Source organism: Pinus tabuliformis, chromosome 2_1 (genome assembly GCF_031772625.1).
Source record: "Pinus tabuliformis cultivar Carrire ecotype Pingquan chromosome 2_1, CPIR1, whole genome shotgun sequence".
Taxonomy (NCBI): Eukaryota; Viridiplantae; Streptophyta; class Pinopsida; order Pinales; family Pinaceae; genus Pinus; species Pinus tabuliformis.
In genome coordinates, this window is record NC_142299.1 from 233,245,257 (window position 1) to 233,371,133 (window position 125,877).

The following is a 125,877-nucleotide window of genomic DNA, read 5'->3' on the forward strand; positions in this document are numbered from 1 at the left end:
CACTGGTGTTTTGTAAATTCTCTTTATCTTTATGCCACTGCTCCAACTTCGTGAGTAGATCTGATTTTTTTTTATTTTCCAAGGTCGCTGCTTCCTTAGCCCACTGTTTGATTACTGCTCTTAGGTTTTTTAGTTTCGTTTCCCAGATATAGTAGGGCGATCCGATTACCTCCTTGGCCCACTGGTTTTGAATGAGGGAGCGGAAAGCTTCTTGAAGATCCCAAGTTTTATTATATTTGAAGGGGAGTGGCCCCAAGTTTCTGCCTTTGTCCAAATTTAGAAGCACAGGCTTGTGATCTGAGGCCGATGCATGAATTATTTGACTCTTAATGGACTGGTAACTTGCTGCAATTCCTTCCTGTATCAAAAATCTATCCAATCTCTCTTTGATATTGTGGTGGCCAGATCTTTTATTACTCCATGTGTATTTCCCATTAGATGGGGGGATGTCCATCAGATTGTGGGACTGTATTATTGTTTCTAGCATGTCTCTTGAGGGGTCTGCATGGTAGTTTCCTCCTAGCTTTTCATCCACATTTCTTATTACATTCATGTCTCCTCCCATTATTATATTCCTGTTTTGCACTGATTGTAGATCTGAGGCTATAGTGTCCCAACAGCGGCCTTTGTCCCTATAGTGGTTTGGGGCATATATGTTGTAGATATAGTAGATTTCCTGATTTCCTTTGTTTTTCAAGTCTGTTCTGACCCACCAGTTGCAAAATTGGGAATTGATGATTTCCCATTTGTTCTTGTTCCATATTGTTCCTATTCCTCCTGAAGCACCTTCTGAGCCGATTGATACCCCTGTGAAGTTTTTGGAATTTTGTAGTTGTTTTTGAAAGTCCTGTTCAGTAATTTTGGTCTCCTGGATGAGGAGAAGGTCTGGCTGCTCTTGCTTTAATAAATCCCTGATTGCTTTTAGTTTTAAGGAAGAGCCCATCCCTCTACAATTCCAAGAGACCAAAATCATTATTTACCGTTTGTTGGGTGAGGTCCACTCTTCTCCTTTACTTTTTCTCCACTCCCTTTTAGCTTGCCTAAGTATGAATCCATTGGTTGTTGCGCTCCCGTTGCCATCTCTTTTGCCGCTGTTTCATCCCTGAGCTTTTTATTTGACTTTCTGCCAGGTTTTCTCGAAGGGTTTGTGGATTGACTAGCTTCTTTCGATTTGTTTCTGGTAAGGATTCTCTCAACGATAGGAGGAGGGGAAGGGGGAAGGATCGTGCGGGGGGAAGAGGGAGCAGCACGGGGGGAAGAGGGAGGGGAGGAAGGTTCTTCGGCAGACAAGGATTCGAAGGGGTTGGAGGATGAGGGAAAAGCTGAGCTGGAGGGGGGAGGAGGAGGAGAGGGGAGGGATTCTGGAGGGGTTTTGGAGTTGGGTCCTTGGGTGGGGGAAGGCTTTTTCCTTTTTACTGGTTCCCATGAGCCCTCAGGATTTTCTTCATTATCAGCAGATTCATCATTTTTTTTGGACTTGCTACATCTATTTGCAAAATGACCATACTCGTGACATACCTTGCATTTGAAGGGAAGCTGCTCGTAGTCCAGCTGCTGGATGTGGGTCCATTGATCCACCTTGATCTTGATGGCTTCCGGCAGACCTTTCCCAAGATCTACTTCCACACAGATCCTCGCACACGCATGCATGTTCTCCCTTGGCTCAGATCTGTCAATGTATTTACCTACTGCGTTTCCTATTGCCTTTACTGATTCATCTCCCCAGCAATGAAGCGGCAGGTGAGGAAGCCGAACCCATACTGGAACTGCATTTGGAATATCCATTTCCGGATCAAAGTCCGGAGTCCATCTATTCAGGTAAAGTCCTCTTGAATCCATGAAGTAAGGGCCGTTTCTGAAGATGAGGTTCTTGTCTTCTTTCGATTCGAAAAGAAATGTATAGTATCCACGTCCACAGAATCTGATGGCGATCTTCCCTTGTATCATCGCGCTCCAGTTGCGCTCTACCCATTTCTGAACTGATCTCGGAGAGGGCCAAAGGCCAGTGAACTGGCCTACTAAACCTCTTTCCGCAAGAGTTATTGCAGACTTCCTTGGAAGAGAAGGAGGAAGATTAACCTCAGGGATTTCATCGAGCTTTTTGATGAACTTGGTCACAGAGGGGCGGGGTCTGGCATCTGCTGATTCAGAGAAAAGGGAGGCGAATATTTCCTCATGATTCTCAGCGCCTGGAGGAGGGGGGGCGAGCCCGGCCATTAGAGGCCCGCAAGGGGCAGCGGGGTAAGATCAGCACAGGGGAGAATCGAAAGTTGGGCCCCAACGACAGGGACCAGCGGAGTCAGACAGGGTCGGGGAGGGATCGAGGAGGGCAGAGGCCCGGCCAGGCAGGGCCTGGGGGGCAGGAACAGGTGCGCGGGAGGCAGATTCAAATCGCCAGAGCGCTAGCGGAACCTAGAATCTCCCTTACCTCTCATATAAATAGAGGAAGGAGGGAGTCTTTCCAATCATACATGTTCATTCACTCACTTTTATTCACTCCCATGATGAGATTTGACCTAGAAAGAGTGTCCATTGACTTCTCTCTCTCTCTCTCTCTCTCTCTCTCTTTGTAGAGTCTTCACATGTGCTCTCTTTCTCTCTCTCTGTCTCTCTCTTTGTAGAGTCTTCACATGTGCTCTCTTTCTCTTTCTCTCTCTCTCTCTCTTTGTAGAGTCTTCACATGTGCTCTCTTTCTCTCTCTCTCTCTCATCGATAAGGTTTCTTGATCTTCAAGTATTTTGGAGCATCTTGGAGGTCTAGTGTTAGGGCTTATCCCCTATAAATTGGAAATTAAGGTTTTGTAATTGTTATCACCTAAAAATTGCTCACACAACTATACAAGTTATCACTGAAAAACTTCATTAATTCATCAAGAGAAGGCTTCCCTAACACAATTAATTAGCATTGTGTAAGCAATTGATCAAACTTTATTAAATGAGTCCTTTTCCATTTGTACAGAGTCACCGATTCTAGATTTACACAATCCATGCGATTGTTTCTTGACAATCATGTGGATCCGTAGAAAGCAACACTTCCATAAAATGCAGTGCTTGAAAACACATAGATCTTGTCAAAGGAAAGTACAAGGTTTGAATAAGCTCTCTTTGGGCTCCCACACACTAGAGGACGAGTACTTGGACACTCCAAGGGTTATATCATGTTCCCCTCAAGCATGAGGAGCACACAATGGAATAAACCTCTGTTGAATGAACTAGTCCTATGAAGTTGTTGAAGTAAGATTATAAATGACAATCTTGGGCAACCATTTTAGCAAGAGAAGAGTTGTATTGTCATGTTGTCAAAATCTTGTTGGAGTTCATTCAAACTTTCAAACGTGATTGCATGCACATTGCTAACTTGCAACTGCAAACTTCTTAAGGAGACAGAGGACTTATAGAAGGAGAAGAAAGGAGCCTCCTTTGGAGGCCTGGAAAGGGCTACTCCAACTCTACATCTTCCTTAGTGTCTCATTTTGCAGACCATTGTCATCTTGATCCACCATCAATAAAGAGTTTTGCTTCCCATTTGATATTGTGTTTGTTTGTTTGTTTTGTTTACATGTTTAGTCCTTCATGTTTGGTCCTTCATATTTGGATGCAATATATTATGTTTATGTTTTGTAATTATTTCTAACCATCTTTGTTATATTGTGTGCAGTGCAACTATTTGCACAAGTGGGATTTGGGCCACCCACTCAACAAATTCCACCGTACATTGATAAAACCCCAACATGAAGAAGAGAAGAAAATGACATCTATGCATTGGAGTGACCCTTGTACATGAATATTATTGGATGCTAGGGTTTTCTTGATTTTCCCTAGCTAGGATTTGGAGAGCTAGGTTTTGTTCATATGTAGACATTTAATTGAACATAGTTCAAATATGAAGTTACAAAAAAACAGTATTTGTCTTAACATGTTCATGTGAACATTTAATTGGACTTTTCAACCAAATTTGAAATTATATTTGAATATATCACATTATATAAAATTTATTTAATTTTCTTTACGGAATTTTTCCACATTCCAAATTTCATTGCCAGGAAATTTAATGATGAGACCTAGAAGAGATCCCATCTACAGGTACTAAAGTATATATAACTGAAAAACAAAAAATCCCGTTGTACATCTTGAACCCAAAACCGCCGTGAAATACTTTGTAAACCCCATCATTGAAACACATTGATTTTAGTAGTTAAAATATTCAGCAGAGCTCTACATAATAATTTTATTCAAACATTTTCTAATTCAAAGGACTTCCATTTTATCATAATGATACCCATATACTCATACATCAATGTAAATAACTACACAGAAGCATAAAATTTCCTTTGTCCATTTAAGTTTCCTTCAGCAGTTGTGGGCACTCAGGCGGGACTTTCAACAGCTAGTTTAGTCTGACCTGATTTAGATTAATTAGTTACAAGTTAAACATAGAACCAGCTTCACTCACAGTGAAACTTGATCGGTAGATGCACATCATAAATTGTTAGAAGTAAAATAATAAGCCTTTGCTTCTTCAAGTACAGCATGCCATGATTCAAATAAGATGCGACTCAATATTAGACACTCTGTGGGGAAACAGTATAAACTTCAACATCCTCCATGTCTGAAGTTCTTACAGAATACTGGAAAATCCAACCATGACAGGCACCAGCGTGAATTCCTTCAACATTAACAGCAAACACAGCTCCAACAAAATCGGGATTTTTTCGCTTGATCCGTGAAATGGCATCAACAGCAGCATGCTCGGGGGTCATACCTTGCCTCATGCTCTCCACAACCTGGTAGCTGCAAAAAAGAAGCCGCTAGTTGATCAGAGACCATACATCAAATGACACATTTTACCCAAAAGAGCCATTTGAGCAGCCCTAGGTTGATCAGAGACCATACACTAAATGTAGCTACATAAAACTGTACCATGGTAAAAATCGCATCATCACATCACCGTCTCCTGTTGCACCACAAGCACCAACTTCCTGGTCAGCATATGCTGAAGATCCTGCAATTGGCCCATCACCTACCCTGAAATTGATGTCCAATTTATATTAATTTACAATAACTAGTCTGAATTTTATAACAATGTTAGAACTACTAGGTTAGATATGGCGGCCTAACCTATAGAATAGATGTGATGTAAAACATAATAATGATGTGGTATTAACCAGTCACGAGCAGAGTTGTGAACACAAACCTCTAACTAAATTTAATCAAACAAAACACTAACTTAACACCAACAGGGCTTTACATCAAGGGAACTGTCTCAACAAACTAGGAGAGATGCTCAACAAGATCCTAAGAACTAACACAAAACGTACAATAATAGAAATAGTTAGAGATGGGATCTCAACTAGTGCACAATAATAGATAAACTTATAACCATGTTTTTCTACATTGATATTCGCTCATGCAAACAAGATAAAGAATATGATCAACCTATGACATATAAATAATGAATTAAATATCTTTATCAAAGGCTAGGCACTAAAATTCAATATCATTCCTCCCAAACATAGAAGCCTCCAATGCTTTTAGGAGAGAAGGAAAATGCTGATGTAGCATGATGTAGATGCCAAACCTTGCTGAGTGATAAGGTAGGAAGTAGTAGATCTAGACAATTTTGATAAGACAGCATACAATTGAAATTGCAGAAACCAACCTTTGCCCTACAAGAGCCAAACGAGACAAAGTCGTGCAAATAATTGCAGAATGAAGAAACTCTGTCACAGTGATGTGGATCAACAAGATTGAACCCAAACCCAAATTGGATCAGAAGAATGCTCGAATCCCACTGAAGCACTTCTATCAAATAAGTTTCTAAAAACCTATAACACCATATAAAGCAGTGTGATGCAAATGACAAAGTCATTGAAGCATAACGGAGGTATTCCATGTCTCCAAAAGATACAACAAAAAGCTAGGATGGGGACATTGAATGCATGAATGACTACCAAAAGAAGGCATGCAGACCCCTAGTCATGAATACCAAAGCATACTTATGAAAATGCATCAAATCTGGCAAAATCACCAGAAAAAGGCGGTGTCACAAAGAAGCTCGAAGTCTAAACAATATAGTGTTTGAAGACAATTTATGAAAGAAAACATTTACCAAATTTCAAGGTAGGTAAATGTGAATTGACACAATCTTGTAAAACATTTCGTGAACTCCTGATCTTTAAGCTTTTGGCAGTGCAACTTTACCCTCCACAGTTTTCTTTTTGACATGTATGCATTATGTATATCTATCTCTGATACCAATCACTCCTTAGCAGAGTTCTACATGAAATGTAGGAATACAAACCTCTGGCTAATTTTTATTGAATAAAGCACTAGCTTATATACCTTTACTTCAAGAGAACTACCTCAACAAAGTAGGAGAAAAATGCTCAACAAGATCATGAGAACTAGCAACAAAGTGCAATAATAGAGATAATTAGAAATCAATGTCAACTACTCTACAATAATAGATAAAACCTATAACAATATTTTCCTGTATTGATGTTTACTCCAAAGTTGTCAGACTCAGACTTGGCTGGCCTAGGACTCAACAAGACTTCGCAACTCGGCAAAGACTAGCCTAGGACTCATAAATACTTGGCGACTGAGCAAAGAAAAGAAAACTCAAAATATGGTAAATTTTGTGCACAAAAAATATGATAATGACATTCCAATCCATATATGTTATCAAACCAGTCTCTGCAGAAATTCAGAAGATCAGGCCTGTATATCTGTATGTGAGTTGTGTTTGATTTGCACTTTGAGAGTTGGTGGAAGGAAATAGAACATGGAACAAAAAGAAAGCAGTTAGTAAATTGGTAAGAAATTTCGAGGTAGAGAGACCTAATCTCTAATACCACTTGGTATGTGGGATAGGTGATTAACAAAATAACTTGTAAGAAAATACACAGATGTGCACATTATATTCAATAATTAACGAATTATAATCACTGTTTATGCAATGCTTGTGAGTTATATATTGTACTGGAGTGCTTACTACCGCAGCACGACCCAAATTTGATACTCAGTCTTTTCTCTATTTAACAATGGTCTACTTGAGTGGGCAAAGTGGCATACTCTTCACTGCTTGTTCCTCTTGTAACATGTAGCATAGATTCGAATATATTTGAGCTTCATGCAATGAGAGAAGATCTCATGACCTTCCACAACCAACCAAGGGTGGTAGAAAAATGTCAAGAGTCTCAACAACTTTAGGAGATGGCACAATAATAGTCAGAAGTTTCCATTTGTGAGGTATCTTTGTAGCTGCTCATGGTTATTATACAAGAGCACAATGAATAGAAAATAAGTATAAAATCGTTTTGCTTTCTTAAATCATATAAATAAAGAACTAAAATATCTGAGGTGCTGCATCAGCAATATGTCCTGACCTGCACAAGACTTTCCCTACTGGTTAAATGACTTTCAAAGCAAAGTTATTTGACAAATATAGCATCAAGCATGACAATAATGTGTGTCAAATGACATCAGGTACTGAAAGCATACTCCTAAAAGTAACTTGACTTCTGCAGAACCTTTATTGCTTTGTGCTAACATCAGATGTAAATTGTACTTCTTGAACAACCATAAAGTATACGTTTCTTATATATCAAATACAAGAAGAGGTACCACATAATCACCATGCTCCTAGAAGTGTACATTTATGTGTATACACCTACTGCAATATTAAAATCCGTATTTGAAATCTTCATGACTGCTGTTTTTGAGTCGGCTGAGCCTGGATTGGACTTGCAAATCTGCTAAGTCTCAGCCAAGACAGCAGAGTGGGGAGTTTGCCAGCGGGGTCTAAGGCAAGTAATACGCCTAGAGCTGACTTGGCGAGATTCAGCCAGATTCACAAATCTGGGAAGAGTATGACAACACTGGCTTACTCATAAAAACAATATAATGAATATAATCAACCTATGGCATGTAAATAATAATTAAATATCCCTATCATATGCAAATCACTAATATTCCCTATCAAATATGCTAGGCTGCTTTCCAGAGTTAGGTGGACATTGAGTTACAGAAATTCCCTAGTGCCTTGAGATTGTAACTGTGACTTTGAACAAAATAAAGACCAGAGCTTAAAATTGTGCCAAGTTCTCCACAGCAGTCGGAATCTATCACAATGTCAAATTATGAATGTAGAGAGGATCGGTATCGGATTTCATAATAGATGATATCTTGATGAATAATAAATTATCAATCGAGAGTACCAGATCACTGGGAGGAATCGTAAAATTTAAAATCTATGGTTGATCACATTGCCAAACCCTCCAAAAAAAACAGAGGAACCCCAAAAGAATACACATAAAGCAGGTGTTATGGATTACTCGGCTTAGGTTTCTGTAAGACGTGACTTTAGAGAAGAAAAGATAACATCATTTACCACCAAGTGAAAATGTAGATTTGCTCATATTTAATAATATATAGATGATAAAAATTTAAAACTGCAATCCTCCAATAAATATTGGCAAGTTGAGTTGATAATATTGCCATGAATTTATATTCAGTGAGAAACAATCATCTTGAAAGGTATGTAAGTTTAGATTTCTTGAAGCAATCTCTACAATTAGATTTCTTTGTTGTACAATCATCTTAAGCAAAGATTCTAATTGTAGAGACAACATCTCTTCTTCCTTTAGTCTTTGCATTCCTTCATTTACTAGAAAAAGTTTCAGATTGAGCTAATGAGTGATCATAATTCCACAAGGTCGAAGTGCTCCTCTATATATAGTGGTTGCACCTCCTTCATGAGGGTCGACTAGACAAATGTTGAGGCCGGCTTGATGTAGGAAGGTTTTACATGACCGATGTCAAAAAAATGAACTTATTACTTTGACACAATGAGCCTAATGAGCCTAAGAAGGGTCTAATATATAATGTCTTTGACTTCGACACAAGACACAAACCCTAGAGCACTCAATGGGTGCTTTTGACCTAGAGATAAAATAAATGAAGCATGAAACCCATGCTTAAAAATATATTTTCTTTTATAATAACATTTTTTCTTTTCTTTCTTTTGATAAATACACTACATCATGACTCAAATACAATTATGAAGACAGACACTAGTTACATTCTTCAACAGGGACATGCAAGGGTTCCTTTTTAATGTGATAGGGCAATATTGGCCCAAGGAAATGGGTGATGGTTGTAATGACAAGGGGTAGAGCTCATGCTTGACTTTTTCCCATGTGCTAATATTAGTGCCCTGACAATTTTTTGCATTTTATGATTTTCTTTCTTTTGTTTCTTGCTTGTGGCCATGATATGCTTTTTACTTTTCTTTTGGCTGCATCAACCTCCTAGGGCAAAGTTGTTAAATTGGAAACTAGGGACAAACTCCATGCGGGTCATCTTATTTATGGCAGCTGATATTTTTCTTGGATCCCTTTCATCGAGAGGTGTAGGATTGATCTAAAGATCATCCGATTCCGATAAGTATTCATGGAGATATGAATTTATTTGTGTTATAAGACAATTCGTCAAGGTCGGCCAGCAACCAAATAAACCCCACAAGTGCTCAACGTTTTAGTATAAAAGGAGATGATTTGAGAGTCATTTCTCACACACACTTCTATCTTGATTTCTCCACACTTGTCTTGAGTTTTAGTGGAAGGGAAATCTAGGAGTGGAAGCCCTAGACGTTGGAGGAAAGAAGACTAAGGGAGCTGCCCTAGAGGAGATGCCCTAGCCCTAGACGTTGTCAAAGAAGAAGTCAAAAACACTGTCAAGGAAGCATGCCCTAGCCGCAGTCTTGGAGGAATCTTATCTCAGCTAAGAGAGGCCCTAACGTTGTCCAAGATGCAGCCCTAGACGTAGTCTAAGATATGCCCTAATGCTATCCAAAAGGCAGCCCTAGACACAGTCCAAGAGCAGCCCTAAACGCTGTCCAAAATGCAGCCCTAGACGCAGTCTAAGAGCAGCCCTAAACGCTGTCCAAAATGCAGCCCTAGACGCAGTCTAAGAGAGGCCCTAACGCTGTCCAAGAAGCAGCCCTAGAAGTAGTCTAAGAGAAGCCCTACACGCAGTCTAAAGGGCAGCCCTAAATGTTGTCTAAAGGCAGCCCAAACGCTGTCAACCCTAATGCTAACCTACGGTGCCCTAGATGCAGCCCTAATACGGCTGAAAAGGTGGGCCGTAGGTGACCCTCAAAACAGGGACAGCATGAAAGTTTGGGGACTCAAACATGCCCAGGATAGCAATGCTAATAATTGGGACAACAACAAGACATGGTGCTGCAATAGCAATTGGGATAGCAGCAAGACATGGTGCTGCAATAGCAATTGGGACAGCAATGACATTGATGGAGCAGCAGCATACTATGATGGGACAGCAATGATAGTGATGGGACAACAGCATACTATGATGACACAACAATGACATTGATGGGACAACAACATACTATAATGGGACAAAAACATTCTATGATGGGACAGCAATGACATTGATGGGACAGCAGCATACTATGATGGGACAGCGAAAAAAACAATGGAACAGCAAGCTAACATGGAATGGCTATGTCACTAATAGTGGGACAACAGTATGCAACATAGGACAGTAGTGGCTATTATGGTGCAACAATGGCACATGGGACAGCAGTGCAACATAAGGTGCTGCAGTATGATGTGTACATCATGGTCATGAGGTCCAGCATTGTGATGATAGGTGCAGCATGGTGCAGCACAGTGAGGTGCAACATGATGACGACATGCAGCACAACAATAGGTGAAGGAGTCACCTTGGAGAATCAGTTGAAGCAACATGTCTTCCACTGATCTCATGTACCATCTTCTTAGAGATGATCTATGCTCTTATCTAGATAAGTCAAAATGTTGACTTCTGTTGTAAATGTACTATCTCTCTCTCTCTGCTGAACTATTGAAAAACATATAAGAAGAATTGATCAAGGGTTTCCCCACATTGGGGTTTGTTCCTAGCTAGCGCCACATCTTGTGTCCTCTTGTCTTGGCTTGTCTTCTGCGATTTATGTTTATGTTAAATCTGCAGTTTACTTTAACACTGATGTGATTGCTAATCTAGAAAAGATATTGAGCTAACTGTGAAAATTGAAATAAATTGCTCTAAGCATAGAACATACCTAAAATTAACATGGTATCAGAGCTGAGGTGAAGACAATGCCCAAGCTAGAGCGAAAGAGAAATCACCAAAGACAGTTAGGAAAGAACAAAAGGATCAATGGGTTCCTCATCCCTCTTCAAATTCACTGAGGGTGAAATCGAAGCAGAGAATATTATCAGAATGGGGCGGTGGAATATGGCCTACCTAAAGATCACTTCATTGGGAAGACCGAATCTCGGAGTGGAAGAAAAGGCACATAACTAGTTCGGCCATTATGTGAAGGAGTGTCCGAATGGCAGGGACACGTCACTTGATGATGATAACAATCATTCCAGGGACATCTTCAATGGTTAGAGGAATGACAGGTAATGCAGGTCATCAAGGAAACGACCGACTCTTCAGAGAAAGCAAGGAACCCCAGGTATGAAGAATCAAATGTTGTTTCTGATAAGATAAAGAAGCGCTATCTTGTATTGGCCCTCTCCTTCAGATTCTTTGGGAATCTGGCTTATCGATTATAGTGCTTCAAGGCATTTCATTATATAGAAGGGTGCTCTCTCTAATTTGGTAGAGATGGAAACAATCTTGGGATTATACTTGAACCCGATGCCACCTATCCCAGAAAGGGTGTAGGAAATGTTACCCCTCAATTGAATGAGGGTAACACGATTCATTTACAAAATCTCTTTTATGTACCTGATCACAAGAAGAACCTGGTGTCCATTTCGACAATGGAAGTCAAAGGCTACAGGGTGGCATTCATCGATGGAAAGATACATGTTTGAAAATGAGATTTTCAAAGATACTTTTTCTCATGGGTTCATGGTTGGCAATTTGTATCAAGTTGCAAGATGGTCCATTGGGGATCATGTCAATTGACATATCTCATCTATAGCACCGAAGGTCTACTTATTATGGGACCCTACCCAATGTGAGTCAAATGGTGACAGGGATGCCTGAATTCAAGAAGAGCATGAAGGTACATGTCCGAGATGTACCGAATGAAAATCTTACAAGGGGATCATTCCCCTCATGTAGCAGGTCCACAGATTTGGAACAACCTGAGGGGTTTGAGATTCATGATCAGGAATCTCATGTATGCAGGTGGAAGAAAGCCCTCTATGGCTTGAAGCAAAACACCCCGGGCCTAATATGAGAGGATTGATAGTTGTCTGATGAAGTTGAGTTTCACTAAAAGTGAAGCCGATCCAAACCATTGTTTGAAGGTTGTGGATGATAGACCTCTCACACCGGCACCTTCTGAGAAATGACCTATTTCTGGCAGGTGCAAACCCTCTCACTTGAAGAAGTAAGAGGGAGTTGGATTCCAAATATGGAATGATAAACTGCAAGCCTGTGACTACCTTGAGGATCTTAACTTTCAGAAGTTATATGGTGGTGATGCTAGACCAGATTTGGGAAATGCCTCTGAGTTTCATAAACTCATCTGCATTGATATTCTTGGTGAACTTCCATCCGTATATATGCTTTGCAGTTAGCATGGTGAGCTCATATTTGGTTGAGCCTCACTAGATTGGTGCCAAGAATCTTCTGAGATATCTTCAGGGCACAATCTCTAATGGATTGAGATACACTGCCGGAAATATGAAGCTGCATGATTATTCGAATGCTGACTGGGCAGGGAGTGTGGAGGATCGCTAGAGCACTTCTCAGTGTTGGTTCTCTCTGGATTCTGCTTCGATATCATGGATGAGCAGGAAGCAGAAGTCGGTTGCTATAAGCACTGTCGAGACCAAATACATAGCTACGAGTATGATCTCGTGTGAAGTTGTCTAGTTGTGGAAGCTCAATAGTGAGTTGTTTGTACACATGATGAATACCACAATGATTCTTTATGACAACCAAGGGGGATTCGATTATTGAGGAATCTCGTATTCGATGATTGCTCCAGCAGATAGACATCAGATACTACCTTATCTGAGATATGGTAAGTCGATGAGCGAGGAGGCTCCTTCGCATTGAGACTAATGTACAGGTCGCAGACACTTTGTCAAAGCCCCGGGAAAGGTCAAATCTATGATTTTCCTGAACGACTTAGAGTCGTTGAGAGACCTTCGTATAAGGGTCCTACATGTTGCGTGCACTGAGCTCTGGGAGCTCTGGGGGCTTGAGGTACTTACTGGAGCGACATAGGACCACAGCGCGACTCACCCTTCCCTGGTGGTGCGCTATGTACAAGGTGACAAGTTCAACCTTTCACTGTGATACATCGTGGCAACTATGGAATGGGATGATTAGTTCTCCTATGGGCCGGGATAATTAGTTCTCCCGTGGCAACTATGGAACAAGATGATTAGTTCTCCTGTGGGTTGGGATGATTAGTTCTCCCATGGCGACTGTGAGCCAGGATGATTAGTTCTCCTGTGGGCCAAGATGATAAGTTCTCCTGTGGCAACCAATGGACAGGATGATTCATTTTCCTGTGGACAGGATGAATAGTTCTCCTGTCGAGGCATCCTACCCCTGCATTCTGGGACTCATGAGAAGTACCTCTCATCTGATCAATGAGCAGGGAAATGGGGTTAGGGACCATAGTAGTACTATCGATGGACGCATCGTTGTATCTACCGTACTCCCTATGCTAGGATGACCTCCATTGATCTGGGATCAGTATGAGTGGTTTGAGACACTCTCTTGTGATATTGATCTGGGATCAATGAAACTGACTTCGGGTCAGTAAGAGTGGTATGACACACTCTCCTCATATGAAACTGACTTCGGGTCAGTAGAGAATGGTATGAGACATTCTCGATCAATTCTTCTTCTTCATGGTTCAACAGAGCAGAGCAGAGCTCAACAGAGAAGTGCAGAGCAGAGTAGAGCAGAGCAGAGCCGAGCAGTGCAAGGCATTGATGGCAGAGATAGTACAGTCGGACAAATGGATCAGCGGATGGAGTTCTCCCTAGTTGAGAGGGAGTGTTAAATTGGAAACTAGGGACAAACTCCATATGGGTCATCTTATTTATGGCAGCTGATATTTTTCTTAGATCCCTCTCATCAAGACGTGTAGGATTGATCTAAAGATCATCCGATTCCAATAAGTATTCATGGAGATATGAATTTATTTGTGTTATAAGACAATCCATCAAGGTCGGCCAGCAACCAAATAAACCCCACAAGTGCTCAATGTTTTAGTATAAAAGGAGATGACTTGAGAGTCATTTCTCACACACACTTCTATCTTGATTTCTCTCCACTTGTCTTGGGTTTTAGTGGAAGGGAAATCTAGGAGTGGAAGCCATATACGTTGGAGGAAATAAGACTAAGGGAGCTGCCCTAGAGGGGATGCCTTAGCCTTAGACATTGTCAAAGAAGTCAAAAATGCTGTCAAGGAAGCATGCCCTAGCCGCAGTCTTGGAGGAATCTTATGTCAGCTAAGAGAGGCCCTAACGCTGTCCAAAAGGCAGCCCTAGATGCAGTCTAAGAGAGGCCCTAACGTTGTCCAAAAGGCAACCCTAGACACAATCTAAGAGCAGCCCTAAACACTGTCTAAAATGCAGCCCTAGACACAATCTAAGAGCAGCCAGAAACGCTGTCCAAAATGCAGCCCTAAACGTAGTCTAAGAAAGGCCCTAACGCTGTCCAAAATGTAGCCCTAGAAGAAATCTAAGAGAAGCCCTAAACACAGTCTAAAGGGCAGCCTTAAACGTTGTCTAAAGGCAGCCCAAACGTTGTCTAAAGGCAGCCCTAACACTAACCTATGGTGCCCTAGATGCAACCCTAATACGGCTGAAAAGGTGGGCTGTAGGTGACCCTCAAAAAAGGGACAGCATGAGAGTTTGAGGACTCAAATATGCCCAAGACAGCAATGCTAATAATTGGGACAGCAGCAAGACATGGTGTTGCAATAGCAATTGGGACAGCAGCAAGACATGGTGCTGCAATAGCAATTGGGACAGCAATGACATTGATGGGACAGCAGCATACTATGATGGAACAGCAATGACAGTGATGGGGCAGCAGCATACTATGATGGGACAGCAATGACATTGATGGGACAACAACAAAAACAATGGGACAGCAAGCTAACATGGAATGGCTATGTCACTAATAGTGGGACAGCAGTATGCAACATAGGATAGCAGTGACTATCATGGTGCAACAATGGCACATGGGACAGCAGTGCAACATAAGGTGCAACAGTATGATGTGTACAACATGGTCATGAGGTCCAGCATTGTGATGATGGGTGCAGCATGGTGTAGCATGATGACGAGATGCAGCACAATGATAGGTGAAGGAGTCACCTTGGAGAATCAGTTGAAGCTGCATGTCTTCAAATGATCTCATGTATCATCTTCTTAGAAATGATCTATGCTCTTATCTAGATAAGTCAAAATGTTGACTTCTATTGTAAATGTACTATCTCTCTCTCTCTCTCTACTGAACTATTGAAGAACATATAAGAAGAATTGATCAAGGGTTTCTCCACATTGGGGTTTGTCCCTGGTTAGCGCCACATCTTGTGTCGTCTTGTCTTGGCTTGTCTTCTATGATTTATGTTTATGTCCTATCTACGATTTACTTTAATGCTGATGTGATTGCTAATTTGGAAAAGATATTGAGCTAATTGTGAAAATTGAAATAAATTGCTCTAAGCATAGAACATACTTAAAATTAACAAAAGTTTCAAGGCCCAACCCAGATATGTGGACAAGGGGAGGGGATGTGCTAGAATCCAGTGGACCCATGATCATGTGGATCCAGAGATGGGAGTGGAGTATATGGCTCGTAATGTATAAAGGGAAGCGATAAGTATGGAATGGGGAAAATAGGACAATGCTATCTCAATTGGGGTTTCCCAGGTAGTGCCCTTCCTAAAGCCCTGGGCCATTAGGGGAGGTCCGACTGGACTAGGATTGAAGATTAACCCCCCATTTAAGGTGAGAGAACAAAACTAGTGTCAAAGCCCTTCTTCTTCCAAGTCATCGAATAATCCATGCCAAATGCCCAAATGCAAAATAGGCATAAGCACTGAATTGCACAATGAATAACATCTCTTTCGGATCAAAATGCCCTCCTTCTAACATAGGCTCTTCACAAATGGGCAAGGAAACATATGGCTAATGTAGGTGGCAAAGGTAAAATGGCACATGACATCGGCTACAAGGTGGCTATAAGGCGTTGCTAGTTGCCAGCTAGAAGCAATGTTATTGGAACCGAACCAGTCTAGACCGGTTCTGCCAGGCCAGGTAGGCCAAAAAATTGATTTTTTTTTCATTTTTTTGGGTTTTTTTATTATTAATATTTTTCCTAAATTTTAAACCTAATCTAGCCCCCCCTAAAGCTATTTAAACTCCCCCACCCTCTTTATTCTACTCACACTATTCATTCGAGTCTCTTGCATTTTTTGAGCTAAGTTCGGTGAGAAGAATTTGGAGAGTTTTTTGTAGGGTTGTTCCAAGGGACATTTTTTGCAGATTTGAAGCACTGATTGGAGTCATGGAGAGTTATTGGGTGTGAGCGGAATTGGAGTGTGTTTGAGCGTATACACACTAAGAAGAGGAACCGTTTGGAGCAAAAGTGGTTGAATGACATGGTTTTTGTTCAGTACAACCTTAGGTTGAGGCGCAATCAATTGCTGAATAAAACCCCTGAAACAAGCAACATTGTCTTGGGTGACTTTGATCCAACATTAGAATGGGTTGTTGAGAGTCAACTAGCAGCATTTGGCAATGAAGACCTTTCTTGGCTGGCTTTGGACCCACCACCACAGGATGCAGAGGCAGATATATCAGAAGCACCAGTAGCAGCTTCAAGGCCAGGGGAATTAAGTCGTAATCCCATTGCTGACTTGGATGCTACTCATTCTTTAGATGAGGATGATGATTGATGATTTGATCATTGATTTGCTATAGTTTTAGCTTGTAGCATTGTAGGATGTAGTATAATACTATGATCTAGCATGTTATTTTGGACTATAAAGGCCTTTTAGAGCTTACTTCTTGATGTTTGTAACATTTTTGGTTCAGTGATGTTTTGCACTAAGTGCTATTTTGGTTATATGCACTATTACTTGCTGTATAAATGAGAACTTTTGCATATTTGTGTATAAATGGTTTGGATTCATATGGATGTACATGAATATATCTGTTTTTTCTTTAAAATATGAATATTTTATGTATTTTGGGTAAACTGGTTTTTTTCTGGTTCCAATCCGGTTCCGACCGGTTCTTGGTACACAAGGTTTTTCGGTTCGATGATCGTTTTGATTCCGATAACATTGGCTGGAAGAAATGACTAGGAGAAAAAATCTCCTATGGGGTCACCCACTTTTGGTGGGTAAGATCTAGCTCCAACACGGTCATGAGCTCACCGTAGAGCGCATGATCCATGTACTTGAACAGTGAGTTCAAGAGAACTCCAACAATCTCCAGGGACCGCAAACCCATAACGTGCACATCACAAAACAATTGATCGAAGCATGTGCACTAGGCATACTTTAATCGCTAATGTTTTTCATAGAAATAATAATCCATGCAAAAAAACAAATCTATACTAAGATGCAAGTCTAGTCTAAATGCAACTACTATAGCATGAGAACATGATATGATGATGTTATGTTAATTTTAGGTATGTTCTATGCTTAAGGCAATTTATTTCAATTTTCACAGTTAACTTAATATCTTTTCCAGATTAGAAATCACATCAACATTAAAGTAAACTACAGATAGAACATAAACATAAATCGCATAAGACAAGCCAAGACAAGAGGACACAAGATGTGGCGCTAGCAAGGGACAAACCCCAATGTGGGGAAACCCTTGATCAAATCTTCTTATATGTTCTTCAATAGTTCAGCAGAGAGAGAGAGACAATACATTTACAATAGAAATCAACACTCTGACTTATCTAGATGATAGCATAGATCATCTCTAAGAAGATGATACATGAGATCAGTTGAAGACATGCTTCAATTGATTCTCCAAGGTGACTCCTTCACCTATCATTGTGCTACATCTCGTAATCATGTTGCACCTCACCGTGCTGCACGATGCAGCATCCATCATCACAATACTGAACCTCATGACTGCTTCCCCTTATGCTGCACTGTTGTCCCATGTGCCATTGTTGAACCATATTGTCATACAGCATGTCTCATGTGCTTGCAGCACCATGCTTGCCACTACTATCCATGTCGTCCATGATAGCCACGTTGTCCATGCTTGTTGTTGTACCATGCTTGTTGTTGTACCATGTGCCTTCTGCCATGTCACAACCGCTGTCCCACTTTGCCTTGCCATACGTTGCTGTTGTCCCATATGTCTTAGCAGCACTATGTCACCTTACTGTCCCATGCATGTTAGCACTATGTCACCTTGTTGTCCCATGCATGTTAGCTCCACCAAGCTCCTAATTGTCCCATTTACTAGCACTGTTGTCCACAACACTGTTGTTCCAATGCTACCCTTACTGCTGCTTATATGGTGACTGGTTACAGTGTCTAGCAGCCCTCACACACCCAGCTATCAGTCCACAAACTGCAGCGTATTGCATCAATTCTCCTCAGCCTGCCTGCTGCCTTTTCTGCTCTAGAAACAGCCCTTAATAGACCCGTTGTCACCAATGTTTTTAAAACCGGAACCGGTGACCGGACGGGTCCACCTAATGAACCGGTTTACCGACCGGAATCGGTCTAACCGGGACTGGTTTGGTCTAAACGAACCAGTTTTAAAAAAATACATTAAATAATTAATTTTTAATGAAACATAACTATTTTTAAGATGTAAAACCATGATTCCAAGCCAATAGAGACAAAATATGCAAAGTTTGCTCATTTATATACCATGTAAAGGTGAATATATCAAAATGGCACCGAGTACAATACATATCATCGACAAAATAGCAAAATACATAAGAAATGAGGCTCTAAATGGCCTATAAAGTCCAAAAACAATGCTGCAAGCTATGAGGCCATTGGCCTACTACAAGTCTACAATGTACACATGATCAATCATCAAGTTCATCACCACTACTAGACATAGGATCATCATCAGGAGCTACATAGGCATCATTTGGTTCAGAGTCTGAGGATGCCTCAGCCTGATCTGCAACCTCAATATCAATGCCACCAATGATAATAGAAGTGGACCTAATGGAAGCACGAGTTTGTCGACCTGCACGACTAGTGCCTTCCATTGGTTCTTTGCCTTTCCTTGATGCCGCTACTAATCCTGGTTCTGATGCCGCCACATAATCTGCTTCATCCCTCGCTAAAGCCATGTCGATATCAAAATCATCCTCAAACACAGGATCTTCAGTCTCCTCCAACCATTCTGATGTTGGATCAATATCGTCCAACACAATGGGATCTAGATCAGGTGATTTGCTCATCATTTGGTTCCTCCTCAGTCAAAGGTTGTATTGCACAAAAACAAGATCATTTAACCGTTTTTGTTCCAAACGGTTTCTCTTCTTCGTGTGTATGCGCTCAAAAACAGACCAATTGCGCTCACAATCTGAAGCACTGCAAGTTTGACTGAGGACTCTAATTGCAAACCTTTGCAATTGAGGACACTAGCCACCAAATGACTCTCACCAATATGCTGCAAAGAAAAAGACATTAATTAGTAACTTAGTTTATAATTTGAATTGTAAAGAACGTAAACAATTTTAACTTGAAAAGAAAAACAAAATGGAAATTGGAATTGCTTACCTGGTTGGTCCACATCTCTTGCCATCTTTGCCAAGTTTTTGCCAAAAGTACCACTTGCCATATTGAAAACAGTAAGCTGTCTATGTATTTCCAACTGGTCTACATGGCTAGGGACCATGCGCTCCAAGCAATCAATCAATCCAGCTCTGACCTCCCCATCATGCAGATCTCCTAGCCGATTTTTATAGTGATACTTTGGGTTCAAAAAATACCCAGCTGCATGTATAGGACGATGGAGTTGATTGTTCCATCCGTTATCAATGATCTCCCATATACGGCCATATTTAGCTAACCTGTCCTTGTAAGCTGCCCATATCTGCTCCTTTGCCTGATCCATAGCTTCATAAATGTAGCCCATGGCCAATCTTTCCCCATCCACCAACCTTAGGACCTTAACAAGGGGCTCGGTAATTTTCACAAGCTCTAGAGACCTTTTCCAAAAATAAGTGTCTAACACTTTCTTTTTGGTGTCTTTTCCATCTGGTCACGAGCCCATCGAGATTCAGACCATTCTTCAGAGGAACATTTTCTGCAAGTTTTTATGTTGACCATTGAGACATTGCAACGTGAGGAAGTGAGTTGCAAACCTCGTAATTGCAGGCCTAACAAGCTCTTTGCCCCCAGTGTGTTTCCTCATTAGGTTCAATACCCATGAGTGGTTGTAAATGTATTTTGTAATGCACTTGGCATGCTCTACAGTGTTTTTTACCCACTCCACTTTGCCTATATCCTCAAGCATGAGGTCTATGCAATGTGCAGCACATGGAGTCCAAAATATGGTCTTATATTTGGTCTCAACCATCTTTCCAGCAAGAACATAGTTTGAGGCATTATCGGTGATGACCTGCACAACATGTTGCTCCCCAACTTCCTGAATAACGTTATCCAAAAGCTCAAATAGAAGGGTTGCATCCTTTACCTTATCAGATGCATCAACTGATTTCAAAAACATGGTTCCTTGAGGGCAAGAAACAAGGAAATTAATGATAGTGCGGTTCTTTCCATTGGACCATCCATCTGACATAATGGAACAACCTGTTTTGAGCCATGAATCTTTAAACTCAACCAAATACTCATCAACAGAAGATATCTCTTTTTGCAAAAGAGCTCCCCTCAAGTCATGCATACTAGGGCTTTTGAAGCCCTTTCCTGCAGCTATAACAGAGTCCCACATAGCTTGGTAATAAGGTGAGCGAGCAGCATTAAATGGGATATTTGAATCATACCACCATCTAGCAATTATTGATGAGAAGTTTCTTTGCATTGTCTTTTCCAATGTTGATCCAAAGTGGGTTGAGAACTTGGCTAGGAGGAAGTGGGATTAGAAGAGGCAATGTTGGCAGAAGATGAGAAATAACTTTGGATGTTTGTTCTCTTTGTTCCTTTTGATGGTTGGCCAACAGAAGGATGAACATAGTGAAAGGGGTCATTGGTGGAAGGGATAGAAGAGGAGTCTTGAATCTCATAATCATCATACCCACTCTCTTTCATGGCTTCTAATAATTCCCTCTTCCTTGCAATGTCATCTTGGATGGTCTTCTCCCTAGCCTTATCCTCATAAAAAATTTCAAGCTTGGAAATGTATTCTGCCCTAATAGGACCTAACAGTGCATTTGGTGCATCACATGGCTTTACTTGGCCTCTTATCCCAGCCAAGTGTTGTTTCAACCTAAGAATACCCCCACCTCCAATAGATTTATGGCATAATTTGCATATCATTTTTCCATCACTTACATCACAATGAGCCCATGCACTGTCCTTTCCTTTTGGAGCCATGTTTGCTTGAAATAATAACAATTTGCAAAGAAATCTGCCATTAAAAAAAAAATTGCAGCTAAGCAACATGGAAAACCAAAGATAAATGTATGAAAACAAATGCACATGCAAGCTACAAAATTTGATAGCATAGAGCTAAAGAGTTTATAGCATACATGATAGATCATAGAAGTGAGAAGTTTATAACACATAAAAAAAAAATTATGGACAGCAGACTCAAATGAGGAATTATCAAGTGCAAATCCTTACCTGGAAATGCAAACTAACTTCCTTAGCCTCCTCTTGAAGATGGCAACTCCACTGACAGCTACACACTATCTCCAAAATAGCTCCAACTCCAACTCCAAGATGACAACTTCAGCAAAAACTCCACACTCTCCAAGCTCACAAACAAACTCACAAACACTCCAAATTAGTTGTGTGAGACAAATGAGAGTGAGAGGGGTCTCTTATAGCTTGGAGAGGGTGTTTTTGGAGGGAAAACACCTTTAGTTCCCCCCCAAAACCCCTAAACCACAGTCAAAAATCTGCTTTTTGCATGTTTCGGTGGGCGTGCCTAAAACCGGCCGGTTTAGGACGGAACCGGCCGGTTTGACACAAACCAGCTGGTTCCGTCCTAAACCGACCAGTTTACACCGGTTAGGGCTAAAAAATGGCGAAATGGCCTTTCCAACCGGGTTTTTTGGCCGGTTTAGACCAGCAGCCTTGCTAACCGGCCGGTTAGACCGGTAACCGGTTTTTAAAAACGGTTTTGAAAATAGTGGTTGTCACCTATAGCAAGTGCTCCTATCACAGCCATCCACGCTATCTCCTTATGTTGTCCCTTTTGGATTTGTTTGACTACAACTAAGGCCACGTTGTTCCTACAGCCCCTTCACGTTGTCTAGGGCAACCTCCACGCTGTCCTTCTGGTCCTTCATATTGTGGCTAAGGCCACGCTATCTCTATCATAGTTTTCAAAACCGTTTTAAAAAACCGGTTACCGGTCTAATCGGCCGGTTAGCAAGGCCGTCGGTCTAAACCGGCCAAAAAACCCGGTTGGAAAGGCCCTTTCGCCCATTTTTTGCCCTAACCGGTGAAAAACTGGCCGGTTTAGGACGGAACCGGCCGGTTTGTATCAAACCGGCCAGTTCTGTCCTAAACCGGCCGGTTCTGTCCTAAACCAGCCGGTTTTAGGCATGCCCACCAAAACTTGCAAAAAGTGTATTCCTGATTGTGGTTTAGGGGTTTTAGGGGGAAACTAAGGGTGTTTCAACCATAGTTTTAAAAACCGCTCAGAAAAACCGGTAACCGGTCAAACCGGCCGGTTAGCTAGCTGGCCGGTCCGAACCGGCCTAAAAACCCGGTCAGGCCCTTCATTTGCCCGATTTTTGGCCCTAACCGGTGAAAACCGGCCGGTTTAGGACAAAACCGGCCGGTTTGTTACAAACCGGCCGGTTTAGGACAAAACCGGCCGGTTTGTTACAAACCGGCCGGTTTTGTCCTAAACCGGCCGGTTTTAGGCACAACCACCATAAAGTTAAAAAAACATGTTTTTGACTGTGTTTGAGGGGTTTTGGGGGGGACTAAGGGTGTTTCAACCCTAACAATGTTGGCAATTAATGGTAATGTTAAATTCTTAAAGTAAAAGTGACATTTCCTTTAATTTTCATTTTCATCCTTTTACTTAAATTTTTAACATTACCATGAAATGACTCAGGATGTTTGAGAGTGGTTTCGACCTCATTGGATTTCATATGGAGAAACTAGAATTTTAGATTTCACTCAAAATTCAGCAGACTTAATGGTTTTCAGGATTTCATGGTTTGGGGGTAAACAATAAATGCAATTAGAGCTCCAAATGATAAGAAAAACCCCTGATCTAGATCCCATTGTGTTGGACGATATTGATCCAACATCAGAATGGGTGGAGGAGACTGAAGAACCTGTGTTTGAGGCTGATTTTGATATCGACATGGCTTTGGCGGGGGATGAAGCAGATTATGTGGTGGCATCAGAACTAGGATCAATAGCGGCATCAAGGAAAGGCAAGGAACCAATGGAAGGCGCTAGTCATGCAGGTCGACAAACTCGTGCTTCCATTAGGTCCACTTCTATTGTCATTGGTGGCATTGATACTGAGGTTGCAGATCAGGCTGAGGCATCCTCAGACTCTGAACCAGATGATGTCTATGTAGCTCCTGATGATGATCTTGTGTCTACTACTAGTAGTGGTAATGAACTTGATGATTGATCATGTGTATACTGTAGACTTGTAGTAGGCCAATGGCCTCATAGCTTGCAGCAATGTTTTTGGACTTTATAGGCCATTTAGAGCCTCATTTGTTATGTATTTTGCTATTTTGTTGATGATATGTATTGCACTCGGTGCCATTTTGATGTATTCACCTTTACATGGTATATAAATGAGCAAACTTTGCATATTTTGTCTCTATTGGCTTGGAATCATGGTTTTACATCTAAAAATAGTTTTGTTTCATTAAAAATTGATTATTTAATGTATTTTTTTAAAACCGGTTCGTTTAGACCAAACCAGTGCCGGTTAGACCGGTTCCGGTCGGTAAACCGGTTCATTAGGTGGACCGGTCCGGTCACCGGTTCCGGTTTTAAAAACATTGGTTTCAACCCTAACAATGTTGGCAATTAATGGTAATGTTAAATTCTTAAAGTAAAAGTGACATTTCCTTTAATTTTTATTTTCATCCTTTTACTTAAATTTTTAACATTACCATGAAATGACTCAGGATGTTTGAGAGTGGTTTCGACCTCATTGGATTTCATATGGAGAAACTAGAATTTTAGATTTCACTCAAAATTCAGCAGACTTAATGGTTTTCAGGATTTCATGGTTTGGGGGTAAACAATAAATGCAATTAGAGCTCCAAATGATGAGCAAAACTCCTGATCTAGATCCCATTGTGTTGGACGATATTGATCCAACATCAAAATGGGTGGAGGAGACTGAAGAACCTGTGTTTGAGGTTGATTTTGATATCGACATGGCTTTAGCAGGGGTTGAAGCAGATTATGTGGTGGCATCAGAACCAGGATCAGTAGCGGCATCAAGGAAAGGCAAAGAACCAATGGAAGGCACTAGTCATGCAGGTCGACAAACTCGTGCTTCCATTAGGTCCACTTCTATTGTCATTGGTGGCATTGATACTGAGGTTGCAGATCAGGCTGAGGCATCTTCAGACTCTGAACCAGATGATGTCTGTAGCTCCTGATGATGATCCTGTGTCTAGTAGTGGTTATGAACTTGATGATTGATCATGTGTACACTGTAGGCTTGTAGTAGGCCAATGGCCTCATAGCTTACAACATTGTTTTTAGACTTTATAGGCCATTTAGAGCCTCATTTCTTATGTATTTTGCTATTTTGTCGATGATATGTATTGCACTCGGTGCCATTTTGATATATTCACCTTTACATGGTATATAAATGAGCAAACTTTGCATATTTTGTCTCTATTGGCTTGGAATCATGGTTTTACATCTTAAAAATAGTTTTGTTTCATTAAAAATTAATTATTTAATGTATTTTTTTAAAACCGGTTCGTTTAGACCAAACCAGTCCCGGTTAGACCGGTTCCGGTCGGTAAACCGGTTCATTAGGTGGACCGGTCCGGTCACCGGTTCCGATTTTAAAAACATTGATCTCTATAGCCCTTCAGGTTGTCTACGGCAGCCTCCACGTTGTTCCTTTGACCCCTTATATTGCGGCTAAGACTCCGTTGTCCACACAGTTGTTCCTTGGCCTGATCTGCCCAGCAATTCGCACTTGGAACAACCCTTACTTACCATGCTGTCACCTACAACAAACCCTCACTGTGGCCCATAAACTTGACTGCATTAGGGCTTCTCACTTGACTGCATCCCAGGGCTTCTCACTTGACTGCGTAGATACTAGGGTTGTCCTCCTTGTAGCGTTAGAGCTGCCTTCTTTTCCTCCAACGTCTAGGGCTTCCACTCCTAGATTTCTCTTCCACTAAAACCCAAGACAAGTGGAGAGAAATCAAGATAGAAGTGTGTGTGTAAAATGACTCTCAAGTCATCTCCTTTTATACTAAAACATTGAGTGTTGTAATTTCTAAGTCTATTTGTTAGAAATTCTTCTTGTACTTTTTGATTTATTTCTTCCTATTTGTTCTGTTAATTAACAAGTTATTTACCATGTAAATACTAAAAATAAATACAAGTACAGTCTCAACACATATAGATCATCAACTGAAAGAAAAACAAGCAAACATTGTTTTTGGACTTATGTCCTCGGAAAAACCCAATGCGGGAAAACTGGTGCAGCTATCGAAGGGTTTTATTATTAAGCAGTTTCAAAATACAATCTGGGTGCCAGAAATGGCTCACCCAACAAAGAATGTCATCGGCAGTAGTACCTCTCAGTCGAAGACAGATATTCCGGCTAAATCACTGAATGAACAATCCCACAGCAACACTGCAACACTTCTGCTTGCTCTGCGTCACCCAGATAAGTACTGCGTCACCCTATCCAACGCTCCAGCTCCAATCTGCCCCACGAAATCTCCCAGCATCAGCGTCTAGGGTCTGCGTCAGCCTCTCTGGCCTAGCGTCACCCCAGCATCAGCCTCTGGAGCCTTTGTGTCTCCCACGCTGGCCCTCCTCAGGCTCTACGCAGCTCCTGGCTGCCTCTGCGTGGCCTCTAGCTGCTTCTGCGTCAACCCTCTCCCAATTTTTGTGCTGATGCTCTCGGTACTATCTCTGCCTCTCTGCTACTGCATTCACTGCCCCTCAGCTGCAACTCTAATCACTCCTACAATTTCCTTAGCAAGCCCTGCCCCAGAAAATTGAATTCTTGATCAACTCGGTGTGTTTTCCAAGTGACCCTCAAGCCTCCTCTTATACTTTTCTCGTTGACAATTCAACGGCCAAAATTAAGTCCCTAATAAACGACTAAGATTAGATCTGGCTTGATCTATGACGCTTGGACCATTCTAACTCAGTTTTATATTGATTCACATTAATTTTTTATTTTCCCTAAGTTTAGACTTAGGGACTCCAGTAAAAATATTAATTATTTTAATACCTCCCAAACTGGTTAAATTCTGCCAAAACCATTTTTGGGTCTTGGAGATCTCATGTGCTTTAGCCTCCACTAATTTTCGTGGCTAGAGCACATCTGATGCTACCCCAAATCAACCTTGAGCACATGTGGGGTTTATTTGGTTGTTGGCCGAACTTGATGAATTGTCTTATAACACAAATAAATTCATAACTCCATGAATATTTATCGGAATCAGATGATCTTTAGATCAATCCCACACCTCTCGATGAGAGCGATCCAAGAAAAATATCAGCTGCCATAAATAAGATGACCCACATGGAGTTTGGCCCTAGTTGCCAATTTTAACACTCCCTCTCAACTAGGGAGAACTCCATCCGCTGATCCATCTGTCCGACTGTACTATCTCTGCCATCAGTGCCCTGCACTGCTCTGTTCTGCTGAACCATCAAGAACAAGAATTGATTGAGAATGTCTCATAACATTCTCTACTGACCCGAAGTCAGTTCCATTGATCCCAGATCAATATCACAAGAGAGTGTCTCAAACCACTCATACTGATCCCAAATCAGTTTCATTGATCCCAGATCATTGGAGGTCATCCTAGCATAAGGAGTACAGTAGATACACCGATGTGTCCATCAATAGTACTACTATGGTCCCTAACCCCATTTCCCTACTCATTGGCCAAGTGAGAGGTACTTCAGATGAGTCCCAGACTGCATGGTTAGGATGCCTCGACAGGAGAACCACGCATCCTGTCCCTGAGTTGCCACAGGGTATCACAGGGGAAGGTTGAGCCATTCACCCTGTACACAACACACCATTAGGGGAGGGTGAGACGCCCTATGGTCATGTGTTGCTCCAATAAGTACCCCAAGCCCCTCAAAGCTCCCAGAGCTCAATGCATGCAACATGCAAGACCCTCATAAGAAGGTCTCTCAACGACTTCAAGTCGTTCGGGGAAGTCACAAATTTGACCTTTCCCCGGTGCTTTGACATAATGTCTGCGACCTGTACATCAGTCTCAATGCGATGGAGCCTCCTTGCTCATCGGCGTACCATATCCCAGATAAGGTAGTATCTAATGTCTATCTGCTGGAGCAATCATAGAATATAGGATTCCTCAACAATCGAATCCCCCCTGGTGGACACAGAAGATCATGGTGCTATCCATCATGTGTATAAACATCTCATTGAAGAGCTTCCACAACCAGGCAGCTTCACACGAGATCATACTCGTAGCTATGTATTCAGTCTCAGTGGTGCTTATAGCAACAAACTCCTGCTTCCTGCTCATCCTGGATATCGAAGCAGAACCCAAAGAGAACCATCCTGGGTATCGAAGCAAAATCCAAAGAGAACCAACACTCAGAAGTGCTCTTGCAATCCTCCACACTGCCTGCCCAGTCAGCATTCAAATAATCATGCAACTTCACATTTCCGGCAGTGTATCTCAATCCATGATAGATTGTGCCCCGAAGATATCTCAGAAGATTCTTCGCACCAATCTAGTGAGACTCAACCATATATGAGTTCATCATACTAACTGCAAAACATATGTCTAGATGGAAGTTCACCAAGAACATCAACGCAGATGAGTTTATGAAACTCAGAGGCATTTCCCAAATCTGGTTCGGCATCACTACCATATAACTTCTGAAAGTTAAGATCCTCGAGGTAGTCACGGGCTTGCAGTTTACCATTCCACATTCGGAATCCAACTCCCTCTTACTTATGCAAATGAGAGGGTCTGCACCTGTCAGAAATAGGTCATCCTCAAAAGGTGCCGGTATGAGAGGTTTATTATCCACAACCTTCGAGCAATGGTTTGGATCAGCTTCACTCCTAGAGAATCTTAGCTTCATCAAACAGCTATCAATCCTCTCATACTAAGCCCGAGGCGATTTGCTTTAAGCCATAGAGGGCTTTCTTCCATCTGCACACATGAGATTCCCGATCATGAATCTCAAACCCTCGGGTTGTTCCAAACTTGTGGACCTGCTACATGAGAGGAATCGTCCCCTTGTAAGATTTTCCTTTGGAGCATCTCAGACATGTACCTTCATGCTCTTCTTGAATTCAAGCATCTGAGTCACCATCTGACTCACATCACATCGGGTAGGGCCCCATAAGTAGACCGCCAGTGCTATAGATGAGATGTGTCGACTGATATGGTCCCCAATGGACCATCCTGCAACTTGATACAAATTGCCAACCCTGAACTCAAAAGCATCTTAGAAAATTTTATTTTAAACACATACCTTTCCATCGATGAATGTCACCCTGAAACCTTTGACTTCCATTGCCGAAATGGACACCAGGTTCTTCTTGTGATCAGGTACAAAAAAGAGATTCTCGTAAATTAATTGAGTTACCCTCATTCAATTGAGGGGTAACATTCCCTACACCCTTTCCGGGATAGGTGGCATCGGCTCTAAGTATAATCCCACGATTGTTTCCATCTTTACTAAATTAGAGAGATCACCCTTCTATCCAATGAAGTGCCTTGAAGCACTACAATCAATAAGCGAGATTTCCATAGACTCTGAAGGAGAGGGCCAATACAAGATAACTCTTCTTTATCTTATTAGAAACAAAATTTGATTCTTCATACATGGGGTTCCTTGATTTCTTTGAAGAGTCAGATGTTTCCTTGATGACTTGCATTACCTGTCATTCCTTTGATCATTGAAGATGTCCCTAGAAAGATTGTTATCTTCATCAAGAGATGTGTCCCTGCTATTCGGGCACTCCTTCGCATAATGGCCGAACTTATTACAACCAAGGCATATGCCTTTCCTTCGACCCTTAGATCTGGACTTCCCAATAAAGTGATCTTTTAGGTAGGTCATCAAAAGCTTCTGCTGCGCCATTCGGATAATATTCTCTTCTTCGATTTCACCCTCAGTGAATTTGAAGAGGGATGAGGAATCCAATGATCCTTTTGTCCTTTCCCAACTGTCTTCAGTGATTGCTCTTTCACTCTTGCTTGGGCTTTGTCTTCACTTCAGCTTTGATACCATGTTAATTTTAGGTATGTTCTATGCTTAGAGCAATTTATTTCAATTTTCACAGTTAGCTCAATATCTTTTCTAGATTAGCAATCACATCAACATTAAAGTAAACTGCAGATAGAACATAAACATAAACCGCAGAGGACAAGCCAAGACAAGAGGACACAAGATGTGCCGCCAGCCAGGGACAAACCCCAATGTGGGGAAACCCTTGATCAATTCTTCTTATATGTTCTTTAATAGTTCAGGAGAGAGAGAGAGAGATAGTACATTTACAACAAAAGTCAACACTTTGACTTATCTAGATGATAGCATAGATCATCTCTAAGAAGATGATACATGAGATCAGTTGAAGACATGCTGCTTCAACTGATTCTCCAAAGTGACTCCATCTATCATTGTGTTGCATCTCGTCATCATGTTGCACCTCACTGTGTTGCAGCATGCTGCATCCATCATCACAACGCTGGACCTCATGATTGTCGCACCTTATGCTGCACTATTGTCCCATGTGCCATTGTTGAACCATGTTGTCATACAACATGTCTCATGTGCTTGCAGCACCATGCTTGCCACTGCTATCCATGTTGTCCATGATAGCCATGTTGTCCATGCTTCTTGTTATACCATGTGCCTTCTGCCATGTCACAATTGTTGTCCCACTTTGCCTTGCCATACCTTGTTGTTATCCCATATGTCTTAGTAGCACTATGTCACCTTGTTGTCCCATGCATGTTAGCAACACTATGTCACCTTGTTGTCCCATGCATGTTAGCTCCACCAAGCTCCTAGCTGTTCCATTTACTAGCACTGTTGTCCACAACACTGTTGTTCCAATGCTGCCCTCACTACTGCTTATATGGTGACTGGTTAGGGTATCTGGCAGCCCTTACACACCCAACTATCAGTCCACAAACTGCAGCGTATTTCTCCTATTCTCCTCGGCCTGGCTGCTGCCTTTTCTGCTCTAGAAACAACCCTAAACTAGCCCTTAATAGATCCACTGTCACCTATAGCAGGTGCTCCTATCACAACCCTCCACGTTGTCTCCTTACGCTGTCCCTTTTGGCTTTGTTTGACTATAGCTAAGGCCACGTTGTCCCTACAGCCCCTTCACGTTGTCTCCTTTTGGTCCTTCATACTGTGGCTAAGGCCATGCTATCTCTATAACCACTTCACGCTGTCTAGGGCAGCCTCCACACTGTACTTCTAGTCCTTCATATTGTGGCTATGGCCACGCTATCTCTTAGCCCCTTCACGCTGTCTAGGGCAGCCTCCATGTTGTTCCTCAGCCTAATCTACCCAGCAATTCGCACTTGGAACAACCCTTACTTACCACGTTGTCACCTACAACAAACCCTCACTACGGCCCATAAACTTGACTGCGTTAGGGCTTCTCACTTGACTGCATCCTAGGGCTTCTCACTTGACTGTGTCCTAGGGTTTCTCACTTGACTGCGTAGATGCTAGGGCTTCTCACTTGACTGCGTAGATACTAGGGTTGTCCTCCTTGTAGCGTTAGAGCTGCCTTCTTTTCCTCCAACGTGTAGGGCTTCCACTCCTAGATTTCTCTTCCACTAAAACCCAAGACAAGTGGAAAGAAATCAAGATAGAAGTGTGTGTGTAAAATGACTCTCAAGTCGTCTCCTTTTAAACTAAAATGTTGAGCACATGTGGGGTTTATTTGGTTGCTGGCCAACCTTGACGAATTATCTTATGACACAAATAAATTCATAACTCCATTAATACTTATCGGAATCGGATGATCTTTAGATCAATCCTACACCTCTCAATGAGAGGGATCCAAGAAAAATATCAGCTGCCATAAATAAGATGACCCACATGAAGTTTGGCCCTAGTTGCCAATTTAAAATGGTTAGCTATGCAAACATAATATCAATATGCAATGCACTTACCCTATTATGAATAACATGTAGACTATGTACGAGCTATGTATAGTCATAGAGTCAATGTAACCAACACCTTATTAGATTAACGTAACAAAACTTGCCCCAATGAGTGATCAAGAGATAGCGCAACCAAACATCAAACATCACTTCTTCCTTGGCAAGATTGGCATGATGAGCCACACGGGTTGGAGTTGGGAAAATAAGATGAGCATGAACAAAGGATCACTGATGAGGAGGGAAAAGTGGAATCCAACTTGTGCCATTGGATCCTTTCTTGCAACGAAAGAATGGAGAATTCAACAATCAAGCCCATGAACTTTCGATGAAGAGCGACCGCAAGCATATCATTCTCATCATTGTCCTTAGAAACATTATGGGAGTGATATGATGAGGGAAATAAGGGAAGGATAAGGTCATCATCAGTGTCATATATTGGATCATTGTCAAAACGATGACCAATATCCCATTTTCCTTCTTCTATATATAGGAATTCATAAATGTCAACATCATGCGGATCCCAAGGAGCCATTTCCTCGAGTTTCGCATAACAACCAAAGGGGGAGTCGCTAGGGTGAATTCAAAATTCCTTGAGAGATGCTTGCTTCACCCTACAAGCATTGACCTTGAGAACATGGGATTCGTTCTTCGAATGGAGTCAGAAAATAAGGATCTAATTGTCATATGGGGACAAGAAACATGCTTTGGTCCCTAGCAACGACGCCAAAATATTACCACAAAATCTAGCAGGACTTGGAGAGGGAAACCCTAAAAGACAAAAGTTAGACAAAGTGTTAACAATGGGGTAGAGGCCCAATGTCACCTCATCCAAAACCCCCCGCGTTTCACAGAGTTTTACCGATGGGAGGAGTCCCAGTAGGATAGGATCACCTATGAAAGATATTCAGAGGGTAAGGTATAAGATGACCACACTAGGGCTCATTCAAGAGACAAACACAATAATGGTACAAGGCTTCAAATAAGCAAGTCGCTCTCAAAGAAAAGCCTTAGAATACAAGGCTCAAGACCTAGGGTTTTGAGGTTTTCGATGAGAATACGTGTTCTCAAGGTTAAGGCTTGAGGGAAAAGGTTTCTATAATGGATGTAAGCTAATACAAGGCTCATGAAACCTTCATGAAAATCCTCAAGTTGATGGAAAAGAAACTAGGGTTTCCCTCTTAGGGAAACACCTAGGGAAAGATATTTTGTGGATGCAATTTGAGTGGATGCCCACTAAATTGATAGGTTAGGTAGCCTAGACCTATCTTTTGATGATTTAGCTCTCAAATCACCAAAAAACCTCCTCCCTAAATTTTTGCTCCAAGCCCTAGTTTTTCTCCCTAGCCTTAAAAGGACCGAATTAAGGTTGATCACCAAGTGATTGAACCAGTGCCTTGTCCTGTGGGTATACAAAGTCAAGAATGTGCTAGATAAGCCTAATTCCCTTCTAAGGAGGTTGAAAGCTATCGAAATTTCAACAATTACCCACTTAATGGAAAAATGGATTTTGATGGAGAATACCAAGTACTCCACTAGGAACATTTATTACGTTACAATGAGTAATGCATACAACACTCATTTAGAATTTCTTTGATAAATTGATTTTCAACAATTTAGGGCACAAAATTTTAACCTAGAATCAATAGTTCCATGCATTAGACATTCAAGAAAAATATATTCAACAAATAGATTCCACTTACAAGATAACATGCAATATATCCTTCCATTAGACCAAGAAATAACTCTGAAAATTTTAGGTATGTTCTATGCTTAGAGCAATTTATTTCAATTTTCACAGTTAGCCCCATATCTTTTCCAGATTAGCAATCACATCAGCATTAAAGTAAACTACAGATAGAACATAAACATAAATCGCAGAAGACAAGCCAAGACAAGAGGACACAAGATGTGGCGCTAGCCAGGGACAAGCCCCAATGTGGGGAAACCCTTGATTAATTCTTCTTATATGTTCTTCAATAGTTCAACAGAGAGAGAGAGAGAGAGAGTACATTTACAACAGAAGTCAACACTTTGACTTATCTAGATAAGAGCATAGATAATCTCTAAGCAGATGATACATGAGATCAGTTGAAGACATGCTGCTTCAACTAATTCTCCAAGGTGACTCCTTCACCTATCGTTGTGCTGCATTCGTCACCATGCTGCACCTCACCGCAATGCACCATGCTGCACCCATCATCACTATGCTACATCTCATCACGCTTCATTAATCATGATTGTACCCATCATTGTACTGCATTATGTGCCATTGCTGCACTATGTTGCCATCCTGACCTATGTGTTGGCTGCACCTTGCTTGCTTGTTGTCCATAGCATGCTTGGTGTATTTGCTGCTAAGTACCATACAACTGTCCCAATGTTAGTTAGTTGTCCCTTGCATGCTGCTCTCCTTCGGAGACAGATGCTCCGGCTGTTTCGGTAGTTCCCGGCAGTTCTGGCAGTTCCAGCTGTTCCTAGTAGTTCCGGTTGTTCCCCACAGTTCCGGCAATCCCAGCAGTTCCAACAGTTCCGGATTTTCTGACAGTTCCAGCTTTTCAAGCAATTTCGGCATTTCCGGCTTCTCTGGCAGTTCCGGATTTTCTGGCATTTCCGGCTTTTCCGACAGTTCCGGCTTTTCCGGCTTTTCCGGCAGTTCCTGTTTTTCCAGCTTTTCTGACAGTTTCGGCTTTTCCAGCTTTCCCAGCTTTTCCGGCAGTTCCGACTTTTCCGATAGTTTCGGCTTTCTGGCCTCTGAATCAGGGCAACGTTATTCTTTAGGATCTCTCCTCCTACTAAAACCCAAAGACAAGTAGAGAGACGAAGAGATTCTAAGTGTGTTGAAATGACTTGAAGGCCACCTCTATTTATACTAAAACGTTTAGCACATGTGGGGTTTATTTGGTTGCTTGCCGACCTTGACGAATTGTTTTATAACGCAGATAAATTCATGAATACTTATCGAAATCAAATGATCTTTAGATCAATCCTACACCTCTTGATGAGAGGGATCCAAGAAAAATATCAGTTGCCATAAATAAGATGACCCACATGGAGTTTGGCCCTAGTTTCCAATTTTAACAAACTCCAAAGAATGTCAAAATCAGCTTCCATACATCAAAATGCATCCAAGTATCTCCAAAATCACCCACAAGAAGCAAGTGTGTATTCTCTAAGAGGTCCGAAATTCACAAGTTTGATGATAAGAGAGATCAAGTGAGGTCTCTCTAATTTATGTGTCTAATAAGACCTAATTTTAGCCTACTAGCCCCTTGAAAATAAAATAATGGGCAAATACTAGGTGAGTTCACAAGCCAACCTCATAGCCAATACAAAAACATAAAAATTAACTCATAGGAGGGTCAAAATGTTGATGACATGCATGCCTAGGCCTCTAGAGGGCATGCATTGGGCTCAAATGGTGCCAAGTCACGTGAAGAGAGCCTCTAAAATCATGATGGGGGGTGGCCCCTCTGTCTCAGTGAAAATCATCTTGTGGGCCCAAAATGTGTTTTGGGGCAAAAATTGCTCTCATGGGTCTCCATGTGATAGAATAGCTTGATTCTGCTCCAATGTTGAGGGCTCTGAGGATGCTGCTAGTCCTCCGATGTCTCAATTAATGAGACAAACCTCATCTGGGCCTCAAATCAGCTACCAAACAATGTGATCACCGCTAAAGTCAGATGGGGTGCACTGGTCCAAGTGCATCATCTCATGAATAATGTGGGGCAAAGTGCAGATTGTTGGGGGTGTTGTAGGTGCCCATGGAATGGAATGATGCTCAGCAAGTGGAAGGAGTCCCATGGGTCTCAATGCTTCACCTGTAGGGTATCATAATGCTCCTCTAGTGGACTTGGGCGCCAATTAAGTTGCCTAGACCATGATGAAAACCATTTGCCAATCACACACAATGTCCAGAGTTGCATCTTTACCATCAGGTACAATGATCATTAGTGCATCTAAGTGGACCAAGCTTGTTATTCAAGGGAGAATTGACACTTCATACAAGATTTCTCTTCTAAATTTGGGGCTTTGATCATGTAATAGTGTTACCTCCCTAGGTAGGAGTGGCTAATGGACAATTCTATTAGGTGTTCCCAACCCTTAAGGGGAAAGACAAGTCCCTGGTACATCCCTTTATCAATAGGTGTCATGTGACTAATGATGGAAAGAATGGGGGGCAAAGGTCTCAAGACCATATGCCATTGTCAAAAGGGTAGCAATGATAAGGAAATCCACATTTTGAGCATACAGATGTGAGGACGGAGTAATCGTGGATACATGAATTACCCTGGCCTTTGTTTTTCCACCCCTCTTATTGTCTTTTTTCTTTTCTTGACTTTTCTTTGTATTACTGCTCAAAGCTCTAGGAAATGAGAGGATGCTTTGAATGATGTGTAGCATGTTGGAAAATGTAACTAGGTTCGATCTTGATTAAATGTATTTGAGTCATCTTGTAATGTACTTGTCAAAATAATAAAGAAAAGAATTATTATTATTGTAACGACCCATCTATAAATACAAAGAACGCAAGCATAATAGCAGGTATACGGTAAATGCATATGATAGCTACATATGCATGTGTCGCATACACCGCACTAGTATTTTATACTAAATTGATTATAAGTGCTAAATACCATGACACTTCTTGGAATAGAAGTTCTACTCATTCATCAATATTGCGTAATGCATGGTTAGATCTTAAAAGAGGACTATACATATTTATATTTTTGAATATATTACTTAGATATGGATTAAACCTATAATATATATAAATGAAGGATTGCTCTGATACCATATGTAAGAGTCGTAAACAGATGTACAAAAAACAGTAAGGGATTTAAAGCATGAACCTGTAACATTTTCAACAAAAACCTGACAAAATCAATTAACGGGACTGTTGAGGTACCTACCTGAACTCCTGCAGTTGAAGATGCCTCCGGCTACGTTGCTCTAGTTACCGAGAGACCGAATCGTCCCAGCCAGACTGAGCAGAGCCTGGCTGCTCAATCCAGTAAGCTTCTTAACCGAAGCTGACTATTCCCCTGTGCCCAGAACCTCAAAACTCTCAAGCTCTTCCAATGGTTGATTCCCCTTCTCCTTCAGAATTCTTCCCTCTGGTTTTTGTCCCCCTCCGAATTCCATGTCCTGTGGTTTTTATGCTCTGGCTTGGCGGTGACCGCCCTTCCATCTGCAGCCACCGCTCACCCTGGTGAGGACACACCTGTGCTTACACATCCCTTCCTAGTCCTCCTTCCAATCGTGAATGAATGCACCTTTATGTTTTAAACCATAAGGTATGTATTAATTATTCTTTTTAATATGACCATTATATGGTGTATACATGTATCTTTAAGACATTATAACGTATAAAACATTATACCTGTATCATTATAATATTATAACGTATCATTATAACTATATAACGTCATGAACCTGTAACATTTTCAACAGAAACCTGACAAATCAATTAACGGGACTGTTGAGGTACCTACCTGTACTCCTGCAGTTGAAGATGCCTCCGGCTACGCTGCTACAGTTACCGAGAGACCGAATCCTCCCAGCCAGACTGAGCAGAGCCTGGCTGCTCAATCCAGTAAGCTTCTTAACAGAAGCTGACCGTTCCCCCGTGCCCAGAACCTCAAAACTCTCAAGCTCTTCCAATGGCTGATTCCCCTTCTCCTTCCGAATTCTTCCCTCTGGTTTTTCCCGATCCCCCGCTCAATCCCTGTCCTGCGGTCTTTATCCTCTGGTTTGGCGGTGGCCGCCCTTCCATCTGCAGCCACCGCTCACCCTGCTGATGACAGACCCACGCCCACGTATCCCCTCCTAAGTGAATTCCTAAGTGAATATGACTTCGGAATATCATACATTAAGGGAAAAGAAAATGTGGTAGTAGATGCTTTAAGCAGAAGACCTCGGATATTTTCTCTCATACCCATTAAAGTAGACTTAAGACAACGAGTACTGGAACATCTTATAAAAGATAGCTGGTATTTAAAGGTGAGATCGAGTCTTGAGGGTAAAAAACCAAAAGAATCTAAATTTGAGGGATATGAATTAGAAAATGATGGAATCTTACGATTCCATGGAAGGATGTATATTCTTGATAATAAGGATCTTCGAGACACTCCTTGGGGAAGCCCACAGAGCAGTATATTGTGTTCATCCTGGAGTAGGGAAAATGTATGCGGATACCAAGAAACCCTTCTTTTGGTCAGGCATGAAACGTGATATCACTCAATTTGTTGCAAAATGTTTGGAATGTCAGCAAGTAAAAGCAGATCATTGTCACCCAGTGGGTCTCTTACAACCTCACGACATTCCTATGTCTAAATGGGAGATCATTTCTATGGATTTTATCACTGGGCTACCTCTTACTTCTCAAAGACACAATGCCATTTTGGTAGTAGTGGATAAATTAACAAAAAGCGTCCATTTCATTCCCGTAAGAGATACTTACGATATCGCTGACGTAGCTCGAGTATTCATTAATGAAGTTATCAGATTTCATGGAGTACCTAAGAAGATTATATCTAATAGAGATTCACAATTCACTTCTAGATTTTGGACTTGCATGCATACAACCTTAGGAACTCAGCTAAATTTAAGCACTGCTTACCATCCTAAGACTGATGGGCAAACAGAAAGAGTAAATCAAGTACTTGAAGACATGTTGTGAATGTATGTTATGGATCAGCAATCACACTGGGAAAAGTATTTACCTCTAGTCGAATTCGCATACAATAACAGTTACCACAGTTCGATTGGAATGCCTCCATTTGAAGCATTATACGGCAGACCTTGCAGAACACCGTTAAGTTGGGACAGGTTAGAAGATCGAGTGATAATAGGACCAGAATTAATCCATGAAATGGAGGAATAGATAAGACAAATTAGACAACGATTAAAGGAAGCACAGGATATACAAAAGAGTTATGTTGATGCTCACAGAACTGATAGGAGGTAGGAAGTAGGGGATCAGGTTTTCATCCACATCAAACCGAATAAAAGTACTATTCGATTAGGAAAAGGGAAAAAGTTGTCAACCCGATTTATTGGACCATTTAAAGTCATAGACAGAATTGGACTTGTTGCCTATCGTCTTGCCCTGCCACCTCACTTGCATAGAATTCATAATGTATTTCATGTTTCTGTATTAAGACATTATTTAGCTGATCAATCTCATAACCTTCAATGGAAGGAATTGCAGGTATCGGAAGAGGGAGTCGTATCGGTCGAACCATTACGTATACTGGAACATAGGGTTCGACAACTCAGGAATCGCCTGGTGGACCAAGTTAAGGTCCAATGGGGCAAGTATAGTCCTGGATCAGCTACTTGGGAAAATACAGAGGACATATATCAAAGATACCCTAATCTATGTCAATTTTGAAGAACTTTAAACTATGTTTAATATATATTTACTTCACTGCAATCAGAGACTCAGAACCATTTTTGGATGATTATATATAAACGTGAAATTTTGTGACATAATATATGATTAACTTCTGCTAGTACATGGATACCACAACGATATATGTTGTTGATCTTACTAAATTATAGTTGTCAAAGTAAAGTTTAAGACAGTTAAATGATTTTATTTCTGATAGGAATTAAAATATTACAAATCTATTTTATTTATACATGTCAATATGATCAATGGAATAGAAATCAGGGAATAATTACATTTTAAATGAAAATCAAACGACATGCATAGAATATGGCAAAATATGTTATACTGTAGTGACATATGTGAATAATACATGAGTTATTTTGAATATGCTGATGCACATTTTACAAATGCATGGATAAGTGTATGATTGCAGATAATAAACAGTTATCAGGATGACTACGTGATGACCGAACTTCAGACTAATTAAAGCTCAAAGTGATTCTATGATAGGGTATTAGCCCTAATTCTACTGGGACGGGTGGAGGTGTTGCCCACCGTTTATCCTCCGAACCCTGGAGTCATGGGAGGACTGTGAGAATCACGCTCCCCTAAACGTGCGATGATGACTGTCGGATGCCTACTGGGAATCAGGTCAATACAACCGACGCTGTCACATTAGAGTTTATGAATGGTTAGGTCAGTAAAACTGACGCCATGTTATACTCCAGTAGAGGACAGATAGGATGGGAGCGGAAAAGATTAGGAATGATAGGATGATTTTAGAATAGCTTGGGAACCTGGATAGGGCAAGGCATGACCATTAAAATCATAAACCTAAAACACTAATTTTATAGTCTCTTCATATTAAAATAAAAAAATTTAAACCTCGGTTTATAAACCTAAGAAGGGTGTACTAATTACTACCATAAGTAATCAGATAACATAAAAACTCTAACTTCGGGACGAAGTTTTCTGAAGGGGGAGTGTATGTAACGACCCATCTATAAATACAAAGAATGCAATCATAATAGCAGGTATACGGTACATGCATATGATAACTACATATGCATGTGTCGCATACACCGCACTAGTATTTTATACTAAATTGATTATAAGTGCTAAATACCATGACACTTCTTGGAATAGAAGTTCTACTCATTCATCAATATTGCTTAATGCATGGTTAGATCTTAAAAGAGGACTATACATATTATATGTTCCAGATTATTGACAAAATTATATTAATAAATTAATAAAATAAATGTTAAATATTAATATAAGTAATTACTTAAAAAGGGGGGGATCCAAGTATAAAGTTTATAATGTTATATTTAAAACAAATATATATAAAACAATGTGATATGTTTTAAATATTATAAAGTTATAAAGATACGTTATATAGTTATAATGATACGTTATAATATTATAATGATATAGGTATAATGTTTTAAACGTTATAATGTCTTAAAGCTACATGTATACACCATATAATGGTCATATTTAAAAGAATAATTAATACATACCTTATGGCTTAAAACATAAAGGCGTATTCATTCACGACTTGAAGGAAGACCAGGAAGGGATGCGTAAGCACAGGCATGTCCTCACCAGGGAGAGCGGTGGCTGCAGATGGAAGGGCGGTCACCGCCAAGCCAGAGCATAAAAACCACAGGACATGGAATTCGAAGGGGGACAAAAACCAGAGGGAAAGATTCGGAAGGAGAAGGGGAATCAGCCATTGGAAGAGCTTGAGAGTTCTGAGGTTCTGGGCACAGGGGAACAGTCAGCTTCGGTTAAGAAGCTTACTGGATTGAGCAGCCAGGCTCTGCTCAATCTAGCTGGGAGGATTCGGTCTCTCAGTAACTGGAGCAGCGTAGCCGAAGGCATCTTCAACTGCAAGAGTTCAGGTAGGTACCTCAAGAGTACCGTTAATTGATTTTGTCAGGTTTTTGTTGAAAATGTTACAAGTTCATGCTTTAAATCCCTTACTGTTTTCTATACATCTGTTTACGACTCTTACAATTATTATTGTTATTATGACTTATTAAAGCATGGGTTTCATGCTTGGGTCATCGTGTTTTAGGTCAAAGTCCCCATTGAGGACTTCTAGGATTTATTCTCAGTCAATAGAGTCATTGTACTTTTAAACAAGGCCGTCTTGGACTTTTGAATCATGTAAAATGGTTTATTATTGAGTCAAATATAATTTATGTACCCTCCACATCAAGTCGGCCTAAGGACATCAATTCGACCTCCCTTGAAGCCTATAAATAGAAGCAAGTTGAATTCATTTGGAGCATCTCATCTCAAGCTAGTTCGATATCTCTAAGGAAGCAGGAATAGTTCGAAGTGGGTCTAAGGAAGCCAAAAGAAGTGTGAGTTGGGTGGAGGCTAAGGAGAAGAAAAAACGAAATTTTGGTGTCTCTCTCTCTATTTCGTGCCCTAGTTTGGGAGATCGAAGTCTTCCAAGTTTCTCTAATGTCGGACGCTGCTACATATTTGAAGTTGTTGGAAAGGAGGTCGAAGGTTTGGGAGGCTGACTTGGTGTGGAGGGAAGGTTTGGTGTTTTTCTAGAGTGAAAAGTCTCAAAAATACTATTGAAAGGAAGATAATTTTGACTGGGCTTTCTCCTCGAGGGGGGTTTTGCCCTGGCATAGTGCCTACATCTGGTGTCCATTGTTTTATGTGATAATGCTTTGGTAATTGTTTGATGAACTAAAAGAAAGAAGACATAAAGAATCGTAATAACAAATCAAGAACATCACAAGTAATTATTAAGAATAAGAAAATCTTTCTGCCTTTTTTATTTTCTAACATGGTATCAGAGCTTTGGTGAAGAAAGAAGAAAAAGGCAATCTCAAGCACTTGATCAAGGAACCATTCAAAAGGATTATCTTAGGGAAGGAGTCTACTATATTCAAGGAAGATGTCTAACACAATCAAGGGAGAGAACAAACTTGAAGGAGCCTCAAACTACAGGTCTTGGAAGAAGAGGATTGACCTCATCCTTGAAAAGAACAAGGTACTAGACTTGGTCAAAGGAAAAGTAAAGAAGCCTACAGATGACTCTAGTGATGCTGACAAAGTAAAATTCAGAGAATTAGAATTGGTGGCCATGACTCTAATGGTAGAAGGAATAAAGGACAATCTTGTCCCATTTATAGCCAACATCAATCATGCTCAGGAAATGTATGAAGCCTTGTCAAAGTTATTCACTATTAAGAACATTGGTCAAGTGGCAAGCTTGAAGAATGAACTAAGGACCACAAAGATGACTAAAGAAGATACAATGGCCTCCTTCTTTGTAAAGATAGCGAGGAAGAAGAGGATTGACCTCATCCTTGAAAAGAACAATGTACTGGACTTGGTCAAAGGAAAAGTAAAGAAGCCTACAAATGACTCTAGTGATGATGACAAAGTAAAATTCAGAGAATTAGAATTGGTGGCCATTACTCTAATGATAGAAGGAATAAAAGACAATCTTCTCCCATTTATAGCCAACATCAATCATGCTCAGGGAATGTATGAAGCCTTGTCAAAGTTATTCACTATTAAGAACATTGGTCAAGTGGCAAGCTTGAAGAATGAACTAAGGACCACAAAGATCACTAAAGAAGATACAATGGCCTCCTTCTTTGTAAAGATAGCGATAATCAAAAATGATCTTTTGGCCATTGATGACATTGTTCCAGACAAAGAACTTGTGATCACTGCTCTATTAGGATTACCACCTACTTGGGGTACATTTGCTACAGGACTCAAGAGTTGGAAGGAAGCTCCCACTTTTGAAGAACTATGGACTGCCTACAGTCAAGAAGAATTGAGGATCTCTCTAGTTGCCAATCCTAAAGAAGTATCAAATGCTTACACAGCTCATCACAAAGGGAACTTCAAGAAATCGAAAGGACCAAAGAAGAAGGTAGACATGTCCAAAGTAGAATGTTGTCAATGTCATAAGAAGGGTCACTACAGGAGTGACTGTCTTGACAATCCAAGAAACAAAAAGAGAGAAAGAGATCAAGCACATGTTGTTGAAGAAGAAGATCTAAAGAAAGCCAAACCCGAAGAATTTGATACAAGGGACTTACACTATTCAGTCCATTGCTTCTAGTCTTAGATATTCTATTTTGTATTTTTGATGTTTAGAATTTAAAGGTTTTAACATGTTTTTGGAAAAGACTTTTTCTTTTGTCTTATAAGTTTTGTAGGTATTCCTCAAGCTTTGGAGGGAGCCCCCAACAACTCCCAAAGACAAGTATCTTATTTCCTTTTAGTTTTTTGTTTCATGCACTCTTTTAGTTTTGATTATATTAATACTAATCACCATTCTCCCTCTATTGTCTTGATTAGGAAGACATCTGCCATGAACTCAAGGAGTATGGAAGGAAGCCACCCAAGACAAGGTTTGTCAAGAAACAAAGGTATGACTTAAACTACAAAACAAAGATTTCTTTATAGTAAATGTTTAATCATTGATAATCTATTACTAACATTGTTGTGTCTAGCTATATTGAATCATATTGATTCTTGTTCTGGGTGATTCATCAATTGATAAATCTACCCCACTCCTATTCGTAACTGATTTTATAGAACACAAGATAGGTTCTCTGGAAAACCCTAACCTAAGGGTATGATAATGTTAATCTCTGAAACTCTAAACTGCTTAGGGATATTAAGAAATGTTATTTGAAGTTTTTATTGATGATGTCATGTCTAGGATTTTGGTATGATCAGGAAAAACCTAACTTGTTAAGGCTGAATGATAAAGACTAAAATCCCGAACCTTTGGAATATTGGTAATCTTGGGATTGCTATATTGAAACCCTAACTCATTAGGGTTTGGTGGAATGTGTAAGCAAGACCCTTATAATGTCTTAGAAATGATTTCCTTGGTATGTGTGTGTTTAATCAAACCCTAGTCTAATCATGTTTGTTGTATGTCTAACTCTTATTGATCTTTGTGAAGTTGGGTTTGACTAATACGTAATGCATATGCATGATGATGAAGTCCTAGATGTATGAGTTAACCTATTTGTCGGTGGTCCTGAATCCTAGGGCTTGAAAATAAGCCCTAGTCAAAATTTGTCTTTCTAAGATGATAGTATTTGTGAAATTCTAGGGTTTTTGGAGTTGAACCTTAGTAGAAGTAAAAATCTCTTATGTATGATGACAATATGATGATTTGAGATTTGCGTAAGATTGTTGAAATCTGAGTTTTGGTTGGGATTGATGTTTGATTGAAAATCTAGGGTTTGCAACTAACCCTAGTGGAAGTTGGTCATGTTAATGAGTAAGTTGTGATTGGTTTTAATTGACATTCTTGTATGATATCTAGGATTTGTATGAAATCCTAGTGGAAGTCTAATATATGAATTTTGAAATTTGTTAGATGCCTTGTAGATCTATATTTGTTTGAACTATTTCTAGGGTTTTATATATGTTGTAGTTGTGAAAATTCTACCACTGCAACAACTAATTTACTTTTCCTACTTATTTCATCATAAGTTATTCATGAAATTACTTCAACAATCATTAAAATAAATATTGCTGCAGATACCACATCGTAATACAGAAACAAAAATATGCACACATTGACACAGTTATTTTGGACTAATGTCCCTGGAAAAACCCAATGTGGAAAAACCAGTGCAGCAAGGGAGGATTTTATTATTCAACAATTTTCTTGTACAACAAGGTGCAAAACTAGTTTACCCACAGATAAACAAAATTTCCAGCACTTTCCTAAACCCAGCGTAGGCCCAACTGACCTCTGCTACAGCCTGAAACCCTTTGCGTCAGCCTACTAAGGCTCTGCGCAGCCTCTCTGGGCTTCTGCGTCACTCTTGCAGCCTCTGCGTGGATGACGCAGGCCCTTCTGGCTCTGCGCAGTCTCTGCTGCCTCTGCGTGGCTTCCTCTGGCTCTGTGTCTGCCTCTTCTGCGTTGATCTCCCGTCTCTTTGTTCTGTACTTGCTGCCTCTTGACTACTCTCCAGATCATTGGTTCAATTTCTCAGCAAACCCCGCTCCAGAAATTAAACTCACTGGTCTCCCTCAGTGTGTTCTCCAAGTGCCCCTCAAGCCTCGTCTTATACTTTTCCTGTTGACATCTCAACAGTCGAGGTTAAGTCTCTAATCAACAACTAAGATTAGATCTGGCTTGATCCATGTCTTTTGGACCATTCTAACACATATTCATATTAATATACATTAATATTTTATTTTCCCTAAGTTTAGACCAATGTTTTAAAACTCCGACTCCGACTCCGACTCGACCAAGGGTCGACTCCGACTCGGTATCGACTCGGCCGGCTCGATTTCAATAACTCGGTCATTGTAAAAAATACATTAAATATTTATTTTTTATAAAAACACATAATTTTAAAGATTTTCATTCATGTTTCCAAACACACAGCATTAAAATATAGATAGAAGACAACATATGATCAAAGTAGGCTCATGAATATATCCATTATATCAAAATGGCACCCAATGCATTGTCCAATACATACACGATGATGATATAGAGATCAAAACAAAAACACATAACCATGGAGGCTATAAATGGCCTCTACAACAAAAGTTTGTGACCAGTACTGCTGGCTACTGCAAGAGTTGCCAACATCATCTGGCTCAGTGTTACTTGGAAGTTGGGAGCAGGAGCGAAAGTGGGGAGCGAGAGCGAAAAAGGGAGCGGGAGCGACATTTTCAGAAGCTCCTGGTTTGGGAGCGAATCCCAGAGGAGTTCGACAACCAATGTCACTAACATCAAGGTATATAGAGGGATTGGTGCTCTTGATTAAATACGAGTTCCATACCTTAATACATGACAAAATTCAATGGAAACATTGCAATCCTCCAATCCTGAAATCCTGAAAAACTGATAAGTCTGCTGGATTTTGAATGAAATCTAAAATTCTACTTTCTCCATATGAAATCCAATGAGGCCGAAACCACTCTCAAACATCCTGAGTCATTTCATGGTAATGTTAAAAATTTAAGTAAAATGATGAAAATGAAGATTAAGGAGAATGTCACTTTTACTTTAATAATTTAACATTACCATGAAATTTGAATAGCATATCAATAGTAGAGAGCATTTGAGTGTGTTAAATAGGGTTTGGGAGGAGGAAATGGACCCCAAATAACATTTAACTAATTCATAAAACACATTGGAGTTCAAACCAATCAGCAAACACTTCAAAATTTCATTAAAAAAATGTCAAATCACTGTTTTGATGGGGTTACAGGCCTCTGGTTATGACTCGGCCGAGTCAATACAGAAACGGCCGAGTTGGCCGAGTCAGCCATGACTCGGCCGAGTCATTCAATGACTTGGCCGAGTCATGGCTGACTCGGCCTACTGAACCGTTTCCTCCACCGAGTCACATTTCTGGGCAATGAAACGGATCAACTCGGCCGTTTCCGTTTCGAATCGGCCGAATTTTAAAACTATGGTTTAGATTTAGGGATTCCATTAAAAATATTAATTATTTTAATATCTCCTAATCTGTTTAGAATCTGCCCAAACCCTTTCTTGGTAGTGGAGATCTCATATGCTCCAACCTCTCCACCAAATTTTGCAGCTAGATCACATCCAATGCTACCCCAAATCAACACTCCCTCTTAGCGAGGGTTGTGCTCTAGCAATACTCCTCACTGAGTATTACTCCGATCATCCGACATCGGTACCTGTGCTAATGCTAGGCCTCCCTGCCCAACATCCTCTGCACTGCTGCATCTTGTACTGCTACCCATGGTTCTGCCATTGCCACTGCTGCATCTGTACAACAGCTCCCTCTACATCCGTGTTGTTGCTGGTCCTTTCTCCCAGCATTGCATCCACACTGCACCTTCCTCTGCATCTGTGTTGTTGTTGGTCCTTTCTCCCAACACTGCATTTGCATTGCAACTCCCTTTGCATCTGCGCTGCTGTTGGTCCTTTCTCCCAACACTGCATCTGCACTGCAACTCCCTCTTCATTCGTGTTGGTAACACACTACTTTTGAAAGGGGTTCTTTACCATCCCTGTTAAAATTGGCAACCAGGGAAAAACTTCATGTGGGTCATCTTATTCATGGCTGATAATATTTTTATTAGATTTCTCTCGTCGAGAGGTGTAGGATTGATATAAAGATCATCCGATTCCGATAAGTATTCATGGAGATATGAATTTATTTTGATTATGGAATTATTATCAAGCCGACCTACAACCCATGTAGGCTTAGAAGCCCAACAGTCGCATCTATTCACCCACCAACGTTGTGTATAAATATAAGAGGACTTTTCCTCATTTGGACTCACTCATCTCATCACATCTCTCTCTCTCTCTACTACACAGAAATGAGTCTCTTCTCTACTGTGTTGAAATGGGTCTCTCTCTCACACATGTGAAGCCGAAAGTTGTTGAATCTGAAGCTGCAACTGCAGAAGTAAAGATTGACTTGCGTGGCCTAGAAGATCTCCTCTTTGGAATTGCGTTGTAGATTCATCTGAACCTCCTCTGAAAGCCACAACTTTTGGTGGTGGAATGAAGTCAATCCGATGAACGGTTTGAAAGATATCGATTGCCCTAGTTTGAAGCCGAAAACTGCTAAAACTGAAGCTGCAGCTGCAGAAGTAAAGATTGACCTGCGTGGCCTAGAATATCTCCTCCTCTGAACTGCGTTGTAGGTTCATCTGAACCTCCTCTGGAAGCCGAAACTTTTGGTGGTGGAATGAAGTCAATCCGACGGTCGATTTGTGAGATATCGTCTGCCCTAGTTTGATAATGAAGCCGCTAATGCTGATGATGCTAATCTAGGGTTTTCTACTGCTGATATGAATCATATTTATTGTACTATTTCTCTCTGTTGAATTATTGAAGATAAAAGAAGATTTGATCAAAGGGTTTTCCCACACATTGTGGGGTTTGTCCCTGGCTAGCCGCCACATCTTGTGTCTCTTGTCTTGGCTTGTTTTCTGTCGATCGTTTAATGTTCTATCTGCACTTTACTTTATGTACGTGTGATTGCTAATCTTTGGAATATAATAAGGAAAAGAAGTAAACTGTTATAGGCATAGAACATACCATAACTTAACATGGTATCAGAGCTGAGGTGAAGACAAAGCCCGAGCAAGAGCAAGAGCAATCATCGAAGAGAATATTGGCAAGGCTATCCTAAAAGAACTATGGGGTCCTCAACACTCTTTCCTGCTGAAGACAAGCTCCGTGAGAAAGCTGACGATCACGGATGGAAGATGTCTATCGATCTAACCCTTGAGAATCAAGGAGTGTTGGATCATGTGAGAGGCAATATTGTTGAGCCTCCATCAAATGCATCCACTGCTACCTGGAACAAATGAAAAAATGGAGAAGTTAAAACAATAGAGGATCATTCGGGACTCTATCGACAAGCACTTGGTGACCTACATCTCTGAACTGGACACCTCCAAGGAAATCTACGATAGACTGGTGAGTTTATTTAAAGTTAATGATGCAAATCAAGTTTTGTTTCTTAGAAATAAGCTGAGGGAAATCAAGAAGGGTAAAGATGAAAGTATGCAAGCATACTTCTTAAGAATCACCGAGATCAAGAACGATCTCCTATCTATTGGGGAAACTATTACTGACAGAGAAATGGCACTCACAACTCTCGGAGGATTACCATTTGAATGGTATGTGTTCAGGACTACTCTTTTGAACTATAATGTAATTCCTGGTTTCGAGGAATTAATGGCTAGATGCATTCAAGAAGAAACAAGGGAAGAAGTGCAAGAAATGCCCATGCCTAAAGGTCCTCCTGCTGCCTTTTCTTCTCATGCAAAGAAAAAAAATAATTCCGGGACTAAACCAAAAGGAAAGGTTGGACCTAAGGCTAGAAGAAAATGACGATGTTACATTTGCGATAAAGCAAGTCACTATGTATGGGATCATGAGCATCATGATGAATGAGATCATGGACATAAAGGGCAACATGAGATCATGGACATATAGGATAGCACGATGATGATGCACACTAGTTTGAGCAGCATTATGATGGATAAAATCATGGACATGGGCAGCATGATGATAATCATGATTAGAGAAGCATGGTACAATATGCAGTGGTGCAACTCGAAATCCCTCTGATGGCAATCAAAGGAATGACAAATTCAACAGCAAAGGTAAGAGGAGAGCTGGGAATCAAGGAAGAGGACAAGCATTCAAGAAGGCTAGAAATTCTAGGATGTATTAAATGCACCTGACCTCAAAAGGAACCTAGTGTCCATCTTGGCAATGGAAGACAGAGGCTACAAGGTAACCTTCAGCAATGGCAAGGTATGTATATGGAAAAATAATGTTAAAGTTGCCTTTACTCTTGGGTTTAGTGTTGATTCATTATATCAGGTCGATGGAAGTCTGCTAGGTGTCATGTCTTGTGACACAACTCTTTAGTCCGAACTTTGGCATCGGAGGTTTGCCCACCTTCATTACAAAGCTCTACCCGATGTAAGACAGATGGTAATAGGGATGCCCAAATTCCAAGTAGAGAAAGAAGGTGTATGTCCGGGATGTGCCAAAGGAAAGCTCAAAAGGGGACCATTCCCCTCAAGCCAAAGCAAGACCTCCGATATATTACAATTGGTTTACTCAGGCATACCTGAGGTTGGCATTAAGAAGGAGACTACTACACTACATACACCTGAGCAGAATGGTGTGGTGGGAAGGAAGAACCACACAATGATGGAAGTTGTCCGGGCCATGCTACATGATCAAAGACTTCCAAAGTTTCTATGGGCTGAAACTGCAATCACCGCCGTATATGTACAAAATCGATGCCCTCATCAAGCATTGGGTTCCTAAACTCCTGAAGAAATGTTCACCACCGATCAAAGGGAAGTCGTGATTAGTCATGATGTCACCTTTGACAAAGATATGGCTCTCAGCAAGGCTGACAATCTGTTGACTTTGAGTAGCTCTCAAGAAGCCGACACCAGGGAACCGAAAGAAAAGGATGATGAATCAATGCCTGATGTAGAAGAACCCATGGATCCGATTGATCCTCATCCACATGAGCCTTCCTCTTCTAGGAAGAGGCTTTCATGGCTTAGGGGGATACTTGATGATGCTGAAGGACATGCTGCACCCTGAGGAACCTTCCATCAAAGTAAGAAACTTAACAGGTATCAGGGATACCTGACCATCATGAGCACGATCATACAAAATGAACCTTCATCATTCTCAGATGTCATCAAGCATTAACTATGGAAGGATGCTATGACCATAGAATAAGAGTCTATTATGGAGAATGATGTCTGGGAAGTAGTTCCCAAACCCTAGACAAGACAATTGTTACTTCAAAATGGCTTTACAAGATAAAGCATGCAGCAAATGGAAGTATGGAAAAGTATAAGGTTCATTTTGTTGCTCTTGGTTTATCCCAGAAGGGAGGTATAGACTATGATATTTGCACATGTTGCCAGATATATGACCATCCGCTTGATCATAGCCCTTGTGGCTTCACAAGGATGGAACCTACATCAGATGGATGTTAAGACCGGGTTCTTGCATGGTTCTATCAAAGAAGAGGTCTATGTGGAGCAACCTGAAGGATTTGAGATTTATGATTGAAAATCTCATGTATCCAGGTTGAAGAAGGCTCTCTATGGGCTGAAGCAAGCACCCCGAGCATGGTACGAGAGGATCGATAGCTACTTGATGAAGCTGGGATTCACTAGGAGTGAAGTTGATCCTAACCTTTACTTTAAGGTTGAAGATGACAAGCCTCTCATACTGGTGTTGTATGTGGATGACCTCTTTCTAATAGGTGCAAACCCTCTCATTCACAAATGTAAGAGGGAGATGGCTTCTGAATTTGAAATGAAGGACCAAGGACTTGAAGTGTGGCAGAAGCCAAGGGAAATTTTCCTATCTCAAGGAAAATATGTGGTAAATATATTGGAAAGATTCGGTATGATGGACTGCAAGCCTGTGACTACCTCGAGGATCTTAACTTTTAGAAGTTATATGGTAGTGATGTCGGACCAGACTTGGGAAATACCTCTGAGTTTCAAAAACTCATTCGCATTGATGTTCTTGGTGAACCTCCGTCCGAACATATGTTTTGCAGTTAACATTGTGAGCTCATATTTGGTTGAGCCTCACTGGATTGATGCCAGGAATCTTCTGAGATGTCTTCAGGACACAATCTCTCATGGATTAAGATACACTGCCGGAGATGTGAGACTACTTGGATATACTGATGTTGATTGGGCAAGCAGTGTGGTGGACCGTAAGAGCACTTCCGGATACTGTTTCACCTTGGGATCTGCTTCGATATCCTAGATGAGCAGGAAGCAGAAGTCGGTGGCTTTGAGCACCGCCGAAGCAAGATATATTGTTGCTTGCATAACCTCGTGTGAGGCAGTCTGGTTGCGAAAGCTCTTCAGTGAGCTGTTTGGATTTACATTGGATACCACTGTGATTCTTTGTAACAACCAGAGGTGGGATTCGATTATTGAGAAATCCCATATTCGTCAATTGCTCCAGCAGATAGACATCATCTGGGATATGGTAAGTCAATGAGCAAGGAAGCTCCATCACATTAAGATGATGTACAGGTTGATACACCTTGTCAAAGCCCCGAGGAAAGATCTAATTTGTGATTTTCCCAAACGACTTGGAGTCGGCAAAAACCCTAGTACAAGGGTCCTGCATGTTGCATACATTGAGCTCTGGGAGCTCTGAGGGCTTGCGGTTCCTACTGGAGCAACATATGACCATAGGGTGACTCACCCTCCCCTGGTGGTGCACACTGGAACAAGATGATTCGCTCTCTTGTGGGACAAGATGATTCGCTCTCTTGTGGAACAGGATGATTCGCTCTCCTGTGTAGCAGGATGATTAGTTCTCTTGTGAGGCCTGGATTGATGTGTTCTCCATGGCAGCCTGTATTGATGTGTTCTCCACGGCTATTGTAGCAGGATTGATGTGTTCTCCTGTGAGGACAGGATTGATTAGTTCCCCTGTCGAGGCTTCCTACCCATGCAGTCTGGGACTCATGGGAAGTACCTCTCATCTGATCAATGAGCAGGGAAATGAAGTTAGGGACCATAGTAGTACCGATGGACGCATCGTTGTATCTACCGTACTCCCTACGCTAGGATGACCTCCATTGATCTGGGACCAGTGGTACACTCTCTGAGACTGCGATATTGGTCTGGGACCAGTGGTAGGAGTTGTACCATACTATGACGCTGACTTCGGGTCGGTTGAGACTGGTCTGGGACCAGTGGTACATACTCCGAGACTGACTTCGTGTCAGTGCAGTACTGGTCTGGGACCAGTGAGAGTGGTACATACTATGACGCTGACTTTGGGTCGATTGAGACTGGTCTGGGACCAGTGGTACACTCTCTGAGACTGCGATACTAGTCGGGGACCAGTGGTAGGAGTGGTACTTACTATGAAGCTGACTTCGGGTCGGCTGAGACTGGTCTGGGACCAGTGGTACGCACTCTGAGACTGACTTTGAGTCAGTGGAGGATGATACTGGTCTAGGACCAGTGGAGTTGTACTCACTATGACGCTGACTTCAAATTGGTTGAGACTGGTCTGGGACCAGTGGTACATACTCTGAGACTGACTTTGAGTCAGTATGATACATCCTCGATCATTTCTTCTTCTTCATAATTCGGACAAAAGCAGAGCAGAACAGAACAATGCAAGAGCAGAGCAGAACAGAGCAAAACGGTACAGATCAGTGCAGGGCAGAACAAGACAAAGCAGAACAGGCAGAATAAAGCAGAGCAGGGCAAGGGTCATGTTGTACAGGGCAATGCATTTGATGGATGAATAGTAACGACCGATAGACAGATTGCAGATGAAGTTCTCCATGGTTGAGAGGGAGTGTTAAAATTGGCAACCAGGGCAAAACTTCATGTGGGTCATCTTATTCATGGCTGATAATATTTTTATTAGATTCCTCTCGTCGAGAGGTGTAGGATTGATATAAAGATCATCCGATTCCGATAAGTATTCATGGAGATATGAATTTATTTTGATTGTGGAATTATTATCAAGCCGACCTACAACTCATGTAGGCTCAGAAGCCCAACAGTCGCACCTATTCACCCACCAACGTTGTGTATAAATATAAGAGGACTTTTCCTCATTTGGACTCACTCATCTCATCACATCTCTCTCTCTCTACTACGCAGAAATGAGTCTCTTCTCTACTGCGCTGAAATGGGTCTCTCTCTCACACATGTGAATCCGGAAGCTGTTGAATCTAAAGCTGCAACTGCAGAAGTAAAGATTGACTTGCATGGCCTAGAAGATCTCCTCTTTGGAACTGCGTTGTAGGTTTATCTGAACCTCCTCTGAAAGCCGCAACTTTTGGTGGTGGAATGAAGTCAATCCGATGAACGGTTTGCAAGATATCAACTGCCCTAGTTTGAAGCCGAAAACTGCTGAAACTGAAGCTGCAACTGCAGAAGTAAAGATTGACCTGCGTGGCCTAGAATATATCCTCATCTGAACTGCGCTGTACGTTCATCTGAACCTCCTCTAGAGGCCGAAACTTTTGGTGGTGGAATGAAGTCAATCCGACGGTCGGTTTGTGAGATATCGTCTGCCCTAGTTTGATAATGAAGCCGCTAATGCTGATGCTGCTGATCTAGGGTTTGCTACTGCTGATATGAATCAGATTTATTGTACTATTTCTTTCTGCTGAATTATTGAAGATAAAAGAAGATTTGATCAAAGGGTTTCCCCACACATTGTGGGGTTTGTCCCTGGCTAGCCGCCACATCTTGTGTCTCTTGTCTTGGCTTGTTTTCTGTCGATCGTTTAATGTTCTATCTGCACTTTACTTTATGTACGTGTGATTGCTAATCTTTGGAATATAATAAGGAAAAGAAGTAAACTATTATAAGCATAGAACATACCATAACTTAACAATCCCCATCTTTTCTCTGTAGTCAAATTTTGACTTTCCAAGGGCCTTGGTGAGGATATCTGCCACTTGTTCCCCTGTAGGACTGTAGCTCAACTGTACAGCTCCACGTTGGACACAATCTCTGACAAAGTGACACCGGATATCAATATGCTTTGACCTATCATGAAATACTGGATTCTCAGAGAGTTTGATGCAACTCTGATTATCACACATGATCCTAATCACCTCCATATTTCTTCTGAATAGGTTTACCAACAGTTTTCTAAGCCATATGGCCTCACACGAAGTTGTGCTTGCTGCCATATATTCTGCCTCAGACAAGCTCAAAGCCACGGACTTTTGTTTCCTACTGCACCAGGAGGTTATTCCTAATCCAATGTTGAAACAGTACCCAGGGGTACTTTTCCGATCCACTGAACTTCCTGCCCAATCTGCATCAGTAAATCCACTCAACCTGATATCCTTCCCCTTGTTGTACAAGAGCCCATAATCAATTGTTCCCTATAAATAACTGAGAACGTGCTTGGTTGCTACCCAATGAGCCCTCTTTGGTTCCACCATGCACTGACTAAGGGTGTTGATAGCTGTTGACACCTAATCCTCAACGGATGTGTGAACTGGAACGTGAACAGTCATCAAGAAGATGAACTGTTCCGTCTCCTTTTTGTATATAAACAATAGTTCTCTAATGAAATGATATATCAGTTTTTCTTCCGCTCATTCTGGAGTTACCGTGGCTTGACATGGTATCAGAGCACAGGTCCCAGGTTCTAAAATTAGTTGTAACTCCTGAGTGCTCCTCTGCCTTGAGCTGCCTCTGTCCTGCGCATAAATACCTGAGCGCTGCCCATATAACAATTGCGGTGTCAGTGCCTGACATTCTCTCTCCAACCCACCTGTACGCTTGTCTGCTACACTGCCTTCAACCATTGATTGCGCCCTCTGGCTCCCTGGACCGTTCATAATTGTCCTCCCTGTGCTCATTGTTGGCACATTTTTTTTCTTGGGTACAACATCTCTCTGTTTTACAGAAAAGAGCGTTGAATCTTTGTGATGAACGCCCAGCTCCCACAAAGAAACGCCCTGCTCGACGATTTCATACAATCAGCATAAAGTTTTTTTGAATCCTGTGTGCTTGATAGCTATCCACCTGCGTGCTTTATCAAAGCTTCTGAAGAACGATCTGCACGTGAAAGGATTGATGCGGAAGTTTTGGCATACACGTTGAAATTTTGGCATATAAGGCTGACATTCCTGTTGCATGTTATATGATTGAAGCTTTTGAAGAACGCTTTGTTGAAACTGTTGATTTGTACGCTGCCCCTGTTGAAGAACGCTGGTATTATAACGTTGTTTTGGCATTGTAAGAATCGCTGGTATAACTGCTCCTATTATCTGTCCATAATCGCTGCTCCACCTGCTATCTACCTTATCCCTATTTTTCTGGTTGTGTATCTATGTACGGTGCACTTGTTTAGTATTGGGATTACTTTCTCTACTCTTTGGCTACCTTGAACTTAGCATCGTTGCTGCTAGGAATCTGGAAGCTGAATACATTAGGGCTCTTACCAATTGAGTATTCTGGTGGTGGAATTCCGTTTGCGTAAAGAAATTTTTCACATTGGTCTGTATTGCATCAAAGGTCAAGTTTGAGGATTCTTGGCAAAAGCCTCAGACGTACCATCTGTTTGGCAAATAATGTCTGCACGATTTTAGTTTTGAGCAACGAGTTTGTTCGATATGCAACAATGTATGTATGGCTCGTAATTCTACTAATGCATACTAAGTTACAATTTCTCATTGGAGCAGTGCTATCGCATAGACTGAGACAGCGTTGTATGGTGAGAGGATTGTAAAGCATAGGATTTGAGCTTTCATGCAAGTTACACGCGGGATGATATTGCCTATAATATTTCCGTCTAAGTTTTTGGAAAATTCTGATTTACATCAGAATTCTGATTCTCTTTTGAGCAGTTGATACTATGTCTCTTGAATTGCAACCATATTGTAAAAAAAAAAAAATTGGTGATATTCTATATGGTTTTGATCTTTGTATATTAATTCAAGAAGGAAGAATAAGGCTGTATTATTTTTGAAACACATTTTCCCAGCAGAAGTATTTTTTCTATCAACAGAAGTTTTTTTGTTACAGTATGCCTTCAAGAGAAAGAGGAAGATACTTCAGAGGCAGGGGGGGCAGACAGTCTCAAGGAGAAAAAGCAGATCTGCATTGCATTCGCTGCAAACGAAATGGATCACATGATGCTTCTACATGCAAGCTACCATGGGACAAAATTGAGCAGAGAAGAAATCAGCAGAAAGGTAAAACTGATGATACAGACCAAGGTAAAGCACCTGAATCCGCTCACTATATTGAGGCACAATGTAACATTAGAGTAAATGAAGATTTGTTTAATGCTTCACTTGCTTCTTCGGAAAATGATTGGTTGCTTGATTCAGGAGCAACCTGTCATATGACTCATAGGAAAGATTTTTTTGAAGATTTCACTGACAATGTTGATGGAGCAGTATACTTTGCAGATCAGTCAAAAATCAAGCCATCAGGGCTTGGCACAATCAGGCTTAAACTGCCTGGTCTTCCAGACTTTCTTCTGGATCATGTTCTATATCTCCCACAGCTCAAGAGAAACTTGTTGTCCTTGGTCCACATCCGCCAGCAAGGTCACTCCATTCATATGTTTGATGGCAAGCTTGAGGTAAGAAAAGCATCTTACGACTCACTTGTCATGAGCGGAATAGAAGAAGAAAGGCTTCTCAAACTGCAAGGAACCTCTACTCATGCAAAACATTTCTCATATATTTCTCATCATGACAGTCTCTGCTTATTGAAGAAAAATGGTGTTGCTGGTTTGCCTACAATTCCTAGAAAACTTAAGCAATGTGATGCTTGCATTCTAGGAAAGCATAGCAAACAGTCTTTTCATGATTCACATTCAAGAGCACATAGGAAACTTGAACTCATTCATTCAGATTTATGTAGTCCAATGCCTGTTTCTTCTGCAAATGGAAATAAGTATATCATGACGTTTATTGATGACTACACCAGAATGTGCTGGGTTTATTTATTAAAGAACAAATCTGAGGCTTTTCAAACATTCAAGAATTTTCATAAATGGATTGAAAATGATGCACAATCTCATATTGGGTCTATTCGCACTGATAATGGAAAAGAATATACATCAAATGAATTTGAAAACTATCTTCGCCAACATGGGATTAAACATCAAACAACTGTGCCTTATAATCCCCAACAGAATGGTGTAGCTGAAAGAATGAATAGAACAATCTTGAATATGGTACGATCCATGCTCTTTTTCAAAAATGTAAAGACAATGTTATCAATCTTGAATATGGTACGATCCATGCTCTTTTTCAAAAATGTAAAGACAATGTTTTGGGCTGATGCTGTTCTATGTGCTGCATATATAAAGAATAGATGTCCATCTAGTGCTATAAGAAACAAGACTCCTTATGAATTGTGGTATGGACATGTTCCTTCGGTAAAACATCTCAGGATTTTTGGTTCCACCTGTTATGCTTTGATACCAAAGGTACATAGAAACAAACTTGGTGCTAGAAGTCGTAAATGTATCTTCCTGGGGTATTCAAAGTTCAAACACCTCCAAAGCATACCGCCTCTATGATGAAGTAAATAAAAAGTTTGTTCTATCTAGAGATGTCATTTTTTTTTAGTCATCCAAATCTGACAATGTTGTTGAGCGGCAACTTGATCACTTGGATAGATTCACAAAAACGAAATCATTTCAAGAGTTTGATAATCAGATTCCACATCTTGAAGGGGGGATTCCTATACTAGATCAACATGTGGAATCTTCTTCTGAAGAACAATCTCCCCCGCATGAAACTCCAACAACGGATGATGCTTTAAGTGATGTAATTGATAGAATTGGGAGACTCAATCTTGATTCAGTCCCAACTCAATCAACAGAGCAGCCTGGACCATCTCAGAAAGGTCCCCCAAAGTGGCTGACAAAGACACTTGAAAGTGTTCATCCTGATGAAATTGGAAAAACAGGAACCAGAAATACAAACCAACAAGATGGAGGTGATGTAGATGACTCTAATTCACCTGTTGATATGGATGTTACTTATGATTGTGAATTGAACTTGTCTACAAATTTTGAACCAACTTCCTTCAAAGAAGTTGTTTCTCATGATGAATGGAAAGAAGCGATGCAGAAGGAGTATGATGCCCTCATAAAGAATGGCACTTGGAAGCTGGTTGATCCTCCATTTGGAACCAAACCAATTGGCTGCAAGTGGGTCTACAAGAACAAGTACAAAGCTGATGGCTCACTTGACAAGCACAAAGCTAGGCTTGTGGCAAAAGGTTTTGCACAGAAGGAAGGGGTCGATTATGAGGAAACTTTTGCCCCCACAGCAAAATGGGCCACCATCCGGACACTCTTTGCACTAGCTGCTCAGAACGGTTGGAAAGTCCATCAAATGGATGTAAAAACTGCATTCTTGAATGGAGATCTAAAAGAGAATGTTTTTATGTCCCAGCCTGAAGGATTTGCTGTGAAAGGACATGAACACAAAGTATGCAAACTTGTGAAGTCCTTATATGGCCTCAAACAAGCACCATGAGCCTGGTATGAAAAACTAACTGAGCATCTTCTGAAACTCAACTTCAAACATTTTGATCTTGATGATGCAACTTTATTTGTCAAGAAAGTTGGCAAAACAGTTGTATATCTTGTGGTATATGTAGATGATCTTTTAATGACAGGGAACAATGAAAGCTATATTGCATCCATAAAGAAAGAATTAGGAAAAAGTTTTGAAATGACTGATTTGGGCTATGTTCATTACTATCTTGGCATTGAAGTAACCCAACATCCAAAATCCATATTTCTTTCTCAAAAGAAATACATTGGAGATTTGTTAAACAGATTTGGTATGACAGAGTGCAATCCTCTTTCTACTCCAATGGAACAAAACTTGAAGCTCACATCTATTGAAGGAAAGGAATTTGAGGATGCAACAAAGTATAGACAGCTTGTAGGAAGTCTCATCTACCTCACTACTACCAGACCAGACATTTCATTCGCTGTTGGAATCCTCTCCAGGTTTATGCAAAAGCCTTGTGAGGGACATTGGTCTGCTGCAAAAAGAGTTCTAAGGTACTTGAAGGGAACTCAAGACCTTGGAATCAAGTATACACAGGTGGACGACTTCAACTTGATTGGATACTCTGATTCAGACTTCGATGGAGACAAAGAAACTGGGGTATCTACTTCAGGATATGCTATGAGTCTTGGATCAGGAGCTGTCTCCTGGAGATCACGCAAACAATCAGTACCAGCAGATTCCACAACAGAAGCAGAATACGTGGCAGCAGCTGAAGCAACGAAAGAAATTGTGTGGCTCAGGAAAATTCTTGAAGATTTGCAGGTAAAACAAATACAATCAACTCCACTCATGATTGATAACACCTCTGCAATAAAGTTGGCCAAGAACCCAAAGTTCCATGATCGTACTAAGCACATCAATACTAAATATCATCTGATCTGACATCATGTTGAGGCCAAAACAATCCATCTCCGTCATTGTTCCACAAACGAGCAAATTGCAGACATCTTCACCAAAGCGCTTGGAAGAGAAAAGCTTGAAAGATTCAGAACGATGCTTGGACTCACCAACATCCCTTCAGATTAAGGGGGGGAATGTTGACACCTAATCCTCAACGGATGGGTGAACTGGAACGTGAACAGTCATCAAGAAGATGAACTGTTCCGTCTCCTTTTTGTATATAAACAATAGTTCTCTAATGAAATGATATATCAGTTTTTCTTCCGCTCATTCTGGAGTTACCCTGGCCTGACAATAGCGTAGCAAATATCTGGCCTGGTATTGACTAGATACATTAGGGACCCTATGAGCTGTCGGTATAGGGTGGGATCGACATCCTTGTCTTTTGATGCATCAATCTTCTTCCAGTTGGTGATCATTGGCGTAGCCATAAGTCTACAGTCTCCCATCCCGAACCTTTTCAGAATTTCTGTAGCATATCTTCCTTGCCCAAGGAAGATTTCTCCTTTCTGCTGCCAAACTTCCAACCCTAGAAAATAGTGCATTCGTCCCAGATCCTTCATATCGAACTCTATGGCTAGATTCTTCTTGCAGTCTTCAATGAGTCTGGATGATCCTGTCAGGAAGAGATCATCCACATATAATACTAAGATAAGTGGCTCGCTCTCTACAACCAGATAGTAGAGATTCGGATCCACATCACTCTTGACAAACCCCATCTTTTGCAAGTAGCCATCTATTCGACCATACCACGCTCTTGGTGCCTACTTCAGCCCATACAAGGCTTTCTTCAGTCTGCATACATGAGACTTCTTCTCATGAGTTTCAAATCCCTCTGGTTGTTCAATGTATACTTCTTCTTCTATTACCCCGTTCAGAAATGTCGTCTTGATGTCCATCTGATGGATCTCTCATCCCATCTGGGCTGCAAGAGATATCACAGTCCAAATAGATGTATACCTGGCTACCGGGGCAAAGGTTTCCTCATAGTTAATCCCTTCCTTTTGAGCATACCACTTAGCCACAAACCTACCCTTGTATTTTTCAATATTGTCGTCCGCAGCATATTTGATCTTGTAGATCCATCTTGAACCTACCACAGATCTGTCTTGAGGCCTTGACACCACCTCCCAGACATCGTTTACCATTATGGAGTTATACTCCTCTACCATCGCATCTAGTCAAACCTGATGCTGAGCTGCCTTCTTGAAGTTGGCAGGCTCTCCATCCTGAGCTACTAACGCTTGATACCTGTCTAGTTTTTTTCGCTCCCTTTTATTGTTCCTTGGCTCTCTGATGAAGTTCCCAGAAACACGCAAAATATGACGAAGTTCCCTGCTAGTTCTTCCTCTGCCAGCAGGTGCTTTTGTTTGCTCCTCTTCCTCATCCTGAGAATTTTCCTGATCTGAGGAAAGATTCTTCACTTCTATTGGTTGAAGAGGCATGACCAACGGAACTTCTTTCGACTGCTCCTTGGAAGGCATTTCGCGAGATCTTCTGAAAGTTTTGTCCTCCATGAACTTGACATCTCGTTATACTACTACCTTCTTGCTCCCGGAAAGATAAGATCCTGTATGCCTTAGCGTTCTCGCTATATCCTGCCAGATACCCCTTTTCTGCAATCTAATCCAGCTTCTTCCTCTTTTCTTTGGGTATGCGACAATATGTCAAACTCCCAAATATCTTGAAGTGACTGACTTCAGGTGTCTTCCTAGTGAAGACTTTCTCCGAAGTAATCTTGTCCAATGCCTGATGAGGAGTCCTATTCTGAATGTAGACAGTTGTGTTGCATGCTTCTGCCCACAGGAATTTTGGCATATCCTAATCATACAGCATGGCCCTAGCTGCTTCTACAATAGTCATGTTTTTCCTTTCTGCCACCCCATTCTGCTCCGGATTGTAGGGAGTTGTCCACTCTCTTCTGATGCCCTCCTTAGCGCAAAAATTAGTGAAGTCCTTATCGACATATTCTCCACCATTATCTAAGCACAAGACTTTTATTTTCTTACCTGTCAGATTCTCCACTAGAGCCTTGAACTCCTTGAATCGACAGAAAACCTCATCCTTGGTTTTCAAAAAATAGATCCAAGTTTTCCTCGAGTGGTCATCAATGAAAGTAAGGAAATACTCGGCACCACTGAGAGCTTTGACGGACATAGGTTTGCAGATATCTGAGTGTATCAATCCTAGTACACTCTTGGCCCTATGGTTGCTCCTAGGAAATGTCGCCTTGGCATACTTTCCTAGAGCGCATCCCCTGCATACATCATCTCGTTCCGTACTCAGATCCAGAACTCCTGTTACAGTGCTCCTAAGAATTCTCAGAGCTCTATGGTGCAAGTGATCCATCCTTCTATGCCATAGTTCATTCAAGTCTTTGTCCCCATGACTGCCTATTAGTGCCATTGGAGATTCTCGTTGTAATCTGTACAACCAATTACTTTTGATCCCAATCTGCACTTTCTTTTTCCAGCTCGAGTGTTTGACGTATACCTTTTCCTTGATGAAGTAGACATCATAGCCCTTGCCTTGTAGTTGTGACACGGAAAGTAAGTTCATCCCCAATCCTGGCACATGTAGCACATTTGTGGTACGGAACCGCTCTCCCGATTCTGTCTGAAAAACTATGGTACACTTTCCTACTGGAGTACACTTTGCCTTGTTCCCCATGGTGATCTGAAAGTTCATCTTCTCTTCTCGATATTCTGAGCAACACTCCCTAATTCCAGTCATATGCCACAAGGCTCCATTGTCTATATACCATACTTCTGATGATGCAGCACTAGTCATGCACGCCACTTCTTCTTCCAACCTGGAAGCCAGCATAGAGCAATCGAAATCTCTCTCTCTTGTGCAATCTTCTGAAAATCTGCGTGAGTCCCCTAAGGTGGATGCCTCTGCATCGTGGTCTCGACCCATAACTGATTTTCCCTTTCTGTCTCTAATTGCTTGCTCTGATACCATGTGAAAATTCTACCACTGTGGCAACTGATTTACTTTCCCTACTTATTTCATCATCAGTTATTCATTAATTTACTTCAACAATCATTAAAATAAACATTGTTGCGGATATCACATCGTAATACAGAAATAAAAATATGCACACATTGATATAGTTATTTTGGACTAATGTCCCCGGAAAAACCCAATGTGGGAAAACCGGTGCAGCAAGGGAAGATTTTATATTCAGCAATTTTCTTGTACAACAGGATGCCAAACTGGCTTACCCACAGATAGACAAAATTTTCAACACTTTCCTAAACCCAATGTAGGCCCTATTGACCTCTGTTACAACCTGAAACCCTCTGCGCTAACCTGTTGAGGCTCTGCGCAGCCTCTCTCAGCGTCTGTGTCACTCCTGCAGCCTCTGGATGGATGACGCATGCCCTTCTAGCTCTGCGCAGTCTCTGCTGCCTCTGCGTGGCTTCCTCTGGCTCTGTGTCTGCCTCTTCTGCGTTGATCTCACGTCTCTCTATTCCGTACTTGCTGCCTCCTAACTACTCTCCAGACCATTGGTTCAATTTCTCAGCAAACCCCGGAACTCACTGGTCTACCTCAGTGTGTTCTCCACGTGCCCCTCAAGCCTCCTCTTATACTTTTTTTGTTGACATCTCAACGGTCGAGATTAAGTCTCTAATCAATGGATAAGATTAGATCTGGCTTTATCCATGTCTTTTGGACCATTCTAACACAGATTCATATTAATACACATTAATATTTTATTTTCCCTAAGTTTAGACTTAGGGACTCCATTAAAAATATTAATTATTTTAATATCTCCTGATCTGTTAAGAATCTGCCCAAACCCTCTCTGGGTATTGGAGATCTCATGTGCCCCAACCTCTCCACCAAATTTCGTGGCTAGAGCACATCCGATGCTACCCCAAATCAACAGTGGTAGGGTATGTCACACATTTGAAAGAAACATTGAAACCCTAGATGGAATGAAAGTTGTTATGAAGTAACCTAGGGTTTATGACAAAGTCCCTAGCAAGGTATTGAAGAATATGTGTTTCTTGTTTAAGTTTGGGTATCTGATATATGTAAGGTTGAAATGCTTCTGTAATTCTGATATGGCTAACTTCATGCTTATATAGTTGTGGTTGTACTTGCTATATAAGTTGTGTAGGTACACAATCTTCAATTATCAATATGGTGAAGATGTTTGTTGATGTGAAAAGCATGATGGGGATGACGATAACTCTGATGAAATGATTGGAAGCCACAAAAGATTCTCCAATGACGAAAATAGAAGATATCGCCCTTAGATTAAGAGGGAGTCTTAATAAAGAGATGCTCCCTGGTTCAAAGGGAGGGAATAACTTGGTTTTGATTAAAGAATGAATTTTAGAGGATATGTTGTTGCATGGGAAGTAGGAAAGGAAAGTGTATGATTGAGGACCCTTCTGTCAGAGATTTAGTTGATAGTCATACCATGAAAAATTGAGAAGCAACATCAAGTTGTCTGAAAGACCTCAGAGATTTGTATTTGATTATGAAAGTATATTATTGATTGGGGTTGCGTTTCCATAGGTGAATCTCTCGAAGGTGTTGATAGCATGCTAGCTACCAATCAGTTTGATTGGGAGAGATTGCTTATCCTTGATCTGTTGGATCTAGGAGTGTTGAGGCTTTGTGAGTGAAGCATTGTCTGGGAAGACATCTCACCGACACTTTGTGTTGATGTCTAGGTCCCGAAGTTGGAAAAGATGGTGTTGATTATAGAGCTTTGTTTTTGGATACACACCTGGATCTTTGGGTTGGTGGTTAGCAAGCTCGATGGTACCTAGAGAGACTGAAAGCTTGAGTCCACCTTATTCCCACTTGGATAGATTGCCTTGGTCAGGAATCTAGTATGTGGCATTACGGTGCCTAAATTGTTGAGAGACCAATGGATAGATTGCCCTGGTCAGGAATCTAGTCCATGGCATTGCGGTGCCTAAAGTTCTTCATGGTTCATATAGTTGAGATCTTCCTTGTACTTGTATACGATGAATACCTCCCTAGTCAAGAGGGAGCATTGGAAAATGTAACTAGGTTTGGTCTTCATTAAATGTATTTGAGTCATCTTGTAATGTCCTAGTCAAAAGAATAAAGAGAAGAATTATTATTATTATTATGACTTATTAAAGCATGGGTTTCATGCTTGGGTCATCATGTTTTAGGTCAGAGTCCCCATTGAGGACTTGTAGGATTTATTCTAAGTCAATAGAGTCATTGTACTTTTAAAGAGACCCTTCTTGGGCTTTTAAATCATGTAAAAAGGTTTAGTATTGAGTCAAATATAATTTATGTATCATCCACATCAAGTCGGCCTAAAAGAGATCAAGTCGACCTAAGGACATCAATTCAACCTCCCTTGAAGCCTATAAATAGAAGCAAGTCGAATTCATTTGGAGCATCTCATCTTAAGCTAGTTCGATATCTCTAAGGAAGCCGAAAAAGTGCGAAGTGGGTGGAGTCTAAGCAAAAGAAGAAAAGCAAAATTTTGGTACCTCTCTCTCTCTCTGTTTCGTGCCCTAGTTTGGGAGATCGAAATCTTCCAAGTTTCTCTGATTCTGGAAGCTGCTATATTAGTCGAAGTTGTTGGAAAGGAGGTCGAAGATCTGGGAGGCTGACTTGGTGTGGAGGGAAGGTTTGGCCTTTGTCTGGGGTGAAGACTCTCAAAGAATACTATTAAAAGAAGATAATTTTGATTGGGTTTTCCCCTCGAGGGGGGTTTTTCCCTAACATAGTGTCTACATCTGGTGTCCATTGTTTTATGTGCTATTGCTTTGGTAATTGATTGATGAACTAAAAGAAAGAAGACATAAAGAATCATAATACCAAATCAATAACATCACAAGTAATTATCAAGAATAAGAAAATCTTTCTGCCTTTCTAATTTTCTAACATACTAGTGGATCACCCCCTTAAAGGTGGGGCAGTTCATCATCCACCAAGGGTTGGGACATGCAAGGTTTCCTTTTTAATGTGATAGGGCAACATTGGCCCCAGGAACAGGGCGATGGTCGTAATGATAAGGAGTAGAGCTCATGCTTGGGTTTTGGTCATGTGCTAATATTGTCCAGACCAATTTTTGCATTTTATGATTTTCTTTATTTTGCTTCTTGCTTGTGGCCATGATATGCTTTTTATCTTTCTTTTGGCTACATCAACCTTCTGGGGCAAAGTTTCAAGGCTCGACCCAAATATGTGGATAAAGGGCAGGGGTGTGCTAAAACCCAGTGGACCCATGGTCATGTGGACCCAAAGATGGGAAGTGGAGTATAGGGATCATATTGTATGAAGGGAAGTGATAGGTATGGAATGGGGAAAATGGGACTATGTTATCTCAATCAAGGTTTACCAAGTAGTGCCCTTCCTAAAGCCATGGGCTATTAAGGGAGGTCCCACTAAACTAGGGTTGAAGATTAACCCCCCATTTAAGGCGAGGGAACAAAACTACAGTCAAAGCCCTTCCTTCTTCGAAGTCACTGAATAATCCATGCCAAATGCCCAAATGAAAAACAATCATAAGCACCCAATTGCACGATGAATAACATACCTTATGGATCGCATTTCGCACCTTCTAACATGTGTTCTTGACAAATGGGTGAGAAAACATATGGTTGATGTCAGTGGCGGAGATAAAATGGCACATCACATCGGCTAGAAGGTGGCTCTCATGGGGTTGCTGGCTGGAAGAGATGACTAAGAGAAAAATTATCCTATGATGTCACCCACTTTTGGTGGGTAGCAGGTACCACTATTGAAAAATGGTTGTTATTGATGTCAAAGGTTGTCCAAATGAAAGCGGAAATTACCTATTCAAATAGGAATGATATATGAAATATTTTGTCCACATGATCCAACCAAAGTACAAGCAAGTCCCATTTGGATACCCTATTTTTGAAGGTATTTTTACTCCAATTATCTAGCTAAAATGGGAGCATAGGATATATGGTTGGAAAGCTTATTCTGAGACCCTTCCAACGCTATGTGGCATGCCTTCTAACTCCTCATGTTGAGGAGAAATGAATTTTTGATATTCATTATACATTCTGCCAATTACACTAGTTGGCCTAGCTAGTCGACAAGTTGGCCCTAACTATAAATAGGCATGAGAAGGAGCATTTCTAACCACTCGACTCAAACATTTAGTTTCTATGTTTAGGATGTGAAAATTCCTTGAAATGCAACAACTGGAATTAATTCTCCTAACTGATTATTCAGCTTATCACACTTCAATTTCTTCACAAAATAAAATAAACATTGCAGAAATAAAAATGTAGGAAACTGAGAAATGCTAGCACACATAAAAATTATAACACCGTTATTTTAGGACAATTGTACCTAGAAAAACCCAATGTGGGAAACTAATGCAACAGTGAGGGTTTTTATTATTATGCAGCAACAAAATTTCCGAGTACAATGAAATGTCGTCAAACTAGCAATTCTACCCAAGAGAAATACTGGCGAAACTATACTGAGGGATTTTACCCGCTCTCCAAACAATCCCGAAAACTTACTGCCTCTGAAAAGCAAGTCGTCCACCTAGCTCTGAGCAGGCACTGCGTCACCCTAGCACAAAACCTCTCACGCTCAGCCTGGAACTCCCACAAATCAAGTCGTCCTACCTGCTGTAGACTGGGAAACTGTCTCTTCGGCACTTTGGAGAATATTCCTGGCCTTTAGAACTAAAAACGAGCTTCTCCTAAGCTAAATCGAACTGCTCAATTGAGGCTCTGCGCAGCCTCCTGGAAAATGATTTCGACCTCCTCTTTCTGACTCTCCGGAACTAGAATCTCCTCTGGAATACTGCTCTACTGCCGCTCTGCCACTTTCTACTCGATTTCTCCTGCTGAAAACCTACCTGGAAAATCGAACTGCCCAGATCAATGAGTATCTGCACTGGTATATCCTCCATCTACCCATTGACCTCTTCTTATAATCTCTAGTTGGGACTGCAATTTAATCAATGGCTGAGATCATTTCCTAGTTGATCTGTGTGAGTTTCTAGAGAAATCTCACCTTCCTCAATTATTTGTTGTTAATTAATCATTTTCTCTAAGTTAGAATTAGGAAAATTTTAATTACTGATTAATTAACTTAATTAAGGCATTTAGAGTTAGATTTCCCTGAGACCTTTTCTGGGTTCTGGAGTCCTAATGTTTCTTAGCCTCTTTGACAACTATCGATACTAGAACACCATCTGATGCTACAAAAACTAACACTCCCTCTTAGTGAGGAAGATGTTCTAGTGTCGTACTGCTACAACACCCTGTCTCTGCATCATCCTCCATACACGCCATTGATGTCTAGCCACTGTGATTGCCTGCCACTAACCACCAACTTCTGCGCAACTATGATGATGCATATATGTTGTTGCTGACACTGCTATACCACTACCAACTTTGCATCTACACTACAACTCTCTCAATTGTTGTTGTTGTTACTGCAACTGAGAAGCATCCGAAATACTATGCCCCTGCGACTGAAATGGGTTCTCCATTGTACCCATCTGTTCTCTGAAATAGACGAACTTAGCTCTCCCTAGAGCTTTCGTGAGTATATCTGCAACCTGCTCATCTGTGGGAACATATCGTAGTTGGATCACTCCACGCACACAATCTCTGATGAAATGACACCGAATATTTATGTGTTTTGACCTGTCATGAAACACTAGATTCTCAAAGATCTTGATGCAACTCTGATTATCACAGTAGACACTCATCGCCTCCATCCTCTACCTAAACAAGCTTACCAGCAACTTCCTAAGCCATATAGCTTGGCATGTAGATATGCTAGTTGCCATATACTCTGCCTCTACAGTGCTCAGTGCTACTGACATCTACTTCCTAGTGCACCAAAAAACCATCCCTGATCTAACACTGAAGCAGTACCCAAAGGTACTTTTCCTATCCACTGAACTGCTTAACCAATCTGCATCTGTGAACCCACACAATCTGACGTCATCCCCTCGGGTATATTCCAACCCATACTCTATTGTGTTGCGCACATACCTCAAAATGTGCCTCACTGTTATCCAATGTACTCTCTTCGATTCCACTATAATTGACTGAGTATTGACCGCAAAGCAATTATATCTGGCCTAGTGTTGACTAGATACATGAGAGATTGATGAGCTGTCTATACAAGGTGCGGTCAACATCCTTGTCATCTGATGAATCTATCTTCTTCCAATTGGTGATCATGGGCGTAGACATGGGTCTACAATCCTGCATTTTGAACCTCTTTAGAATATCTGTAGCATATCTCCCTTAACCAAGGAAGATCTCCCCGTCCTTCTGCCACACTTAATCATAGGAAATAGTGCATCAACCCCGAGTTCTTCATATCAAACTCTGTTGCCAGGTTTCTCTTGCAGTCTTTTATGAGCCTTGATGATCCTGACAAGAAGAGATCATCCACGTACAATACTAGTATGAGTGGTTCATCCTCTACCATCAAGTAGTAAAGGTTTGGATCTGTGTCACTCTTGACGAATCCCATCTGCTACAAGTAGCTATCAATCCGATCATACCACGCCCTGAGACCTTGCTTGAGCCCATATAGAGAAGCCTGCACACATGTGTGCACCTCTCATGAGTCTCAAATCCTTTTGGTTGTTCTATGTACACCTCCTCCTCTATCACCCCATTCAAGAATGTTGTCTTGACATCCATCTGGTGAATCTGGCACCCCATTTGAGCTGCTAAAAATATAACTGACCGGATAAAAGTGTATCTGGCAACTGGGGCAAAGGTCTCATCATAATCTATCCCTTCTTTCTGCAGATACCCCTTTGCGATGAATCTAGCCTTGAACTTCTCCACGTTGTCGTCTGCAACATACTTGATCTTGTAGATCCAATGAGAACCTACAACTGACCTGTCCTCAAGCCTTGGCACTACCTCCCAAACATCATTCGTCATGATAAAGTTGCACTCCTCTACCACGGAATCTACCCACAACTGATGTTGTGTGTTCTCTTGAAAGCAGGAAGGTTCTACAACCTGAGCCACCAATGCTTGGTACCTATCAAGTTGTTTGCGCTCTCTCTTGTTCATCCTAGGAGCTCCAACGAACTCCTCTGCATCTCTCAATGTCTAACAAACTTCTCTATTGATTCGACCACTAGTGGTGGGAGGTTCAACCAGCTCCTCCTCGTCTTGCCTCGGTTGCTTCGTTTGTTGTGAACTCACTGGATTCCCTGCACCTGAGGAAATGTTATTACTAGTCAATGTACTGGATCCCTGTGATTGTCCTATTGGCAGTCCCACTGGTTGCCCTTGCTGCTGGACCAATGGAGCTTCTGTTGGCTCATTCTGATCTCCTACTAGCATTGCACAAAACTTTTTGAAGGCTCGGTCCTCCATGAATTTTAGGTCCCTTCTCATTACAATCTTCCTATTGCTAGGAATGTAAATTTTGTATGCCTTTGAGGTTTCGCTATACCCAACGAGAAACCCCTTTTCTACAGTTTGATCTAATTTGGCGCGCTTCTCATCTGGCACATGGCAATAAGCAATGCTATCGTTGTGTTACATGCTTCCACCCATAGAAACCTAGACAAATCTTGGTCATATAACATTGCTTTTGCAGCCCCAACTATAGTTCTGTTTTTCCACTCTGCTACCCCATTCTATTGTGGATTGTATGGAGTTGTCCACTCTCTTTTGATACCTTCCTTCACACAAAACTTTGTGAAGTCTTTATCAATATACTCTCCGCCATTATCTGAGTGAAGCACCTTGATCTTCCTCCCTGTCGCATTTTCCACGAGAGCCTCACTCCCTGAAATGATCAAAGACCTCATCCTTGGTCTTCAAGAAGTAAATCCATGTTTTCCTGGAATGGTCATCAATAAAGATGATGAAATATTTAGCCCCACTAAGAGCTCTAGTGGACATTGGGCCACAAATGTCTAAGTGTATAAGTCCTAACACGCCATTTGCTCTGCTGTCACTTCTTGGGAATGCTGACTTAGCATATTTCCCAAGCACACACCCCCTGCATCACATCATCGTGTTCTGTGCAAAGTTCTGTAACTCCTATTACTATCTCCCTAAGCATTTTGAGTGCTCCATGGTGTAAATGTACCATTCTCCTATGCCATATCTCATTCAGTTCCTCTCCACTGCTACTGTCACTGCCTACTAGTGCCATTGGCGAATCGAGCTGCAACTTGTACAACATGTCGCTTCGAACTCCAATCTGTCTCACCTTCTTCCAGCTTGGGTGTTTGACAAACACCTTCTTCCCTACGAAGTGGACATCGTATCTCTTATCCTGTAGTTGGGATACTGATATCAGGTTTATATCCAATCTTGACAAATGCAGTATATCTATAGCATTGGTAATTGCTCCTGACTGTTGAAAATTGTAACTAAGTTCAGTCTTCATAATGACACGTGTAATTATGATTTTATGTAATTGATGTAAAGAAGAAAAATAAAATTATTTTTGTAATACTTGAATCATGGGTTTCACGATCAAGGAATTTTATTTTTAGTTTAGGCTCTTATTGTGAGCCTTTAAGATTAGTCATCATGCCATAAAAGTCTATAGAGTCAATGTCAAAGATGAAAGACCCATTTGGGTAATGGGTTTCATGATTAAGGAATTTTATTTTTAGTTAAGGCTCCTATTGTGAGCCTTTAGGATTAGTCATCATGTCATAAAATTCTATAGAGTTAATGTCAAAGATGAAAGACCCATTTGCGCGTGTAATTTATTGTAAAAGAAACTTTGTGAACCCTCCAAGGCCATGTCACAAGGTCGCCTTGAAGTCGGCCTTAAGAAAATTCTAGAAAGACATGTCGGCCTTGTCACTGGGAGATGTCGACTCATTTTGATGAGAAAACCACTATAAATAGGCAACTCGGCCTTCATTCTAGTAACACATTTTCGGTCAAGGATAAAAAGGCAAAAAAGAAGTGCGAAGTTCATGAAGAAGGAAGCCTATAGCCAAGCGAAGGAAGGAGGAATCTTATCGAAGTTGTTTAGCATTGTTTTTGGGCTAGTATCTTCACACGTGTGGCAGAAAACTAGGGTTTTTGCAGTAGTGTCAAAACAATCCAAGAGGAAGTCACCAAAAGGGTCTCCAAACTAGCACCATTGCTAACCGAGGTCATCTAGAGAAGTCTCCAAGTATAGCGAAGAAGGGAAACACCTCCAAGCTCGTTCCATCTCCTCTCACGTGCGAAATTGCAGAAGTATGAATTGCAGGTCTGTGGAAAAGAGGCCGAAAATTTCAGGGTAGCCGAGAAGTGCAGTGCAAGAAGGCAGGTTGACTTGTGTTGACTTAGAAGAAGGGTCTTGTGACTTGGTCTTGGAGAGGCAAATAGGTCAAGGGTCTTGGTCTTGGTATTTGTCAATTGAAGTCTCTATAAGAAGAAGAATTTGTTTGGGTTTTCCTCCCAAGTTGGAGAGGTTTTGGCCTTGGTTGATCGCCTACATTCTATGTCTCTTGTATCTTTATTGTTTATGCTTTGGCAATTGTTTGATGAAGAAGAACACTATAATAATCTAACTAAAGAGAAGATCCTGATCTAAAGAAGTAAAAAGCATTCACAAGCAATTATCATTATAAAGAAATCTCCTAATACGATTGCCCTAGATTTCTCAACATGGTTTCAGAGCTAAGGTGACAAAATCAAAGAAAGAGCATCTCATCAAGGGACACTCAAGCATTCAAGGACCAAATCTTGAGGAAGGCATCAAAGCAAATCTAAAAGATCATCTTGAAGTCAAGATCTACAAAGAAGTGTCAAAACCATAGATCGAAGAAGTCTTCACCAAAAGAAGTCTCGGGATCCTCAGTCAAGTCATCATCAAAGAAAAGGACCTCAAAGACCCTATTTCCACTCAAGAAAGAAAGGACTTGGAGTTAAAGTTTCTTGAACACTATTCATCCTAGAGAAGCAAGATCAAGGACATTGTCATCATCTTCAATCTCCCTTTCGTTGAAGCAAGGTCCTTACCATTGAAGAAGATCATCCAAGAAGCATCAAGACATCATCAGGTAGTCACCATTGATCACAAGGACATCGCCATCAAAGGATATAAAGTGATCTCCCTCTTTGTGGAGTAAAGGATCATTCTTGAAGAGAATTATCTTCATCAAGGAGAAGTTCTCTATTATCTATATCATCATCAAATTGAAGGAGGTAGCGAGTGCAAGAAGCATCTTCACAAGTAATTATGTTTATGTCTACATCTAAATCTGTCAAAATGCCTTTTTCCAAGGAAAGCAACAAATTTGTTTGGGCTTCAAACTATCTTGCATGGAAGAAGAGGACAGATTTGAATCTCATTGAAAATGAGGCTATGGAACATGTCAAAGGCTCTATTACCAAGCCATCCAAAGAAGATGCTCAAGCAATTGCAAAAGGGGAAGTAAGGGCTCAAAAGATTCTCATAGAATCCATCAAGGATCCCCTCATCCCATATGTATCTAAACTCGAAACTTCAAAAGAAATATATGACAAACTAGTAGAGTTGTTTTCCATAAGCACTGCAGGAGAAGTTATCTCATTAAGGCAAGAACTCTACAAGCTAAGGATATCAAAAGAAGAAGGAATAGCCTCATATTTTATGAAGATATCTGAAATAAGGGATCAACTTCAACATCTGGGAGAAATAATGTGTGATAAGGAGATGAACACCGTAGTACTAAATGCATTACCAGAAAAGTGGGGTAACTTTACTTCAAGCATTTATGGGAAGAAAGAATCTACTAGATTCCAAGATCTACGGTCATTATGCAAGATTGAAGAAACTGGGCTGAAGGAAAAATTGATGTAGGATCAAATGAGCAAAATCAAGCATATGCTGCTATGGCAAAGAGAAAAGGAAAATTCGGGAAATTTGGTCCTCAAACAAAGGAGAAGAACATGGCTAAGATTCAATGCTATGGATGTCAAGAATATGGGCATTACAAAAGAGATTGTCCTAAGCTCAAGAAGGACAATAACAAAAGAGGAAGAGAAGAAGTGGAAGAAGTTGAAAAGAAGAAATCTAAGAAAGAGGAAGCGAGAGATCTCTACTATGATTGAGATAGTCTTCTTCACCTAGTTCTTTTCAAGTTTTGGTTTTTTTGTTCTTTTCGAGTGGTCCTAGGTTTACTTCTCCCTAACCATCGAGAAACTGAGGTAGTAGAGGCCTAGGGGTCCTCCTACTGGTTGCCCCTATGCTAGTTTGTGCAAGGATGTTAAAAGGACCAAGAATATAGTTGTTACTTCCCTCTACTTGACTCTCGCTGCCTCCATTAGATCCACTAGCACCATTGTTACCCACATTACTCATATTTACCAAAATTTGGGTAAGAAATTGGGCCACCTTCTACTACCCTTGTGCCATCTGTCGAGCCATTTGTCACTGCCCTCTTGCTAGCTTTTCCAAGATGTCTAAGGGGCTAACATATGGTGTTGCTCTTCCCTGTTTGCCATGATTGAATCTATATAATTGTTGCTACCCTTCTTTTCCCTGGTTGTAATATTTCCCCTATCCTCCAAGAGCATCTAGAAATCATATACTCACAAGCTAGTAAGATGCACAACTCTAATACCACTACAACATCCCTCTTGGAGAGATTACCCTTGTGATGCAATCCTAAGGTAGGGTTTTCAATAAACCCATGAAAGAATTGTATCTCATGACAATGTTGCAGTACTCATCAATCTATAAAACAATGAGGATCTTTAGTGAATACGAAAGTAGTATAGTAAAGAACTCAAGCAACAATTGATTCCACAAGCATCCACTATATAAGTAGGGTTGATTCAACAAGCAAATAACAAACTTATAAAGATCAATAGTCTCCCAATAAGGATATCAACACGAACATGGTTTCTAGGCTTACAAATTGTAGCCATCCCCCTTGTTGCCACAAAATCACATCAGCAAGCCTCAATGTTGCATTGCATCCTTATTCACCCTTGCTACCTTAATCCCTAGTTAGCGAACACCCTGAATTTACCTTTAAACCCTTGTTGTTTCCTGATCGTGGCCCTTTAGGCCACTCACTGCCTCAGAAGCTAGTTTCTTGGCCTTTCACTACCCTAGAAAGTTAGATCTCAAACCTTTGATGCCTCTGGAAGATGTATATCAGCCCTTCGCTACCTCAAAAAGGTAAATACGAACTCCTTGTTTCTTCAGGAAGACAGAATCCAACCCTTCGTTGCCTCAAAAAGATAGATCCTAGCCTTCCGTTGCCTCAGAAAAGTAGATAGTAGATACCAGCCCTTTGCTACCTTAGAAAGGTAGATTCCAACCTTTTGTTGCCTCAGAAGGTAGATACCAACCGCCCTTCGCTGCCTCAAAAAGATAGACTCCAGCGTTCCACTTCCTCAAAAAGATAAACTCCAACCAAAAATTCAGTCCTATAGCAAGGAAAAGTGGAGAGATTGGCTAGGGTGGAATATTTCAGAACTGAAACCAATCAAAGAAAGGGATCTTAAAACCCTCTAAGAGCCTTAGCCCAAAATCAAAAGAATAACAATCCATGATGGTCATTGGTGGGCTCCAGTATTGCAGCAATAATGTTGCAACTCCTAGGGCTCCCTTCTTTACTTTTATCAACCCGGTAGTTCGTAACAAACTTGGAAGCGACGGTGCTATATGCACAAGTACTAGCTCTTGCCGCAGCTGTCACTTGATCAGCTGGCACAAGTCCACTAGGAGCTCAAGCCAACTTCTATAAGTTCTCAAAAGAAGCTTTTAATCATGATGGAAGAAAGCTAATCTCAAAAGGGCTATTCTACTTGCAGAAAGAAAATGAAAGCTGAAAGGAAATGCAAACCCTAGCAAACCCTAGTTTTACCGACTAACCCTACCGGTGCAAGAAAAGCGATGAAAGTAGTGGAAATGGATGCCATTGACTTCTAGGAAGGTAAAATGCATGTGACTAAGCTACTTCTACAATAAAATCTGGAAAAAACATCTTTTTGTATTTTTGAGTAAGTTGTCAGAATTATTATGCATGTGCTTTAACTATTTTTTCTGTGCAGAGGTTGATTGGTGAAAGGAAATGCTTACAAGAGGTTGGGAAGGTGAGAAGAGGGCCTAAGGGGTCCCTAGCACCCTTCCAGAGAGTTTCACAGTGATCGGATCTCAAGAAACCGCTTTCGTGAGCTTCTACAGGAAGTCTGCAGGGGTTCTACAAGATGTACTGTAGCTTCTACAGGATGTTCCGAAAGGGAATTTTGAAGGGCTGATAGTGGAAAAAAGGTGAAGAAGTGGGTATGGAGGTGAGATAAGGGTGTGAGGAGGTCTAAGACTTGGTGAATGAGGATGAGGAGTGGTTAAGGCAATCGGATTTGGTTCAAGGATGGAGGGAGCAAGGTTGCACCAAGATATGGGAATTAGGTCAAATTGGAAAGGGGTGGCAAATGAAAGGGAGGCATCTGAGTTAGGGGGTTGGAGCAGGTTGTCTGATGGGGGGAAGGTAGGCAGGAAGGCATCACAGGTGTTCTGCACATTATTTTCCAAAACTGACCAAACAAAGGCTATGCAAACCAAAGATCTAGCTATTTTGACCTATTTTGACCTAGAAACCAGAAATATGATGAACAAAAGTTTATTGGCAGCAAATCATGCAAGATAACTATGGAAACTAAGCAAGAACATATTCTAAACATGCAAGTACAACTGGTATCAACTTTCCTAACTAAAAAATCTAACACTAATAATTGCATGAGGAAGCAAGAACAGTGTTTTTATGGCAGCAAGGACACCTTGGTCTCAGCTCATGGTCCCAAGGAGGGAGAGATGAGATCAAGGATTGCTTGATGGCCTTTTTGTAGATCTTTTCCTTTACCAATCTATCAAATCAACCTGGAGCATGAAAAGCTATTTCAATCATCAAAAACAACCTAAGTAACAAAGCAAGATCTTATTCTAAATAACAGATTTTATTCTAAGAATGCAGCAAAGACACATAAAAGTACACAAAGGAGGTACTGGGCACTTGGGTTGGGCCCAACCCCAAGAGCTACAGCCTCCTAAGGAAGATTAGAGTTGGTGCAAAGCTGGATTCATCTTTATTGATCAAAAGAATAGTTACATCCCAAAAACTGTCTACAAGAAAAAGCTTGCAAATGTGCTGAAATGCAGAGCTAACCTACTGCCTAAAAAATGACTAACATTTGACTAAAATCGAACTAAAAAATGACTAACTTCTGACCAACCCAAATGAGGCCCTAAGCCCTCTTATTTATACAAATTGAGGACCCCAACAGTCCTCCTAAACTTTAGGGACTCGGCTGCCAAAACTTGCAGTTAACAGCAACTTTACTAGCCCTTGCTCGGCTGCCCTTGTGATAATCGATGTGGTGGCCCTTGAACTCCGAGCTGCTGGTGGAGAATTCGAGGTAAGGGCTCATAAATGAAGGGGACACCTTCCTACAAATCCTCTCCACGAATTTGGCTGCCAAGTGCTCATTTAAACCTTTGATTTCGTTTCCAAATTGACCAAAAAGACTACATGAAGCACACATTAGACTTGTTGACATAATGACTAACCCAATTCACTCTATTAGCATAAATATAATAAAAAACATGCAATAAACTAATAAGAATGGTGGATTAAGTCGAATTACGAGGCTGAATGAGCCCATATAATTACCCATTTATGGGGCTCATCAGTCATAGTGACTTTCCTCCCTTGTGTAATTTCTCTTTGGAGCTTTTCCCTTCTAAATTCAAATTTGAATGACTTGCAAGTTTCCCTCCATTTCCCCAATTTAATTTTTATTATATAATGTTACCTAAGTAACATTAAATAATAATTCCCCTATAGCCTATGGGGTTAGATAGGCTACTATGTTCTTCCTTGGGAAATTAATTCAAAGAGGACATTACAGTTTACCATTGTTATTTCTTGTTGAATGCTGCAATTTTTACATCTTTTAATCAAGTTTTGCAATAGCCAATAGTAAATTTCAGATCTAGAATATTTTGAGAATGAATTTCACTTAATAATTATCTAACAAACCCCTTAAGATGGCCCTAGAAAGTACATAAGCCAAATCTGGAATTTACTTTAAGTAATCAACCCAATTCACATCTTTCATATCATAATAAGTTGGTTGTAATTGTGTAGTAAGATAGGTGACCTTAGACTTGACTTGTCTATGCCTTAAAAGCCCTACGTGCTATGAGGGAAGCGTCCCTTGAGTTGGGTTAGTCCCACACTAAAAAGAGGGAAGTGTTTGTCTAGATGACAGTGTCAACACTTCCATGTTGCACTCATCCATTGTACCTTGTGAGGGTTTTGCAGTGGGGTGCAAGCATGGGAGATAACAAGTCCCAAGGAGTACCAATCCTTTCATCAGTTATTCAAGTTCATGAGCAATCTCAGTCTTTCCAACTACTTTTTTCTGTTGTCATTTATGTAGCTTCAACTCTTCCTGCCAAGTAGGCTATCAAAATACATAATGTAGTTGGTATTGAAATTCTAAGGCTAGCGCAATAGAATACAATTTTCTGCCAAATAATTACCTCCTAGTGACTTTCAATTAATAATTTATGCCACGGCTAACATAGAACCAACCTAGATCCATCTTAACTCCGAACAACCAAGTGCCGAAGGGGATCAAATATCTTGTCACTCTAAAAGAGGTTTGCATCTCGAGGGATTTGATCCCTCTCAACGCTTGGTAGATCCGAAGTTAAGATAGATCTAAGTTGGTTTTGTTATTAATTATAATTACAAATATAATTAATAATTTTATGTTTTTTTTTAATTTTATTTTATTTTTAGTTTTAGTTTTATGTAATTTGACCAAGTCAAAATGTTTTATTGATAATTATAATTATTCATTATTTTATTTTATTTTAATTTTATTTTGAGTGAATCAAAATGTTTACAAGGCATTACAACATCTCCCCCATACTTGTTTGCTTTTACATATAATTTAAAAAATAAATATAAAATAAAATATTTTGATTTTGAAATGAGTAATGTTTTTTGGGCATGTGGTATTGATAAGTTGTAGTATTGGCCCGTGGTATTGTAACAAAGCCTATTTACAAGTTAATAATATTCATGGTAAAATGGGGGTAAATATACATGATTAAGAATCCTGTTATATTGTAAGTTTGTAAGTATTAAGTTTTTATTAATTAAATTTAAATATGGCTACAAAATAATTAGTTTACACCACTACATCTCCCCCATACATTTATGCCTTCAGATTTAATATTAAAAATTTCATAAATTAAATTAAAATAAGATATTTATAAAATATTTTAAAAATGTTGACATATGATTGTTTCTTACAATATGCCTAACGCCTACACATCTCCCCCATATTAGGTTGTAGAGTGCCTCTCGGTGCAATAATTACACTTCAAAAAAACTCAATAGTAAATGCAATGGAAATAGTAAAGATCATAGAAAGACAACCATGCACAAAAGAGATAATATTTTTACCCTGGGAAAGCCAACCTTGGGAGAAAACCCAACAACTTTTCTTAGGAGAAATTATTCTTCCGCAAGGTTTACAAATCAACAATTTATCTAGAAATTTGTACCAATAATCCAAGTCAAATACCAGTCAAACCTAGTCAAAACATTTGTTGATCAATGCTGGTCAAACCAGCGAAAAAATTAAAAAATTCAACGCTAGTCAACTCGACTTGGTCAAACTAGGTTTCTGTCAAATTTCAGCCTGTGGTCAACCCTATGGTCTGCAGTCAATAGTCTGCATGTGAGGCCCCTCCTACGGTCAACTTTTGATCAAAGTAGCTCGATCAAAGGCCTGGTCAACTCGGTCAAACTAAGATAAAACTTGTTGATCAAACTCTCCCTTATTCTCACACGTGTGGCCAAGAGAGAGATAAAAAGATAGAAAAGATGATCTTCGAAATAGACTTCTCTTTGCTCAAACTTGCTCTTCATTGGTGATCAAATGAGACGTCACATCATCTATTTATACTCATCCAGGCAGTGTGACAACCCAAGGGACACATCCCTTCACTAGCTAGCCGACTTGACTTTTCCAAAATAATAATTTGCACAACTCATCTAGGGCTAACTTGAAGACCCTTTAGACATACGGCGATACCTTCTGATGCTACACAAAAATCAGCACTCCCTCTTAGCGAGGGAGGTATTCTCCTTGGTTGAAAAAACATATTTCTCCTTAGCTAAAATTTATCCTCCACTAGAAAGTTCATGAGCTTGATATTTTGATGTAGTGTCTGCTAACATGCACATCTATAGATATAGATCACTCCATCTTGGAGCAAGCAATGTGAGTATCTTGGGCCAGTTACCCCCTAGCCAAATCAATATGGTCTCACAGGTAAATGTACCAATCTCTCCTGGTCAAATCAACATGGCTTCCTAGGAGAAAGTTTGCCCTTGGGTCATTCACCCCTAGCCAAATCAACATGGCTTCTTAGCTGAATGTATCATTCTTCCCTGCTCAAATCAACATGACCATGTGGATGCCAAACCATCATAGTTCCAATGGAAAAATGTCTGCCCTATGTTGTAGTTAACCTGGGCCATTCACCCCTAGCCAAATCAGCGTGGCCCCATGGGTGAATGTATCATTCCCCCACTAACCAAATCAGCATGACCCCATGGGAGAATGCCTGCCCTACCTCACAAGCATCAACACTCTGAGCCATTCAGCCCTAGCCAAATCAACATGGCCCAATAGGTGAATGTATCATTATTCCCTAGTCAAATTAGCATGACCCCATGGGAGAATGTCTGCCCTATTCTCCAAGCTGCAGAAACATCAACACACTCTCTCAATGAGGGAGACATTCTACGTCACGCTAAGCTTGTCTCTAGAGTATACAAACAATGCTCTAGACAGAGGCTTGGAGAGAATGTTCGTAATATGCTTATCTTGAGGATATGTATTGGAGCTTCACTGCTCCCTTCTGCACAATGTCTCAGGTCAACCATAAACTGGCCAACCTCCTTCACTAGATCCATCACCACTACTGCTTTCTAGTCACCCTGATTGGGTGCTCCCTCTAACACTGAAGTAGATCCTCCTGTGGCAATCCCGGCTACTCCCTTTGTCATGGAAGCACATCCTCCTGCCATTGTTGCTCTCTCTATCATTGAAGCATACCTTATTGTTTGGCATGGTGTCAAAAATGGACAACTATGGTCCAATTCCACTATAGACAACTCATTTGCATGAGATGATGATGGCATTGGATTCCTCTTCTTGAGAGGATCAATTTTGACCTAAAGCACAATGGATTCTGACAAGCATAAATGTATTTTTGAAGTCAAGCCCACAGAGATGGATTTTCTCAAGGTCAACCCCACAGTCATGTAGGCTTATTAAGCCCAAGAGACATGACCTTTAACCCACATTGACTTGTATAAATACAAGTTGAGTTGAGATCATTTTGGCTCATCCACAACACACATCTTCTTCTCTCTCCTCACATGATTAGGCAATTCGACATCTCTTCTTGGACAATGAGTTTTCTCTCTCCTCTTCACACGTGCAAATCTGTTTGACTGTAATTTTTGTGATTTCCTGCGGTTGACTTTTCTAGTGCACAAAGCAGCGTTGACCAAGACCTTTGACTATGATTTTTGTGGATTTGGATTCTGCCAGCTAGGTCACACTTGTAGGCACAAAGATAGAGGCAATCTGTGATGTTAGACCTATGTTGACTGCAGGGTTGACCACAACTTTGAGGCAGATTTGACTGCAGGATTGTTTAACCACGTTGACCGGGTTTGACCTAATTTTGTGGCTACGTGACTACGTTGTGATTGGCTAGAAGAGCGAGTTTCTCTCTCCTTTGACCAAGCTCCTTTGTTGATTGCTATTGTTGCGTTGATCGTTCACATTTGTTGGTTAGGGTTTGTTGTTGACTATTGTTGACTTTTGTTGACCAGAGACAAAATTGCAGAGATGGAAGAGGTCATCAAATTGACCTAGTTGTAGAGATGTTTAGATCTTAAAACTTGTCTGTTGACTTTGACTATTATATCATTGTACTTATGGATTTCTCTCTCTCTCTACATTTGATGCTATCAAGAAGAAAAGATCTGTGGGTTTTCCCCCTTGTGGGGTTTTAACCTAGCTTTAAGCCTAAATCATGGTGTTCTCTTGTCTTGGCTTGTCTTCTGCATTTATGGTTGTTGTTCTTTCATCAATTACTGTCATATGATATTGATTAATGTGATTGCTAATGAAATAATAATGGGCTAATGGATTAATAAAGTAATTGTCCTAAGCAAAGAACATGTTAAGCTAAAATTAACACATGGTCCCCACATAAAAGGCATAATGCTCCTAGAGACCTCTTGTCTCTAAGCATCTACTCTAACAATCTCAACCCACGACATCCTATTGGAAGGTTGCTTCTTCCACTCTGCCTAACTGTCAACTCCCTCTAAACTAGACGCTGTTGATTTGGGGTAGCATCAGATGTGCTCTAGCCATGAAAATTGGTGGAGAGGATAAAGCAGATGAGATCTCCAAGGCCCAAAAATGGTTTGGGCAGATTGTACCCGGTTTGGGAGATACTAAAATAATTAATATTTTTAATGGAGTTCCTAAGTCTAAACTTAGGAAAAATAAAATATTAATGGGTATTAATATAAAACTAGATTAGAAGCTTCCAAAAGTCATGGATCAAGCCAAATCTAATCTTAGTCGTTGATTAGAGATGTAATCTTGACCGTTGAAGGACCAACAGGAAAAGTATAAGAGGAGGCTTGAGGGTCGGTTGGAGAATACACTAGAGTGATCAGTCATTCAATTTGCTAGAGCAGGGTTGCTAAGCAAAGTCGAATCAGTGATCAGCAGTGAGGGGCAATGATTATTAGACAAAGAGGCAAAGATAGTGTCGATAGACCAGCGCAGAGGCAAAGAGCGAGAAGCAGAAGCCAGACCAGGCCACGCAAAGCCCAGCAAAGACAGTGCCGAGGGCAGCAGGAGTGACACACAAGGTCCCAGAGGCTGCGCAGTGCCTCGAAGGGCTGACGCAGAGGGTTCGAGGCTGACGCAGTTCTTCAAAGTTGCTGGAGAGGGTTTCATGGGACAGGTTTTCTCAATACTTGTTTCCGAATAGAGAGGTATTACTACCGGTTGTTTTTCTCTGTCGCGTGAGCCAGTTTGGCACCCAGTTGTACTCAAGGATACACTGCATAATAATAAACCCTCAGAATTGCTGCACCAGTTTCCCCGCATTGGGTTTTTCCAGGGACGAGTTGTCCAAAAATAATGGTGTCACTTGTGTGTTTGTTTTCTTTCAGCTGTTGATCCCTAGATGTTGACACTGTATTGTGTTTATTTCGTTATTCATATGTTTTAAATAACTTGATCAGAAATAACAAGTAGAAGAAATAAACCAGAAGAATACAAATTAAATTTCTAATGGATAGACTTGGAAATTTCAACATGTTATCAGAGCGTGGTTGCAGATCACAGGAGAGTTGAAGGCATCAACTGACGCAGAGCATTTGTAGCAGAATCAACTGTCTCGAGTGACAGAAGCTGATCCTTGTAGAAAGCGACAGAAGAAGGGTTGACGCAGAGGGTGTTGAGAAATCTAAGGGCCTGTATTTAGTTAATGATTTCTCTATCTTGATAACTACTTGTGAAGTAAATTTGCCTTTAGATTTATTCAAACAAGATCTTTTATATGTTAGATATTGTTAGCTTCATCAACCAGCTATCATGCATGAAAAATAAAAGAACAATGACAAGATATAGGCAGCTGCTAGGGCAAAAACCTCTCCAAATATGAGAGGAAAAGCCCACAGTAATTCTTCTTATGATATCTTCACTTGACAAAAATTTCCAAGACCAATACAAGACTCTTCTTACCAATGTGACTCCAAGATCAAGGCTTGATCATACTGCTACTGCAAGTCTGCTGTTACATGGATCGTATCTGTTCTCATGAATGGATGGAATGGCTTCCTCCTTCCTTCTTCGTCGTCCTTTAAGCTTCCCTTTCTCAAGATGGTTCACTAGCTTAGTGGATCTCCTCAATGTTGTCTTGAGACAATGAGATCTACGTCCTGGAATGGACTGCTCAGAAATCTTAGTTGCAGACCTGAAGATGACACTTTTCTTCCACATGTGAATGACCCTTTGCTCTTCAAAGTCTTCCTCTTCCTCGTTGTGCTTGGAGCTATCTTCTAGCCCAATGACTGAGCTCTTTAGGCCTAGAACCAGCCTTTATCATCAAGAGACCTTAGGATTGTAATTCAACCCTAATCCAAATCTGCACCTTTGTACGTGAGAGGGGTTTAAGGCTTTTCTAGCCCTCCTAAACCCTCATTTCAATGGTCAACCTTCTTCGCGTGGATCTACCTTTCAACTAGACTCAAGACCGAGCATTTTCTTTGATATTGAGGACAGACAAAGTGATGCCCCAACCTCGCACGCGAGACAGTCCTTCCTGCAGTTATGGACAGACTTCTGCGGCTATGGACAGACTTCTCTGCGGCTATGGATAGACTTCTTTGCGGCTACCTTTGTCTCCTTTTCTTCACACCCAAGCACAGTCTCCTTCACATCAATTGTAGACCGAATGATCTTGTGATAATTGTATCTTCGAATGAGTGAGGAGAGGCTTGTATTTATAGTGTATTAGGGCTCTCTATCAAGCCGACATAACCTGTCTCTTAACCGACTTGAAGCTGACATGATCATTTATAAATATAAATATATATTTATACCGAAAAATACACTGCTTCCTTTTTGAGCTCGTTTGTAGGGGTCATTTGCTAACCTTTTGATCTACCTTTGAAGGAGAATTGTCACATGATTCTGCCCTTGATCTTGGAGTCATACATTGTACATTTTCAAGTGTAAACATTTACATCAATGACACAAACCTATTACCTAGCCTAGAGCTCATAATGAGAGCTACTAAAAAAAATACATTTTTGAGCATGAAACCCATGACACAAATTTACAAATATATTTTGCTAGATACAATTTTACATCATTTACATTGGAATGTATCATTATGAAGACCGAACCTAGTTACACTTTCTTCAACACTCCCTCTTAACTAGGGAGGTATTCATACATACATGATCCTTGGACAATTTTTTCAAGTTCACAGAAGAATTCTCATAAGAAGATCGGATTTGCAATCCATCTGTTATAGCATCATTTCAACCAACATTGTTTCCATATAGAAAGGCCTTGACTAACAACTCTATCTCTCACTTAGATCAAAGCACACAATGTTGGCGAGACCAATGACTGATAGACACGCATCATCATTGTCTCTCTTAGGGTCATACCCACCCATGTGTTCTCTGAGTATGCCCTACTAGGACTATTCTCATCTTGGGTTCGCAACCCTCAAGAATATCAGTCTTCTTGCCCACTCTTGTCTTGGATGCCCTACCACATCCTCAAAGAGTGTCGGATGCCAGATGATTACACAATCCTCCATTCTTTCTTCCAAACTGAAGACAATAATGTCGTGTCTAACTCTCCCTCTTACCTAGGGATTAGTTCTGAGTTTCTCTTTATTCAGAAACTTACTCAAGTTCCTTTACTCATAGGAACCTTCTAGAGCTCCCTCTTAAACAGGGACTCTATCATCAGTACTTTATAGGGTCTTCTAGTTGCCTGATGATCCATAGCCTCGATGTCATCAATTTCTTCATATGTAGGGTCCAGCCATCCATCACTTTCCTTCATCATGTCATTCATTCTTTCCTGGAAAGTATCTTCCTTAGATTTGCATCTGGGTCTTTCTTCATAGGGCCATCTAGCTCCATCTCCTCTCAGCGGTGATTGCTCTAGATCACGAGGTACACAGTTGTGATATCATTCACAACTCCATGGCCCTGCATACATACCCAGACTTATCAAAGGTTAGAAATCAAAAACCAAATCATATAGATATTACCTTTTAGGTGATGGCCTTCTTTCAGTGACATCTTCTTGTAGGCATCAATCATCCTGCATACATGTTGACACATCTCCCAATGATATCTGTTTGTCAAGGGGTCTTCATTCTTTCAGACTTATATCAGAGTCTTTCACATCTTTCTGGGAGAGTTCCCGGTCAAGTCTTTTTGATCCTCTGGATGTTGATTTCCTTCATCATGGTTTCATATCCCACGATCTCCTCACATATTTCATTCCCAGGAGCTTTCAATCAGAGTTCTTCAACTGTAGACAACTACCTCATAATCCATATGAGGACATATTATGTTGATTTCATCTAGATTGACTTCTGTCTCTTTGCTTCTTTCGGAGGAGGAGATCCTTTCCTTTTGATCATGCCTGATTTAGTCTGCAACCACATAATATGTTATCATCATATCAAATATAAATACAACTACATACCTCAGATTCTGCACTCATCCTTTTTAGGAACTTTTTCACCTGCACTGAGGTTGACTGGATCCCTACAGATTCTCTTGGTGTCATGACCTAGATTCTCCACATAGAATATTTGCTTGTAAAATCCTTCAAAGATTCGGAGAATCGAATTTTTCTCATCTTAGCATTTTACTATACATAGCAATCTTATTTCTACCTAGAATCCATATATCAAGACCAAGCCATCAAGACCATGATCCTTGACACACCATCAATTCTCTTCGTGTCACTGTTGAAATCATCATCTTGCTGCACCTCCAGCTAAGTCACTGCTGCACTATGATAGCTCCAATAAGATCTTCATTACTGTTGTAGCCTTCATCTAGATCATGATCTACAAGAACAAGATCATAACTGATGTAGCATCATGATTGTACATTGATATAGATTGAGGTAATCTTATTAGATCATGTTGAGACACCAAGACCTTCACACTGCCCCTTTTTCATTATGACGAGGCTGCTCCTTCTTATTACACCAAAACTGAGATCTGATGTGGTTATGAGAGATTGTATGAGCACTGAGACACATACCGAAACTAAAACAGAGACATCACTTTATTGTTTGATCTCCCAGATTACACGTTAATGTAAAGCCTTGTCTGTTCCATATATTTGATACATGACTGTGCATATGCAGAGATTATTATCACAGTATTCAAGAAGATGTCAAGACTGTAATCCGAGTCACTGTGGTTCAATAGGTTTAGGCTGCTGTGATGATGCCACCGAGATCTATATGACATGATAATACTGTACCCTTGTCCGAAGTATTCACTGCTTCATTCATCCCTCCATTTCATAGGTGTGCCGAGAGTATTTAGCCTAGAATATAGTTCACTGCAGCACTATCCTAAAACCCTAGTGGAGGTGCAGTCAGACCTTGATTCGAATCTCTGCTCCATACCTATCCGAAGCATGGTGACATTCCTTCATCCGAGACCAAAAAATTAGCCTTCCTGTGGTGCGGATCTTCTCTATACCCATACGAAATTTCAAAGAGGAAGAATTGTGAGTTCTGTGTTTCTTTATCTGAGGATGCTTCCTTTAACACACAGGTATGCTGAGTCTTTTCACTGCTATATGTGTTGAGGTTGTGACTGCACCTAGAACCCAAACAAGATGCAGTCAAACCCTACTGCGGCTTGCCTTGACATCCGAAAATTTCAGAGGTATTCAAAATCTTTCTCTTGGTGTAATTGCAGATCTGACTGTGGCTACTGTGGCTCCCTTATGCTTGCCTTATCCTTGAGGATCTGCTGTTCAACTGAAGTAAGAGGATTCTTGATAACTTCCTCTTATAGATCCCTCACTTTGATAGATCTTGGAGTTTCAGAATGTGGATCTGAATTCTGAATCTTGCTTTGCCTTCAACTTCAGCGGCCTTGCCTCTTCCTGAATGTTCTATATCAGCTCTTTCTTGATCTGCTAACCATCCCTCTGATACCATGTTGAGAAATCTAAGGGCCTGTATTTAGTTAATGATTTCTCTATCTTGATAACTGCTTGTAGAGTAAATTTTCCTTTAGATTTATTCAAACAAGACCTTTTACATGTTAGATATTGTTAGCTTCATCAACCAGCTATCATGCATGACAAATAAAAGAACAGTGACACAAGATATAGGCAGCTGCCAGGGCAAAAACCTCTCCAAATCTGAGAGGAAAAACCCACAGTAATTCTTCTTATGATATCTTCACTTGACAAAAATTTCCAAGACCAATACAAGACTCTTCTTACCAATGTGACTCCAAGATCAAGGCTAGATCATACTGCTACTGCAAGTCTGCTGTTACATGGATCAGATCTGTTGTCATGAATGGATGGACTGGCTTCCTCCTTCCTTCTTCGTTGTCCTTCAAGCTTCCCTTGCTCAAGATGGTTCACTAGCCTAGTGGATCTCCTCAACGCTGTCTTGAGACAATGAGATCTGCTTCCTGGAATGGACTGCTCAGAAATCTTAGTTGCAGACCTGAAGATGACACTTTTCTTCCACGTGTGAATGACCCTTTTGCTCTTCAAGGTCTTCCTCTTCCTCATTGTGCTTGGAGCTATCTTCTAGCCCAATGACCGAGCTCTTTAGGCCTAGAACCAGCCTTTATCATCAAGAGACCTTAGGACTGTAATTCAGCCCTAATCCAGATCTGCACCTTCGTACGTGAGAGGGGTTTAGGGCTCTTCTAGCCCTCCTAAACCCTCGTTTCAATGGTCAACCTTCTTCGCATGGATCTACCTTTCAACTGGACTCAAGACCGAGCATTTTCTTTGATATTGAGGATAGACAAAGTGATGCCCCAACCTTGCACGTGAGACAGTCCTTCCTGCGGTTATGGACAGACTTCTGCGGCCATGGACAGACTTCTCTGCGGCTATGGATAGACTTCTCTGCGGCTACCTTTGTCTCCTTTTCTTCGCACCCAAGCACAATCTCCTTCGCATCAATTGAAGACCGAATGATCTTGTGATAATTGTGTCTTCGAATGAGTGAGGAGAGGCTTGTATTTATAGTGCATTAGGGCTCTCTATCAAGCCGACATAACCTGTCTCTTTACCGACTTGAAGCCGACATGATCATTTATAAATATAAATATATATTTGTACCAAAAAATACATTGCTTCCTTTTTGAGCTCGTTTGGAGGGGTCATTTGCTAACCTTTTGATCTGCCTTTGAAGGAGAATTGTCACATGATTCTGCCCTTGATCTTGGAGTCATACATTGTACATTTTCAAGTGTAAACATTTACATCAATGACACAAGCCTATTACCTAGCCTAGAGCTCATAATGAGAGCTACTAAAACAAATACATTTTTGAGCATGAAACCCATGACTCACATTTACAAATATATTTTGCTAGATACAATTTTACATCATTTACAATGGAATGTGTCATTATGAAGACCAAACCTAGTTACACTTTCTTCAATAGAGGGACTGCGTCATCAGTCCGAGCCAGAGAGAGGCCAGCGCATAGGCTAAGGAGGGCAAAAAAGGGCTCACGCAGAAGCTGAGGGCAGAAAAGGGCTCACGCAAAGCCACACAGAGACCAGGAGGGTTGACGCAGTTGGCTGAGGGAGCAGTTTTGCCAGTGTTGGGATTGCGCAAAGCCTAGAGGCTCAGTGCTTCAGTTGTTGGGGCATAGGAAGTTGTTGGCAGTTTACATGAGCAAAGCTGGTGGGGTACTGTGGACAGAACAGTACCTAACAAGACAAAACCAAGGTAGAAGGAGTTGCTACCGAGGCAGATTTCTAGCCAAGGAATCTGGATCAGTGTTGCAAGTGCATAGAAGATCGGAGAGGTGCAACTTGATGATTGGCAAGAGGATTTCCAGAAGGGAAATCGCGACTCAAAGGGAGTCTAGTAGAGAAATTCCAGGCAGGAAGTAGATAGATTCAGCAGGAGTCGAAGAGAGAACTTCCAGAGGGAAGTAGAGAGACTCAGAGGAGTCGACGAGAAGAGCAGAGAGATGGCCATGAATGGGTTGAGGGATTATGTTATGTAAAAATTAGTTAGATTAGGTTTATTATTTAATTTTCAGTTAAATTAGACGAAAGGGCACGATCATAAGATCATGCCCTTTCCCCAAAGGGTGTCCATGGCAGTATATAAGCCAGGAACCCCAATTGTAATCAACATCATCGGTAATTCACCTTTTTAATAAGCTATTTATACATCTATTTCTGCGTATCAGAAGATTTTTGTTTCATCTGGTATCAAAGCGAACGATCTTCTCGCCTGGCAATCACCAGTTTTCATCGCCGCTGCGTCACCCGTCATATCCCTATTCTGCTACCACCTTATCCACCTACGCTACCCCTGTTTACGCTATCCATAGTTCCGCTGCCATCACTGTTGACCCTGCGTCGTATTAAGTACCGCCTGCTGTACGACAACCTGCTGCTGTCCAGAATTCCGCCCCTCCGCCAGTCGTTTTTTGTTACTGTCATTAAAAAAAAAGAACCGCGGCAAGTTCTGTGTAATCGGTGGCTGCGTGGAATAACATTGCGGTGACCTGTGTGGAATAACATTGCGGTGACCTGCTGTGAGCTGTGGGCTCCTTCCTTTACGGTGGCTGCGTGATATTTCCAAGGAACGTGACTGTCACCAGCAGCCGTGACGGTATATAAATTTAAATATAACCTCAAATATATATATATATTCAAATATATATATTCAAATATATATATATAACATTTATTTATATATATAACATGAAGTATATAATATATATAACATATATACATAATCATATTATATATTATATACATAATTTAATTAATTAAATTTATTTTAATTAACTAAAAGTTATATATATATACAATTAATTTAATTAATTAAATTTATTTTAATTAATTAAAAAAAACTAACTTATGTTAAATAATTAAATTAATTAATTTAATTTAATTATTTCAAAAAAAATTAAGTTGGCAAATAAATACACGCCCCTGCAAACCCGATCGATGTCGACAATGACAATGGCGGATTTCCAAAAAAAATTGTTGGACGCGGAGCATAAGATAAATAGCAACCATGATGAGGTCAGTAAAAGATTAAAAGAATTCCAGATCAAGCTTGGGGAGCAAGCTGACGAAATCAAAAATCTTCGCGATACAACAAATCGAATAGAAATAAAGATGGAAAATCAACATGTCCAAACAAAGGTAAACATCAGAGATGCCTTAACAATGTTGAAGCTTCTGTGTAAAAGGTCGAATTGTACACCCGAACAACTACTAAAAGAAAATGAAGAGAATCAAGAACACATCTCATCAGATTCAACAAAGTCAACACACTCTCATGAAAAAGTTGAAACCCCAAGAAAATCAGCGACACCCCACCAAGAAGTGAGTAACACAGCCTTTACAAACAAGAAACTCTGGGATAACTTTACCAATCAACACCCTTTTTTCGCTCAACCATTAGCAACATACCAGCGAAGGGCAAAAGTCGAGATGCCTAAATTCGATGGAAACAAAAAAAACAATGTTGCATGGATAAATAAAGCAGAAGAATACTTTGAGATATATGACATCAATGACGATGACGAAAAGCTCAGGCATGCATCCATGAAAATGGAAGGAGAAGCATATAACTGGTATATGTGGTGGAAAAAGACAACACACGTCATTAGCTGGAGGAAATTTAAAGATGCATTCTTTAAAAGATTCCAAGGTGTAAAGGAAGAAGAGTTCTTTTCAAAACTCATCAAATTACGACAAAAAGGAAGTGTGGACGAATACACTCAAGAATGGGAGACCTTAGTAACACGAGTACCTGGGTTATCAGAATCTTGTCTAATTCAGTCATACATCTCAGGACTCAAATCCCATTTACAAGCAAAACTTGAGATGCATGACATTACATCAATAGAAGTAGCAAGACGAAAAGCAAAAACAGCGGAAAAGAAATCCGAACCAATATTTTGGTCAAAAGCAAAAAAAGCATATTCAAGATGAAGGATACCCCAGTATATGGACTCAAATAATACAAGATATGTTCCACCACATCGTCGTGAAGATGAAAAATCTAATATGGAAATGCAAAGGATAAAAGAAGGTAAATGTAAACACTGTGGTGAGAAGTAGGACCCCAAACATAAATGTGCTAAAGGAAAAGAACCAAAGAACCTGTATAATTGTGAAGCAACCAATGATTCAAACAGTGAAGATTATGACATAGAAGAAACAGAAGATGCCCCAGAACTCTCACCAGAATTAGATGACGGAAGTATTCCACAAGTGTCATTATCAGCTATGACAGGTATATCACAACCTCAGACCTTAACGTTAAAAGGACACATAAAGAAGAACAACGTAGTGGTTCTCATCGACTCTGGAAGCACACACAATTTTTTAGATGCAACCGTGGCAAAGAGACTCAATATCTTTTCATTTCCCTTACCAAACATGAAAGTGATGGTAGCTAACGGTAAGAAGATTGAAAAGGTGGGGAAATGCCATAAGGTCAATTTGCAGATTCAAGACTTTAATTTAGAGTCTCCATTCTTCACGGTACCGTTAGGAGGAGTAGATGTAGTCTTAGGTATCCAATGGCTACGAACTTTAGGTACTTATGCCGCCAACCATCAAGTACAATTTATAAAATTCAAATGGGGAGGTCAAAAGTACAAACTACACGGATTCCAAGCACCAGAAAATCAAGTTGTATCATCATCTCAGATGATGAAGTTGAGTCAAAGAGGAGCATCCGCTTATGTAGTACAATGTCACCAATTAGAAATGCTATCTGCAAATATGACCAGAGAAGGGTCACCAGAGATACAAGATCTGATTCGGAAGCATGAAAAAGTAATTCAAGACCTACCTATGAAGATGCCGCCTAATAAGGAAATTGAGCATACAATAGAAGTCAAGACAAGAACAGACCCCGTCAACATCAAGCCATACCAATATCCACATCACCAAAAAACAGAAATTACAAGATTAATCCAAGACCTTTTAAAGTGTGGGACATTGATCATCTTGGAATATCTGATCAAGTGGAAGGACTTCCCGAAGAAGACGTTTCTTGGGAGAATGAAGCATTTTGTCAACAACATCTGTCATTACGTATGCTTTGAGGACAAAGCATTCTTTCGAGAGGAAGGCAATGTTATGTAAATAGATTAGGTTTATTATTTAATTTTCAGTTAAATTAGACGAAAGGGCACGATCATAAGATCATGCCCTTTCCCCAAAGGGTGTCCATGGCAGTATATAAGCCAGGAACCCCAATTGTAATCAACATCATCGGTAATTCACCTTTTTAATAAACTATTTATATATCTATTTCTGCGTATCAGAAGATTTTTGTTTCGGATTAGGACAGGCTGGACGGGGCGTCCAACTTCGTGGTCTGGAAAGCCAGGATCCTGTCCATTCTAGATAGACATCGCATCAAGGCCTTCGCCTTGAAAACAATGGCTATCCCAGTTGATCCGGCTGATAATGAGAAGCACAAGGAGGCAATGGCAAAGGCAAAATGCATCATCCTTGATGGGGTAAAGGATCGTGTGGTCCAACATATTGCCGAGAAGGATACTGCAAAGGAAATGTGGGACACCTTGAAGATGTTGTACCAGCATACTTCCGTGCAGAGGAAGATGTTACTTGAGAATCAGCGGAGATCATATCAGATGCAGAAGGGGGAGTAGATAGATCACTTCCTCGGTCGGTTGAAGGAGATCCGAGACCAACTGACTTCCATAGGGGCCACGCCGGATCAAGAGTTGATGGTGAGGACCACACTAAACGCAATCTCCGAGGAGTGGGAGACATTTGTCCAGAGCATATTGGGCAGGGCGAATCTTCCAGATTGGGAAGAATTGTGGGCGGCTCTTCGCCAAGAAGAGATCAGACGGCTAAGCAAGATGAGAAGTAGCAGCAAAGGAGTCTGGATCAAGAAGGAAGAGGAAGAGGATGCAGCTCTGGCATCTGCGGGGAAGCAGGAGAAGAGGAAGAAAAAGGACCTCTCCAAGGTTAAGTGCTTCAACTGTGGGGAACTGGGTCATTATGCGAACCAGTGTTCGAGGAAGAAGAACAAGGGAGAGGCGTCTGACTCCAAGGCAGCGCCAGCGAAGGCAGAAAAGGAGGTAGAGGAGGATGATGATTGTGCCATGAGTGCTCATGTACCTCTAGAGAAGAGGTGGGGAGACATCGAGCTGTAGTCAGGAGGACTACAGGTGATGAGGGGCAGGATCCTTGAGGTACCCAACCTCTTCGATTATACCTTGCTACAAGAGCCCTGAAGAAAGAGTAGCGGGACTGGCAGATGTCGGTAGAGACGGATGCGGATGAAGCAGCGGAGAGTGCTACAATGTAGGAGTTCCCAAGCAGCGTGAGGCTAGCAAGCTGCAGCAGTGCGAGAGGCACGAAGAGTGTTGCAATAGTGCAGAATGGCATAGAGAGGTTTGCAGTAGTGCGAGATGCAGGAAGTTGTTGCAGCAGCACAGAGGCTGTAGAGGGAGCACTTGATAGCAGCAGAGGGAGCTTTAGCATCGGGAGCATTTCTAGCCTGACAGGGATGTCAGTAGTTGGGTGAATCAGTTACTTCCTTCTCAGTAACTGAGTTGCAGTGCAGTAGTAGTTGGCAGTGGCACAATGCAACATGATGAGAGGGGGTGGCAATGCAGATGCAGTGTTGGGAGAAAGGACCAGCAGCAGCACGGATGCAGAGGGAGCTGCCGTACGGATGCAGCAGTGGCAGTGGCAGAGCAACAGTACAAGATGCAGCAGTGCAGAGGATGTTAGACAGGGAGGCCTAGCATCAGCACATGTACCAGTGCCGTATAATCAGAGTGATGCTCAGGGTGGAGTATTACGAGAGCACAGTCCTCGCTAAGAGGGAGTGTTGATTTGGGGTAGCATCGGATGTGCTCTAGCCATGAAAATTGGTGGAGAGGCTAAAGCACCTGAGATCTCCAAGACCCAGAAATGGTTTGGGTAGATTGTACCAGATTTGGGAGATATTAAAATAATTAATATTTTTAATGGAGTTCCTAAGTCTAAACTTAGAAAAAATAAAATATTAATGGGTATTGATATAAAATTGGGTTAGAAGGTTCCAAAAGTCATGGATCAAGCCAAATCTAATCTTAGTCGTTGATTAAAGATGTAATCTCGACCGTCGAAGGACTAACAGGAAAAGTATAAGAGGAGGTTTGAGGGTCAGTTGGAGAATACACGAGAGTGATCAGTCATTCGATTTCCTACAGCAGGGTTGCTAAGCAAAGTTGAATCAGTGATCAACAGTGAGGGGCAGTGAGTACTGGACAAAGAGGCAGAGATAGTGCCGAGAGACCAGTGCAGAGGCAGAGATAGTGCCGAGAGACCAGCACAGAGGCAGAGAGCGAGACGCAGAAGCCAGAGTAGGCCACGCAAAGCCCAACAGAGACAGTGCAAAGGCGAGAGGGCCTGCGTCATCCACGCAAAGGGCAGCAGGAGTGACACAGAGGGTCCCAGAGGTTGCGCAGTGCCTCAGAGGGCTGACGTAGAGGGTTCTAAAGCTGACGCAAAGCAGCAGGAGGCTGACGCAGTGCTTCAGAGTTGTTGGAGAGGGTTTCATGGGACCGGGTTTATGACTGCCTGTTTTCAAATAGAGAGGTATTATTGTTGGTTGTTTTTCTCTGTCGGGTGAGCCAGTTTGGCACCCAGTTGTACTCAAGGATATACTGCATAATAATAAACCCTCAGAATTGTTGCACTGGTTTTCCCGCATTGGGTTTTTCTGGGGACGAGTTGTCCAAAAATAACGGTGTCACTTGTGTCTTTGTTTTCTTTCAGCTGTTGATCTGTAGATGTTGAGAGTCGAGATTGTATTGTGTTTATTTTGTTATTTATATGTTTTAAATAACTTGTTCAGAATTAACAAGTAGAATAAATAAACCAAAAGAATATAGATTAAATTTCTAACGAATAGACTTAGAAATTTCAACAGAAGCTCTTCCAATCATCTGACATGGTCTTGGACATCTTAACAATCTACACAATCATCCCTTTTGAACACCAATCACTCCTACTAAGTCTATGCTCGAGCCCTTAGGCCATACAAGAACCTGACCATCTGGCAATTGGAGCAAAAGTCTCCTTGTAGTCCACTTCCTCTTTCTAGGAGAACCTTCTCGCCACAAACCTCACTTTATACTTCTCGATGTTTCCATCTACTGCATGAATCATCGCCAGCATTTCCAATGGACTTGTTATTCCTTTCTGCAAACCCCATTCAGGAGGTCATGGAAAGAGGAAAAATCATAACCAAGCAATCATTTTCTAGTATCTAAAGCATACAAAATAAAAGGACAATAGGTTGACCAAAAATAAAAAGGAGAAAAAATATGATTGGAATTACTCATCTCTTGATCAAGGAAGAAATTGTTGAGGGCTATAGGGAACTAACTACTCCCTCTTGATTCTTGCCTCCTTGTAGGAAATCATTGAAGTCCTTGGAAGTATACTCTCCTCCATTATCTGACCTCAAAAACCTTGATCTTCTTCCTTGTCAAGTTTTCTACTTGAGCCCTAAACTCTTGGATCCTGTTGAAGACCTCATCCTTGGCATTCATGGGAAAAAATCATTAATGAATGTCAAAAGAAGTACTCTTTCCAAAGTCCATCTGTAATCTTATCAAGTTTAGATTTCTTTGTCTTCTTTTGAGGTTGATGTCCATCATCATCATCAACATCGATTGTTGATGCATCTTGCTTTTCCTTCCTTTTCTTCTGAGGACACTAGGAAGCATAGTGTCCAAAATCATAACAATTGAAGCACTTGATATTTGACATATACCTCTTCTTTTGATCCTGAATAGGAGTTGGTCTTCTACCTATATTCTTCTTATCAAACTTTCCAAACTTTCTTATTCCTTTTCCTTTCCTTACATGAGTTGCAAGTGCTTGAGGTTCATCATGCTGAGGTCTTCGTAAGGGGTCCTTAGACAACAATCTAACCCCCTCTTGGACACAATCAACCCATAGCTTATCAAACTTGGGCAACTTTTCTTGTGCACAAATTCCCTGAACAAATGGATCCTATGAGGAAGGAAATCAATTGAGAGACACTGTAACAAGCTCTGCATCATCAATGGTATCTACAATGGCTCCAAGTTCATCTCTCAAATAAGAGACTTCCATAAGATAAGAGACAACGAAGTTTGATCTAGTCATCATGATAATATGGAGTTGATGTCTTAAGGCTAACTTCCTACTAGTGTTGTCACTCTAGATCAATCTCACCAAAGCATTATACACTTCTTTCGCAGTCTTCAAATCAGCTACATGTGGAATCAAGTGGTCCTTTATAGAATATATCAAGATTCTCTTAGCCTTGGCTTCATTCTTCTTATGCTTGGCTTTCTCCTTAGCTCCCTCTGGCTCTAGAATGACTTCCTTCACATGATCCTAAAGGTCATTTTCTTCCAAGATAAGAAGTATCCTAGTCTTCCAAGATCTAAAATTAATAGCACCATCCAGCTTGTCTTCTACTCTGAGACTTGGCAACATTTTCAATCAAGCTGCTAATTATTGTCTCTTAGGTTTACTTCAATGGTTGCTCTTTCAATAAGGCTCTAATTCCATGTTGATATTCTAAGGCTAGCGCAATAGAATACAATTTTTTGCCAGGTAATTACTTCCTAATGATTTTCAATCAGTGTTTTATGCCACTGCTATCATTGAATAATTACACTTTAGAAAATCTCAATAGTAAATGTACCGGAAATAGTAAAGATCACAGAAAGATAGCCATGCACGAAAGAGACAATATTTTTACCCTGGGAGAAAACCCAACAACTTTTCTTAGGAGAAATTATTCTTCAGCAAGGTTTACAAATCAACAGTTTGTCTAGAAATTTGTGCCAATAATCCAAGTCGAATTCTAGTCAAACCTAGTCAAAACATATGCTGGTCAAACTAGCCAAAAAAAGAAGAAAATCAATGCTAGTCAACTCACCCTGGTCAAATTCGCTGGCGATCAAATTTCAGCCCTGCGGTCTACAGTCAAATCCTTTTGATTTGCAATCAAATCCCATGCAGCCCCTCCTGCAATCAACTTTAGTCAAAGCAGCTCGGTCAAAGGTCAAGTCAACTTGATCAAACAAAGTTAAAACTCGTTGGTCAAACTCTTCCTTCTTCTCACACGTGCAACCAAGGGAAAGAGATAAAAGTATAGAAAAGATGATCTCCGAAACAAATTTCTCTTTGCTCATACTTGCTCTTCGTTGGTGATCAAATGAGATGTCACATCATCTATTGATGCTCGTCTAAGGAGTGTGACAACCCAAGGGACACGTCCCTTCACTAGTTGGCCGAATTGACTTTTCCAAAATAATAATTTGCACAATTCATCTAGGGTCGACTTGAAGACCCTTTAGACATACGGGAATACCTCTCGATGCTACAAAAAAATCAACAATTGGTGTTGATATTGAGCAAGCCTTTTTATTAATTAAGAAAGATCAAAATTATGAAGATTGTTAGAAAATAACTATGAATCAATTGAAGCAAAGTATTAAGAACCTATTGGTTTGTAAATAAAGTAATGAGAGTAGTGACACCAACTTAGAAAAGCAATGCACATTTTAGAGATGAACAATGTTGGAACTTACCTGAAGACCTAAGTCCCCTGCCATATCCTCCCCCCCTCATGTCTTGAATCCTTCATGTCGGACACGACACGTGGGTGACACATGTCTGACACAAGTTTGACTCGTGTCCTATTTGTATGACATGAGTTCGACTAGTAACGGACAAGAGTCCTATTGGTGTCCCAAAATTTGGACACGGATGTTGTGAAAAAAAAATCATGAAATCCATTTACTACCTCATTCTCACGTAATTCAATCACAATTTTGGAGCTCTCAAAGGTTTTCGAGTGCAACTAAGGGAAATTAAGCAATGTTAGAAGGGATTCCAAGTGTTTCGAAGTGAATTTGTCCAGGCCCTACTAATGTTAATAAGTAAAAGTGACATTCAAAGAAAGTATCGACACCAACTTAGAAAAACAATGCACATTTTGGAAATGGACAATGCTAGAAGTTACCTGAAGACCTAAGTCACCTAACACATCCTCCCCCCTCCCCTCATGTCTTGAATCCTTGGTGTTGGACACGACACGTGCATGACACATCCGACATGAGTTTGACTCATGTCCTATTCGTAGGACACAAGTTTCACCAGTGTTGGATAGGGGCCCTACTAGTGTCCCAAAATTTGGACACGCGTCCTATGGAAAAAACATCCTAAAATCTATTTATTGCCTCATTCTCATGCAATTCAGTCATAGTTTTGGAACTCTCAAAGGTTTTGGAGTGCATCTAAGGGTAATTAAGCAATGTTAGAAGGGATTCCAAGCGTTGGGAAGTGGATTTGTCCAGGCCCTACTAATGCTATTAAGTAAAAGTGGCATTCTCCTTTATCTTTCATTTTCATGTTTCTTAAATTTTTAACATTACTAATGATTGACTCGGGATGTTTGAGAGTAGTTTTGACTTCATTGAATTTCATGTGGAAAAAGTAGAATTTTAGGTCCCACTCAAAATCCAGTAGACTTAACAGCTTTTGGGATTTCAGGATTGGGGGTATACAACGTTTCCATTGGAGTCTATCATGTATGAGGTTATGGAACTAGCATTTAATTAAGAGAACCAAACCCTCTATGTACCTTGATGTTGGTGCCATTGATTGTCGAACTCCTCTATCATGGCCAGAGTAAAAAAACACCCATCATTCAAACAAAATCTTGATTTTACATGTTAAGCTTTTTCTATCTTATTTTAATGCTTAGAGGATGATATTGATGATGAGAATCCCAATATAGGCAATGATTTTGATGATATATAGTGCTAGTTATTTGTTGTAGTCTCAAAGCATGACTTTTTTGAACTGTGCAGGCCATTTAGGGCCTCTTTGTTGATGTATTTTTTGGTTCAGAGATGGATTGCATTTGCACTCAATGCTATTTTGGTTATATGCATTGATTGTGTAATTGAATTTGTATTATCATCCTGTAAATGTTTTATAAATTTTATATTTAATGTGTAATTCACTAATTTTTTATATTTTTTAATATATAATATATAACGTGTCCTCCATTTCATGTTTCGGGGGGCCGCCATGTCACATGTCGGATATTTGTATTTTCGTGTCCTCCATGTCCCGTGTCCTTGTGTCATGTGACTTAGCTTAAGACATATTCTATAATTCTCTAATAACAGTACACATATAATGATCAATTAACCTAGAATACAAGTTTCTTCAATTTGCAGTTCACATTGTATCAATACTTATTCAAGTCAGAGATGTAAATTTGACTTTAAGGAGTCACAAACTTCGCTTATCCATGTTGAGTATGAAAGATAACCCAGAGAAGATGATAAATAGGGTGTTGCCCTGACAAAATATGAGAAGCAAAAAGAGTTCCTTTTACAGCCCATAATATTAAATATTAAAAGGTATGGAAAAATAATAGCCTTTGATTTCCCTTGTACTTCGACACCTAAATTTCTGCAGAAACCAGTTTTAATAAATAGTAGTCACATGTCCCTTCATAATTCAAATGCTTGGATTGACAGATTGCAGATTTTACCTGCCAGGGATCTTAAAGGTGGCTCCATTTGTAGACGTTCCAGCAGCAATATGTCCCAGCTGTAGAAATAATATCCAATTCATAAAACTTTTCCTTAAAATTAAGAATTAGTAATGCAATTTCAGATATTCATATGGCACTGTAGGTTCTGAAGTTACTTTATCAATTACTGTCATAGAAATTGTATCATGGTTTAGACGGCTAATGTGCTTCGAACATGTGTTGACATCTGATGCAGAATGACCAGTTTCCAATTCAGATGTCCTCATAGAAGGATGGTAAGGTCCACATCCATTCTCAGGAACTACATTCTTCCGAAAATTTGGTTGACAGCCATGTTCTTTCCAATTTGTCCACTTTGCCTGTGATTCTGGGGAACTCAAATTTGTTGGTCCAGGTAGCCCCATAGAGAGAGTGAAAGCTGAAGCTTGATCACCAACAAGCAGAGTGTGTTTGGTATGTTGAAGCACTAGTTTTGCTGCTTTACTTGCTCCTTTGACAAATCGCATGCCAGCTACAGCTCCAACCTCCATAGTCATCTGAGACAGCCCTTGGGATAATAAAATCCAAATTTATCAATTTGGGCATAAATAAGGAAAAGTTTAAAAACAGAGAGGGATTTTATCAGTCTTACCCCGTCCATGACCATGGCATCAAGGGCAGTTTCTCCATTCTCATCTGGGCTACCACCTGGCCCCACTGTAAAGATCATAAAAAAAGCTCATTTTAAGCACAGAAACAAAATTCTAAAGACATTAATATGTTGGGAAAGCTAACTCACAAATCTGGATAGATGTCATTTGGCATACAAAGCATACAGGAAAAATTGCAGCACACACAAGTTGTAAACTATTAATGAAAAAAAGTATTAAAATTATGACAAAACACTGAGCGAACATCAATAAATCTAGGCAATGAGCCAGCCTGTGCCTCCAGTTTCGACATTGGATCAGATTTTATCAAACCCTCTGCCAAAAGAGACAGAGAGGCAAGGAAGCAGGAGATTGATAACCCAGAAAAGCACGTCAGCAATTGAATTTTGAATCTGACACCAAGAAGAAGGCTGGAATGTTATCCAAGAAATCTGTAAAGAAAGAAAGGCAAGCGATGAAAAGCTCAGACCTTAAGAGCAAGAGTAGATATAGAAAACTTCAACAGACCAGAATTAGACCTGCAAGCCAATGTGAATTATGTTATCTGTCTTTGTAACAACACTCCCAAGTGGTATGTTTGCTCAAAATATTTTAATAGAAATATGCAAAAAGTTTTTTGATTACTGAAAAACACGCTAGCAAATCTGTGCATGCCAAACAAATGGCTGCTGCTATATGTTCAATTGTATATAATGGCTAGTTCAAAAGTAGCAGAAATTAAGGGTTTTCTGGAATGATATAGTTGTATCAGATAGCGGTCAGTGGGCTGTGGACTCGTCGGAAATGGGAGTGCCTACAATGGCAACAGGTGTGCACCCAATTGTACACTTTACCAGTTTCTGTTAAAATTGGCAACTAGAGCCAAATTCCACTTTGGACTGATCCTTTGAAGAAGATAATTATGGCATTGAATTCCTTTCTTTGAGAGGACCAAAATTGACCTAAAGCTCGTCAATTTGGATAAGGAGAAGTGGGTTTTTGAATTTATGTACTCTAACAAGTATATTATCAAGGTCGGCCTCTCCCATATGTCAGCTCATCAAGCCCAATGGTCACGTCCCTTGACCTCCTTCAAATTGTATATATAGAGGTGCCTTCTCCCTCATTTTGGACACATCAAAAAGGCTTGGATGCATGTCTAAGGCAGCCGAGGTCTTCAAGGAGGTCGAAGGATGGTCAGTTTCTGGGTTATCTTCTGCACTAGGGCTGAGACTCTCTCAGATGGACAGCCACAGGTCTGGACAATTTTGTATGGGCAATCTTATCCTTGCAGGTCCATGTTCAGGAGCAGAATGGCAGGCCGAGTTAGTAGAATTGTTTCTGGGCTTGTCTGTGGTTAAGATAAAGGAGAAACCCTCTCCTTATGAGGCCACATCACTGACCTATTATCTCAGGAAGGGCCGCAGTCTATATAGCCTAAATAAAGGAGGCCGAGATGCCTTATATGAGCAGAGACCAGCCCTAAGGGAAGCTTCTTGCATATCAAGCTCAGCCGCAGTTATGAGGAGGTGTTTTGGTGCAATCAGAATGGATAACAGTGATCCGTAAGTAGCCCTAACCAGACCTACCCTCTTCAGCTGTTTGTCTCCAGTTCATGCCAGGATTACAGTTTTGAGTGAATCGTTTATTTGTCTAAGGACTGTGATGATCAGATCCTCAGAGTGGCAAGTCAGTATTGACTATGAATCATTGTACTTTAGCTATCTCTCTCTGCCGAACATTTGATGATTAATAATAAGAAGAATTGATCAAGGGTTTTCCCCATCTTGGGTTTTTTCCCTGGCTTGAGCCATATTCTCGTGTCCTCCTGTCTTGGCTTGTCTTCAGCATCTATCATTATTGACTATGAATCATTGTACTTTAGCTATCTCTCTCTGCCGAACATTTGATGATTAATAATAAGAAGAATTGATCAAGGGTTTTCCCCATCTTGGGTTTTTTCCCTAGCTTGAGCCATATTCTCGTGTCCTTCTGTCTTGGCTTGTCTTCAGCATCTATCATTTATGTTCTTTCGTTAGTTACTGTCATATAATGTTTAATGTGATTGCTAATGGATTAATGGGCAAATGGTTGAATGAAGTAACTAACCTAAGCAAAGAACATGTTAACTCAAATTAACATGGTATCAGAGCTCAGGTGAGGACAAGCCCAAGCTTAAAGAGATTGCAATCACTAAGAAGCATCTGAAGAATTTCATTGATACCTTCAGCCCTCTGTGGTAGGGCAAGTCCGAGTTCAAGAATGACAAATCTGTGGTATTTTCTTAAGGCCTTCTACAAGCCCTAATCAGTGAACATGGGCACCAATCCAAGAGCAACTCAATCATCATGGGCAAAAGTTGGAAGTCAACAAGGTATGTTCCAGTGCTTTGTAATATATTTTTGGAGGATTATTTAGCAGTCCTATTCAGTCAAGCTTGAGACTGTATCATCATCGTAAGCATATAGAAGGATATTCTTAAATCTTCTATGATCCCTGGAGGTAAGGCCAAGCCACTACAGATATTTGTTTGAAGTATTACAATACTCATTTTAGAGGACTGATCCCAAAAGAATAAGTGCAGGAGATATCTATCTCTGAGATCCCCGTTTTAATCTAAGATCTCTGGAACATTTCAGATAACAGGTATGGTTTTGCATTCATCTTATCCCTTTTGGTTCATTACATTTGAAGCCGAGTTTCTTATCTAAGAAATCACAGTCCTAGGCATCGCTTAAGAGTACCAAACCCTAGGCCGGAATATATTTCAGAAGGTTCCATGAATCCAAATTTCCTCCATCAAATTCTGGGTATAATCACTATGATCACTGTTCGTATCAGCAGTTCAGTGCTAATTCTCTTTATCCCTGGTAAAGTCTGACTCTTCTGTGCCTTTGTTTTTGGAAGGATACTTCGCTTTGAAGATAGAAATCTTCTGTGATAGGGTCGAGCCACTGTGGTGCCCTGCTTGAAGGGTTAAAATAACTGTTTTGAAAGATCAAATCATCAGGCTTGCAGCCAGAATGAAGCCGTGTACTCCCAAAAAGGGATAGAGTAGTAGATGTTTCTCTGAGATCCTTGGAAGAGATCCCATCTTCAAGGAGTTCTCACTATACTTACATGCCAGGGAAATCTGTCTTAGAACAGTAACAATGTTTTATGTCGCATCACTCAGTTGGCTCAGTTCCTCTGAAAATGGTATTGCTCAATCTCATTTAGCATGGTCCCTTTTGTACATGACATAATACAGTGGACTCAAATTTTTTTTAATGTCTTGACACAATTGGAACGGTCCTACAGTTTACATTACAGATGTGATTCTATCACTGTTCAGCATCTTGTATGATTCTGCTCTCATCGCATTTCTTTGCAATCTCGAGTTCTCAGCACATGAAAGTATGGCTGAACCATATATATATAAGTCATAGCAATCAGAGTATGGGTTCAGAATATTATGGTATGGATATCATCTCAGACGTGTAAGTTGATCCGTATTGGATGCATTGTTACTCCAGTTATAAGAAGTCACTATGGTTTTATATATATATATATCGAAATAGCTTCTGCAGTACGTGTGCCCTCTTATCCCTCTACTATAAAGATTTCTATTGGCATGACATCATATTTACAGGCAGACCATTATTGACATTATCTTACATTCATACATGCAGTCAACATTAAGATAAGTTCAAAGCAGTCATGGCATTTTGACAAGTTTTCAACGATAGTATCATTATGATGATAAGATTTGTTCACAATCTAAGTTGTGAAAAATTCATGGCCATGGATAGTATATTGACATTTGTACCTCTCTGTTGATTTTCCGAGCTTCTCTTCAAAATCTTCTCCATACAAAAAGAGGCTAGAAAAAGAGACATAGGATGATGAATCATCAGTAAAGGCTCATCATCGTTTTGGATAATAGCATAAAAGGATTGAAAGTGATTGGCAATCATCATAATGTTGAGAAATCTAGAGGGCAATAGATAGGATGATTTATCTTTAGCTTGATAACTGCTTGTGATGTCCTTTTACTTTTTCTTACTTATTAGCTTCTTCTTGTATTATTATGTTAGTCTTATCATCAAACAGCTACCAAAACAAGAAGATCAATAGTACACAAGATATAGACTGCAAGCCAGGGCCAAAACCTCTCCACTTGAAAGGAAAAACCACAAATCTCTTATCTTCTTATAGATTATAAAAGGATTAATGCATCTATACAAAGATAAGAATATATGCCTCTGTATGAGATCCTTGATTTGCACAATCTACATCAGCTCATATATTTCTTTCAATAGTTGAGCCCACCTGTTGAGATTTCTTTTATTTACAAAGGCTACACAGATCCCACTATATATAGATTTTTGGTTACATTGGAAAGAAGGATAGTTTCTGGCATCTTTAACAGAATTAATTGAACTTTCAGAGCAGAGGTTCTGCTGAAGACATGTCAGTAGGCAGAAATCCTGGATCTCTCTGAAGGGAACGGTCCTGAAGGATCTGAAATAAAAGTCTGCACAATAGAGATGCTTGGTTATATCAACTCTTCTATATGTATGGCATCTCAACATATTTAGCTCAGCCACATCTATGGTCTCCTTTCAGTCCTGCATTATGCATGATATCATGACAGTCTAAGAAGAAGCTACAGGGATCCTACAGTAAAAGAAATTGCAGCACACTTGAAGCTTTCAATCTTGAAGAACAGCTAGGAGAAGAAGTGCATGGCACTTTGGTGCAGTTCTTTGTAACAACCCTTGTCAGCGGAGGTGCCTTGATGAAAATGCACTACAGATCCTTGACATCTTGGTTGCATTAAGTAAGGATCTTATGATGAATGGTCTTAATATAAAAGGACCTCTCCTCTTCATGGATCCAGTAATTTGATATATTGGTAGCTCTCATCTAGCAATGAAAGATAATACAACTGTCTTGAGATAATCTCATAGGAGGATTCCTTCTCTCTGAATGAAGGAGGACTTCAGGATTCTCTTCTTTAACCTGAAGGTTCTTCAAAGTTTGATGTTGCAATAACCTCATGGAAAGTCTCATCTCTGATTACCCAAAGCAAGGCTTCAGATGGAGCTATAGTGTTTGGGTTCAGCTATTAATGATGTTTGTCCAACAGATAAAGATCCTCTCATTTATCTATATAAGAGGGAGTTGATGAAAGACCTAGATTTGTTCTTAAGCTTAAAGGTCTGATAAAATAGAGAAGTTGCTGAACCGGTCATAGTCAACACTGGTGTATGCCTTGATACAAAGACTTTAAGACAATTTAAGGATAAGCCTCATATATATATATATATTGGATAGCTGCTCATTAAGATCAAGTATGATCTGAAGTACACTGCTGGTCTGATAAATGGAAAGCTCATCTAAGTAGTACTATATCTCTTGGGGACCACCTTCATTTCTTGAACAAATCAAAGACTTAAGTCTGTTACTCTGGAAGCACCATTGAAGCAGAATGTATAAAACAGCAAGCATGGCTTACTATGAAGCCAATCTATTGAAGAAGCTCTTCAGTGAGCCATTTGTGCACACCGTCATTATATATTGCAGAAGAAGATTCCGAAAATCCAGTATTTCACATACCATTTTATATGGTACAGCAAAGGACACTCCTGTTTTATGGCATGTTTGAGTAGAAAGATCTCATGATGAGCAGGCTGTCTGGTGGACACTGTGTACCCTAGAAAGTCATGTTTAGGCTATGGTCTCCTTGAGTAAGGAGTAAGATCTGTCAAATATTTTCTTCATCAAGATATATAAGAAGCAGATGATTGCTAAGTGCTGCCAAGCTCTCTGCTGTAAATCAATATTTCTGCTATATATATACATCTGTATGCTGCTGAATGGAGCTGTGAGGCTCCTATTGATCTAGTCTTGACTTTCAGGACGCAGATTGGCACTATTCCCTATATGAAGGGATCCTTGGTTGAAAATTGAGCTCTGGGAGCTCCTGAGGACTTGGGGTACTTATTGAGCTATGAGCGACCATAGGGTGAGTGGTTCACTTTCCCCTATTGATGCGCTGTGTACAGGGTGAGTGGTTCACTTTTCCCTATCATTGCGTTGTGTGAAGGGTGAGTGGTTCACCTGCCCCTACTATTGATGACATATTGTTAAAATTGGCAACGAGGACCAAACTCCACATGGGTCATCTTATTTATGACAACTAATACTTTTTTTGTATTCGTCTCTCCGAGAGGTGTAGAATTGATCTAAAAATCATCCGATTCCGACATGTACAAATAAAGATATGAATTTATTTATAACAAATTGTCAAGGTCGGCCAGCGAGCAAAAAAGGCATTCAAACCCCCAACTCATCCTCAATGTTGCATATAAAAGGAGACCTCATGTCATCTTCACCATCATCTCATCTCACATCTCTCTCTCTCCTCTTGTGATTGGGTACACATTTCTGGGCATTCTTCTCTCTCACACATGCGAAGGAAAGGAGGACAGATTTATGTTGACTGCATTGACCGAGCTGCAGGGAGGTTGTTTGACTGCGTTGACTTGATGTGTTGACCTGTTTTGACTTCGGTTTGGGTGAGGAATCTCTGTCCTAGCAGGCCACAGATCTGGGCACTAAAACCGAGGCAATCTGACCTCTCCTTTGACCAGCGTTGACTGTACTAGGGCTGGCCGTAGGGTTGACTTTCGTTGACCAGTTTTGACTGGACTTTTCAGACTGTTTTGGGCTGATTACACTTGCTGTTGGAGGCCGAAGTTGACTGGGTTTGACTGAGCTGAATAGAGGAAGAATTCTGCCCTGTTGACCAGCATTGACTTTTCTGGTTAGGGCTTTTTGCTCCTGTCATAAATTATCAGATTTGTAAATTGTACTCTCTCTCTGCTAAACTATTGAAGAATATAAAAAGAAACGATCAAGGGTTTCTCCACATTGGGGTTTGTCCCTGGCTGGTGCCACATCTTGTGTCCTCTTGTCTTGGCTTGTCATCTACTGTTTATGTTTATGTTCTATCTGCATTTTACTATCATGTTGATGTGATTGCTAACTGGATATTGATATTGGGCTAATAAAGAAATTGAAGTAAAATTGCTCTTAAGCATAGAACATACCATTGCTACCTAAAATTAACATGGAATCAGAGTTGAGGTGAAGACAAAGCCCAAGCAAAAGTGAAAAAACAATCACCAAACATAGTTGGACAAAGACAAAAGGCTCAATGGGTTCCTCATCCCACTTCCCGACTGAAGACAAGCTCCGTGAAAGATCTGGCTATCATGGATGGAAGATGTCTCTTGATTTGACCTTGGAAGAACAAGAAGTGTTGGATTATGTTAAGGGTAAAATCCCTGAGCCTCCTTCAAATGCACCGGCTGCTGCGAAGACCAAATACAATAGGTTTGAAATCAAAGCAAAGAAGAATATAAGAGATTCCATTGACAAGAGTCTAGTGGCCTACATCTCCGATTTGAAGACCTCCAAGGAGATCTACGACAGGTTGATCAGCATGTTCAACGTTAGTGATGCTAATCAAATTTTATTTCTCAAAATAAGTTAAAGAATATTAAGAAGGGCAAGGACGAGGATATTCAATCCTACTTCTTAAGGATCACAGAGATCAAGAATGATCTACTTTCAATTGGAGAGGTCATTCTTGACAGGGAACTTACTATCACTACCCTTGGAGGACTCCCACCCGACTAATATATATTTAGAACCACTATTCTCAATAATGATCGAATTCCAGGATTTGAAGAATTGATGTCGAGATACATTCAAGAAGAAACAAGAATGGTGGAGCAAGAAATACCTTACCATCAATGGGGTTGCTTCTATTAGAAGGCATTTCTTGCTCCACCATTCTTGTTTCTTCTTGAACACATCTCGACATCAATTCTTCAAACTCTGGAATTCGACCATTGTTGAGTATAGTGGTTCTAAATACATACCACTCAGGTGGGAGTCCTCCAAGGGTGGTGAGAGTAAGTTCCCTTTCAAGAATGACCTCTCTAATCGAAAGTAGATCATTCTTGATCTCAATGATCCTTAAGAAGTAGGATTAAATATCCTCGTCCTTTCCCTTCTTAATATCCTTTAAATTATTTTTGAGAAATAAAATTTGATTAGCATTACTAACCTTGAACATGTTGATCAACCTGTCGTAGATCTCCTTGGAGGTCTTCAGTTCGGAGATGTAGGCCACCAGACACTTGTCAATGGAATCTCTAGTAATCTTCTTTGCTTTGACTTCAGCCCTATTGTACTTGGTCTTGGAGCAACCGGTGCATTTGAAGGAGGCTCAGGGATTTTACCCTTCATATAATCCAACATTTCTTGTTCTTCCAAGGTCAAATCAAGAGACATCTTCAATCCATGAGAGACAAATTTTTCACAGAGCTTGTCTTCAGTTGAGAAGTGGGATGAGGAACCCATTGAGCCTTTTGTCCTTGTCCAACTGTCTTTGGTGATTTCTCTTTCACTCTTGCTTGGGCTTTGTCTTCACCTCAACGCTGATACCATGTTAATTTTAGGCAAAAATAGTATGTTCTATGCTTTAGAGCAATTTTACATCAATTTCTTTATTAGCCCAATATCAATATCCAATTCAGCAATCACATCAACATGATAGTAAAAAGCTGATAGAACATAAACATAAACAGTAGAAGACAAGCCAAGACAAGAGGACACAAGATGTGGCACCAATCAGGGACAAACCCCAATGTGGGAAAATCCTTGATTAATTCTTCTTATATTCTTCAATAGTTCAACAGAAAAGAGAGAGTACAATTTACAAATCTGATAATTTATGACAGCAGCAAAAGAGCCTTAACCAAAGAAGTCAACACCAGTCAACAAGGCAGAATTCTTCCTCAATTTAGCTCGGTCAAACCCAATCAACTTCAACCTCCAACAGCAAGTCTAATCAGCCCAAAACAGTCCGAAAAAGTCCATTCAAAACTGGTCAATGAAAGTCCACCCTGCGGCCAACCCTCGTACAGTCAACGCTGGTCAAAGGAGAGGTCAGATTGCCTTGGTTTTTGTGCCCAAATCTGCGGCCTGCTAAGACAGAGATACCTCACCCAAACTGAAGTCAAAACAGGTAAGCACATCAAGTCAATGCAGTCAAACAGCCTCCCTGCAGCTCGGTCAACGCTGGTCAATGAAATCAACAAAAATCTGTCCTCCTTTCCTTCACACATGTGAGAGAGAAGATTGCCCAGAAATGCGTACCCAATCACAAGAGGAGAGAGAAATGTGAAATGAGATGATGGTAAAATGACTTGAGGTCTCCTTTTTATATGCAATGTTGAGGATGAATTGGGGGTTTGAGTGCCTGTTTTGCTTGCTAGCCAACCTTGACAATTTGTCCATAATATAAATAAATCCATATTTTCATTTGTACATGTCGGAATTGGATGATCTTTAGATCAACCCTACACCTCCCGGAGAGAGGAATCCAAGAAAAATATCAGCTGTCATAAATAAGATGACCCATGTGGAGTTTGGCCTAGTTGCCAATTTTAACACGAGTATATTATGAAGGTCAGCCTCTCCCTTATGTCGGCTCATCAAACCCAATGGTCACATCCCTTGACCTCCATCAAATTGTATATATAGAGGTGCCTTTTCCCTCATTTTGGACACATCAAAAAGGCTTGGATGCATGTCTGAGGCAACCGAGGTCTTCAAGGAGATCAAATGAAGGTCAGTTTCTGGGTTATCTTCTGCACTAGGGCCGAGAATCTCTCAGATGGACAGCCGCAGGTCTGGGCAATTTTGTGTGGGCAATCTTATCCTAGCAGGTCCATGTTCAGGAGCAGAATGGCAGGCCGAGTTAGTAGAATTGTTTCTGGGCTTGTCTGTGGTTAAGATAAAAAAGAAACCCTCTCCTTATGAGGATGCATCACTGACCTATTATCTCCGGAAGAGCCGCAGTCTATATAGCCTAAATAAAGGAGGCCGAGATGCCTTATATGAGCAGAGACCAGCCCTAAGGGAAGCCCCTTGCATATCAAGCTCAGCCGCAGTTATGAGGAGGTGTTTTGGTGCAATCAGAATGGATAACAGTTATCCCTAAGCAGCCCTAACCAGACCTACCCTCTTCAGCTGTTTGTCTCCAGTTCATGCCAGGATTACAGTTTTGAGTGAATCATTTATTTGTCTAAGGACTGTGATGATCAGATCTTCAGATTGGCAAGTCAGTATTGACTTTGAATCATTGTACTTTACCCCTCTCTCTCTTCCGAAAATTTAATGATTAATTATAAGAAGAATTGATCGGTTTTTCCCTGGCTTGAGCCATATTCTCGTGTCCTTCTGTCTTGACTTGTCTTCAGCATCTATCATTTATGTTCTTTCGTTAGTTACTGTCATATAATGTTTAATGTGATTGCTAATGGACTAATGAGCAAATGGTTGACTGACGTAACTAACCTGAGCAAAGAACATGTTAAGTCAAATTAACAGTTTCGTAGTTTCTGAGTCTAAACGAACGTTTTATTGATAATCAATATGTTTGTAATTGTTATAGTTTTGTTATATATTTGGGGTAAAGGTGTTGATTTTAAAAGAGGTGAAAATTCAAATTTGTCTGCATATTAAAATGTAGTTCCTTAATTTATCCATTTTTTCTCAAATAATAGGAAAACTGAAACATTCGACTCTGTGTGCGAACGATTCCGTGTGAGTTTATTCGTAATTCGTCTGGCACATAGTGCAATGTTAGTCCACAATCATGATATTATACCCAGTAATTTTCTCATGCCAAGCAGCAAGAGATGTATACACGCTTAGACTTCCCGAGCTTGCTCTGCCACTGCTAGCCTCTCTCTTTCTCTTCCGCTGCCAGCGCTCAGTGATCCAACTAATCCTTGCAAGAAAAGCAGCATAAACTGTAACAGCCCACGGCCAGAGCAATATAAACCACCGAAGACCGCAAGAACCCACCGCCCAAAGCATTGCAGAAATTTTTTTTTCCAAGAAAGAGGCCAGCACTGACATCCAGCGAACCCAGAAGTTATACATTTCTGAAGAAAAATTCTCAGATTCTGGCAAATACTTTTAATTACAAATTTCCTTACCTATTTTTTTCGAATATCCGTGTTAGAGGTTCCAAATAAACTATCAGTTTAACTAGATTTGTTCCGTATTATTACAAGTTGGGATTCCTATCTCCTAACGATCAATCAAAAGCGAAATTACTTATAAAAGAGAATAAAATAACCGGTATAATTGCCTGGTTACTGAAAAAAGAATTACCGGTGCCATCACAGCCGAGATCTTCACAGGTTGAGCAGCCCTCTACCACTGCATCAACAGCAGATAATCCACTCTCCACTGCATTCCAGGCTGCCCGGACTGCTTCCCTGAAAGGCCAAGTGCTAATAACTAGCGGGGACTTTCTCTCGAGTTCCTGCCAATCAAAGATCAAAATTAAGAATTATATGTAACAAACCCATCTCAGAAAATCCACTTTATGGCAAATACATCATAAAATGTTTTATCATTTCCTGCAGAGGATTACCAGTGGCAAATTATAAGGGATCTGAGACGACGTCGTAGACAGCAAAAATGAGAGTAGCAGCACTGGGTAGAGGATCGTTTGACAAAGGGTTGGCATTGTTGAGGCCCTCTCCTGTCAATTATGCATTGTGGCAAATTGGGCTTCGGCTGTGTCAAGGCTAGCTCGGTTCAAAAATGCGTGATGACCATTTCTGTTTTGACTCTAATGCACATAGACTTCGATGCACGGTGAGGAGGTAGGTGGCTTATTGCTTTTCCAACATATTCCTTAAAATTATTTGTTGTGGATGAATGGTTAATTGATGAGTCTTCTGCTCGTAAATGTGTTTACGTGGGTTCACTCCGCATTTGCATTAGCTTTAAATGTAATTAAAAGTAATTGGGGTTTTATTATGTCGATAAGCATGGTATATTTCGGAAAGGAGTTTTAGTATTTCTATTTAAAAATAAAAAGTGTGGATGGTATAGATTTGATAAGTTAAAAATATTTCTGTTTCATATAACATTTAATACATAAAAGTAAGGGTTTTCAGATTTTTTTTTGTTTTAAATCTTTATTTTTATTTTTGGGTTATAAATTTTCAATTTTGCAAATCGTAATTAAGTGTTTTGACCACTATGGTTTCTTTTCTTTTCTTTTTAAGTCTAGATGTCTCATGTGATAGTTAATTGTCCCCATATGTGATTCTTATTCTCAACTTTTCCCTATGAGGTTTGAACATAAGACTTGTTGAATTGTAAACCCCACACAAACTAATTGGTGTACACCTCATGGGTGTGTGCTCCCTATGCTAAAGTGTTAGTTATGATTAATTAAAACTATTTAAGGGGTCTGGGTTCATAGCTTGAGATGTTGGGTGCACTGTTTGATCTCCTCCCCACCCAGGTTCAATTCTCATAATTGACATGTTAGTCTATTGTGATAAGGCCATAAGGGTAAACGCCCCCTAGGGTAGAGGTCCACTTCAATGTGCCTTAGGACACCTCGGCCCTTGTTATGTCATAAGTTATCGATATATCTAGCTTGCATATTGTTGGATATACCCTTGAGTTATAGTGGCAATTCGTAGGTTTGAATCCAAACCTAGCCTAGATCACTCCAATAAGTTATTGATTATCATGGCTAAATATCAAAATGAAATTATCCCAAGAGGTGTCTAGGCTTGAGCAAGTCTTGCACAATCCTAGTGACAACATCCCACTATTGAGCAAATCATTTTTCCATCCAACATGTGAGTTGGTCTCGACCTAAGTACAATTTAATAATGAAAAAAAATTGAGATATTTGGTTTCCTTTAGATATATTTAAGTTGAAATTATATTATTGATTTGGAGTAAGATCTATATTCATTTTGATTAGTTAAGCTATCTTCTTATCTACACTTTGGGAAATAGAATAACGAGTTAAACCTAGAAGTATCGAGTAAGAATAAAAATCAATCCCCTTAATATAATAACTAGTTAAAACGTAAAAGTATCAAGTAGGAATTCAAATTAGTCCACTTACAAACCACTAATGGGTTATTACAAGTGTCCAAATTTGTTTCTACACAATGATGTAGTTACATGTCGAATCAAGGTAGATTTGAGGATGTTATTAGGGGGATAACCCTAACTATAAAAAAAATCCTACAATTCAAGAGGTTTGTAAGTTGCTTTGATACTAGCATAATAAACTATAATACATTACATTTATCCCATATATATATATGAAAACATTGAAAATTAATTATATATAATTAATGAAAATGTTAAGGGTTTGTCTTCCTCGAACATAAGGAAACATGGTAACAATCCATGACTCATAGGCATCTAGTAAGAGTGAAAGTCTACTTTTACAAACCACCAATAGATTATTTTCATTGATGCAGTTTTCCTTGAGTAACAACGATGAGTCAACACATACTCTGGATAGCAAAAAGCGATGGTTGTACTCACTGCTAGTTGACTATATATATATATATATATATATATATATATATATATATATAGATATATTAAATCAAATTTCTTTTTTCAAATTGGAAAAACCTATTACGATTATATATATATATATATATATAGCAGTTGTCTGTAACGCGACTTTTTGAAAGTTTTTTCGGCGGGTTTTTCCGGTCGAAATCCAGCAGGAATTTATTGGAATCGCAAGTTTGATAGCTAGTTTCTGCACAATGAAAGCGTCCCAGGGGTTTTCGAGGGTGCTGAATCCAAATATGCAGTTAAAAAACCATTTTAACTGCAAGAAATCAAGATTTAATCTCAATTTCTTCCGCCGGATTCCGTCACCAGAATCTCCAAAAAGTCGCATTATAGACAACTCCTATATATATATATATATATATATATATATATATATATATATATATATATCCAGAAGTATCGAGTAAGAATAAAAATGAGTCCCCTTAATAGAATAACTAGTTAAAACGTAAAAGTATCAAGTAGGAATAAAAATCAGTCCCCTTACAAACCACTAATGGGTTATTACAACTCTCCAAATTTGTTTCAACACAATGATGTAGTTGCATGTCAAATCAGGGTAGATTTGAGGATGTTATTAGGTTGATAACCCTAACTATAATAACAAAAATCCTGCAATTCTAGAGGTTTGTAAGTTCCTTTGATACTAGCGTAATAAACTATAGTACATTACATTTAATTGTTGTGGATGAATGTTTAATTGATTAGTCTTTTGCTCGTAAATGTGTTTACGTGGGTTCAATCCGCATTTGCATTAGCTTTAAATGTAATTAAAAGTAATTGGGGTTTTATTATGTCCATAAGCATGGTATATTTTAGAAAGGAGTTTTAGTATTTTTATTTTAAAATAAAAATAAAAAGTGTGGATGGCATAGATTTGATAAGTTAAAAATATTTTTGTTGTATATACCATTTAATACATAAAATTAAGCATTTTTAGATTTTTTTTGTTTTAAATCTTTATTTTTATTCTAGTGTTATAAATTTTTAATTTTACAAATGGTAATTAAGTGTTTTTAGGATTATGGTTTATAATTTCTTTTCTTTTCTTTTTAAGTCTAAATGTCTCATGTGATAGTTAATTGTCCCCATAAGTGATTCTTATTCTCAACCTTTCCCTATGAGGTTTGAACATAAGACTTATTGAATTGTAACCTCACACAAACCAATTGGTGTATACCTCATGGGTGTGTGTTCCCTATGCTAAAGTGTTAGTTATGATTAATTAAAATTATCTAAGGGGTCTCGGTTCATAACTTGAGATGTTGGGTGCACTGGTTGATCTCCTCCCCACCTAGGCTCAATTCTCATAATTGACATGTTAGTCTATTGTGATAAGGCCATAAGGGTAAACGCCCCCTAAGGTAGAGGTCCACATCAATGTGCCTTAGGACACCTTGGCCCTTGTTATGTCATAAGTTATCAATATATCTAGCTTGCAAATTGTTGGATATACTCTTGAGTTATAGTGGCAATTCGTAGGTTTGATTCCAAACCTAGCCTAAATCACTCCAATAAGTTATTGATTATCATGGCTAAATATCAAAATAAAAACTATCCCAAGGGGTGTCTATGCTTGACCAAGTCTTGCACAATCCTAGTGACAATTTAATAATGAAAAAAAAAATGAGATATTTGGTTTCCTTTAGATATTTAAGTTGAAATTATATTATTGGTTTGGAGTAAGATCTATATTCATTTTGATTAGTTAAGATATCATTTTATCTACACTTTGGGAAATAGAATAACTAGTTAAACCTAGAAGTATCGAGTAAGAATAAAAATCAGTCCCCTAAATAGAACAACTAGTTAAAACATAAAAGCATCAAGTAAGAATAAAAATTAGTCCACTTACAAACCACTAATGGGTTATTACAAGTGTCCAAATTTGTTTCTACACAATGATGTAGTTACATGTCGAATCAAGGTAGATTTGAGGATGTTATTAGGTTGATAACCCTAACTATCAAAAAAAAAAATCCTACAATTCAAGAGGTTTGTAAGTTTTTTTTTTTTTTGTAAGCTTAGGTGGGACCTTCTCATTTTCGAGTTTTTACATGTCCGTTATTCACCCCATTTCCAGGGAGGGTAGCACAAGAATCGAACCCAAGATCTCCGGTTCGGTGAGACTTCATTTCCACGGCCATTGCCACTTGAGCTACCCCATGCGGACCAAGAGGTTTGTAAGTTGCTTTGATACTAGCGTAACATTTATCCCATATATATATATATATATATGAAAACATTGAATATTAATTATATATAATTAATGAATAAGTAAAAATGTTATTTTTATTGGCTAAGGGATTGTCTTCCTCAAACATAAGGAAACATGGTAACATTCCATGACTCATAAGCATCTAGTAAGAGTGAAAGTCTACTTTTACAAACCACCAATAGATTATTTTCGTTGATGCAGTTTTCCTTGAGTAACAATGATGAGTCAACACATACTCATGGATAGCAAAAAACAATGGTTGTACCCACTGCTAGTTGACTATATATATATATATATATATATATATATATATATATATATATATATATATATATATATATATATATATATATATATATATATATATATATATATATATATATATCCAGGAGTATCGAGTAAGAATAAAATTGAGTCCCCTTAATAGAATAACTAGTTAAAACGTAAAAGTATCAAGTAGGAATAAAAATCAGTCCCCTTACAAACCACTAATGGGTTATTACAACTGTCCAAATTTGTTTCAACACAATGATGTAGTTGCATGTCAAATCAAGGTAGATTTGAGGATGTTATTAGGTTGATAACCCTAATTATAATAACAAAAATCCTGCAATTCGAAGGGTTTGTAAGTTCCTTTGATACTAGCATAATAAACTATAGTACATTACATTTATCCCATATATATATATATATGAAAACATTGAAAATTAATTATATATAATTAATGAATAAGTAAAAATGTTATTTTTATTGGCTAAGGGTTTGTCTTCCTCAAACACAAGGAAACATGGTAATAATCCATGACTCATAGGTATCAAATAAGAGTGAAAGTCTACTTTTACAAACCACCAATAGATTATTTTCGTTGATGCATTTTTCCTTGAGTAACAATGATGAGTCAACATACTCATGGATAGCAAAAAGCAATGGTTGTACTCACTGCTAGTTGACCACTAAGTCGTGACAGGTTTTTCCAATTTGAAAAAAGAAATTTGATTTACTATATATATATATAGTTTTATAATGATATAGTAGTATTCCAAGATCATGATCCACAACCTAATTGGTCTCTTCTAGAGATAGATGTAGATAAGATCTACAATATGCCTTTATTCAAATTTCGCGCCACTAGTCTGTTCAGATTTTCCTCAATGAATATTCCAATCTCATTATCACAGCAGATTTATCAAGTCCCACTTATTAATTACGAAGATGTGGAATGGGGTTTAGAGAATGGCTGTAAATATATCCACATTGGTTTGGTTCAGTTTGGAATCAATCCACTTGTAAGGCCATGACTAAATACATCTTGCCTAACATGTGTCCTAGATTCTAGAGCCAATGAATTTAGTGACGCATTAATAGGAGGTTTTCAGAGCCCTCTTAATAATGGTCCAGTCTAGTCATCTATTATTCCAAGATATCAAGTCTCTCTAACAGATCCATACATAAATCACTTCCTACAAGCTTTCATACAATTTCTTGGTTTTAACTTTGCTCCAAATACCCAAATAGCTCAATTACATACCGCAGTTTGCATTTGTTTTGTGTCATCCAGCATGCCACCTATCAATCTCAAATTGCAACAAAGAGCTTTAAAAGAAGGAGTAATTGTCAGCCCTAGTAATGCCACTCCTCTCCAAGTTGGATTCAGTGAATTAACCCTACTGAATGAATGGTCCAGTAATTATGAACCACTCTCTCAAAAATACCCACAACTAGCCAATATAGCAAACCAGCTCAAAGTTGTGTCTACAAGAGAGGTCAACACATACTCATGGATAGCAAATCATTTTTCCATCTAACATGTGAGTTGGTCTCGACCTAAGTACAATTTAATAGTGAAAAAAATTGAGATATTTGGTTTTCTTTAGATATTTAAGTTGAAATTATATTATTGGTTTGGAGTAAGATCTATATTCATTTTGATTTGTTAAGATATCATTTTATCTACACTTTGGGAAATAGAATAACTAGTTAAACCTAGAAGTATCGAGTAAGAATAAAAATCAATCCCCTTAATAGAATAACTAGTTAAAACGTAAAAGTATCAAGTAGGAATAAAAATCAGTCCACTTACAAACCACTAATGGGTTATTACAAGTGTCCAAATTTGTTTCTACACAATGATGTAGTTGCATGTCGAATCAAGGTAGATTTGAGGATGTTATTAGGTTGATAACCCTAACTATCAAAAAAAAAATCCTACAATTCAAGAGGTTTGTAAGTTGCTTTGATACTAGTGTAATAAACTATAGTACATTACATTTATCCCATATATATATATATATATGAAAACATTGAAAATTAATTATATATAATTAATGAATAAGTAAAAAATGTTATTTTTATTGGCTAAGGGATTGTCTTCCTCAAACATAGGGAAATATGGTAACATTCCATGACTCATAGTCATCTAGTAAGAGTTAAAATCTGCTTTTACAAACCACCAGTAGATTATTTTCGTTGACGCAATTTCCCTTGAGTAACAATGATGAGTTAGCACATACTCATGGATAACAAAAAGCGATGGTTGTACTCACAGCTAGTTGACTATATATATATATATATATATATATATATATATATATATATATATATATATATATATATATATATATATATCCAGAAGTATCCAGTAAGAATAAAAATGAGTCCCCTTAATAGAATAACTAGTTAAAACGTAAAAGTATCAAGTAGGAATAAAAATCAGTCCCCTTACAAACCACTAATGGGTTATTACAACTGTCCAAATTTGTTTCAACACAATGATGTAGTTGCATGTCGAATCAGGGTAGATTTGAGGATGTTATTAGGTTGATAACCCTAACTATAATAACAAAAATCCTGCAATTCTAGAGGTTTGTAAGTTCCTTTGATACTGGCGTAATAAACTATAGTACATTACATTTATCCTATATATATATATATATGAAAACATTGAAAATTAATTATATATAATTAATGAATAAGTAAAAATGTTATTTTTATTGGCTAAGGGTTTTTCTTCCTCAAACATAAGGAAACATGGTAACAGTTCATGACTCATAGGCATCTAATAAGAGTGAAAGTCTACTTCTACAAACCACCAATAGATTATTTGGCGTAATAAACTATAGTACATTACATTTATCCCATATATATATATATATATATATATATATATATATATGAAAACATTGAAAATTAATTATATAATTAATGAATAAGTAAAAATGTTATTTTTATTGGCTAAGGGTTTTTCTTCCTCAAACATAAGGAAACATGGTAACAGTTCATGACTCATAGGCATCTAATAAGAGTGAAAGTCTACTTCTACAAACCACCAATAGATTATTTTCGTTGATGTAGTTTTCCTTGAGTAACAATGATGAGTCAACACATACTCATGGATAGCAAAAAGCGATGGTTGTACTCACTGGTAGTTGACCACTAAGTCGTGACAGGTTTTTCCAATTTGAAAAAGAAATTTGATTTAGTATATATATATATATATATATAATTTTATATAATGATAAATTAGTATTCCAAGATCATGATCCACAACCTAATTGGTCTCTTCTAGAGATAGATGTAGATAAGATCTACAATATGCCTTTATTCAAATTTCGCTCCACTAGTCTGTTCAGATTTTCCTAAGTGAATATTCCAATCTCATTATCATAGCAGATTTATCAAGTCCCACTTATTAATTATGAAGATGTGGAATGGGGTTTAGAGAATGGCTGTAAATATATCCACATTGGTTTGGTTCAATTTGGAATCAATCCACTTGTAAGGCCATGACTAAATACATCTTGCCTAACATGTGTCCTAGATTCTAGAGCCAATGAATTTAGTGACGCATTAATAGGAGGTTTTCAGAGCCCTCTTAATAATGGTCCAGTCTAGTCATCTGTTATTCCAAGATATCAAGTCTCTCTAAGAGATCCATACATAAATGAATTCCTACAAGATTTCATACAATTTATTGGTTTTAACTTTGCTCCAAATACCCAAATAGCTCAATTACATACCACAGTTTGCATTCGTTTTGTGTCATCCAGCATGAATGGTCCAGTAATTATGAACCACTCTCTCAGAAATACCGACAACTAGCCAGTATAGCAAACCAGATCAAAGTTGTGTCTACAAGAGAGGTCAACACATACTCATGGATAGCAAATCATTTTTCCATCCAACATGTGAGTTGGTCTCGACCTAAGTACAATTTAATAATGAAAAAAATTTGAGATATTTGGTTTTCTTTAGATATTTAAGTTGAAATTATATTATTGGTTTGGAGTAAGATCTATATTCATTTTGATTAGTTAAGATATCATTTTATCTACACTTTGGGAAATAGAATAACTAGTTAAACCTAGAAGTATTGAGTAAGAATAAAAATCAGTCCCCTTAATAGAATAACTAGTTAAAACGTAAAAGTATCAAGTAGGAATAAAAATTAGTCCACTTACAAACCACTAATGGGTTATTACAAGTGTCCAAATTTGTTTCTACACAATGATGTAGTTGCATGTCGAATCAAGGTAGATTTGAGGATTTTATTAGGTTGATAACTATCAAAAAAAAAAAATCCTACAATTCAAGAGGTTTGTAAGTTGCTTTGATACTAGCGTAATAAACTATAGTACATTACATTTATCCCATATATATATATATATATATATATATATATATATACATCAAAACAGTGAAAACTAATTATATATAATTAATGAATAAGTAAAAATGTTATTTTTATTGGCTAAGGGTTTGTCTTCCTCAAACATAAGGAAACATGGTAACAATCCACGACTCGTAGGCATCTAGTAAGAGTGAAAGTTTGCTTTTACAACCCACCAATAGATTATTTTCTTTGATGCAGTTTTCCTTGAGTAACAATGATGAGTCAACACATACTCATGGATAGAAAAAAGTGATGGTTGTACTCACTGCTAGTTAACAACCAAGTCGTGATAGGTTTTTCCAATTTGAAAAAATAAATTTGATTTACTATATATCAAATTTATTTTTTCAAATTGGAAAAATATATACAGTAAATCAAATTTATTTTTTCAAATTGGAAAAACCTATCACGACTATATATATAATATATCCAGAAGTATCCAATCAGAATAAAAATGAGTCCCCTTAATAGAATAACTAGTTAAAACGTAAAAGTATCAAGTAGAATAAAAATCATTCCCCTTACAAACCACTAATGGGTTATTACAAGTGTCCAAATTAGTTTCAACACAATGATGTAGTTGCATGTCGAATCAAGGTAGATTTGAGGATGTTATTAGGTTGATAACCCTAACTATAATAACAAAAATCCTGCAATTCGAGAGGTTTGTAAGTTCCTTTGATACTAGCTTAATAAACTATAGTACATTACATTTATCCCATATATAAAGGATATATATATATATTTTTTCATATATATATATATATATATATATATATATGAAAATATGAAAACATTGAAAATTAATTATATATAATTAATGAATAATTAAAAATGTTATTTTTATTGGCTAAGGGTTTGTCTTCCTCAAACATAAGGAAACATGGTAACAATCCATGACTCATAGGCATCTAGTAAGAGTGAAAGTCTACTTTTACAAACCACCAATAGATTATTTTCGTTGATGTAATTTTCCTTGAGTAACAATGATGAGTCAACATGTACTCATGGATAGCAAAAAGCGATGGTTGTACTCACTGCTAGTTGACTACTAAGTCGATATAGGTTTTTCCAATTTGAAAAAAGAAATTTGATTTACTATTTTACTATATATATATATATATATATATATATATATATATATCTATATATATATATATATATCTATATATATATATATATATAGTATTCCAAGATCACGATCCACAACCTAATTGGTCTCTTCCAGAGATAAATGTAGATAAGATCTACAATATGCCTTTATTCAAATTCATGCCACTAGTCTGTTCAAATTTTCCTCAGTGAATATTCCAATCTCATTATCACAGCAGATTTATCAAGTCCCACTTATTAATCGTGAAGATGTGGAATGGGGTTTAGAGAATGGCTATAAATATATCCACATTGGTTTGGTTCAATTTGGAATCAATCCACTTGTAAGGCCAGGACTAAATACATCTTGCCTAACATGTGTCCTAGATTCTAGAGCCAATGAATTTAGTGACACATTAATAGGAGGTTTTCAGAGCCCTCTTAATAATGGTCTGGTCTGGTCATCTGTTATTCCAAGATATCAAGTCTCTCTGACAGATCCATACATAAATCAATTCTTTCAAACTTTCACACAATTTCTTGGTTTTAACTTTGCTCCAAATACCCAAATAGCTCAATTACATACCAGAGTTTGCATTCGTTTTGTGTCATCCAGCATGTCACCTATCAATCCCAAACTGCAACAAAGAGCTTTAAAAGAAGGAGTAATTGTCGACCCTGGTAATGCTACTCCTCTCCAAGTTGGATTCAGTGAATTAACCCTACCAAATGAATGGTCCAGTAATTATGAACCACTCTCTCAGAAATACCCACAACTAGCCAATATAACAAACGAGCTCAAAGTTGTGTCTACAAGAGATGGTCACACTAGCCTGAGATTTCAAAATCCCAATTCGAGTCTTTGTTCTCAAAGACCAAGACGGATTGAAAGAAGTCTTTCAATAGCACAGGAAAGAAATATCATCCCTCCGAGATTTTCAGTTTCTTCTTTTCCAGCTGCAAATTTCAGTAAATATACAGAGAAGGACAACCCTTCTAGAAAGTCATGTGAATATTGTTTAGATATACCAGAAAAATCCAAAAAATATCAAGTCATTTCAAGTCCACAGTCACATCATGGCCAGCATCCAAATTGCCCCGATTGTATAATGGTACCAACTCTTGATATCAAGATGATAAATCTTCCAAGAGAAAAGTCTAGTAGCAAAATTATGCTTCCAGAAAGGAATTTAGAACCTATTAACTCTGTTCCAAAGTTTAAAGATGGTTCTATGCAAGGAGATTTACAATTTCTGCATTATAGATCTCCAACAGAAGCAGAGCCTTCTGAGCCAGTGAAAATGCTAAATTATAGCAATTATCAGACAATATGTTTGTCCCAAAATATTGATGATTTAGCTAAAGATGTGATTGAAGTCAAAGAACATGTAAGATGCATACATATTGTTTGGTCTAAAATGCGGATGCAAATTAGAGTTTCATTTACTATGGATCTAGGTAAGTAAACTGCAAGGATCATCCAATGTATATGGACTTAGTGACAAACTAAACTAAGCTAGGTGAAGAAATGCCAAAGCTCCCTTACAAGAGGTCTTTTATTGGGATCTCCAACACCTATTTAGTCATCTAACAAAATGAAATCTAAAGACATTGTGACAGGTGTAAGAAATATTAAAGCTCCCTTACGGGAGACTGTTCATTAATATTTCTAACATCTTAATCAACAAACTATTTAGACTGATGAAATTAAATTACTTAAACCTAATTCTGATTGATTGCATGAAATATTAAAGCTCTCTTACAAGAGACTATTCATTTATATCTCAAGCATATAAATCAGAAACTTAAACTAATGAAATCAAACATTAAATAACAAATCAGATTCATTGAAGGAAACATTAATACTTTCTTACGAAAGGTCATTCATTAATATTCTAAACATATGAACCTAATAATTTAATCTAATGAAATTCACAAACAAACATAAAATAAAAGTGTACTTGCTAGGCAATGGGGATCCTTCCAAGGATTCACAAGCACACCAAAAGAGAAGTCAAATGTAGATGATCAAAGAAACTCTGTTTTATTCATCATCAATTGTAAATTGCAATTACAACCATGACAATGATTCTCCAATCTAACTTCTCATTACCAACCTATAAGATACTAAGATTACAAATGAAGGAGATAACACTCCTATTTATACAAAAGCTATGATAACAAACTCATAAATGTAAATCCACTATTCCCTCCTTTGACCCACATATTTCTCAACCAATGGTGACACATAACCCTATCCTCCATGATCTCCTCAAATTCGAATTTGAACATAGAGTGCCACATAAAGATGCCTTGGAAGCTTCCTTTGTACCTACACATGTCAACAAACTCATTCTAATTGTTAGGTATAAGTATATGGAGATTATTTTCTAAAGTTTAACCATAAATTCTCTTAAAAATACTAAGAATTAATAATGTTTTGGAAAACACAAAGGTAACCCATATAATGATGAAAGTGAAGCTAATGTGGTGACATGGTGGTGGAATAGAGGTGAGAAAATGTGTGAATGGAGTGAAAGTGGATGTTTTTAAGGATAATTCCTAGGCCCAACATACCCCCAAACTGAAGGTATTGCATGTCCTCATGCAATCTATTACATTACTTTTGATACTTGAGCTTTGGCTTAGACTTTGTGTGATATCATTTGCTTAACTTTTGCAAAGTGTGTTTGTTGAATTGCAACTTGGTTGGTTCTTGTGTTTCAACTGTATTTTGTTTGTTGCATTCAAATTCAATGTATGATCTTTGCATAATAATAATGTGATTTTTATTGCAAAGTATTTTTGTTGGAATGCATCATGGTTGGTTCTTGTGTAACAACCATGATTGTGTTGCATCCAATTAGCTTTTAAGTACTTTTGACAAAGCCATTTATATGCTCATGTAATAGTGAATATATTTTGAAGGTATGTGGGTTTTAGAATGTGATATATGAATATGGAAAAATATGAAGGTGACAAAGTATGTATGTAAATGTATCCCTCCCCCAAACTGATGGTTTTGGCAATTTTATGAAATGAGGAAAGGAAGTTTTTTCCAAAAATTATCATTCTAGCTTTCAAGGAATTAAATGGTTAAAAGTTAGAAAATATCATACCTCAACTTACCCTTTCAAAAATGGATGAGAGTTGTGCATGCATGGCTGCAAAATTCTTATCATAGTCTTCTTCACTTGGCAGTGAAAATGGTGGATGAAGTCGAAAAAGTGAATCTTTTATTGTTGCTACATCTACTGCTAAATTTGCTGCTGGATCTTCTACTTAATGTTCGGAATCTGCTGTTGAATGCGGTTGAAAATGTTTAAGGCTTGGAAGGTATACAAAATTTAGAATTTACACTCCTCCCTGAGCCTTATTGATTGACTTGTCTTCAAGTCATTTATATCAAAAACTGTAAAGTAATGAAAGTAAATATGCTTCCTCTGCTACAAAATGATTGGTCTTCAAGTCTTCAACTTTTTGGCACAATTCTTGTCATGTGATTAAATGTTTCGGTGTCAAACATAACAAGAAATTGTTAAATCAGTGGCCATTGATGGATGCCACTAGTCAACACGAGAGCTCCCGTCTTTGATGTGGATGAGAGTCAAGATGCCCCGAACACATCTTTCTAAGTATGAATGAATTTGTTGTTGTCAAATACTCAAAAGATTCGACGAACAAGGGACATTGATGTATTCCCTTGTTTAACATCATGATAGCTTGCCCTTAAGGCATGCAAGCTTCAAGGTGTTTTTAGAAAAATATTTAGATTCAAGGACTATGGACTCAATGGTATATGGAAGCAAGGTTTTATTTGCAAGGGTAGTGAAATTGAAACTGACAACGATTACGTAACATGGAACAAAAAACTTGTAAATGAAGTGTGTGTGGATAATGAGAAGTGGGTTAGGATTGATGAAAATGTAATGAAGTGCATGTAGATAATGGGAAATGGATAATGACTC

The 125,877-nt window shown here is 39.6% G+C and overlaps 1 protein-coding gene across 1 annotated transcript; it reads right to left on the bottom strand.

Moving 5' to 3' along the window:
* Positions 1-4,299: 4,299 nt before the first annotated feature.
* LOC149199583 (N-terminal nucleophile aminohydrolases (Ntn hydrolases) superfamily protein) lies at positions 4,300-112,202 on the bottom strand. The gene is made up of 7 exons (XM_089402493.1): positions 111,952-112,202; positions 111,687-111,840; positions 100,445-100,509; positions 99,969-100,349; positions 99,811-99,869; positions 4,920-5,024; positions 4,300-4,790 (listed from the first exon to the last, which is right to left on the bottom strand). Exons 1-7 carry the CDS (start codon positions 112,045-112,047, stop codon positions 4,562-4,564), a joined length of 1,089 nt encoding a protein of 362 aa, XP_089258619.1. The 5' UTR covers positions 112,048-112,202; the 3' UTR covers positions 4,300-4,561.
* Positions 112,203-125,877: the final 13,675 nt, after the last annotated feature.

What these genes read in the sequence shown, in the direction of transcription:
- LOC149199583 (XM_089402493.1), bottom strand. Translation starts at nt 112,047, where the DNA reads ATGCCAACCCTTTGTCAAACGATCCTCTACCCAGTGCTGCTACTCTCA. An exon ending in TCCCTTATAATTTGCCACTG is followed by an intron (nt 111,841 to 111,951) that starts GTAATCCTCTGC and finishes TTTGATTGGCAG; the next exon opens with GAACTCGAGAGAAAGTCCCC. An exon ending in ACCTTTAAGATCCCTGGCAG is followed by an intron (nt 5,025 to 99,810) that starts GTAAAATCTGCA and finishes CATCAATTTCAG; the next exon opens with GGTAGGTGATGGGCCAATTG.